At 36.7% G+C, this 144179-nt stretch overlaps 4 protein-coding genes across 7 annotated transcripts in view; 1 reads left to right on the forward strand and 3 right to left on the reverse strand.

Annotated features, from left to right (window-relative positions):
- The first annotated feature begins 1218 nt into the window (after window positions 1-1218).
- atp2a2a (ATPase sarcoplasmic/endoplasmic reticulum Ca2+ transporting 2a) lies at window positions 1219-35089 on the forward strand. Of its 2 annotated transcripts, none has more exons than XM_065248359.2 (22): window positions 1219-1426; window positions 1523-1683; window positions 2556-2573; window positions 2656-2738; window positions 6267-6371; window positions 7113-7251; window positions 20016-20096; window positions 20180-20265; window positions 20439-20903; window positions 22339-22427; window positions 22899-23001; window positions 23428-23559; window positions 23645-23764; window positions 26139-26357; window positions 26666-27001; window positions 28764-28984; window positions 29386-29588; window positions 29658-29743; window positions 29820-29953; window positions 30030-30147; window positions 30337-30457; window positions 34484-35089. In XM_065248359.2, exons 2-22 carry the CDS (start codon window positions 1566-1568, stop codon window positions 34495-34497), a joined length of 2991 nt encoding a protein of 996 aa, XP_065104431.2. In that variant the 5' UTR covers window positions 1219-1426; window positions 1523-1565; the 3' UTR covers window positions 34498-35089. The 2 variants fall into 2 exon arrangements, with proteins under 2 accessions (XP_065104431.2, XP_065104432.1); XM_065248360.2 differs by having other exon boundaries at window positions 1527-1683.
- A 454-nt stretch (window positions 35090-35543) lies between these two features.
- Window positions 35544-42904, reverse strand: anapc7 (anaphase promoting complex subunit 7). The gene is made up of 11 exons (XM_065248361.2): window positions 42681-42904; window positions 42264-42453; window positions 42022-42141; window positions 39740-39851; window positions 39493-39646; window positions 39271-39413; window positions 39077-39194; window positions 38800-38996; window positions 37500-37724; window positions 37270-37420; window positions 35544-37059 (listed from the first exon to the last, which is right to left on the reverse strand). The coding sequence occupies exons 1-11, from the start codon at window positions 42779-42781 to the stop codon at window positions 36870-36872; spliced, it is 1701 nt and encodes a 566-aa protein (XP_065104433.1). The 5' UTR covers window positions 42782-42904; the 3' UTR covers window positions 35544-36869.
- Window positions 42905-44747: 1843 nt separating this feature from the next.
- Window positions 44748-87254, reverse strand: rapgef1a (Rap guanine nucleotide exchange factor (GEF) 1a). Of its 3 annotated transcripts, XM_065248363.2 has the most exons (25): window positions 87089-87254; window positions 81288-81433; window positions 80967-81145; window positions 79180-79336; window positions 78550-78638; window positions 78166-78318; window positions 74240-74360; window positions 72237-72417; window positions 71613-71987; window positions 67303-67499; window positions 64551-64715; window positions 59217-59303; window positions 55924-56000; window positions 55729-55834; window positions 53044-53119; window positions 52816-52900; window positions 50761-50853; window positions 50208-50393; window positions 49794-49878; window positions 49608-49702; window positions 47189-47267; window positions 47006-47107; window positions 46411-46508; window positions 46186-46314; window positions 44748-46063 (listed from the first exon to the last, which is right to left on the reverse strand). In XM_065248363.2, exons 1-25 carry the CDS (start codon window positions 87114-87116, stop codon window positions 45913-45915), a joined length of 3240 nt encoding a protein of 1079 aa, XP_065104435.1. In that variant the 5' UTR covers window positions 87117-87254; the 3' UTR covers window positions 44748-45912. The 3 variants fall into 3 exon arrangements, with proteins under 3 accessions (XP_065104435.1, XP_065104436.1, XP_065104437.1); XM_065248364.2 differs by lacking the exon at window positions 59217-59303; XM_065248365.2 differs by lacking the exons at window positions 59217-59303; window positions 64551-64715 and having other exon boundaries at window positions 44750-46063.
- A 20176-nt stretch (window positions 87255-107430) lies between these two features.
- Window positions 107431-144179, reverse strand: part of med27 (mediator complex subunit 27) — a 69705-nt gene continuing 32956 nt past the window's right edge. The window contains exons 4-8 of the mRNA XM_065248366.2: window positions 137376-137469; window positions 120536-120643; window positions 115481-115522; window positions 110508-110585; window positions 107431-107900 (exon numbers count right to left, since the gene is read on the reverse strand). Of these exons, the coding sequence (XP_065104438.1) occupies window positions 107766-107900; window positions 110508-110585; window positions 115481-115522; window positions 120536-120643; window positions 137376-137469 (457 nt within the window). The 3' untranslated portion in view covers window positions 107431-107765. The remainder of the gene's footprint in view (window positions 107901-110507; window positions 110586-115480; window positions 115523-120535; window positions 120644-137375; window positions 137470-144179) is intronic.

Genomic DNA, 144179 nt, shown 5'->3' on the forward strand with positions numbered 1-144179 from the left:
GTAACAGTAGGGTATGAACAATAACATATTACATATATATATTCATCTACTTCGTATTCACTACAATTTAACATTTCATCAATCAAAAGTAGGGCTGTCAAAAGATTAATCGCATACAAAATAAAAGTTTGTGTTTGCATAAATATTTGTGTGTATATTGTGTGTAATATTATGTACATATAAATATACAAATACATGTATAAATTAAGTTATTTATGTATATATAAAAATATATAAAATAAAATATAGGCTACCTATATTTTATACCTATATTACATATATATATATAATAACGATTAATCGCATACAAAATAAAACGGTTTTTTTTTGCATAATATATGTGTGTGCACTGCGTATAATTATTTTGTATATGTAATTATATAATATATATATTAAATATACATAAATTACTTAATTTATACATGTATGTGTATATTTATATGTACATAATATAACACACGATATACACACAAATATATTATGCAAACACAAACTTTTGTATGTGATTAATCGCGATTAATCTTTTGACAGCCATATATATATATATATATATTTATAATATTATGTGTAATATGTTATTGTTCATACCCTACTGTTAAAAAGTTTAGGGTCATTGGTCTAAAATGTTTTTTATTCCATCAAATGTTGATTTTAAGGTGTATACTTAAGGTTTTAAATTATTTTTGATGACCAAATTATAAATATGTCTGCATATTAATTTTATTAGTTAACAATCACTTAAATAACCAAAATAATGAGCAAATAATATAAAAGCATCCAGTAAACAACGTAATATTTCAATAGTTACATGTGTGTTATGTTTACTATTATTGAAAAATGTGAAAAAAAAATTAAGAATAATTAAATAACCCTAAAACTTGTGTAGTGGTGTTAGATGCAGATCAAAAAAAGACACAAAAAATAAACACTAAGGTGCAGAAAACAAACTGCGATGTGATTTTTCAAGAGTTGTGTTCACCTGTTCGGTTCAGGCGTTTACCTGTGTTGAGGGGCGGGGCAGCGGTTATATCAGCGCACTGAGTGACACCCCGTTGAACCAATGAACAAACGGCTGCTCGATTAACGTCAGCGCCCTTCGTGCCAAGGAATATCGGTTGGATGTTGACGGGCTCCCCGGACACTCGTTGTCCAATCAACGTCGTCCACATGCGGCAGGGAGGCAGTAGAGAGACGCTTGCGATAAAACGAGTAAACGCCGCTCAAGTCACCACTGAACGGGACGGAGAAGCGGGTCGACCGTCACATTTCCAGGCAGGCAGAGGCTTGGACGGGGGGTGAATGTGATGTACTAAATCAGGATCTTTTCCATTGGGTTTCACTGACTCCCAGTTCTTTGGGAAACGAGAAGATACCAACCGCGGTGATCAGAACTTTGCACTGTTTTTGTGGATAAACCTTCTGGAAGGTGCATTTGCTCATCTCAACTTTTCTCACATGTTCTTCATTGCGATGCTTGCTTGATGTCAGTGCATGTGTCAAACCCGTATCTTTTTTGGCCAAGGCAGATTTCTTGAGGGGGTACCGTGTTCTCTTCCAGTCACACCATGGAGAACGCTCACATCAAGAGCGTGGAGGAAGTTTATAGTTATTTCGACGTCAACGAGAGCACAGGACTGACCCTGGAACAGGTGAAGAAGCAGAGAGAGAAATGGGGTACCAACGGTACGTGTGATACTTTGCATCCTTTGCGTCCAGCGGCATTTTTAAAGTTCATACAGAAAAAAAATTCACATTAGTTGCGATATGTCGTTCGAATCCGCTGACGTCATCGCAGGCGCTTGCCTCAGATTTTGACAGTCGGCGTTGGAGGACGATCACGCTGAGGCGCGTCCTGCACATTTATGAGCTGAACGAAACGCTTCTCGGGTACAAAAACACCAGCTTTGTGTGATTAATGTACACCCAAATATACGCAGATTAAGCCGGTGTGCCAATAGTCTCACTCCTCAGTTCTATAGGACAAACATTCAGGTCAGAAGCAAGAATAGGGAAGCAGTAAATGTTTATTACAAGCTGCGCAGTCTGTGAGGTAAATATTTAATAATATAAAGCCAAAAAGTAATAAACATTTATTCAAGATGAAACTAGGACTCATAAGGGTTAACAGGGTTAAAACTTTTTAATAATAGTTGAGGCTTTGTAAATGTAAAACATTTCAAGTTTTGGTAACGTATCTGTTAGTATATATCCCATTAAATTACTTATATTTATGTTATTCCAAAACAGCTTGATTTTCTTTCTTCTGTAGAGCACAATAAAAGTATTTTTAAGAAAGTTGGTAACCAAAACATTGGCACCCAATGACTTACATTGTATGGATATAAAACCACTGGGCGTTTTTAAAATATAATTTGTCTTCCACAGAAGAAAGTGTCATATGACATAAGGGTGAATAAATTACATTGTGTTTATTTTTGGGTGAACTATCCTTCCAAAATAGTAAAAATAATGCAAATCCATTTGTGCTTGGAAATGTTTTAACTGTACATCTCTTTTTTTGTCTTTTTCATTCTCTTCAATAACCCTCGACACAGAGTTGCCTGCTGAGGAAGGTAATATATCTAAACTTTCACATGATGCTTGTCAATCCAACAGTTGACCTGATTTTGACACATTTGCATTTGATTTTGACAGGAAAATCTATATGGGAACTTGTCATTGAACAGTTTGAGGATTTACTCGTGCGGATTCTTCTACTGGCAGCTTGTATATCGTTTGTAAGTACATTCTGGTAACATGTCTTGGCAGATTTATGTAACTGTTATTGTGCAATAACATTGAGTAAAGTGAAGCGTCGAGTGGAAATTTCAACTAATACAACCTGATTTCAGAGATGATTCGGCATTGGTTCGTGGCAGGTGTCGAGTGCATTACGCTGGAGCCAAACCACAACATTGCATGTGTTAAAATAACATCGGCTGGTAGCCAGAAGGGTCAGAAGAAGTGTAGATGTCTTATTAGCTCCTTGGGTTTAGCGCAGCCTGTCTTGGGTTACTCACACATCACAGGTCTGAACAGCTGGGAAAGCGTGACTTCTTAGGAATGGTGACAACAACGTTTATTGATGTCAAGATTAACTGCTGAACAAGACGTCTTTTAGTTTGCCGCTGTTTTTCCTCTTGTCTAATTAACGGCTGGGAATTGTGCATTGCTAAAGTTTGCTTGGATGATTTATTTAGTCAGGCTGTCAGTATCTTACTACACATGAGTGCTAGTACAGTGTCTAAAGATCTACCAAGGTCGTAGGTTCAAACCCCATTAGTGATGATCCTTGAACTATCACTTCACCTAAGAACGTGAGCAAGATACTTAACCTCAGGGTACTCCAAGCTGCTTTGAATAAAAGCATGAGCTGAAGGACTAATTAAAGATTTGTTCACTGGTTTTTGTAGTAATTCACTTTAAAAGAACCACAAAGAAACTAAATACACAGTTGTTTACCTTAAAGGGGACATTTCACAAGACTTTTTAAGATGTCAAATAAATCTTTAGTGTCCCCAGAGTACATATATAAAGTTTTAGCTCAAAATAACATATAGATAATTTATTATAATATGTTTAAATTGCCACTTTGTAGGTGTGAGCAAAAATGTGCCGTTTTTGGGTGTGTCATTTTAAATGCAAATGAGCTGATCTGTGCCGTGGTTGGATAGTGCAGATTAAGGGGCGGTATTATCCCCTTCTGACATCACAAGGGGAGCCAAATTTCAATGAGCTATTTTTTCACATGCTTGCAGAGAATCTTTTACCAAAACTAAGTTACTGGGTTGATCTTTTTCACATTTTCTAAGTTGATAGTAGCATCGGGGACCCAATTATAGCATTTAAACATGGCTAAAGTCACATTTTCATGATATGTCGCCTTTAAAGCAGCATTACTGTACATGCAAGATACCTAGCAGAATTAAATTCGGAGCTGCGAGCAGCATTTACAATGCATCCACATAGCTGAGAAAATGAAAGTGGCTGGTCTGGTGGATGTAGAGAGGTATGCCAGCAAAGTGATACTGAGGTGTTAGAGTCTGGTTTGACAGCTGTCTCGTGGTTGGCTGTGAAAGAGGGCATCTCTGCTGGCCAAATTAGGCCGCTGACCTTCAGTCGCAGGCCACTCATTACCGCAGACCTTTACTCTACTGTCTCACTGTGTGAACACAACCAGGATTGTGATTGGAGAGGTTGAATCTGTGTATATGTGGACATATAGCTATGACCTTGATCAGACAAGTCGTGATGGTCAGTTTGGAAGGTGTCGGAATAGATGTCATTAACTGGACCAGCCTGGAGCCTATTTTAGTTTGATTGGAGCTTAAAAACTATATTTATGTTTACGATACTACTGTTTCAAGATTTATTGCTGATTTGAAATGTTTTTAAAGTTCCCCTGTAGTTGATCATTTGGTCATTTAAAGGTATAGAGGAAGATTTTCCCGAATTCTACCTGGTCCAAAGAGGGAACGCCTATTAAACGCGTGCACGAGCCTAGTTCTTTTCTTCGCTTTGTTTACAAGTTGCTGTCGGCATGTTCACCTTGTCTGCGCGGTTCGTGACTTGTGCCAGGGCTAGCATCGCTAATCATAGCTTACATCAACTTTTACTAGCAGTGATTTTAAGTGGATCTCTCCAAATAGCATGCCAAACTTGACCTGTCGAGTAGAAACTTTGTGTAGGAAGCCCAACTTGTGCTTTTAGCGCACGCCAGCGTGTGAAAAGTCTCCCAAAACACTCTGTTTCTTTCTTAAGAGGCCTTTCTCTTCTTGTCATACAATTCTTAGACACTTTTTCTCTTGTGACCCTCAGACATTTTGAAAAAACACGATGAAAACGCGAGCTTCAATGAATGGCTGAAACCGTAGACCACCACACATATACACCTGAAAGTGTGCATGTGCAGAAAGCGAACCTAGGGACGAGCACGTACGACAGCCTTACGTCAACATATCACCAGAATGATTGACAACTGGGATGACCAAAAGTCTTGATGATCCACCAGGAAAAAGAAACTCTTCCGCTACACCTTTAAAACTCATCTTTTCAGCATCATAAAACGAAAAGTTTAAAGTTTAAAACAGCCTGAATGTAACTCTACGCCTTATTTAGTATACGCTTATCTATGAATATGCAAATTAGTCCCCGCCTCTACTTAATCGCACAGCTTGGACCAAAGATAAGAATATGATAATTAATCCCTTCTTCAACTCTTTTGCACCACCTCGGACCATAGATATACATGTAAAAAGATGCTGCATTAGGCAGTTTCAGACACATAACTGCTAAGTCCTGTTTCACACAATGCATACACGAGCATCACAAAGGCAAAATTAAGCAGCAGTGCTGCAATCATTTCAGGCATCCGTACCATACATAATATCTATGACTCAAACTACTTATTCACTCGTTCAAATGTGATGATGTGATTGGCTACATGTTTGTGACATAGGAAACTGAGACAAACCGCGGGAATGCAACTACATTTCCTTTGGTGTGTAAGTGTGTATTAGTACATGTTAATGATATGCAAAAGTACATACGCAAAAGTAGACGATAACGCGAGTTACTACAACAAACACACGGATTGTATGCAACAGTTTACTTCCTGGGATTGGTGATGTAGACAAGACCGACATTATCATGATTCCTCCCACTTCGGACTCACAGCCTGTAAGTTAACTCCTGTTAGCATTGCATTGTGACCGAATCTTTTAAACATGGTAAGGAGCATCACATTTCCAGCTGACGTCAGACCAATCACAACGTACAGCTTAGCTGGCAAATCAAAACCTTGTACTTATCTTCGCAAAAGATAAGTATAAAACAAAACTTTTAAGGGGCTTTAAAAGTATGTGCCTAATGATGTGAGGACAAGAGAAAAAATCTTATAGACTCATTTCCCTCATTTAAATGCATTATTACATCTATCATGCTGTTACTGCAGTGAGCTACAGGAGTTTAATTTTCTAGTCATTAAAAGATACTGCTGCATTTGGCTTCGTCATGCCGCTTAGTCACGTTTTACGGCGTCACTTTAAAATCTTGCTGTTTGCACAATCCAAAGAGACTCTTATATGTAAATAGCTTGTGTGTGTGTTGAAACAGCATATTGGCATAGATTTTCTTATAGAAGATAAATGTCAGTGGTGCATCTTGCCCAGAATCTTGATTAACTGGTCTTATAATAGCTGCAGTGTGTTTTGAATGTGAAGTGCTTTGTGAAATGTAATGGCTTGTTATGACATGTTTGCCTGCAGGTTTTAGCTTGGTTTGAAGAGGGAGAGGAAACCATCACTGCCTTTGTGGAGCCTTTTGTAATCTTACTCATCCTTATAGCCAATGCTATTGTGGGTGTCTGGCAGGTGAGTAAATGTATATTTTGCATGCATTTTCTTTTAATAGAATAAAAAGAATTTAGATTTGAACAATAAAACGTGAAATATGTCATTTTTGCACCGCAACCATCAGCTTACAGAATAGCTATAATTAGGGAGGCTAAACAATTAATCGCGATTAATCGTTAGCAGAATAAAAGTTTTTGTTTACATCACATATGTGTGTAAACTGTGTATAATAAATATGTATAAATATAAATATGAACACATTATTTTTATATTTATTTTAAGAAAAAAAAAGTATATATTAAGTATTTATATTTATATATAATATAAATTATACATAAATATACAAATGTATATACACATGTAAACATTTCTAAAACCTATACATGCATGTGTATACATTTATTTATACAAAGTTATTATACACAGTTCACACACATATATGATGTAAACAAAAACTTTTATTCTGCTAACAATTAATCGAGATTAATCGTTAAGCATCCCTAGCTATAATATCACTGTTTTCATTGGTCCAACCAAACTCTTGGCATTGGTTAATTGGTTATTGCTATGCCGGGCTGTGTTTTGCTAGCATAACAGTGTTTACAATTTTTGGGGACTTGTAGTTGATTCTGCATCTTAAATTGGGATGGATTAAATATTACTAGGACAGGTATATGAGTATATTAACGTCAAAAATGTATTACAAACGTACATTTCTGTTCTGCTATTTTGTGAACATGTACGATTTCTTCCTCTCAGGAACGCAATGCCGAAAACGCCATTGAAGCTCTTAAGGAGTACGAGCCAGAGATCGCCAAAGTATACCGTCAGGACAGAAAGGTCGTACAGAGGGTTAAAGCCAAAGACATTGTGCCTGGAGACATTGTTGAGGTCGCTGGTAAGATTTCTCACTTATATTTGCACAAATGGCTACATTCAGACAGTCAGTATTGGGAATTGACAACTGCTTGTACAAACAGGTGTATCCCAAATTGTCCATCAAACAGCATCACGCTTTTATTTTGTGTGTATTTAGAAAGTTATGTAACGATAACTACGAATGGAGTATCTTAATGTAGGCCCTATACAGTTCCCCCAATAAAATTGAGGTATTTTTGGGTGCACCTGTTGATGTGTCTCAATGGATCGTGTTCATATATCCATGGGCCCCTCATCACATGTTCATCAAACCTGGTGCTTTGCCCAAAGCATTTTATATCCGTTGGCTACACTGTTTATTAATACCCCTATCTAGCTCATAGCACTGCAGTTTACAGCACACAAAGATCCACACGGTTACTTCTTTGTTTATCTGAAGATGGCAAGTTTCTCTGAAATTGCTCGTATATTTATTGCAGTTCGTTTTAAACTAATTTCCAGATCTTGAGATAAAGAATGCTTTGAAATCGAGAAGAAATTATGTGCTTATGCGAAAACCTGTCCATGTCATTATTTGGGTCCAGGGATAAATGTGTTCCTACTATTGGCTTTATTATCTTTGCTGTTTTTTCATCTGAAATAGTGATAGATGTTTTATGCTGTCTAGATTATGGAATAGTTTATTTATAGCCATTGTTACAATGGTACAGATGACAGGTGTCTGCCCTGGGCCCATCGCCCAACCCCTTTGCAGCGCCCCCTCCAACCGAATTGCAGCATGTGACGTCATGTATCCGGACAGACATCAAAGTCACCTTGATAGAGGTCATTGGTGGAATAGTGCTCCGTTTAAGGATCATATCAAAAAGCGCTAGTTTAATGGATTGATAAAACCTATGCAAATGTAGTTAAACCAATTCACGGGCAAGTGAACAGCTTATAGAAAGCCACATGGCTTCCATTAGCTGAAATTAGACCTTGTGCACTGTCTGAGGGTTTTCTAATTGACGGATTTTGTTGTGCACAATGTCTCCGTCTTGGATATGGTGCATTGATGTGATTCATTTAGGAAGATAGAGCTTTTTGGCTGAACGTTTAGGGTGCTTTCTGCATGACGCAGTCCGAGCCACGGCTCAGCACACCCGCTGCAGAGGACTCTGGGACTGTTTCGTGAACAGAATTACAAATGCTGCCAGCGGCCCCCTGACAGCCTTTCAGCTGCGCACAGAGCCGAGCTCAGCGTGTGGGCCACCTTGCAGTCTGCTCATTGCACATCTGACGTTTCAATTAGCATAACTTAAATAGCACTTTGATAAATCTAAAAAAGTTGCTTTGCTGTATATGTAATGTAGGGATAATCTTTTTAATATGAGCAGTTATGACTACTTTGCTCAGCAGTGCATCCCCCATGCAAATGAAAAGTCCCTGTTAAGTCCGAAATTAAATGTGTTCTGAGTTTGTCACACCACAGAAAAATGCGTTGTTAACCACCCTAACCATGGAGAAAATGCCAAGCAAGCTTAAAAAAGAGGTTAAAGGTGACATAGAATGATTGAACGGGGTATTTATCCTTGTTCTGTGATGTGACATATAGACAAAAAAATTTTTGTTTGGGTCTGTAATGCCTTAGAAGCTTCCTAAAAACCTCTTGCAGATAGCTCTAATAGGGTGGGGGATTTTAAACAAGTGGTTTTGCACCTATTTGGCTCCCCCTACTGGCTTAACTTGCAATCTCATTACTGATTGGCTGACTTTGCTGCCACTCAAAAAATTTACCAATTATTTTAAAGTGGAGGGGCAGTGAGATGCCTGTGATGTCATAAGCATCAGTTTTTCAGATTGGGCCGTTTTCTGGCTGACATTTCTAAAAGAGGAATTTCTATAAGACTGAGATGTTTAGCATGTCTAGCACTTTTTGTATGTTCGTGAATGCGGGTAGACGCTCATTATTCAACAAAGACAAGGTAAAAATGGTTTATTCTCTGTCCCCTTTAACAAAATATTGAAAAAATAGGCTGCATTCTCTGCTCTAAAGCCAACATGATCTCACAAAGTTCGGTGGTATAGTCATGGAATATTTTGCTCATTTATTGGTGTCATTGTCACGGATCTCTACATTTTTCCGTGTCATTGTCACAGATTTGTTACTCAACTGCTTTTTCCTATTTTCAAACCATTGTCGCTTCGGTTTAGGGTTACATTTTGTGTTTGCGTTAGGATGTCACTTTAGGTATTGGTTTATACTATTTTTTTTTTTCTAATTTATTTTTTATATTTTCTGATTTTTAAACCATTGTCGCCTGGCTTTAGGGTTAGAGTTGGGTTTGGGTACGGATGTCATTTTATGTAAATCTAACCCTAAACCGAAGCGACAATGGTAAGAAAATTGGACAAAACAATTAAGTGTCCAATCCGTGACAATGACACAGAAAAGAAAGTCTGTGGTACGGCCACGGAAAAATGCGGGGATCCATGACAATGACACAAAAAATTTGTAAAATATTCCGTGACTATACCACGAAATTCATCTGATCAGGTTGTCTAAAGCGGTGGGGGTGTGTCCAGATTCGGTGCTAAACCCCCCCACACTTGTGGGAAAGCTGCCGTCTCTCTTAACTTTCAAATACAGCTACAACCTAAATGGATGCTCGTGACCGTGTTGGGGCAGGGCCATGCGCGATGGATTACATTTTAAAGTAACATAAACAGTTATTTACACAATACACAATAGCATACAGAACATATCTGGGAGTCTGAATAGGCTAAATAAACACAACAAGCCAAATCAAGTTCAAAAAGTTCTCGAAGTCATTCCGCATCACTGAATCCATTGAATTACATAAATACAGGAGCAGCTTAGAGCGTACTCTCGCTAATGGTTTTTCTTGGTTCATATGAAATAATTTTGCCGTATTTGTCGCACCTGACTTCAAGTTCTAGGACCCGCCAAACTATTAAACAAGTGCAAGTTATAGTCCTGAAAATATGGTAGCAATAGCTACAAGTTGCAAATCTTAATTTCATGACTGTAAAATTGACTTTTTTTATTTAAATTGGGACAAAACTATCCAAATTGTTTCAGTTGGATATCAAATAAGAAAAACTGCATCAGTCAAGCCATTTCATATCAACTTTAATGTCATCAGACATTACCTTTTAATCTCATAAAAACTATTTTATACATTGTTATAATGTCCTATGTTTAGCTACAGTAGTTTGTCTTGATGAAAGAGCAATGAAGCTTTGACTCGGGTATTCTCAAGGCTTTGATTGACAAATGAAAGGGTTTCTAAGGCCAGATCCAACAGCTGTCCCTATTGTTCTCTCTGAGAGAGATTACCTTATAGGGAAGTGACCACGGTGTACTGCCCCCTTTACCTCATGCCAATGCTCTTACATTGAACGACATCTGCCCTGCCCATCGGCACGCTCTGTGCTCTGGGAATTTAAGCACCCAGCATGGCATGCAACATTCTGCTGGACCTGGTAACCATCGCCTATCACCACGGAGTGGCGGGGGTTCGGCAGGTGTTTGATGGTTCTAGGCTGTCAGCAAGGATCTACAAATGGCTGAGTTGAAATGAATGAGTGTAACGGAGATACCGGCCATATCACAATGACCGGGGTGGGCCAGGTGTCCAGAAACCTCGCCAAATATCCACAAAACCGATTGTCTTATTTTCTCAAACGAACCTCTCCAACACTTAGCTTCGTCAACAAAAGTGGCATTGTTGAGTTTTACAGAACGAACTTGCACCCCAATTTCAAGCTTTACTATAAAGAGCAGAGTGATAATATTGTGTTGCTGGGGGAAATCATAAACCATTAAAACAAAATGGTTCTGCACCTCCCCACCTCCTGCTGCGGAGGAATGGGTACAAGCTATTTTGTTCTTGTGTCTGATGCATGCCAGTTGAAAGCAATGAATGATTTTACTTTGTTGAATTATTCCTTTGACAGCTGGGATTATGCAATCATATATCCTATTGCTTCTCCATTCAGACTCCATTCAGAGGTGAAAATGCGGAGAGTCCTTGTGTGGGTGCTGTGTAGGGCACTTCTGCAGGTTTTGTTCAGGCCCTCTCATGCCGTTGGAGGACAGAGGAGGCGGCTGCTTGCGTGCGGTGGGTGGATTGATAGATAACTCAGTCTCCAACAACTCTGAAGTTCGAAGGTCATGCTTATACCTGTAGGCCAGATACACCAGAAATAGCTCACTGCAGGAGCCTCGTGCGTGTATATGTGCACTGATAACTGCTGCTGTGTTCTGGAAAGCATTGACGTACTTGTGAATTCCGGCATCGGGCCTCACTTAAAACTCATGAATCAGCTCGCAGCTTCAGGAAGAGAGACACGTAATTCTCACCTCATGGTACGAATCTGCATTAGTCATTGATTGAGCATCTTGTTGAAATGCATCAACATGCCATGGTGTGGATCTTTAATTTAAGCTGTTATTGATGGTCCTGCGTCTTAAATCGGCAAGAATCACAATGATAGATGAATAATCAGCATCATAAACTGTAATTGAGAAATACAGGGAGGCTTCGGTTGAGATTTCCTGGATTTCTACGGAAGCATTGGTTGGTCACTTTGCTATCCCATACGGCCAAAAGAGCTGAGGAACCACCACATTAAGAAATTGTATAAATTGAAGATAGCAGAAAACTGTAAGCCAAGTGGCTCTCCAACTGAAAGTGATGTTGGTGCCAAGAAATGTATTGTAAATATGTCATAGTAGTCATGGACTATGCAGTGGCCAGTATATCAGCTGATATTTGATTTTTTTTTTATTATTATTGAAATTGGCTGATGAATCTTTTCAGTCAGCCAGTAAATCTTTCAGTTCCTTAAATGTGTTGTTTCTGATTAAAAGACGCTCTGATGTAAAGCCAAAGTCAGTAAAATGGCCAATCATTATTTACTTTTTAATGTGACGTTACATTTGGCACCTTTCCATTTTCTACCTTTCTGAACTACCAAAAAGCTACAGAAAAATGTAGTTAAGTTAGTAGCGTCGCTACTTGTAGTTAAATACTTCCCAACACTGCAGATCAGTGCAAAGAAAATACACAACAATACAAAGCACAACTGTTAATTTCACTACAATTTGTCTATTCGAGTCTGTGGATTTCAATTCCAATATAAAAGTTTAGATGATGCAAATTAGCACATATTTAAATGGATAATGTATCATTTGTATATCTAAACATGACATTTTAGAAAACTTGTAATACAAAAAATGTTTTCTCTATGTAAGTGAAAAGTATAAACACCTGTAGTGTTTCAGCTGTGAATAATGCACCTATTGTTTCGATAACAATTACAAGAAAATTGGACCCTTATTTCAATGTTATACGTTGGATCCTTATTCAGGAGAAATCTTGAAGATTCGGACCTGACTAAATGCACGATATGACGCTGCTCTGTACAACATGGCTTGGTACGGTGCAGCTTGGCTTGGTTTACTTTGGCTCGGTTTGCTTTTCCACTGCAGTTTAGTACCGCTTCATAGTGAGTGGGATTATAGACTAAAGGGATTATAGTGGGATTCTCGTTATAGTTGTGCCGCCTCTACTATCGTGACCATCAATGTAAGCGCGACACAAACAAATGCACAACCAAGGAGCACTGGAGCATATAGATGAAATGGTTCTTTTGATGTGGGTGTTTTTCACCACTAAAAACTAAGGCTGCACGATTATTAGACAATTTTTGGTATACGATTCTACTGCTGGCTGCTTCGGTAATGATATTTCTTGCACTATATCATTTCCCTAGAGCAGGGATTCCCAAAGTGTGGTACGCGCACCCCCAGGGGTATGCGAGCTGCCACCAGGGGGTGCGCGAGAGGAAAAATGTAATGGCGGTCTGTTTCTTTAAGTGGGATTTTTCCATACAATAAATAAATAAAAAATGAACAGTAAACATTTCCTTTGTAATCGCTTTTATTTTAAATAAAAAACTATAATTTATTAGTTTTTGATAGAAACGTAGAAGACAGCTGCTGTCTTTTTCTACGCACTGCTCTTCTGTTATGCACTGCAGCCGCTATATGCGTGCCAACTCGTTTCATTCATTCCATATATATTATAAATATGCTTAACTGACTGAAATCAGGGAAACTGTCATGTGGGACGTCTTATGATAAAGTTGTTAGTCACGAAGGAGGAGAGGGACCAAGAGAGAGAGACTTTTTTCTGGCAAAAATAGAACTAATGAAATGTGACGAGACATGGGCACAGGGTACGCGAGCAATGTGTTTTCATGCATGGTAAAGAGACCGCCAATGAATTATATAATAAAATACATAAATACTTACTGTAGAGAACTTATTAAAAGCTTTCATTTAATTTTGTTTGAAACTTGAGCTGTTATAATGAATCTGCAAACTATTATACACCTTTTGTGCGAACAGTAAAGGCTTTCGTTAATGTGTTTGATGGGTCTGCACGTGACGCACTGGTAAACATGAGGAAACCTCTCATATGTCATCTTTTAGCTGACGGCAGTAAGTGTACGTTTTTTACCATAGTAAACTCGAATGGCGTCTAAATATCACAGTGGTTAAACGCATACACGGGGGCGCGCATCATCTACGCAGAGCGTAGTTTCAGATGGTGCAATAGGCGTAAATATTTTTCACAATGTTGGACGTAGCTAAGCCCGACGTAGGACTATTACACCCAACTTCTTAACGTCCGGCTAGTGCAACCGGCTCTTGGTTATTTTGCGCATGATTAAACATGAGTATTTATGGTGAGAAAACAAAGCTTTTTTGGATTTTTTTTTAAAATGGGGATTGGGGGTGCGCCAACCCGGTTGGGACATAGAAGGGGGTACGCCCTAGAGAAATGCTATTTTTATTAGTTATTTAAAAAAAAATTTTGATATGGAAAGTTTGGTTCCAAAACGCAAATCCATTTTGACTTATTTTGGTTTTCTATGCCAAGAACGTGACAAGATGAACACTATTTTCTGTTACAAACTTTCACATAGCATCTTTAGGTTATAATAACATTAAAAATTGAAATCCATAATTAAATTTTCAAAGATTTATTATAAAAACTGTTTTATATTTAAGTTTTTTTCAAAATTCTATAAATCTATTAAATCAATATATAAATGTGCATTTATCTTTGCCATGTTATATTCATTTAGTTGACTAGTGGTATAAAAAAAACATTAACCTGATAAGGAACACTGTGCCGTACACGGCACACCCCCTCCCTTGCACGTGAGGCTGCATTACGTCATTGTAACTTTGAAGCATTAAATCTTCAAAATATACGGTCATGCGGCACATCGTTGTAAAGCTTAGACTTTCGGGATTCCAATAAGCGCACACAGAAAGCATAATATGATTTTTAGCAGTCATAAAACTGTAATCTAGTTGTTAGTTACCTGAACCGGGCGGCGCCGATTTAGGATATTTACTTACCTTCAAAATCTTTCCTTTATCCGCTTCGGTAAAATTGTCCAAAACAAATTGTTCATAAATCCCCAAAAGTCCAAGGAAATGGAATATCCAAGCCTTTTAATCCAAAACGATTTGTTCATCTCACAATCTTGACGTTTCTGACCGAATTACGATATAAATAGTGTATACAATAAGTTCACTAACAGACATTCGTTCGAATCTCACTTTTCATTCACGATTTATAATGAATATATTCGGATGTCATGTTTATTGTGCAACGTCTGAGGAACAAATGCGCCCCCTTGTGGAATTTTAGCCGTTCCATAAGAGGCTACTGGCCTTAATCAAAACACTTACTTTGTCATATTAATAACAGTGTAATTGCTGCTGTTATACTTGGTACGTCGTCGCTGAACTTTTTGGACAGCGATCAGCTGTAAAATGTTTTGGTCCTCCTCAATTTTCATTGGCTTCGAGTAAAATAATTAATAATAATAAATAATAAATAATAAAGTTTTTCATAAGATCCCCTGGGGTCATAGCCTGGTTCTACCGGACTCTCGTACATTTAATTTGTACAGTGAGTCTGGCCTCTCTCCACAGCACTATTGGATCTGCCCAGAGTCACTCAGGATCTGCCATAGGCAATCGCTAACGTGTGGTCGTGACGTATATCATGCGCCGAAACCGGCCGGAAACAACAAGTCCGAATGATCAGACCAACAAAACTTAGCAAACATTGTTCTTGCTACAACTTTAAAGCAACACTAAAGAGTTTTTGCTCTTTGCTCCCCCTATAGGTTAGAAGCGTAATTGTCCATTACCACTGTCGTAAATACTGCAGCATAGCTGGCTCTGATTGGTTTGTAGGTCTGCCGTAAAGCAAGTTTTTGTAGTTTTTCGAACAACAGGACCGCGACCCGACGGTTGGAAACTTCTTTAGTGCGGTTTTGGCCGATAGAGGGCTGCAAAGCGAATGTGAAAGTGCCGTTCACCCTGTTTCGAGTGGACGAACGACTGAAACTTTTTTGGAAACGTTATTTTAAGGTAAAAAAACTCTTTGGGTTTGCCTTAACTTCTGTATATTCGGCAGTTTTGCAACAACTGACCGAATAGCTTTTCTCACGTCTTTCTCCCCTACCATTACTGAACTACAACTCAAACTGACGCACAACATCAACATCATCGTTCTCAGCCACTCCCTCTGTTTGCTGATTGGTCCTACAAAAATTTGATTTCTTGAAACGCTAGAATAGACCGAAATCCCAGACGTAGTACTGAAAGAAAATGAAATTGACTGGAAGTGCGTAGGAGGGCGCAGCCAGGCTACTGGGGTCAATGCTTGCGTTTCTTTCCCGTCACAGAAAACCTCCACAGGTTTAGCATTGCCATCAAAGTATTATTTTGATTTTATTTGTTTGTTGATCAGGAAGTACAAAGTAGATGAGGAAAACTAGGATTCTGTGTGTATTCAACGCGCCGTCATTATTGTTTACAATGCGTGGAATGGTGCACTGTGATTTGTTGAGTGGATTTATTGCATTTATTGCAGAAAATGAGGATTCGCGTTTATTGCGTTTTGGGAAAAATGGAAAAAAGATGACAGAATAACTTGGTGGATATTGGAATTTGCTTAAAATTAAGAATTTTCTTTTTAGTACTGACCAGATACAATACTGATTTTGGTGGTAACTCATTTTTATTAAATGCTGTTTATTGCGTTTTGGAACCAAATTCTTCAAATGAAATTATGTTAACACTTTACAGTAAGGTTCATTAGTTAACATTAGTTAGCAACATTAGTTAACATGAACTAATAATGAACTGCACTTATACAGCATTTATTAATCTTTGTTAATGTTAATTTCAACAATTACTAATATTTTTTAAAATCTTGATAACGTTAGTTAATGCACTGTGAACTAACATGAACAAACATTACAAATATATGTCTATTAACTAGCATTAACAAAGATGAATAAATACTGTAACAAATGTATTGCTCATGGTTTGTTCATGTTGGTTAATACATTAACTAATGTTACCTAATAAACCTTATTGTAAAATATTGTTATCATGATAACGATACATTTTTCCGATTTGTCGTGCAGCCCTACTTAAAACAGAGTTTGGAAACTTGACAACATCATAACTCGAAGGTGACAACATTACTTGGTTTGCACGATAGTATACGAGCGTAAACTAATCTTTCATTTTGTAGTAACGATAATGACCAATCATTGACTTGCATTGTTTACATTGCCACACTGCTTTCTCAGTATCTTTATATTTTGTTCAATATATTGATCATATTGTTTTAACGGTCGATAAATAGCTACTTCATTTAATTTAGTGCATCACAGTATTTGATTTTGGACACAGGGTTACATTTCGGGTCAAAGGTTGTTAGCAGGTCATGTTAGCACCTGGCAGCTGATGAACATTGTGTCCTACTGTCTGTTATTTACAGATGTTCTCGACATGTACTATCAACTTTACTGTTATCACCGACATGGTATTGGACCAAAAATACGCAGGCATCACTAAAGAACAAAAGCAAAATGTTTCATAATGGATTCTGTTAACTTATAAACATCAGTCTCATCCATAGCTAGTGCAATTCATCAGTCCACATTGGTCACACCTGGTTTTTTATCACTTCACATTCATAAAGTGTCTTTTACAAGACTCAGAAAGCCTCATTTGCACCCCGAACTTTCCACTTGCTCTTGTTACCAATGAACAAAGCAGAGTGACCTTCTGAGAACCGGACCTCATTGTGTAACATTTGTTCCCTATTTAGTTGGCTGAAAGATGGGAATGAGCTCCATTTAATTCTTTCTGAGAAACGCTGTCACTGTCTCCTGTTGTGACCTTGCCCTAGTAGCTCCTCGCAGGGTTTCACAGGTCTTGGCGAGAGGATGGCGCGTTAATCCGGAGCATAGAGATCATGTTGTGAACAGATGTGTGTCGATTGATGCCAAGGCCACGCTGCAACTATTGTTGTCAAGTCCTGCTGTGTTTAATGCTCCTGTTCTTGGAGTTTTGCTTAATGACATGATAATGTTTAACATGCAGATGAGATACGGGTTTTTTTTACTATGCTGTGGCCAAGGGAAGTCACGGACTGACTCCTCAGTGGCTTGATGGAGTTGATCTCAAAAAGCATTGTTGCAAGTTATTATTGCATGATTTTAATCTCAATTTATTTATGAAGCAGCTGTGGTTGACCATTGTGCTGAACAATATAATTTAAAAATACAATACAACAAATGAATGTTTAGAAAAAATGCCCATGTGACATCATTGATTAAAAGCCTTCTCAAACAGAGAGGTATTTAATTTTACTTAAAAAAGTGATTCTGCTGGGATTAACCTTAAAGAGATGGTTGTTCTATGCTACTACTTCAATGCCCCATAGGTCGATTGACAGCCGGGGTGGGGTATTAACCCTCATCATTCTTCTTGTCGAGCATAGGGGCAGCTGCTCTCATACCTCTGTGTTTAAACCAGATCAACGCACCAGCGGACATATCAGAATAGTTTTCCCATGTTTGGCGCGGTGCATTGTCACCCCAGGCTATTTTCTTCTCTCCCCATCAACGGTGCAGAGCAGCTTCAATGTCCATTTTGTTCTTGGTCTCCATTTAAGGTCTCTTTAACCAAAGTCCCTATAGGGATGTCACCCCGCTAGGTGGCCATGTTTACAACGCCTCTGGGAAGTTATTTTAGTTATGCAAGACTAAAGACTTGTCGCCAAAAGTTGTCTGATGGTACCTTGAAAACATTTGAGGAACCAGTATGTACCTCTAAGGTACCAATATGCATCTTTTAGGTACAAAAATGTACTTTTTAAAAAGGGACCACCCCTTGTACCTTTTTTTGTGTACTTGAATGGGAAAAGACAGCTATCTCTAAAATTGTCTGCTAAAATCATAATTAAACAACACAATTCTGACCAACAATTAAACTTGACATCAACCGTACCATAACTTTCGATTGCACTAAAAACACCTTTTTTGAAGTCAAGCCTCGCCCAACTCTATACAGAACCTTTCCCCAGAGAATCATGGATCTTTATTGATTGATTGTTGGTTCTTTTAATTGGAAGGCGGGACTTCTGGTATGTTGTGATGATGTTGCTAATGATTATAACGCCAGAATGAGAGTATAGTTCCTAGCCATATCTGCCTAGAAAATCACAACTTTTAATTTTCAGTCGGTCTTACTACACAATGTCACTACAGAAGAGTCAAGTTTTAAATAGAAAAAATATCGAAACTCTTTGGCTATTTTTAGCGCAATGCTAATGGTCTAATCAGATTCAATGGATTATGCAAAGCTATGCTAAAAGCGGTACTGCCAGACTCGAAGATCAGCTGAATGGATTCCAAAACGGTAAAAATCTAATATTTAACTCTAGGGGAGCTGGAAAATGAGAATATTTTAAAAAAAGGGGAGTGTCCCTTTAAGGCCAATCACAAGTCGTGGGTACACACCAATAGAATTTTTACATCTTATAAGATTTTCAAAATGTGATAGACCACAAACATGAGGATAAAAAAATCCTAGATTTAACCGTTTTGCTCCTATAGTCTGGAATGATTTTCACAGAAAATTTATAGGAAAAAGAAAAGGGATCGGGTGAAGTCGTAGAGACAGCGGGAACATGGTCTGTACAAGTTCACTTTGCATCAACTTCACTTTGTGCTGCGCCATGACTGCTTCCGTTTTCCATCATCTCGCTTTCTGATTGGATATTGTTTCGTTTCACATGATAATTTCAAGAGCGTGCGTGCATTTGTCCTCGGGGTTCCCTGCGCACATCAGGAGATCGGAACATAGTTAGGATTGTCAGAAGGGGGAAAATCCGCCCAAAATCAGCCCGATTATCTTTTGGTGTGTACCCAGCATATTCGCAGGACAAGGAGCTTTGTAAAAAAAAATGCAGGATTAATGGAGCAACAAAAACGTAAGGTATGTGGAAAATAATAAACCACGCAAACACTTTTGTTTATTATACCAAATATACAAAATAACGTTGTTTTAACAATGTAATAGGTGCTCTTTAATCGTCTGTTTTTCCCCATGCTGCACTGTTACAATCTAATGTGACATTTTGTCCCAGAATGAATGTGTGTGCATGCATTATATTATTATGCACTAAAAAGAGGATAATTTCAGGGCTTGTTTATTGATATCCCGTGTATTTGTTTTGCAACTCCACCCAGAAATGAAATTCTGTCATTTACATACAGGACCTTTATGTTGTGTGCATTGGGGACAGCCATCTGCTTGTCATTGTGTTGTGTAAGGATTTAACAAATCATTTGTTGTTTCTCTTTTACTGTATGTTTGTCTAGTGGGTGACAAGGTGCCTGCAGACATCCGCCTCTCTGCTATTAAGTCCACCACATTGAGAGTAGATCAGTCCATCCTCACAGGTAACCAATCCGTCTGTCTATATTTGCATTTTGAGTGTCATTGGTTTTGGTTCACCTTAGTTTATCTTTCGCCCATTCTGCAGGTGAGTCTGTGTCCGTCATTAAACATACGGACCCCGTGCCGGACCCTCGCGCTGTCAATCAGGACAAGAAGAACATGCTGTTCTCGGTGAGAGATTGTTTTGTGTTGCAAATTTAAAGATGACCACTAATCTTAAGTCCATAAACACGTTTGATTTTGCAAGTAGGTGAATGCAGGCGCTTTTAGCTACACATGCTCGATTTCATGTGTTGTTCGTTCCAAAATGACATTTTTCCTGACATTAAATTTGTGCGTTTCAGGGTACCAACATTGCCGCGGGCAAAGCAGTGGGCGTAGTGGTGGCCACGGGTGTGCACACAGAGATCGGTAAGATCCGTGATGAGATGGCCTCCACCGAGCAGGAGAGGACTCCCCTGCAGCAGAAGTTGGACGAGTTCGGCGAGCAGCTTTCCAAAGTCATCTCTCTCATCTGCATCGCCGTGTGGATCATCAACATCGGCCACTTCAACGATCCCGTCCACGGTGGCTCGTGGATCCGCGGAGCAGTCTACTACTTCAAGATCGCCGTCGCTCTGGCTGTGGCCGCCATCCCCGAGGGTCTTCCCGCCGTCATTACCACCTGCCTGGCTCTCGGCACCCGCCGAATGGCAAAGAAGAACGCTATCGTCCGCTCGCTGCCCTCTGTGGAAACTCTGGGTTGCACCTCCGTCATTTGCTCGGACAAAACTGGCACCCTCACCACCAACCAGATGTCCGTCTGCAGGGTGAGCGTGCAACTTTGTGTAAATGGTCAAGTGCACTAAAAGACCTCATAAAAGGAAAAAACTTGCATGATTTGTATATCTGTAATACCAAAACTCGGATAGGTTCAATATCTCATCACGAATAACTACAGATTAAACAAGAGATGTATTCTGATTGGATCATGTGACAAAAGTTTTGCGATCAGTGTAAACCGACAAGTTGCTGAAGGCATCGCTTTTAGTTCAATGAAGTTCAATGTCTCGCACAGCAGTAGCTGAGGACATCTGTTTATTCTGAACATTCAGTGTTTTGGTGCAGCTTCCTGTTCCGATAGAAATCTCTGTCATAGGGCTGAGCTGCTCGCTTCACAGAAATACAGGAATGTGCACTGTGATGGTTGACTATAGAGGTCTTTAAGAAGACCACTTAGGTCCGAAAACCTGAGGTCCGACCCGAGACCCGAGCTGTTAGGGGTCTAAAAGTTTCATGTGTGCCTTAGACACAGGTGTTTTTGCCAAATGGACCAGAGAAAGCCTGAACTATCTCGTGTGTGTGCATCAAGTCCTTTTCCAACCCCTCCCTTGTTTGCCAAGAGCGCTTACGACATCAAGTGGCTAGTGTTGGTTAATTTTGATTGACCTGTCAATCAATTTCGAATGCACATTTTAGCAGTTACCTTAGTCTCGTAAGACGACAAATGAAAATGAGTAGAGCAGCGTGCAAATTTGTTGCGAGGCCACTGGGGTTTCTTTTTGTCTGACTGGTGCGTGCAGGCTGCTCATACGTCAGTGCCGTTTACATTCGGGTGCAGTCGGGTTAAAAATAAATTCCAACTGGGTTTTGTCAGACTTGGGTCAAATTTTCTCTGGTTTGTCTCGGGTTTGGTCTTTCTTTTAAAAAATATTATTTGTGCCTCTTGAGTTTGGGTAGAAAGTGTTTTGGGTCATTTCGGGTCCGGTACTCCTTTGGACCCGAGTAGACCTCTAGATGACTATAATGTAAGCTTTTTGACTTTGTTTTGGTGGTATATTCACCTCTTTTTTTTTTTTACTTTATCTGCACAGAAATAATCTCCGTTTTTCAGCCTTCCTTTTGTTCGCTCCTCTGCCAATTTCGTTTTTCTAAACATGCAGGACAGAATAACAGCACAGCAAACAAATCATTATATTTAAATACGACTTTTGTGTGTTATGTCAGACAAACTTCTGGGCAAAAACACATTGACACATACAGTTAATTTTGTAATTTTTTCCCCCCTCATGTCATTACATACAAGTGCTATTTTTATTATTTTGTAGGACACAATGAGTTCCTGTCAATAGTATGACAGAGCGTACTATACAAGCAAGCTTTATGAATACATAACTAGTGCATTGTTGTCCTGGTCTTCTGAAACTTTGATTATTTATGATATCACTCTTAAGAAATTATAACTTCTATCTATCTATCATTCAGATGTTCGTCTTGGATAAGGCCGATGGAGAAAACTGCTCGCTGAAAGAGTTCACCATCTCCGGCTCCACCTATGCCCCTGAAGGAGACGTGTGAGTAGACGTGTGTCACTACACCCAAAATGATGCCTTGTGTGTCTATTAAGTCCCCTTTTTATCATTTATTTAAGGGATAATACATAGGCAGCCAGTTGTTATTATATATATCGCAAAAATAAGCCCTTGCGGCATGGCTATTTACTTCAAATTAAATATTGATTTAAAATATTTGATTTGCTTATTTTTAACGAATACAGACCTTTCCGTGAGGAAAACCTGTTTATTTCGGTTTTAAGATGGAAGAACATACTATTTGTTTTAATAATATAATGTCAGATATGTTATTAAAAGACATATTTCTATTTAATTATTTTGTAATATTAAACATCCAGGTTATTTTGTGTTGTTATTTTTGAGTGGTTATTATCTGGAAATGTAAAACCTGAAAATGGACTCAAGCATTCCAACAAGCCGTGTAATAAAGTGGGTTGACTAGTTATTTCACATTGTTATTTGGTCATGCAGATTTCTTGATAACCGTTTGGTGAAGAGCTCTCAGTATGATGGACTGGTGGAGTTGGCAACCATCTGTGCATTGTGCAATGATTCCTCCCTGGATTTTAATGAGGTTTGTTTGATGTTTGCATGTGCAGGGATTGTTTAATGAGCAAAAAATTACTTTTTTAAAATTGCAAAAAATGTGATATGCCTGCTGAAAAAGGCCCTTATAACTTGCATATTGTGCGTATATCATTTTAGTCCAAAGTATTTGTGACCTTTCCTGTGAAAACCTATCTCAAGCCTTTGTTTTTTTTACATAAATCATCCTGCATAATGTAAAGAACATGTAGTGAAAATATAATATTGAATGTCAAAGATTGAAATCAAACTTCGATGCTCCTAATCTATCATTAGATTGAGACTTTAGCCAGGATTTCATCAATATAATCAGTTTATTATGATAACAGTGTTTAACACAAAGTGCTTAATCGTTGCCTAATATCATGTTTGTATGTAGCATTGTATGAATTTTTAATACGTGATGTTCTTTCAGTCTAAAGGTGTTTATGAAAAGGTTGGAGAAGCAACAGAGACGGCCCTCACCTGCCTGGTAGAAAAGATGAACGTGTTTGACACTGACGTCAAAAGCCTGTCGAAGATCGATAGAGCAAACGCCTGCAACGCTGTAAATATCACTATAATTATTTAAATGATGCAAGCATAACAATGATGTCAGAACCTAATGTGCATATGTTTGTGTGTGTGTGTAGGTGATCAAACAGCTGATGCAAAAAGAGTTCACACTGGAGTTCTCCAGAGACAGAAAGTCCATGTCTGTGTTCTGCACCCCAAGCAAATCCAAAACCAGCTCTGCTAAGATGTTTGTCAAGGTGCTTCATCTTTTCGTCTCCTAAATGGTTTTGATTTGGGACCCATATTAAACAAGTGGCAGCCCAACACAGTATCACAGTTATATAAAAATTAACCCTTAAAACCAAATTATTAAAAATTAAATTACATAAAAATAATTTTTGTATTTTACCATGTTAATCATTTTGATTGTTGATCGTAAACAAAGTGGACGACGTTAATGCCAGGTGTAAACGGTGTTCAAAACGTTTTGAACGCGTCCACTTTCGACCACTTTCAACCACATCCAGAGGTAGTCGAAACCACTTTCGATCGGATCGCTTTGGAGCTGCGGAACGCAATGTGGTTGAATGTGTTCGAACAGCCACATGCAACCGCCTTCTCTTCGCCCATTTATCTAATCTGAGGTATTAAACACAAATTGTACGTCTTTTTTTTTTACTTCTGGCGTGAACATACGGTGAACAGCGCTATTTTTAGCCTTTCATTGATAAAACTACTGCGGGTGTTCTCCGTAGTTTCGTTTTGAAAGCGTGAAAGTTGCGCAATCCTATTTCATCAATTAGGCTGAAAATTCAGAGAAAGCTCTAACATACACACGTACAAAACTCTGTGCAGCATGTTTACTTGCTAAACAAGCAGTGGACTCCAACATAATATTAGTTTGCGTCCATAAAAACTCATAATTACTCCCGCTCGCGTTTGAAGAGACCACCGTCTCACAGACCACCCCCTCACAGTATTCAGGACAGAAGTGGTCGAAAGTGGACAAAAGAGACGGATTTAAATACCAGGTGTAAACGTAATGTGTCTCTCTCGTCCACTTGTGATCCGATCGATGAAAACACATCTTAATACCAAGTGTAAACAGCCCCAATGTGAAGACGCGTTGACGCATGTCTGGAGGTCTCACGGCACGAATGAGGCTTTTAGTGCGGCGCAGTAGACGTGATTCCGCCTCATTCGCGAGTCTAGTTTGCGCGAATGCCGCTAATTGAGCGGAGTTGAAAAATGTCAACTTTGGCGGGAAAACGCCCCGTGTTAACCAATCAGGAGCTTGCTCTAGTAGTGACGTGGTTACAGAAAGCGAATTACAGAAAGTCGCAGAGGCTCCTCCCATGCTGCGAATTTCCGCGTGAATGTCTCGATGACTAGAATTTCACTCGTTAATGAAGCGAGTAAACTCAAACTGTTCAAATGGCAAACTAAACTGTGACGCCTCAAACGCAGCTGGTGTGAACCCATGGTTAAATTCGCTGTTAAATAAATTCGGTCTTAAATAATTTTAAACCGGTCTTAATTTCCCATCGTCCATGTAACGCTGCCTCTACAGTAATGTATTTTGTATGGTATGTTTATCAGAACCTCTTTAAATGTCCTAATATAAACACAAACAAGTCCTTCATTAATCTAAACCCTGTCCGGAAAACCACCCCTATATACAGTATTTTAACATTATTGTTTAACAAAACCATGTGTTTATTTGGTACTTTATTTGAACCAATTATTATTGTTTCATCATTATTGTCATTTTAAATGCTTTAGCTCAATTTTATTACCCAAAAATATCAGATTACTTAATCATCATCAATTACCAAAATAATTGTTAGTAAAAATCCTATAGAAAACATTTCAAAATTTTGTGATTTCAGTTAAATTAAAGGATATTTTTCTAATATATATATATATAGTTCATCTTTGAGGATTTCTTAAAACTTCGTACTGAAGTCTCAAGGTGAAAATCTTGTCTTGTCTTGTCTCGTCTTATTTTTTATTTATTTATTTAAACTTCATTTAACCAGGTGAGCATGTAGAGAACATGTTCTCAATTGAAACGGTGACCTGGCCAAGATAAAGCAACGTGCAAGACAACAAATAGTTACACATGAAATTACACAAGTTACACATTAAATACACAAGGGAATAAATAAAGTACAAGTTTTCTGGACAATAAAATAAAAAAATATATATATATATATAATATAATGTGCGAGACGTTGCAAGCATGATACCAAAAATCTTATTCTGATGGATCCAATCTCGTGTCACATTTTATCTTTTGGGGGATGTCTTGTCACACCCATAGAAAATACATCTTGTTTTTTTGTCATGAAAGATAAAAGATCTTAAAAAACACATGGACGCATGCACACTGGACTATAAAATTAGACTTTATTGTCGTGAGAGAGGTCTTACATTTTATTCATAATGGTCTTAATTTTTTTTTAATTTGACTTGGTAAAATCTGCATAAACTTTGATAAAGATCATGAGCATCATGCTTAACAATTTTTGTAAACTGAAAATGGCTTGATTCGGCAGTGATTTATGATGGATTGACTTTATACACTGACTACTGTGTTAGCAACCTGCTAAACTAGCATGTTTATCTCAGGGAGCACCGGAGGGAGTGATCGATAGGTGCACATACGTGCGTGTCGGGGGCTCCAGGGTTCCTCTGTCTCAGGGCATTAAGGAAAAGATCATGTCTGTGATCAAAGAGTACGGCACTGGGCGGGACACCCTGCGATGTCTGGCGCTGGCCACCCGTGATAACCCGCTTAAGAAAGAAGAGATGGTTCTGTCTGAAACGGCACGCTTTGCAGACTATGAGGTGACTATTAGACAACTGGATGATTTAGGGCATACATTAACCCAGCTAGATATATATACTCCTTCAGAGAGGTTAATACTCAAGTTATGTAATAAAGTATATAGCTTTATACTAAAATATATATCCCAGGGAACACACATACTGCTAAAATGTATAGCTTCAATTCACTTTGAATAAAGCATCTTCCAAATGTGTAAATGTGATAGATGCTCTATCTATCTAGGTACTGTATTTAATAGCTTGAACACCAGAAATGATCAAATTTGCTAAATGTTTGATGGTTATCTACTAACTCTCCTCTCAACCAGTCTGATCTGACATTCGTGGGTTGCGTTGGGATGCTGGATCCCCCTCGTACCGAGGTTGCCGCTTCCATCAAGCTCTGCCGCCACGCTGGTATCCGGGTCATCATGATCACAGGTGATAACAAGGGTACGGCCGTGGCCATCTGCAGACGCATCGGCATCTTCTCGGAGGACGACGACGTTGATCGCATGGCCTTTACGGGTCGTGAATTTGACGACCTTTCACCCCACGCCCAGCGAGAGGCTGTCATGGGTGCCCGCTGCTTCGCACGAGTGGAACCTTCGCACAAGTCCAAGATCGTCGAGTTCCTGCAGGGCTTTGATGAAATCACCGCCATGGTAGGTGACCTTACCGCCGTTCCTTTCCAGGATTATAACAAATGGTTTTGGGAAGAAAGTTGTTTTAAGGATGATTCAGAACAAATAAATGCACATGCATACCTACATAATAAAGGAATAGGATTAAAGGTGCACTGTGTATTAATTTTTAGGAGGATCTCTTGACAGAAATACAATATAATATACATAACTATATTGTCAGTGATGTATAAAGATCTTACACTGCAAAAAAATATTTTCAAGAAAACATTTTCTTAGTATTTTTGTCTTGTTTTCAGTAAAAATATCAAAAAATTCTTAAATTAAGATGCTTTTTCTTGATAAGCAAAACGACCCAAGAAAATAAGTTTAGTTTTTAGACCAAAAATATCAAATTTAAGTGATTTTGTGCATAAAACAAGCAAAAAAATAAAAAAAAAATCTGAAAACAAGACAACAATACTAAGATTTTTTTTCTTGAAAATAATTTTCTGCAGTGTAGATAAAATAACAAGTTATAAAATACAGTTAAATCTGTGCTGCAAAAATGATTTTTAAGAAAAAAAATCTTAGTATTGTTGTCTTGTTTTTAGTAAAAAAAAATCAAAAAATTCTTATATTAAGATGCTTTTTCTTGATGAGCAAAACGACCCAAGAAAATAAGTCTAGTTTTTAGACCAAAAATATCAAATTTAAGTGATTAGGTGCATAAAACAAGCAAAAAAAATCTGCCAATGGGGTAAGCAAAAAAATCTTGAATTTTTTTTTAAACACTAAATTCAAGAAAAATTTGCTTACCCCATTGGCAGATTTTTTTGCTTGTTTTATGCACAAAACCACTTAAATTTAATATTTTTGGTCTACAAACTAGACTTATTTTCTTGGGTCATTTTGCTCATCAAGAAAAAGCATCTTAATTTAAGAAATTTTTTTATTTCTTTACTGAAAACAAGACAACAATACTAAGATTTTTTTCTTGAAAATCATTTTTGCTGTGCATATTTAACTGTATTTTATCTACACTGCAAAAAATGGTTTTCAAGAAAAAAAATTCTTTGTATTTTGTCTTGTTTTCAGTAAAAATATCTAGAAATTCTTAAATTAAGATGCTTTTTCTTGTTGAGCAAAATGACCCAATAAAATAAGTCTAGTTTTTAGACCAAAAATATCAAATTTAAGTGATTTTGTGGATAAAACAAGTAAAAAAATCTGCCAATGGGGTAAGCAAATTTTTCTTGAATTTAGTGTTTAAGAAAAATTTTCAAGATTTGAAAAGATACATAGCTTTATGGGTTTACATTACATTAAACTGTCATTTAAATGTTATTAAGTGTTAATACTCTGTCAAAATGTTTTTTAACAGCATGAATATTTTTCTTGACCTCAATTACAGTGATACAAATTGAACTTGTCATTAAAATGTCAATTTATTTATTTATTTAACCTTTATTTTTCCAAGAAGGTCCCATTGAGATTAAAGAAACCTCTTTTTCCAGGGATTCCTGGCCAAGATATACATAGTATTAACACTTATTGTTAATACTATGTCAGAAATGTTTAAATAACTTAACAAAATACAACAGACACGTCAAAAGATTATAATTAACTTTATGTATATGCACAAAAAACTGACAACTAACAGAACTTGTTATTCCTCACACAGAGGCTTCTGAAATTTTCTAACATAGAAGAAAAAACGAACAATACATTTAATCAATTCAATTAAATTAACTGGGTTTTGACGGACGTCAACCGTGTCTGATTACCTGGTTTGTCTCTGCAGACAGGAGATGGGGTGAACGATGCCCCCGCCCTAAAAAAGGCGGAGATTGGCATCGCCATGGGCTCTGGCACTGCCGTGGCCAAGACAGCCTCGGAAATGGTCCTCGCCGATGACAACTTTTCAACCATCGTGGCTGCTGTTGAGGAAGGCAGAGCTATTTACAACAACATGAAGCAGTTTATCCGCTACCTCATCTCCTCCAATGTAGGAGAGGTCGTCTGGTCAGTCCATCTTTCAGCTTTTCAAAATAGTTGTATAGTATTGTATAGAGCATTCTCGCTCTGACTCTGATTGACATGTGGGCGTGCTTTTCCGGGGGAAGTGCCCATAAAAGGAATATGGGGTCACTGATATGTAACCGGTACCCATGTTCGATTAAAACTTTCTGTAACTTGGGGTGAGTTTGGCCCAGAAATACTCTGTCACAAACGCAACTGCTTTTTTACACTTTGCATTTTTTTAGCAACAAACGTAAAGCATTACCGTAATATCGAATACCGCATTGGTTTGCAACTTATCACACATCACATTTTCTTCAGTATCGCACTGCCCTAGATATGATGGTTTTTACTGTACCTTTACTGAACCCTGAATTATAAGTATACAATAATTTCTTTCTTAGCATCTTCCTTACTGCCGCCTTGGGTTTCCCTGAGGCTCTCATCCCCGTTCAGCTGCTTTGGGTGAACCTGGTCACTGACGGTTTACCTGCTACTGCTCTGGGCTTCAACCCCCCTGATCTGGACATCATGAACAAACCTCCTCGCAGTGCAAAGGAGCCTCTCATCTCTGGCTGGCTCTTCTTCAGATATCTGGCCATCGGCTGTGAGTGACGCTTGGTTTTTTACTAACACTCGAACCGCATCCTTGTATTAACTTTCGCATGTTCCTCAGGTTACGTGGGTGCTGCGACCGTAGGAGCCGCGGGTTGGTGGTTCATGATTGCTGAGGACGGTCCAATGGTCTCTCTTTACCAGCTGGTAAATATCTTTGTTTGAAATCTACTGTTATGCTACCACAGCTGGATCTCTGACTGTGCATCTCTTTGTCTTTCAGAGTCATTTCTTGCAGTGTTCTCCTGATAATCCTGACTTCCAAGACCTGGAGTGCCACGTGTTCGAGTCTCCCTACCCGATGACCATGGCCCTGTCCGTGCTGGTCACCATCGAAATGTGTAACGCCCTCAACAGGTCAGACTTCAGGATCATCACCCAGGTTTAGTCGTAATAAAAACGCCCCTATAAACACGTCTTCTTATTTCTCCAGTCTGTCGGAGAACCAGTCTCTGGTGCGCATGCCTCCCTGGGAAAACATCTGGCTGCTGGGAGCCATCTGTCTTTCCATGTCTCTGCATTTCCTCATCCTCTACGTCGAGCCGTTGCCGGTACGCCCACCCATTCACGTTCATCTGGTTGCTGGGTAGGGGGTGAACCCGATGGTTCATTAAGCGTTCAATGTAGCTGAATTGATGTACAATACATTTGGATCCAAGAATAGGACATCATTGCCTTTGGAAATTAGACCACAAAAATATAAAATGCAAGCCTCCAAACTTTTCTTTCTCTATTTCTAGGTCATCTTTCAGATCACCCCCCTGAATGTGACCCAGTGGTTAATGGTGCTGAAGATCTCACTGCCTGTTATCCTCTTGGACGAGCTGCTTAAATTCGTGGCAAGGAACTACTTGGAGCCCGGTAAAGATTTGGACCAGGAGCCCGACAGGAGAGGCTGGTCCCTCTCTGCATGCACTGAGGGCATCTCCTGGCCTTTTGTAGCTCTGTCGTGTCCCGTTGTGGTGTGGCTTTACAGCACAGACACTAACATAACCAACCTGTTCTGGTCGTCCTGACTGATCTGAGACCTGCTGTGAAGCTAACCGTGACTCCAAATAACCAGAGAAGCGACATTAACAAGGAACAAAGAGTTAACCATGTTCACATTTGCACACCAAGCCTTGTTTTGAAATTTTATACACAATGTTTATCTATATATATGGCATATTGCTGTCGGAAAATAGTGTTTTTTTGTTTTTTAATCATTAGATTTTGTTTTTCATATTAAAGGTGTATATTTTTCTCAGGTCCCCTTTTTCGATGTTTAAAGAAAGTGCCGAGACGCAATACTTTTTATCCGATTGCTTTAGTTGCAGTTTATTTGGCTCAAAGCTCTGAGATTTCTTTATAGTGTTTATAGAATCAGCTGGGCCAAAAAAATAATAAATGTGCATTCGGTTTGTTTTCTGTAACATCACAATATATTTTCATTTCCTAGCTTGACACAAAATGATTTCCTCTCTGCTTTAAGTAGATTGTGGCTACCTCAGTTCTGTCGATTGCTTTCGGCGTTCCTCTTTTCAGACTTTTTGGTTGATAAGAAAGAGAAAAATACCGGTAGCCAAATGCACTCGTTCCCCAGTACTGAATCACTTTAGTGGATCTACCACATGATTCACTATTTTTCCCAGATAAAAAGTAGTACACTTCCATAATCTACTTTAAGTCCTTTATTTTCATGCACTAATTTTGTACCTAATATACTAAATTTTTTTCTTAAGTGCTTCTTAAGATGTGTGTGTTTTGAGACAGCATGAATATGAACTAAAATGCGCTTTTAACATGCTATTTCTGTATAATAATGTCTTTAGGTAACACAGTTAACACTTTTTATTAAACTTGAACCCATCTTTCATACACTGACATGTTCAAGTTTACTACACGTGGTACCTAACTAACTTTTTTTTATACATTTGAACACATTTTATTTCATGTTCATGGTGTCTAAAGAAGAATTTTTTGCATATTAAGTTCAAAATTAGTGTGCGAAAATAGACCATTAAATACATTATGGGAAGTTTACTACTTTTTCACTTGGGTTATTTTAATGATGCTTAAAGGAAAACACCACAATTTTTTATATTTTACTATGTTCTTACCTAAACTTAGATGAATGAATACATTCATATCTTTATTCAATGCATGCACTTAATCTTTGTACAGCGTGTCATGAAAGTGTTAGCATTTAGCCTAGCCCCATTCATTCCTTAGGATCCAAACAAGGGTAAATTTAGAAGCCACCAAACCCTTCCATGTTTTTCCTATTTAAAGACATGAGTAGTTACACGAGTAAGTATGGTTTAAATAGGGAAAACATGGAAGTGTTTTGTGGCTTCTAAATTTATCCCTGTTTGGATCCTAAGGAATGAATGGGGCTAGGCTAAATGCTAACACATTCACAAAGCGCTGTACAAAGATTAAGTGCATGCACTGAATAAAGATAGGGATGTGTTAATTTGTCTAAATTGAGGTAAGAATATAGAAAAATGTTGAAAAACGGTGGTGTTTTCCTTTAAGAATGAATGCGTTTTAGGTGTCGGAAAAATGCTCAGATTGAAAATGAAGAGCTCGGATCCAAAAACCGCCAAATGCAACCTCTGTCGAAATAATCATATAAGTGATTTTGCAATGGTTTACTATTTTGTCCAAAGAAGTGGATGGTTTTTGCAAAAACTATAATATCCTATATAGCTCAGTGATGGAGCAAAAAGTCGTGGGTTCGAACCCAGGGAGCATACACACGGAAAAATGTGTCCCTTGTAATGCTCTGCAGTCGCTTTGGATTAATGTCGCACAAGCACAAGTTGCTTTGGATAAAAGCAAATGCGTAAATGTAAAAATAGAGTTTTTCCGCAAAATCCGTTAAATTTTTTAAATACTAAGTGACTAAAGTGAATAATAACCTTTATAGAGTGCTACAGGGATGACGGATTTTTGTTGGCTAACCCGAAAGTTAGCGGAATGCTGTTCTCCTCAAAAACAAATCCCATTAATTTTTCCCAGAGACTTTTGGATTATCGCAAAAAATAGCTGTGTTTAGCAAAAGTTTATGACACTTACACGTTTTAAATACACCATGAATCCTTACAGATGAATAACAATTTTATGAATTTTAAAGCGTAAATGTGTTTACTAGAAAAATAAAAAGCCTAAAAAAATTTAAATTTGAATTCAAAATTCATAAAAGTTGTGTTCATCTGTGAAGATTAATTTGTGAACAAAACGTGTCATAAACTTTTTTTTAAACACAAAAGTTTTTTTTGATAATTCAAAAGTATAAAAATAATGGGCTTTTAGTGAGGGAACCGAGCCCATATGGCAAAAAAAATCTTTCAATGCGCCGTGAATATATTTCCTTGAATTGAAATATATGAAGGGCTAAATATATTTTTAATGCTTTAAAATAAAATAAATTAAAAACACATTTCAATATAAAAAAATTGCCAAAAAATATATTTGCTGAAATATATTTTGAAATATGCACTGAAAAAAGGATTTATTCAATTTACTAAATTTTTTTAAGGTAAGTGGTTGCAATCAATTTATTAAAGCTACATTTAAACAAAAGTTTTTTATTGTATTTTACTTTACTAATCTTTTTTGTTTAAATGTAGCTTATATAAATTGATTGCTACCACTTACCTTAAAAAAATTGAGTAAATTGAATGAATCATTTTTTTCAGTGTGTTTACAAAAATATGTTTCACTAATATATTTTTTGGCCATTTCTTTGTATATTTTGAAATGTTTTTTTTTTATTATAATTTTAAAACATTAAAAATATATTAATATATATTTCAATTAATATTTCAGTTCAATGAAAATATATATTTTATTGCCATATGGGCTCGGTTTCCTCACTGAAAGCCTGTTATTTTATCCCATATACTTTTTAATTATCGCAAAAAAACAAGTTCTGTGTTAACAAAAGTTTGTGTTTTGCTTGCCCTTGAAATATATGAAGGTTAAAACTAAATTTATTTTCAAATTCAAAAATATATTCAATTGAGCATTACCGTCTACAAAATGTATTAAGCATATATTTAAAATATATTTTTTTGTCCACAAAAATTTTTTTGCAAGCGTCTCACTAACTTCTGTGTTATTACTAAAAAAATCATCCCTGCGGCACTCTACTGCAGGTTTTCAAATGGGGACCTAGTTTTATGACATTTTATAAAATACATGAATTTATCATAAATTCTGTGTAATTAAACCTTAGAAAAATAAGACGACTAGTCAACAACACTACATTGTATCATTTTAATATGTTTTGTTTATTTCTAATTTTAAGTTTTAGATGTGTTATGTTATAAATTATCTTTAAGGGGGCCACAGAGGGGATTCACCGCTAACAAGGGGGCTTGCACGCCGAAAAAGTTAAACTACTGCTCTACTGAACCTAAACATAAGAACCTGATTTAAAAAAAGCTAATTTACAAGAAAAGATGTAAATTTTTGTTGGATGTATATATGAGAACATTATAGTGACAAACATTATTTTTTTAATGTAATCTAACGTAAGTGTATATTCTATGTGAACTGAGCACAAATAGTAAAGGCTGTGATGAATTCTGGGATAATCTATCCTGAAGCTAGTACAGAAGTGTTGCTAAATAGTCTGTAAATAGCAATACTTATAGTTTTTAAATCAGGTGACCGTAGACTCTTAACTATTTTGTCCTGTTTGTATCACATGACACTGAATATACTAATGCATCTCACGGTTTTGCAACGGTCATAACTCACACAACAGCTAAACTGTCCTAAAGAGGAAATGTATGCATCACATTTGCATGATGGCTCATTTCTGTATTTATATTTTTTATCAATTGTTTTGGTTCTGAGCTCTGTGTTTATTTTTACATTTTCTCTCTCTCTCCTCAGCTCGGGTGGATTAAACCAATCCGCCTCTGTGTTCCCTGCAGAAACCGTGAGGTTTTCTGGACTTTAGTGCATGCGATTGCGCAGTCCTAACATCATGCTAGGCCTGCAGCCAACTGTGCTACATCTTAATTTTATCATTAGTTTAGTTTATCAAACGTTAGGAGTGAAAAATTGCAGCTTTTTTGAGACCTGGTACTCTGGCTTGGAAATGCTCGGCCAGGTCAAGCCCGTGAAATTGAATCGTTTGAAAAAACAACAACAACAGTAGTTTTAATGGTGCATGACCCCGATATAGTAAACTTTTGTATAGAACTGCAATACTCGATTTGGAAAAACATCAAATGCCATTACTGACAATCTATAAAGGCACCTTTTCTCAAACGTTTTATGTGTAAATTAACCAAAATCATGTTATTGTCATTTGCACATGGGATGTGCAATATGTTTTAAGGCAGAGACTCGTTTCAGGTGTGAGATGTGTGTGTGTGACATTGAGAGAGACTGACAGTCTTTACAGCAGTTCCCATGACAACCAGAAGGCGGGCGCTGCCCATTCAGTGTTGTAATTATTACAATTACTTGTGGTTAATAAAATATTACATGGTTGTTTTGCTGTTTCTTTACATACATGTCTTTATTTTGTGTTAGAAAAATATCAGACAGTTTCAAACATCAGACATGATTTTAATTACAAAACATTGAAAAAACATAGAAACAGTCAACTATAACAAACACCAAAATTAAAGTATGTGAGGAAACTTAGTACACTGCAAAAAAGATTTTCAAGAAAAAAATTCTTAGTGTTTTTGTCATGTTTTCAGTAAAAATATTTTTAAAGAAAATTTAAATTAAGATGCTTTTTCGTGATGGGCAAAACAACCCAAGAAAATAAGTCTAGTTTTTAGACCAAAAATATAAAATTTAAGTGATTTTGTGCATAAAACAAGCAAAAAAATCTTGAAAATTTTCCTTAAAACACTAAATACAAAAAAAATTGTTTTATGCACAAATCACTTAAATTTGATATTTTTGGTTTAAAAACTAGACTTAATTTCTTGGGTCATTTTGCTAATCAAGAAAAAGCATATTAATTTAAGAATTTTTAGATATTTTTACTGAAAACAAGACAAAAATACTAAGAACATTTTTTCTTGAAAATAATTTTTTGCAGTGTATTAGTTTCATACGATTGGATTATTTACACACTTTCGAAGCCAAAAATACTGAAGAACTTGTGTGGGTCGATCAAAAATATTTTGCATCACTTAAAAAAAAAATCAGATGGTTTTACATTTTTAAGACATGCAAGCACATACCCCTCCCAAAAAATTATTACAATAAACAAAACAATTTAAACCTCAATGGTAAGGTTACAATAATAGGAAATGAGTAAGAGATTTACATTTAACTTCATGAACAGTGTCACAAAACAAAAAAAAAGCGCTGTCAAAAGATTTTTCATAATTAATCGCATACAAAATAAAAGTTTGTTTATGTCTGTGGACAATAAATAAAATTATTTTGTATATATATATATATATATAAATACACACACATACATGCATGTATTTAAGAAACATTTACATGTATATATATTTATTTATTTATTTAGATTTTAATATATTTTATATTATAAATAAATAAATACAAATATACATAACATTTTTCTTAAATTTATATATGTATCTGTGTCTTTATTTATACATAAAAATTACACAGTAATACAAACTTTTATTTTGTATGCGATTATCACGATTAATCTTTTCCCGCCCTACAAAAAATCATAAAGGTCCTAACAATAGGCTTTTAATTTGTTTCTTTTTAATATTGAAGAGCATGTTTTATAAGATACACCTGCTTTAGAGCCCATAAGTTTTCCGTTTTAAGTTTTCTAGCTTTAACATTTTTTTGTGGAAACAAAAGTCTTAATTAAACATGCACAATAACTACAGATGTGAGATTTATAAATCCATTGGGACATGTAGGAGCTGCCAAATCCTGTCTACCATGGGTTCTTCTTAATCAATAAAGGGCACAATATTTGTAAATGTAATCCAACAATCATTGCCCATTTCTCGTGGGCGGAAGGTTTGGTGTCGCCCTGTTTATTTCGGTTTCTCTGAAACAGAAATATATGAGTTTCTCTGAAAAATCGGTGTATTAAGAACCCCCCCCCCCCAAAATTGGGGCTTAAGATAAGAATAGTCACCATGATAGTGCCATCCACAAGTTCTAAACTGACACCGTGCGTAACTCACCACCAGAGGTCAGTAATGAGACTCCTTACACAAAACTACATGATTGTGGATGTGATTCTTACTATGAAGTGACCTGCAAATCAGACAGAAGTCAGAAGTGCCGAGAGTCTATGAAGGCGTTGTGTGGGTCACTGCATGCCAAACCACTGCTCCTGATCGGCCCATTGTGCCGCTTCGCTGTCACTGCCCTCCAGATCTCCCTCCTCCCCGCTGCCCTCCATATCATCACCGTCCAGCTCGACTGTTGCGTCCGTGGGACTCTCCTCCTTCTCCATCTTTTGCATGCCCTCCAGAGACTTTTGATCATTTGGATCGAGGCTGCAAGAAAATAACAATTAGCTTTGCATTGATTGCACGAATTTGGCAGATGTGTTTATCCAAAGCGACATTTTTATCAGTTTGTGTGTTCCCTGGGACCTTTTTGACTGCCAACGCAATGTTCACCACAGGAGCTTTGTATCAAAATTAAAAAAATTAAGGTTTAGCTGTCAAATATGTTTGGTTGCATTATAAGGAGAATGAAGTTACCTTAGTGCAATACTGTACTGATCCATAGCCTCCTGATAGTCATTAACAGCGACAAGAAAATCTCCCAGCATTCTGTGCAGCACACAGTCGCTCTGATTGGCTAATGTGTTCCGGAGAAGCGTTATCCCTTCCTCGTGTTTCTGTTCCCGACCTGGAAAGCAAATAAAAAAGCACTTTACGTTCACAACCCTAAAAGCTGTGCTGTGTCTATAACTGAATGATTGACATACTGAGGAGCTCTGCTTTCTTCACGACTGCTTTGATGTAGTCGGGTCGCTGAGCGAGAGCTTTGTCCAGCAGCGTTTTTGCCTTCTCCTGCGTCACGGGATCTTCCAGGCACACTGTGGCCAAGATGGTAAGGGTCTGGGCATTCGCTCCAAGCGTCTTGTAAATATTGTTCGCCATTCCCATAGCCTCCCGAATGCCATTGGAAGCCAGGTAGCAGTCGATCAGACCTGCAAACGAGCAATGAATATTTTACACTGCAAAAAAATTATTTTCAAGAGAAGAATTAGCTTTTTCATGATGAGCTAAACGACCCAAGAAAATAAGTCTAGTTTTTAGACCAAAAATATCAAATTTAAAGGAACAGTATGTAAGAAATTTATATCAATTAATCATAAAATGGCCCTGATATGTCACTAGACTTTAAGAAATTATTTTCATTTCAAATACTTATATCACTCACAACAGTGGTCTGGCCAGGATATTGTCATTTAAAAAGTGGAGTTGCAGCCCTCAACTGATGTTTATGTTGTCATTTTGTGTATTGGCCACCAGTTGGGTGATTGCAGTACCAGTTTTAGCCACAAGTTTTGTTATTGCAATACCAGTTTTGGCCACAATCCTACATACTGTTCCTTTAAGTGATTTTGTGCATAAAATAAGCAAAAAAAATCTGCCAATGGGGTAAGCTAATTTTTTAAGCTAACGTGTTTAAGGAAAAAGATCAAGATTTTTTTTTCTTACGCCATTGGCAGATTTTTTTGCTTGTTTTAGGCACTAAATTAAGATGCATTTTTATGACCAAATTGCCCCAAACTGAAAAAAAATATTTTCAAGAAAAATATGAAAAAAATCTTAAATTAAGATGCTTTTTCTTGATGAGCAAAACGACCCAAGAAAATAAGTCTAGTTTTTAGACCAAAAATATAAAATTTAAGTGATTTTGTGCATAAAACAAGCAAAAAAATCTGCCAATGGGATAAGCAAAAAAATCTTGAATTTTTTTTAAACACTCAATTCAAGAAAAATTCAAGACAAATTTGTTTACCCCATTGGCAGATTTTTTGCTGGTTTTATGCACAAAATCACTTAAATTTGATACTTTTTGTCTAAAAACTAGACTTATTTTCTTGGATCATTTTGCTCATCAAGAAAAAGCATCTTAATGAAAGAATTTTTAGATATTTTTACTGAAAACAAGACAAAAATACTAAGAAAATGTTTTCTTGAAAATCATTTTTGCAGTGTAAGCCTTTTACGAAATTCGGTGCAAGCAGCCAAAGCGACCCCGGAAATGTTTCTTGCCTTCGTAGCAGTCTAGACGACAGGGAGCCAATCGCATGGCTTCTCTGAAGTGTATGATAGCTTCTTGCACTCGGCCCATGTTACGCAGTGCTGCCCCCTTCAGGAGAAGTGCCTGCACGCTGTTGCTGTTCAGCTGAATGGCCTTAGCTCCCAGATAGAGAGCGCGAGAATAACGCTTACTGTAGAAACTATGACATCTGAGGGAAGAGAGATCATAAATGAATGCGTTTGTGTGTTAATGTTTCACAAACGTTCAACGTGAGAAACTCGGACACACCCTGAAATGACCCAGGGTTCGGCATGCTGGTCAGATATGTTGAATAACCGTCCTCCTAGAACTTCGACATCTTCTAGGTGACCCTCCCTGGCCATGAGATACCCATACACATCCATGCCTACACAATTAGACGGCACAATTAACGAAATGATGAATCAATCTCAATTCTTAAAGAGAACCGTTTCCTGTCGTACCTTTGATCAGGTAGGGGTCGAGCATCTGTGCCTGCTCAAATTTCAAGATGGAGTTCTTGGTGTCTCCAGCTCGGAAGTACACATCTGCCAGTGTGACCAACAGATCGACATTATCCCTCAACAGAGTCTTCTTTTCCAAAGAGCTACGGAGGAAATGAATTATTAAAATACGTACGGAATTAAACACGGCGGATTTACCATACGTGGTGCAAAGATTTTTACCAAATAGTGTTGATTGCCCTCTGATTGTCTCCTCCGTGCAAAAAAGCGTGCGCTTTAATCCAAACAGATAGCCAATCGAGATTCGGGATGCTCTGAATCACGTCCATCGTCATGGAGGCGACCTCCGCCCCCTTCACGGACAGAGACAGAAGCCCTGCGATACATCAGACGGAGGGACATTTTAACGTATATTGTGAACGTACAGGCTGCCAAAAAACACAATCACACGTGCTGCGTTCTTACTAACCAATAATAGCATCAAGAGCAAGCGGACACTGCCTTAAAACCTCCTTGTAACTTGTAACAGCTGAACGTTCCTGACCCGCCTTTCGGTAAAGATTCGCCAACATCATGTTGATCTAAAATTTAAACAGATACAGACAATAATATAGTGTGCTTTTATGAAAAAAAAAACATTTTGTAGTTGATCCCAACATGGCAACATCAGATAAATCAGTGGTCTGAGTTTGGGTCTGGATTATCATTTTGTTAGCATATGGAAGATATGTGCATCCCAAATCGCACTTTTGTGCACTATTCTACGCCATTTTGTACTATAAATAGTGTGTGAGTAGTGTGTTCACATAGTACACTTTAAAAGGGACACTACACTTTTTTTTATATTCTAATTTTCCAGCTTCCTTAGAGTTAAACATTTGATTTTTCCGTTTTGGAATCTATTCAGCTGATCTCCGGGTCTGGCGCTACCACTTTTCACATAGCTTAACACAATCCATTGAATCGGATTAGATCATTAGCATCATGCTAAAAATAACCAGAGTTTCAATATTTTTACTATTTAAAATATGACTCTTCTGTAGTTGCATCGTCTACTAAGACTGACGGAAAATTAAAAGTTGTGATTTTCTAGGCCGATATGTCTAGGAACTATACTCTCATTCTTGCGTAATAATTAAGGACTTTGCTGATGTAACATGGCTGCAGAAGAAAAGCAATGATATTACGCAGTGCTCTAAAGTAGTCCCCTTGGTTACTTTCAATAGCAGGGAACTATTTTTGGCCCTGCGTAATATTATTGCACCTCCTGCAGCCATGTTACATCAGCAAAGTCCTTAATTATTACGCCAGAATGAGAGTATAGTCCTAACCATATTGGCCTAGATAATCGCAACTTTTAATTTTCTGTCGGTCTTAGTACACAATGTCACTACAGAAGAGTCAAATTTTTTGTAGGAAAAATATCAAAACACTTTGGTTATTTTTTAGCGCAATGCTAATGGTCTAATAAGATTCAATGGATTGTGCTAAGCTATGCTAAAAGTGGTACCGCCAGACCAGGAGATCGGCTGAATGGATTCCAAAACGGTAAAAATCAAATATTTAACTCTAGGGGAGCTGGGAAATTATATTCATAAAAAAAGTACTTTTTAATTATAACTGTTACTGCAGTAGAGACAATAACACTTCAGTCTGAAGGTGACTGAGGTAATGTTGGACAAAACAGATAACACTAGCAACGCTGACATCGCGGACACACGCGTCGAAATTCTGAGGTGAAAAATATGTTTCACCCGCATGGCCGTTACAATGTGTGTCATGCAATATCCACTTCTTGCCGCATGGTTGTAGTACGTTTTTACTAAAAATAGCAATAAATATGCGAAGAATAAACACCAGAAGCGATATTTTGAGCTTTCAACCCGGAGGTGTTTTTAGTTCACTTCAACTGTTGGAAAATGTGTGTCACTTTCAACCGGTCGGTGTGCTTCCACTAAACTCTGGACACTTATGAAAGGTAGGTGGACCAAAATATCTTTTATCTTGGTACTGAAACCTGGTAATCTAAATCTATGGAGAAGATTGTATTTAAATAAATTGCGGAAATTTGAATATTACGTTTCTGGTAATAGACTACAGTGAGCGTCACGTCAGAACGTCCACTGCAGGGATCGTTCTACAAACCATGGTTACCATGGGTCTGATGCCCTTTCCTACTAAAGCAGTAAATGTTCATGATTTAATTTGAAAGACACAATTTTACCCTCTGTTGAAATTTCATGCAAATATCTGATAAAATGAGAAAGTTACAAGCAAAAACATGTGAATAAGCAGCATTTTCGGTCACACACCTTCCATTGGCATCCATATATAACTTTTCCTCTTATTTCTAATATTAAAAATATCATAACTTTTTCAATCCTCAACGGATTAAAACAATCCAGTTATCTTTGTAAATGGGAATGTCTGCTCTGTCTAGTCATGTGATACATTTTGAGCTTTGTTTAAATGTTGTCATCATACCTAATAACACTGTTAATAAAAGAATAAATGTACAAAACAATTTTAAATGACTTGCATTGTAATATACGTGTGAGTATGATGTCACTTGCCTCCCTCGTCTGGGAAACCGGTTACTTACAAATCATACATCAGTGGTCCACTTGGGACAACACTAGTATTACGTTTATAAAATTCATACAGATAGTTTAAGTATGTGCACAAAGTGTCATTTGCGACAAAGCTAAAGTCAAATGCAATTTAATTTGGTGTAAAAATGACACGTTTTACCTTTGGTGTTCTCTGCCGAGAAGGGATGCCATCTAGCACAGATATGGCATCTTTATCCAGCTTCAGAATAGTGTAACACTCTGCGATTTTATACTTCACTTCAATCTCTGATGGCAAATTCTAGAATAATAAACACAATGTTTGTCAAGAGCAGAATTTCAATCATTTTTATATATCTAGGCATCCAAACATCATAGAGAGAGAGAGAGAAAGATGTTGGCAAATGTGGTTTCAGAGCTCACCTGTGCTTGCAGAGCAGAAGTTGTGCCACCTGTACTGGACGGCCGCACTTTGGAGGTTTTGCTGAGCACTTTCTTCTGCTGTAAAGCCATGTTGTATTTGCAGGCGGCGTTCCTGTACTCTTTATCGTGGAAGATCGAGTCCGCATGATACACGAGCAGCTGATACTTCTGAGCCGGTGAGAAGAGTTCACTGGAAGACATAAACACATCATGTCTACATGTACCTAACACTACAGTATCCTTATACCTTTAACATCATCGTGCACTGTTTACATCTGTACTGGGTGCCTTGACTGTGTCTTTCTATAACACTGCACTGTGTTGTTACACGTGTAAACCAAAGCATATGCTTAAAGTATACTTTAAAACAGCGATCAGTCTGCGCAACGCCAAAAGAAGTGCTCGATAAAGACTCACGGGTTGTTGGTGCTCATGGTAAGCAGTAAACTGCTGATGATCCGGACATTAGAGTGCAGCCCGGCCGCCGCCATCTCCCGCACATGATCGATTACATTCATCTTCGCTCGTTTATTTTTTTTTTTAAATTTAAGCTAAAACAGTTGTTTACAGGTGAACTGAGATACAGCGGAAGTTGCAGCGATGCTGAAGCAAGTAGCTTGTGAGTTTTTAAAACAACAGGAAATGACGCGATTTCAAAATAAAAGTCGGATAAGGTGTGAAAAGTATACGGCGTTTGGTGTAATTACAAAGGTACGTTCATAAAATTGCTAAAATACAGTTTTAATAATATAAATGGAGAGAATGAATAGTCTGTTTAATTTGACTTTTTTTTAAATTAGAGAAGCTAGAGTCTGCATTATCAATGGTTAATTAAAACAGTAATGTATTCAAACTATTAATGTATTAACTCTTTAGAATGTAAAATATTAAACTCATTCATTAAATTGCCCGCCAGCATTATATGTGATCTAAAATGCCTTCCAAGAAAATTTTCTTCTATAAATATATAAACATACAAATATATCAAATGAAATGAAAATCAAACAAAACGAAAAAAAAAACACGTTTTATTCATCCCATCTCATTTGTTCTCTTTTTATAACATCTTAAATATGGGTAGGTTTCTTCAAAAAATGCAAAATTTTGAGCAAAAGCTGAAATGATTTTTGTTAGAGATTTTTGTAAGAGATCAGATTCAGAACGATTATCAAATTCGGATTTGCTTCAATTTTTAAAAATTGGGTAAGAGCGCCATCTAGTGGATAATAGCGTAATTACAAATGACCGCAAAAACTCGTCAGGGAAGCGTCAATGGCAGGGAAATGTTTTCGAGAGAACTTAATAATTACCAAGTCTCGTACACTGCAAAAAATGATTTTCAAGAAAACAATCTAAAAATTCTTAAATTAAGAAGCTTTTTCTTGATGAGCAAAACGACCCAAGAAAATAAGTCTAGTTTTTAGACCAAAAATATCAAATTTAAGTGATTTTGTGCATAAAATTAGCAAAAAATCTGCCAATGGGGCAAGCAAATTTTTCTAGAATTTAACTGTTAGTGTTTAAAAAAAATGTTCAGGATTTTTTTGCTCACCCCATTGGCAGATTTTGTTTGCTTGTTTTATGCACAAAATCACTTAAATTTGATATTTTTGGTCTAAAAACTAGACTTATTTTCTTTGTTTGTTTTGCTAATAAAGAAAAAGCATCTTAATTTAAGAATTTTTTGATATTTTACTGAAAACAAGACAAAAATACTAAGAATTCTTTTTGCATTTTTTGCAGTCTAAATTTGCATTTTAATTCTAGCGCGTACTTTTATGAGCAACTTTAAAACTCTGTCACATGATATTTATCCGACTTCCTGTTGCGCCACATGAACAGACAGGCAGACGATGTCAACGTATCGCGAGACCGATTTATGAAATTATACAGAGGCCTCATTTTGTATCGCTCTCGCGGTACTTTGACGTCATCCGCCTATCGGTTCTTGTTGCTCCGAAGTCACTCACACACACACACACACACACACACACACACACACACACTTGTAAATCGCTTTGGAAATAAGCATCTAATACATTAAATGTTATTCATATTAAATTAAATATTCATTTAAAAATCTAAATCTGTTTTTCAGAGTTATAACTATTCGGTTGTAGCATTACAATTATATTAAACAACATACTTTTAAATCTCTTGGTTTAGCTCGTCAGGTATTTTTACCTTGCATTAGGTTTTTATCCACTCATCTTGAATTCAGAATAAGGAAAGTGGTGTCCCTCGCCTAAACAAAAACCTCATACATCCCAAAATACTAAAGGACATCAATGATATTTTTATATTAACTTACATTTCAATAACAGACGCGAACAAAGTGAATTATGATCATGTTTAAACCGTGGTGACGTGCTGTGGTCTTTGGAGTTTTAAATGAACTTGAGTCTATTTAGGTAACAGCAGGTTCCCACAATTTGCGAGGATTCAGACTTATATGCACAGCTGTGCTTTATCCATTTCAAACCATTTATCAAACCATTTATTCCCAAACAACTTCAAAGTGCACATTTTATTATGTCTCACACAACAGAGAAAATCTTTCAGCAATTGTCAATGTAAAATCCTTTTAAAAAACAAAAGGAAAACTGCAATATACATTAAAAAAATTACATTGACACCACTACATGAACAGCTTTAAGCAGTTGATAGTAGGTCTTTGATCACGGTCAGATCTCTGGGTCAGACAGGAGCGCGTGGTTATTTTGTACCTGGCCGTTGTGCAAAGTGTTACATTTCTCTAAAGAGAAAAATAATGAAATGCACCACAAGACAAACAGTTACAACAAGAAAAACTCCTAAGATCTATCTCGCAAAAACACAGTTGAAGCAGGCGTCCTTTCCAATCGAAGCTACTGATCTTGTCATGTAAAGCATGTTGTTTATCTACACTCATAAATGTACAAATAAATAACTTGCATGGTAAACAAAACAATGTGTGTTTCCCTGATTAATAGCAACAATTATTTGTAATTGGAAGACAAGATTTTACAAAGACCTAAGCAATGTGTAACATAAATATGAGTTTTTGACTTCATACATTTGAAACGGCTTAATGCACATACAACGAACACGCTCTTAGCTGAATTAAATCAGTATATTCAGCAATAACTGAAAAAATACACTGAAAGTCAGGAACGTTTTTCACTGAATGAGCCAGATACGGTGTTAATATTTGCAGAATTAGCAAAGAAATCCTGAAAGTGACGCCAACCATATCTGACCTTCTGACCACCCTAAACCCATGGTCTTAATGTGCATCTTTTACATAAAAAATAAATAAATAAAAATCTCAGTCTTCAAGAAACATCAGCATCATGAAAATAATTCGCAAACATCCAGATGGCGAGGTGGAATATCAACTTCATTTCCAGGTCACAATCTCATGTATCCGCGTGAAATCTTGAAAGAGTTCTCCGTCTTTCTCTCGGCTCGGTGCGGTTTCACTTCAAATGTGTACACGGGTTAAGCTGCAGTGCAATTACAAAAAATCAAATCATGAATTATAAAAAGTTTCTGTAAACTGTCACAGATATACATTATGGTTTCCAGTCTCGTAGCTGCCGTTACAGTAACTTTCGATCGCTGTGTCCTGCAACTTTGTTGAAAAAGTTTGTTTGGTTTGCCGGGCAAGCTATGTCTTTTCTTCTCGTTCTGTTTTTCGCCGCGTAATGTTGCGCGGTTTGATCTTCAGAGACAGCTCCCACAAAGCCTCCTCGGCTAGATGATCGCTAAAGTCGTTGAAGAAGGAGACGATGTCTTCATTGTGTTTGAGATCATAGTGCCTGTAAAAGAGAGAATTAAAAATCACACTTTGCACAATTGCATTGCTTTTGCTCAAATGCATTAATGCAGAAATCGTTCACATTAGCATAAAAAAACAGATTATATTTCTTTATATACTCACACTTGCTGAAAGCGCCTCATGGTACCCAGGATGTTAAACTGCTGCCATCTTTTGGAAAAGTTGATTTTTCCATCAATGTGATCAGGATTCCCAAGATGCACAAAAGTTAAGTCCTGGAGAATGAGACCTCTGTATTTTAAGGAAAACAAGGCATGGGACAAAAAATTAATATCTGAATCACAGTTCAAAACAAACACATTGTCTTCTTTTAATGCTTATTCTTACAAATATGGTATGGATGGAGGCTCCACGTCTGCTAAAGCGGCTCTGTAAGCTCGGAAGGAGGAGGAACTGTCGATTAAAGTGCAATATTCCTCCAAACCCTGTGAAGATAACAACAGTTAACATGAAAAACCAATCAGTGGATTAAGAGAGAGTTGCACACTGCAAAAAATAACTTTCTTACTCAGTATTTTTGTCCTGTTTTCTGTAAAAATATCTAAAAATTCTTAAATTAAGATGCTTTTTCTTGATGAGCAAAATTACCTAAAAAAATAAGTCTAGTTTTTACACCAAAAATATCAAGTTTAAGTGATTTTGTGCATAAAACAAGCAAATAAATCTGCCAATGGGGTAAGGTAATTTTTCTTGAATTTTTCTTGAAGTCAGTGTTTAAGAAAAATGTTCAAGATTTTTTTTTAACCCCATTGGCAGATTTTTCTGCTTGTTTTATGCACAAAATCACTTAAATTTGATATTTTTGGTTTAAAACTAGACTTATTTTCTTGGGTCGTTTTGCTCATCAAGAAAAAGCATCTTAATTTAAGAATTTTTACTGAAAACAAGACAATAATACTAAGTTTTTCAGTGTTTGATTTACCTCTGAAGTTTGTTTCTGCCATTCCAGTCTTCTGATGGGTGCTGAATCCAACGCTGATAATATTGCCAAGTATGAGTTGAAGTTATTGAGTTTTCTTAAGTGCTGCAATATATAAGGATACTAGATTAGGGATCCTTCATAGAAACAGTCCAAAAGGTCATTAGATTTAGTTAAAAAAATTACCTTCATAATTTTGATAAACTTTAAAAGTAGTTTTTCACGATCCTGGGCTTTCTCCTGTAGAATTATTAAGGATCGAACCCTTAAAAGGAAAACAATAACATTAGACATGGCAAGATATGAGCACCTCACTACACTTTCTTACTTAGTATTTTTGTCTTGTTTTCAGTAAAAATAATTAAGATGTATTTTCTTGATGAGCAAAATGACCTAGGAAAATAAGTCTAGTTTTTAGACAAAAATTAAGTAAATTAGTGCTTAAAACAAGCAAAAATCTGCCAATGGAATATGAAAAATTTTCTTGAAATAAACTTAATTTTTTCATAAAAACTTAATTCAAGAAAATTTTTCTCATTCTATTTTTTTGCTTGTTTTAAGCACAAATTCGCTTAAATTGTATATTTTTTGTCTAAAAAACTAGACTTATTTTCCTAGTTCATTTTGCTCATAAAGAAAATACATCTTAATTTAAATAAAACATAAAAAAAAATCTTAAATTAAGATGCTTTTTCTTGATGAGCAAAACGACCCAAGAAAATAAGTCTAGTTTTTAGACCAAAAATATCAAATTTAAGTGTTTTTGTGTAGGGCTGTCACTTTTGTGAAAAAATCTTTTTCGATTTTTAATATATAGGTGTTCATTGAATTGATTGTAAAATCGATTTTCCATGTCTAAAAAAGACGTTTCCATTTTCAACGCCAAATAACAGACAAATGTAAAGAGAGCGCCTGAAACGCACAAGTCAGCAATATTTCTTATTCATTGTCATTAAGTTTCGTGCAGAATAAAAAACAGCAACAGTAGTGCAACATTCTCTTAAAAAATATGCATAGTGGACTGCTGCCATAAATGAAAAACATTACTGCAGGCTTCAACCGGCTGCTTTTATGATTTAGGAAATTATTTTAAATAATGATTCGATCCATTTCAAACAACTGTTCAAAAATGAAACTTTAAATAGACTTACTTGAAGTTGAGAACATGCTGTGTATTTTTTTATTAAACGTAGGCGGCACTAGGCAGGCATAATGAAATGCGCTAAAAGACTAGGGCCATTACAAATTATTGGTGAGGAAAACAAGTCGATCAACATTTTAGGGGTCAAGAGCAGAGCGCTTTTCATTCACTATATGTCCATCTGTTGAGAAGACGCACTCCGACCGCACTGATGTCCCAGGGAAACTCGGGTACTTCGTTGCCAGCTGCGTATTTCGTACTGCCAATCTTCCATCACAAAAGCGGGTCGCTGTCAGCTCGCAAGGGTGGCTCCTTGTCATAACTCATCATCTCCTGTAAGGTCACAATTACGACGCTCTCTCGTGTTGCAAAGGTTTATTGACGTTGTCCTCCATTTTCTTTGCAAAACACTAGATGCAGCGATTGAAAGCGTGAAACTATAGGTGCGTAAAATTGCTGGGTATTTTCTGTCTAGCTTTCGCACACCTACTGCAGTTTCGGATTTCTTTATTTTCTTTTTCTGCTTGTTTGTGAGTTTTGTTACATCTATATTTTTTACTGTTTAATTCTTTTAAAATTAATAGTGTACATATTTGGTTAAAATCGATTGCCTATTTTCGTTTTCGAAACTTTTTTTGGTTGATACCAGACACTTTTGCGCTTTTCAACCACATGGGGTTTCATGGGGGTAAGTCATTTTTACATGGAAACTACATAGTGTTGCTTTAAACACTAAATTCAAGAAAATTTCAAGAAAAATTTGCCTACCCCATTGGCAGATTTTTTTGCTTATTTTATGCACAAAATCACTTACATTTGATATTTTTGGTCTACAAACTAGACTTATTTTCTTGGGTCGTTTTGCTCATCAAGAAAAACCATCTTAAATAAATAATTTTTTGATATTTTTACTGAAAACAAGACAAAAATATTAAGAATTTTTTTCTTGAAAATTATTTTTTGCCGTGTACAAAAGTCATTTTTTGCAGTGTTCCTACTTAAATTTTTTGTCTTGTTTTCAGTAAAAATATCTAAGAATTCTTAAATTAAGATGCATTTTCTTGATGAGCAAAATTACCTAGGAAAATAAGTCTAGTTTTTAGACCAAAAAAAAAAAAAAATTTTAGCGAACTTGTGCTTAAAACAATCAAAAAAAAAAAAAAAATGTGCCAATAGAATAAGAAAACTTTCTTGAATTGACTTAATACAACAAAAATTCAGCAAAAACATTTCCATTGGCAGATTTTTTTTGCTTGTTTTAAGCAGAAATTCGCTTAAATTGTATCTTTTTTGTCTAAAAACTAGACTTATTTTCTTAGGTCATTTGGCTCATCAAGAAAATACATCTTAATTTAAGAATTTTTAGATATTTTTATAGAAAAAAAGACAAAAATACTAAGTAAGAAAGTCATTTTTTTGCAGTGATTTTCAGAAGTTTGAAGCTTGAGAATCAAATCTTTTTACCAGTATGACATGTTGTTGAAGTGCTCAGTGAACTGTGTCAGATTGGGACTCTTCTCCTCATTTTGTTCCTTTGCCCAGAGTAAGACCTCAGGAATCTGCAGACAGACGAGAAGAAAAGGTCAGAGACTTTAAATCTCACACAGGTCAAGTGAAGGAGTGTAATGAAGGACACGTGACAAGCAGCACCTCGATTTTATAAAACAGCTCTGCGTCGAGAAGAGTGAGCTGGTCTGCGATCTCATGACTGCGGAAGTCATGCAGAGTACCGGGCCTGTGAAAATTAAAGAGTCAAAATCATTATAAAAGACATTATCTGTTAAAAATCTGGGCTGAATCGGTGTTTTGTCATGATATTAAAAAACGGAGAACCTCAAATCCAAAAGCCGCTAAATGCCACCTCCGTCAAAAAATGAGATAATGATATTAACTCTTTCCCCGCCAGCGTTTTTAAAAGGATCCCCAGCGGCAGCATTTTTTTATGATTTTCACAAAAGTTTAATGCTTTCCAGAAAATGTTCTTCTTTAAAGGCATAATTTTTTGAAAAACTGGAACCATACAGTAGATGGTTTCTTTGTCAGTGTGATCCAGGTAAGCGTTACCTGGCGGCCACCCCTCGTGCAGCCAGCGTTTTGAGGGAATTGGTGTACTGCAGCAACCTCTTCTGCTGGACCTTTTCTAAAATGTTCTTGCGCAGAACCCGAGCCAGCGAGAGATCTCCGTTACGCAGCAGATGTAGCACGAGGTCCATAAGCTGCTTCAGGATGTCTTCATTCAGCTCAACCAAACTGAAGAGCCAAAAACAAAACAGGTTGTCAAATAAAGCTCATGAGCACTACTTGTCACACATGCACCTGTTCAGTCTTCTTTAAAGGTGCAGTGTGCATCCCTTTCGAAACGCATAGGAAGCTATGCTATCCTCCACAGGACAAACATGTCATCGTCTGAGACAATGTGGTGACAAAACACGATCTATAGAGCAGTTTTACTGTAGAAACATGGACTGCACTTCCATGTAAGTATGAATTAAGAAATAATATTTAGGAAACATTTTTCTTAAGAAATTACATAAACAGGTTTTATTCTCTAAATTGAGATATAATGTGGCCACAATCCTGTGACTGTATTGTGTGAATGTGAAGATGGAAATCTCACCAGAGCTCATCCACGACCCGCACCAGCATGAAGAAAGTGTTTGTACCAACATGCTGTTTGACACTGTCAGAGCTGTGAGAAAATCTGTTATACGTGTTCAGAATTAAGGCCAAAGGGAGACTTGAAGTGCACATATTATGCTAAATGCACTTTTATGTGTTTGGACAAATGAACCCTCTCCTTCTTTTTTAATCCCCATTAAACCAAAGCAGTCTCATTAGACATGCTGTTTGATTCCCTTGTTAATGTGATGTCATACAAACAAAGCCCCGCCCACGGCAACTGACTGACAGGTTAATTTTACTCAAAAGCTTTTCTACACTGAAAAATGACTTTCTTGGTATTTTTGTCTTGTTTTAGTACAAATATCTAAAAATTCTTAAATTAATATGCTTTTTTGATGAGCAAAATGACCTAAGAAAATAAGGCCCAATCCCATTTCTCTGTCTTCCCCCTACCCCTTAGTTTTGAACGTTCACGTGAAAGTAAGGGCTATCCCAATTGGGCCTTACTCTCACGTGAACATGCAAAACTAAGAGGTAGGGTTAAGACAGAGAAATGGGATTGGTCCTAAGTCTAGTTTTTAGACATAAAATATACAATTTAAGTAAATTTGTGGTTAAAACAAGCAAAAATATCTGCCAATGGGGTGAGAAAATAATCTTGAAACAAGTTTACTTTTTCCGAAACACTTAATTCAAGAAAATTTTTCTCACCCCGTTTTAAGCACAAATTCACTTAAATTGTATATGTGTGTCTAAAAACTAAACTTATTTTCTTAGGTCATTTTGCTCATCAAGAAAATTAATCAGGATTCAAAAAGGACATTTTACAAGACTTTTATAAGATGTAAAATAAATCTTTGGTGTCCCCAGAGTATGTACACTGCAAAATTTATTTTCAAGAAAAAATGTTCTTAGTATTTTTTGTCTTGTTTTCAGTAAAAATATCTAAATATTCTTAAATTAAGATGCATTTCCTTGATTGGAAAAACAACCCAATAAAAATTGTGTAATTTTTAGATCAAAAATATCAAATTCACAAAAAAGTGATTTTGTGCATAAAAATTGGCAAAAAAAAATCTGCCAATGGGGCAAGCAAAATTGTCTTGAATTTTTCTTGAATTAAGTGTTTAAGAAAAATTTTCAAGATTTTTGCTTACCCCATTGGCAGATTTTTGTGCTTGTTTTATGAACAAAATTACTTAAATTTGATATATTTTGGTCTAAAAACTAGACTTATTTTCTTTGGTTGTTTTGCTAATCAAGAAAATACATCTTAATTTAAGAATTGTTTAGATATTTGTACTGAAAACAAGACAAAATACTAAGAAATTTTTCTCGAAAATAATTTTTTGCAGTGTATGTGAATTTTTAGCTCAGAGTACCATGTTAAATACCAAGATAATGTATTACAGCATGTTAAAATTGTATTTGTGAGCAAAAATCTGCTGGTTTGGGTGTGTCATTTTAAATCTCTGCACTAAATGGCAGTGCCGTGGTTGGATTAAGGGGCGGTATTATCCCCTTCTGACATCACAAGGGGAGCCAAATTTCAATGAGCTATGTTTTCACACTTTCTGGGTTGATAGAAGCACTGGGGACACAATTATAGCACTTAAACATGAAAAAGTCAGATTTTCATGATATGTCCCCTTTAAGAATTTTTTTATATTTTTACTGAAAACAAGAAAAAAAAATACTAAGTAAGAAAGTAATTTTTTGCAGTGTTAATGTGTTTGCAATTTGTAACACTAATGCGACTAAATATACTATTGTCTCAAAGAGTGTTTTCATAGAAATCAGATCTATTTTTAAACAAAAGCATGTACTGTCTTTTGATAAGTAAGTGAGGAACTGCAGCTTATTTACATTTAAATGTACACACATAAAACAGCACTTTTTTCTTCCGGGCATTTTGGACATGTTAAAACAAATAATCTGCGGGGTATTTTAAACACATTCTAGGCACACCTGGGACTTAAATAACATCTTGTAAAAATTGGCATTATATGTGAAAAATATTGGTTAACAATGTAAATCTGGGAAAGGATATCTATAGCGGAGCTTTTTAATGAGTTCCTCTGGGGTTAGAAACGTTCTGTATGTAGTCAGGAAAGCCTCACAGTATAAAACTCGATCTACAAAAGAGAACACAGTTAGGAATGTGAAACATGAAACATATGTATTTTTAATTCCAGTTACTTTAATACACTAGATGGCTTTAAAAACAAAATAAGAGACTCCATTACACGCAAAAACACAGATTAGAATGGATTAGTACCTTTGCAATTATTTTCTGTGGCATGAACTAATAAAATATCTCCTGATCCAGCTCGAACATCAGGCCCATCATCGTTCTGAGAGAGAGAGAAAGAGAGAGAGAGTCATTAATTACACCTTGTTTACAAACTCTCATTAACTCTTTCCCCGCCATTGACGACATATCTCGTCAATTAAGAGAAAACGCTTCCCCGCCAATGACGAGATTTTCCGTCTTTCCGCAATACCGCTATTATCCACCAGGTGGATAATACTCTTTCCGCAACTTTTTAAAACCGGAAGTATTGCCCTATGTCAAGCGGCTGCATGTCCGTGTCTGTTTTAAAGATCGCTCTGAATGGGATCTCTATGAAAAGTCCGTCATAAAAATTGAATTATCTCTGCTTTTTGCTCAAAATATGGTGTTTTTGCAAAAACCTACCCATATTCAAAAGGTGATTGCAAAAGAACCACTAAAGGTAGGATGAAACGTTTTTTTTTGTTTGAAAGCAGAGGGTCTGTTCTTTCATTTGGTATATTGTATGTTTATATATTTAAAGAAGAACATTTTCTGGAAGGCATTAAACTTTGGTGAAACTCATGAAAAACGCTGGCGCTGGCTGGCAACTTTTTTTAAAAATGCTGGCGGTGAAAGAGTTAACATAAACGGTGAATAACAACTTGTTCATGTAGTAGTCTCTATGTATAAAAATACTCTACACCAGCAGAGGCCTTAAACATCTACAAGCCAAAGACCCCTTAAAGGATAGAAAGGAGGAGCAGGGACCCCCAGTACATGTAACCAATTAAAACCGGATTTACATACTTTGTTATGATGTTCACAAGAAATTAATATATGCATACTGAATTAATTTAATTTTGCTAAATAGATTTTATAATGGAAACGTTATGTGTTACGCTTTTATTGGTAACACTTTACACTAAGGTTCATTAGTTAATGTATTACCTAACATGAACAAACCATGAACAATATATTTGGTCCAGTATTTATTAATCTTTGTTAATAGAAATAAAGCTTTTAATTGTTTGTTAATTCACAGTGCATTAACTAACGTTAACAAGAATTTAATAAAGTATAAGTAATTGTTGAAATTAACATGAACAAAGAGTAATAAATGCAGTATTAACTAATGTTAAATAATTATCCTTATTGCAAAGTGTTACAGTTTTATTTTATTATTAGGCCTATTAATGGAGTTTGTTAGATGCCTAATTTCATCAGTTCATACAATATATTTTGCATTCAAACTATATTTGGAAAACCCCAAAACCACCACAGACCACCTGTTCAAGACCAATGCTCAACACTGTGGTGTCTCTGAGTCACAGGCAGAGGGCAGCAGAGAGTACAACCATCATCACATACAATGAAATTTAGGATAAAAACTAAGCCTGGGCGATATATACAGTACTGTGCAAATGCCAGAACTAGATTTGTTGTTTTTGCAATGTTATAGTGATCATATATCATGTTTTCTCAGTCTCTTTAATAGAATACATACAGAAAATGTGTATGTAGTATTAAAAACAGTATAAAAGTATAAGCCTGAAGTGTCAAGTTTTTAGGGTAAACTCCCCTTCCACTTGAGCAATAGCAGGAAACTGCAAGATCTCTTAAACCTAAATGAAATTAAATCCTAATTTATAATTTTAAAGAAATTTGTCTTCTTACTTCATTCTGCTCAAAAACGCTCAAGATGTTTTTAGTGCCGAGAGAGATCACACTAAACACTGACGATGCCTAAAGATGACATTTAGTCCTGGAAAGTAATTTTTTTTACTTTTTTTGTACATATTTCCTGTATTGTCTTGTTTGTTTCTTAATAAAATAGATGAAAAAAATAAATATGGATGGATGGACATAAAAATTTCTAAACCAACAAGTTTGGTGGTGGTGGCCTAAGATTTTTTTGCACAGTACTGTATATGAATGCCGGTTTACGATTAATATCTGTATTAAGTGTAATAAGTGTTTACATACAAGTCAAAAGCCTTGTGAAATATCATAATCGCTTTCAATAAAACAATGTACGATGAAAATAAAATGTCCTCTGGGTTTAAAAATTACCACTGCATAACATGCTGGCTTGTTGGAAAGCTTACGTCTAACCTTAGTAAGCATTTTTAGCAGAGCTTATATTGCAAAAAAGGGTCATATCAGGTTGTTTATACAGGTCTAAAACACTGGGTGGGTTTTGGTTGATCAGATCACAACTAAACGAGAGAGACACAATGGTATTTTAATCGGTCTCTTTTGTCTACTTCGACCGCTTCTGTCCTGAGCAATCGATGAAATAGGCACAACTTTTACACACTCGCAAAATAAAACAAACATGAAAGAGGCACTGTAACATTGCGCTAAAAGTCAGGACCGATGTAAAAACATTGTGCTCGGTACATCACATTAGATCAAGAGGTGGAGAGCAGGTGGTCTTAGTTGGCTGCTCAAATCCGTTTTCGACTACCTCTGAATGTGATAGAAAGTGAACGGGCTCAAAATGTCGATCAAAACGCATCTAAATACCAGGTGTAAACAGCCTCACTGATATGGACGATATTATCTCGCCCTGTATCCCTTTGGATATATTACCAAAACTCGATATACCGCCCAGCCCTAATGAAAACTCCTTAAAATGAAACACAACAGCACCTCTTTAACCCAAAATGAATAAGTACATCTCCTTACCTCTTGCTTTATCGTCAAGCGAGACATGATGTCATCATGGTCTAACAGCAAGAGCTCATCTACCTCGTCTGAGCTCATCTCAGGGTCCACACATTTCTGCTTCCATCTGTGGAAGTCACAAGTCAACAAGTACAAGTTAACACAACATTCATTTTTGTGTGAACACAACACAGAGTCGAAACACAGCAGGGTTACCCTTCTCTGTCGACCGGGTCTTTGCCGTGTTCTGAAGACGAGTCTTCGAGCGAGTCCTCGGGTTCACAAGAAGAGTCCTGGGATTTTCAGATAAAAACAAAAGCACACAGGAATCTTTAAATATCACTGGAACTGTCAGGAGTGCACAACAACATTAAAACAGGACAGCTGGGTTTCACATCCTGCTATGATGTTAATGTTAGAGATGTAGGGAAGATGCTTTCTAATGGATCAACTTTACAAAACAGCAATACAGAAAACAGTCATCAACACCATATACCAACACCATAAGACCATGAGACATGAGGTTACATGTATTATTAGGCTAAAAATTTGAAAATAATAATTAATAAAAGGACAAAATATACTTCAATGTCATGATGAAATGTGTGTGAGATTTTAGACCCTGAAGCACAAAGCCAGTCATTAGTCGCATGGCTATATTTGAAGAGTTTGGTTCCAAAATGCGATAAACGCCATTTAAAAAAAAATTGTATCAGATCAGTATTAAAAATTTAATTCTTAATTTTACGTAAAATCCGATATCCGCCGTGTTATTCTGTCATCTTTCTTAATTTTTTCTGTCATTTTTTCTTCACTTTTCCCCAAAACGTGATAAAGCCAGTCCTCCTTCTCTGCAGAATGCAATAAAATCTGCTTAACCAATCACAGCGCACCATTCCACACATTGTTAACAACAATGGCGGCGCTTTGAATACACAGAATCCTAGTTTTCCTCATCTACTTTGTACTTCGTGAACAACAAACAAAAACAAACAAAAACAAAATAATACTTTGATGGCATTGATAAACCAGTGGTGGTTTTCTGCGGCGTGGAAGAAACGTAAGCCACTCGGGCGATGGAAAATGCCGGCTGTTGCTTGTTCTCCCGACAACATCAAGCTTCTGTCATGCTAACACATTGACCCCAGGTGGATCTTATGAATAACTTTCCATTATTTTATTCAAAGTCAATGAAAATCGAGCAGGACCAAAACATTTTACAGCTGATCGCGTTCAAAAAAGTTCAGTGCCGACGTCTCAAGTATAACAGCAGCAATGACAGTGTTCTTAATAAGACAAAGTAAGTGTTTTGATTAATGCCATTAATGTTTTTTTTTAATCAGTGTATACCACTAGTCAACTAAATAAATATAACATGGCACAGATGAATGCACATTTATTTATTGATTCAATAGATTTATAGCATTTTGAAAAAAAACATGTCATGGATTTATTGCATTTGGCGGAAAACATAATCTGTTTTTATAATAAATCTTTGAAAATTAAATTATGGATTTGAATTTTTATGTTATTATAACATAAAGATGCTAAGTAAAAGTTTGTAACAGAATTTTTTATTCCCAAATTATTAGAATATTAAGTAAAGATCAAGTTCCATGGAGATATTTTGTAAATTTCATACCTTACATCAAAATGTATTTATCATTTCTAATATGTGTTGCTAATGACTTCATTTGGACAACCTTAAAGGGATAGTTCGGCCAAAAATGATATTAAACCCATGATTTACTCACCCCCAAGCTGTCCGAGTTGCATATGTCCATCGTTTTTCGGACAAACACATTTTCGGATATTTTAGAAAATGTTTTAGATCTTTCAGTTGATTAAATGTAATGTTAAGGAGTCCACGACCTTCAAGTCCAAAAAAAGTGCGTCCATCCTTTACAAAATAAATCCAAACGGCTCCAGGATGATAAACAAAGGTCTTCTGAGGGTAATCCGCGCGGTGTTGTTGTAGAAATATCGATATTTAAAACTTTATTAACGAAAATAAATACCTTCCGGTAGCGCCGCCATCTTAGACTCCTCTGTATTCAGGAGAGAGTATTAGCGTAGTGTACGCACTTTTCTTAGTGACGTATGACAAATTCGTAGGGCGGGGTCACAGAGCAGCAGCAGAGTAGCCTCCGTAAGTTGCGTAAAGCTCTGATCTTGAATGCGGACGCGACTAAGATGGCGGCGCTACCGGAAGGTATTTATTTTCGTTAAATACCTTCCGGTAGCGTCGCCATCTTAGACTCCTCTGTATTCAGGAGAGAGTATTAGCGTAGTGTACGCACTTTTCTTAGTGACGTATGACAAATTCGTAGGGCGGGGTCACAGAGCAGCAGCAGAGTAGCCTCCGTAAGTTGCGTAAAGCTCTGATCTTGAATGCGGACGCGACTAAGATGGCGGCGCTACCGGAAGGTATTTATTTTCGTTAATAAAGTTTTAAATATGGATATTTCTACAACAAAACCGTGCGTATTTCCCTCAGAAGACCTTTGTTTATCATCCTGGAGCCGTTTGGATTTATTGTGTGAAGGATGGACGCACTTTTTTTGGACTTGAAGGACGTGGACCCCGTAACATTACATTTAATCAACTGAAAGATCTAAAACATTTTCTAAAATATCCGAAAATGTGTTTGTCTGAAAAACGATGGACATATGCAACTCGGACAGCTTGGGGGGTGAGTAAATCATGGGTTTAATATCATTTTTGCCCGAACTATCCCTTAAAAGGTTTTCTCAATATTTACATTTTTTGCACCCTCAGATTCAGAAGTTCAAATCTGAATAGATTATCTATTCAGCTTTCATAAGATGTATACATCTTAATTAAAAAATAATTACCCTTATGACTGGTTTTTAGTCCAGGGTCACATACATACACACATATACACATCTAGACATCACACATCTCCAATGATCCATTATTTTCATATTCCTACATATATGATCCAGTTTCATATATGAATGAATGTTTGAAAGCCCAAATCATTGTGCATTTTGCAGTACTTGTATGTAAACAAAGACATGACCTACATTTTAAATCAACCTGCAAAAAAACATATCTGAATGTTTATTTTTTAAAGTGCACACAATGGTCATTCAACCATTCCCCTTTTCAGTTCTCAAATTCAGTTAAAACATCTTGACTTCGCAACAATGTCTGCATTCAAACTCATCCAAAAACTACTACTTTGCCCACAAAGTAGGATCCAAACAGGTGCAATTTCTGTTTTTTTGCCCACACAAAAATACTGCAAAATTTGGCATTACATTCACAACATACTCCATTAAGGGTGTGGCCAGCCAGGACAACTCAACAAAAACATCAACTGAAGATGCAGTATCGCATGTAACGTTTCTTGCCGACAGGTGTCACGAGTTTGCAAGGAACTATTTGCATGATGCAAAGCGAAGCATTAGAGTCACGAACAGCAAAAGCGCAGCACGTGAGGCCAGAGACGACCTGTCGGCCGCAAACGTCCACTTGTTACTTACTCCATTGGAGAAAGTCACATTTCCATTGGCTTGGTTGGACGAATACAAATTGACGTATTCACCCTCGCAACGTTCATCGCTAGCACTCTACAGGAAAGAAGAGGAAGGACAGCACATGCATTGGAAGGCATGAAAAGGTAATTGTGCACTGCATTACCACGATAAAGGGGAGTGGCATGTGAAGTGGACTACCGGAAAACACATTACTACTGTAATATCATAAAACATGACACCGGTGATCAATACATGATTTATATTGATATATTTATTGTGATATCAGATACATTAAAGCACAAAATCATAGGCATTCGCGTTTTTGCTTGGGGAGACCTACTGGCAAACAAGGGAACTGCAATATTTGAGATGAGCGAGAGAGTGCGGCTTCATAGTTTTTAAAAATGGTTTAAATAAAATTATTTAAGCCATAAAATATTAAAATTAAACTAATAAAATATAAATTGTCATATTTTTATTTCATTAATAGACAAAATCATAAATGGTCTGGCCTGGGGGGGCACTGCCCCCCAAACTCCGCCTATGCACAAAATACCCAGTAATGGTCTACAGTCACATCTACAGTGAGGCAAGTGATCTCAGATAACACAATTATATTTCAAAACACTGTGTATGTCATTGGTATGTGACACTATCAATTTTTAACCGCAATTATTACTTGCTAGAACTTTTATCGATGTACAATATGTTATTGCGGTACCTTTTCTTTTTTTTTGCTACTTAATTACCACAATACACAGAATACCGGCACAAGTCCACAATGTCATAATAATCGAATATACATTTTTTTAATCAATACACTATGGCAGGGGTGTCAAACTCAAGGCCCGCGGGCCAAATCCGGCCCGCCTCCTCATTTCATCTGGCCCGTGAGAGTTTAAAAATTATGTTAATTATGTGGCCCGCGAGAGTTTTCAGATTATTTTATTGTTATTATAGGTTTTATTTTTGCAAGTTATTTCCTATATAGATTTTTTTTAGCAGCCACCAAAACTAATTTTTGTCCCGCCAAAGTCTTTTGTAATGTAATTATAGTGATAATGTTGATGATTGCATGAGAAAGAATGAGCAGTGCCCCGCACGCGCGCACTATTAGAGTGGGCATGTCTGAATGCGAACGCTGCAGCCTCCGTAGGTCGCATTTCCAGGCTGCATACGTCATCAAGACTGTCTTGTTTCAGAATATTAACAATTATAAAGTTAAATATTATTCTTTGTTTATAGTAAATAGTTGTAATATGCGTATGACTTGCGAATGTAATGGTCAGTTAACTTAAATAAACCAGGCTTGATGACGCTGCCTATGCGACCTCCGCATATGGAAACGGACAGTATCCGCTCGTTCTTTCTCTCCCTCTCTCGCGCCCGCTCACGCGGATCCAGCGAGAAAATGTTTTCCATCTCGTGTACAGAAATTTTTCGCGATGTCCAGCTGGGATTCGTTTATTACGCGTCTATTCCCGCTAAATACGCGAACTAATGACTCATCTTAACCGATTACTTTTAATAAACGATTGAAACTATTGATCTGTAGCCTACAACACTGAACTCATGAGACGTCAGTCAATCAGACACTTAAAGCCAGGTAAAAAAATCACAGCTTTTTTGTAAAGTGGGCAAGAAATGACAAGCGAAGGTAGATGTGTTTAATAAATGCATAATTTTGTGGTGGAGATTGTAAAACTCTTTATTAGTATCTAAAATGCCTCTAATTTTCTGACCTGCACAATGCAGGATAACATAACATTTTGAGTGTACTGTTCTCACATACAACATGTGTTTTTGTCACAACAATTATTTTTTAAATAATCTGTAGAATAGTTGTACTCTATACACTTTGTCATCATTTGCCTGGGCTTCTACTTTCAAAGCTAGGTATTAATTGAGTTATTAACAAAACCAATAGTAAAGCAAATGCAGGGAAAATTATGCAATGTACAGTAATAAAAGAGTTGATACATTCATACAGTCGTTCAAATACAACCGGCCCTTTGAGATTAACTGTAATGCTGATGTGGCCCGGGATGAAATTGAGTTTGACACCCCTGCACTATGGTATTACTGTCTGGTGAAATCAATGCACAATTTACACTCCTACCGCATATTATGTGCTGCAATCTGTCACACAGGTCACTTGTGTACTAACTTTTCCAAAAAGAGGCATTGCACAAAGTCATAGGGCACAGCTAAGCACACATAAAATCATAACAGGCAGCTCTGTCACCCAACAGCAGGTGATCGTGATGAACCCCGCAGGGTGATTCATGTTCAACCCGAGATTTTCAAAAGGTCACAGGGTTTTATACGCTTGCGAGTCTTTAGATCAGTGCGAGGAAGGATTTCACTCGACCCTAACAAGTCAGCCGCACTGTTAATTGAGGCTGTAACACTATTAGTCGCCTGCAGACTACAGGAAGCTTGTGATTCAATTTGCTTTCTGCAGCCGCTCATACAAAGTTTCTGCAGCTGTTTGCACAAAATCAATAATTACACAATCAGCAGGGTTTGCATACATTTACACAAAGATGCTTTTATCTGAAGCGACTTACAGTGCATTACATGCTATACGTTTTATCAGTATATGAGGAGCTTAGATACAAAAGCCGCTAAACGCAACCTCCTTTAAAAATGAGATAATGATGCTAACCGAAATGTCGCTCATCAAATACCATTGCATCAAATCGGCTTAATCCTGTTCTCAGGCCATTCATAAGTTTTACGTTTCTAATAAAAAAAATGCTCATTTACACAAAAACATGTCAGAGGCACCTTATTTTTGCATCTGAGCTCTTCATATGTTTTTTTTTACTGTGATCGAAGCCATTAACATTTGCGCTAATAATGCAATACTTTACCAACTAAGCTACAGACTATGTCGCTCCTACATCTCCAAAACAGGATGTGAATGTTTAAAAATTATAATTGCAATGCAAGGCAACACTGTGTAGTACGAAGACGGATTAGGCCCAAGCTAATATAAAAAATAAAACCATAAAAGTCATTAAAATGCGAGAATAAAGTCTTTATTTAACAAGAAAAAAGTCAGAATAAATATAATTTCGAGAATAAAGTCATTATTTATATAGAATAACGACTTTATTCTCGTTTCATAACGACTTTATTCTCGTTTCATAACGACTTTATTCTCGTTTCATAACGACTTTATTCTCGTTTCATAACGACTTTATTCTCGTTTCATAACGACTTTATTCTCGTTTCATAACGACTTTATTCTCGTTTCATAACGACTTTATTCTCGTTTCATAACGACTTTATTCTCGTTTCATAACGACTTTATTCTCGTTTCATAACGACTTTATTCTCGTTTCATAACGACTTTATTCTCGTTTCATAACGACTTTATTCTCGTTTCATAACGACTTTATTCTCAAAATTATATTTATTCTGACTTTTATCTAGTTTAATAATGACTTTATCCTCGCATTTTAATTTGACTTTAATCTCGAGATGGTTTTATTTTTTATTTTAGCTTGGCCCTAATACTCCTTCGTAGTGTAGATATGCCTCAAGCATTCTGGTTAGGGTGAATTTTATTTATAACCCAACTTTAGCTAGTGAGTAGTGGTGGGCGGTATGACCAAATCCATTTCACGGAATGAATAATTTTATTTCACGGTAACGGTATCTTTCACAGTATATATGTTTTTCAGTTAATATTGTTTTTTGGGATATAAATATTTCCAGAAATGTGCCACTCACTATAGCTTTTAACCAAATGCACCACAGTTTTATATGGGCAAGTTGAAGTTGAAATGCCCAAAAGACAGAATCTTGTTTTTAATTGAGTTATTTATTTTATAGACTATTGAAACTCTAGTATGCATTTATAGTGTTTTTTATGCATACAGTTCATTAAAAATAGGCAATATGTAAAATAAACAAGTATGAATATATGCACAAACCTATAGACTGGATAAATACCTGTATATGAGAGACGGAGCTCTAGATATACATATTATAAATATGACAGCTGCTATGAGGCGATGACCATGAAGTCTGTTTTAAGGTCTTGACGCTCTTTAGCGACCTTAACCTTTGCGTCTCTTTCTTGTCTTTCTGATCAAAGATGTTTGTACTATGAGCAAACGGCACATCAAACTTTCTTTATTTGGCGACACAGCCCCTTGCGCGCACCTCAAGAGACCTCATGCGATATACCTGCTGCTGCATGAGCAGAGAGAGAGAGAGAGAGAGAGAGAGAGAGAGAGAGAGAGAGAGAGAGAGACCTGTGGTGGATTCACTTGCGCTTATTATAACTTACACAAATAACTCATTCATTTATTAAGAGTGGATTATACTACACGTTTCTCCGTCACACTCGGTCTAACATGTGCAGAGTTAGCCACGCCCACTAATTTACATTTCACAGTATAGAGGGTTGGCATGTGACATTACCTTTGGCTAAAGTGACTGCGGTTACGCCCACTGAGTGGCAAAAAGTCATTAAAAAGCATTAGCATAGCGTGAAAAACACGTCTAAAACATAGACTGTAAAAAAAGATGGACGTAGTGTCCGTGACGTCACCCATAGGTTTCTGAAGTACATTTTTGAAGCTTAACGTAGGCGGTGCCTGCCGTCGTCATCTTGGCCTCGCGTTATTGTGCATCAGTCACGGATATCCGAAAACGGGTAAAGAGGCGGGACGTGGGTGATGCTGAGGTGGCTGGTTGCTGAAACCACGCCCTCCTAGCACGACTCTAGTAACAGCAGTGGCTATCCAACGGTTACTAAAGTGGCCACGCCCTTAATCATGCAAAACTTTAAGGCTTAATATAATTTAAACGGATGAGTTATAAAAAAATTCACCCCCCTCACCGTTGTCATGAAGGGCAAAATTAGCTATACAGACCAAAAACTATTTTTGTACCATGCTGTAAACATATTATTTTCTACTGTAAAGTATGGCATTTTAACATGGGGGTCTATGGGAATTGACTCCCTTTTGGAGCCAGCGGCCTCTAGTGGCCAGTCCATGAATTGCAGTTTAAATCACTTCCGTATTGGCTTCATCAGAGAGATCGGAAGGTTGCCCCCAGTCTAAAATGGGAAAAGGAGTTGTGCGATCCGGCGTGGTAACGTGGAAAAGTGACTTCAATGCATACCCTCTATAGACGGAATAGAAAAATCTGTTACGTCTGTCATTTTATTTCACGATAACGGAATATACAGTCATCCCGCCCAGTCCTACTAGTCAGCTTAAAAAAGATATCAAAGATGGACAAGTGCCTTTATTAGTTCAAAAAGAGAAAGTCAAAGATTGAAAAGACATTAGTCAGTGAAACGCAGCTGTGACTCACCGTGGGGACAGGTAGGGAACCCTGGCGACTCAGAGAGGAGTTAGATGCTGATAGGCTGAGAGCAGGTTCTGTCTCACCGGGACCCGGCCCGGAAGCACACTGCTGGAGGTTGCACGAAATAGAGGAGGAAGAGGAGGAGGAAGGAGATGCAGAGTGTGAGGAGGCCTAAGCGGAAAAAGAGAAGCGTGGCAAGGAAGTGAAAAAAGCACATGCAGAGCGTAGATTACCGAGTAGATGAGGGCTTAACAGAGGACAGTCTCGTTTTTATACACGTTTAATTAAATATGAGGACTACTCTTGAGTTAAATCTATTATGCCAAGAGGAAGTAACAGTAGATTGAATCTACTGATTGTAACTCTTCGTGCTGGTTAATACTATCTTGGTAACAAAAAAAGGAAATGACAAGACGCTGAATAAGACTAATAATAGACAGGACGTGCATGTTATTCAGCTAGCTACTATTACTATTTCTGAACTCAGATGTCTAAGCCAGGGGTTTTCAAACATTAAGATGCCATGGACCCCCAAATAAAGATGAACCTTTTGTGATATATATATAAACATTATTATAAACTGTTCAATTCAAATGCATCTATACTACAGCAGCTTTAAAAAGAATTGTGTCTTAATTAATAGCCTCAATTTTAATATTTATTTATTACATATTATATATAAGCGTGGCTTTTTATTTATGTTAACATTTTAAACAATAATAAACAAGTTAAACAAATAAGTTTTGAATAGACTATATAAAAAAGTAGCCATCCATATTGTTTTGTCCATTGTGGTAGCCCTTGCTCACAAAAAGGTTGGAGACCCATGAGGTCCCCTGGGGGTCCCCGGACCCAGTTTAAAAACCCATGGTCTAAGCAACACACCTTTGTAAAGTCGTCTTCTTGGTGATACAAAATAAAAATGATAGAAATCATATCACTTAAAAGAGAGTGATAATGAGTCAACGAGAGACAAAACTAAAAACAGATGCATGAACAACACAACACAACTGAATCAGAAATTCACTTTCAAAAAACATACCTGCATTTAATCTTACTATTATTAATTAATGGTCATTAAATGGACTTTCTGGACTGAAACTCAGTGCATAGCACAATAAAATGGATTTACTTAAAAAAAAAAAAAATCATTCGGTATGATTTAAAACCATTAGGGGGCCCTTGATACCTTCTCTCATGTTTAATGTAGTGTGTAATATAAGTTCACTCCAATATCTATTCTTTGACCAAAAAACCCCACTTCCCCCCAGAAATACAATAAACAGCCAATTGGGACTATAATGCATTTCTGTAAAGTCTAACATTATAATAAAGCGGGTGAGGTCTAGTTAAACTGCTTTTCTAGTCTGTTGTTACCACGTCACAAAAATCAACCTATTCTGACAATAATTAAAGAGTTTGGTTCCAAAACGCAATAAATCTATTTTGACTAATTTCGGTAAAAATGTCTTTTCTATACCAAGAAAGTGACAAAATGAAAACCACTATTTTCTGCTACAAACTTTCACATAGCATCTTTAGGTTATAATACCATTAAAAATTCAAATCCATAATTTGATTTTCAAAGATTTATTATAAAAACAGATTATTTTTTCCACAAAATGCAATAAATCTATTGATTCAATATATAAATGTGCATTCATCTTTGCCATGTTATATTCATTTAGTTGACTAGTGGTATACACCGATTAAAAAATAAACATTAATGGCATTAATCAAAACACTTACTTTCTCATATAATGTAAATAAAAACGGTTTGTGTTAGCATGACAAAAGCTTAATGCTGTCATGTCTTGTAAGAACAAGCAAATGATTAGATTTTAATGGCTTATGTTTTTTCCCCACCACAGGTTTATCAATGCCATCAAAATTATTATTTTGTTTTTGTTTGTTTGTACAAGATGAGGAAAACTAGGATTCCGTGTGTATTCAAAACGCCTCCATTATTTTTTACAATGCGTGGAAAGGTGTGCTGTGATTGGTTAAGTGGATTTAATGCATTCTGCAGAGAATGAAGACTGGCGGTTATCGCGCTTTGGAAAAAAACTGAGAATAGATGACAGAATAACACGGCAGATATCGGATTTTGTGTAAAATAAAGAAATTACTATACAATACAGATTTTTGCTCTTACTTATTTAAAAAAAAATTGTTTATCGCATTTTGGAACTAAACTCTTCAATTGTTTCAAATGAGGATGTCTGTAAAATAAATTTGCATGATTGAATGAAGATAAATTCATATGCGAGTCTGTAATTTTACAAACCCGAAAATGTGTTTCTTGGTTAACAACATGATCATACTTGGTTTAATTCTGTCCTAATAGGGCTTTTGTTAAAAGCAGTAATAGTACCACTTTAAATCAAGTATGTCTGTTTAGAAGGCATCTAAAAACCAAGATCCAAGAGTTTATTTGAACTATTCCTTTAACTTAAAAATTGGCTAATAAGACAGCAGCCTTGGCTAAATAAATCTGAGACATGCTTGTGCAATACAATAAGTGACTGAATGATACAAATAATACGACATCGATCGCTGAGGGCAATGCTACAGCTTCAGACTTTTAATAAAACACTGTGCCACACGCAATTGAATCGATGTAATAACTGCCACTCCAACACTATGGGAAATACAATACCGTTATGATTAATGGTGAATGTTAGCAGAAGTAAATGCATTGAAAGAGCATCTGGGCAGGGTGAGAATGAGAGACATAGAGAATGTATATAGCTCTCACCAGCTGTCTCTGTTTGGGCGGCAGCGCCGGAGGTGGGAGTGGCTCGCCCCCGCTGCTGAAGGAGTCGCTGATGCCGTACACTTCCTGAAAGCGTTTCCTATTGCGCTGCTCATAAATGCTTTCGTTCTGTGGCGTCTGGTAGAAGACGGAAGGCAACGGTTCGGAGTAATCCTCCATAAACTGCATGTACTGTAGGACTGTGAACGATGATGGAGAAAGAGGTCAAATCAACAGGCTGACAGGTGCACAAATGCGAAACAAACACACATAAGATTTGAGAAATTCTGTATTGCAGAATAAACTTTGACCTTGGAGGGCCAGAGTTTATATAGCATGCACACAAGTACTGTATATACACTTTGTGTCATTTATTTAAAGCTTAAAATGTTCATAACCAAGCAGATCTGGAGCACCATATTTATTATTTTTTAGTCAATGGCGCCTTAGATCTGCTTGGTTACAACATGCTTCAAAATACTTTCCTTTGTATTTAGCAAAACTAAGAAATGTATTTTAATTCTTGGGTGAACTAGCCCTTTAAGAAAGACTATAATGTTTTATATTATTTTAAATAGACTAACCCATAAAATACAACGGCAGTAGGGCCGCACAATATTAGGGGTGGGAATCGCAAGGTACCTCACGATACGATACGATACACGGTACATGGACCGCAATAACGAAACTGTGACACGATGCGCCAATCCTACGATAATCGCAGTGCATGACGATATCTGGTAACTATTTAAAAAAACAAAACGTCCAGGAAAAGATTAAATGCATATATCAATGTGTAACATTTCAAGTACATTAAACATTTTATGTTAATAGCTTTTCTTCGTAAACTGATGCATTTAACAACATAATATAAATGTGGTTTGTATAAACATTTCTAACTTTACCAGCCAATCAATGGCATGAAAGCATTTGGACTTAAACGTGACTGAGGCATCTATTATTTTACGCGCATCCTAGAGCCCGACCGATTTATCGTTTTGCCGATTTTATCGGCCGATATGAGCATGTCGCAGATATATCTGTATCGGCGTATAAGCCGCAGATATGCGCCGATATGAACGTTTGTTACAGAACACATTAAATGCATTTGAAAGATGTAAGTACTTGTTTGTCCAGCAGAGTGCGCCATACTGGTTGCTAATGGCGACCCAGATCACTCACTGTAGTGACACCAGCCAATCCCCCACCCCTTTCACTTCAGTTCAGTCAGTCTCTCAGTTCAGGTGGCATTGAAGCAGTCACGCAGTGTCTTCTTCACAACATTTTTACACCTGGTATTAAGACGCGCTTTGGTCGATTGGATTATAAATGGACAAGAGAGACGCATTCCCGCTTACATTTGGTGTTTTTAATCCGTCTCTTTGTCGACTTGCGAGTTAAAACGCAAGCAGGAGAAATGACGCGAGACGGAGAATTGACACGTTTAAACTACGCGCAGCCGTGCACTTATATATCACTATATAAGATTACTGCTGCTTGTGTTGTTAGTTAGCAATTGATTCAATAAGCTCGCGCAACTCTACACCCTTGCTAAATAAAAGAGGCGGAGCGAAGACGCTTTATTTTTATAAAAGTCTAAAGTTTGCACGGAACCCTGGGTTTGTGTTATAAAAACGTTGTGCACAACATTAAACATAGCGTACATTAGTATGTGCTCCGTCAAGCATTGTCTTCGTAACTGTGAGTGGCTAACTAATTTGTGAAGAACACAACTTACTGTAAAGCTAATATTAATCAATGACTTCATAAGTTTCTCTTTATAACGCTATTCTCGTCAAAACTGCAAATGATGCAAGTTTTATGTATTTTGTTCTCTTTGTGTTTTAAAGTTATTTATAATAAGTCAAGTTTACTGTTTAGTGCACTGATATCCAACTAATTTTGGATAATAAAGTTTATTGTTAACTTCTTGCCTATAGTACATATCTTTGTCACATCAATATAAGTGTTGGATCACCACATTTGTGAGTGATCACCACATATGTGAGTGATCATTGCATTGCATTGTATTTATTCATATACAGTATATTATGTTAAAGTATATAGTGTATTCTATGTACAGTACTTTAGTATAATAGTAGTATATACTGAACTATAATATACACATAAAGAATATCGGCCGATATATCGTTATCGGTCTTTTTTTACTCCCTAATATCTGTATCGGCATCGGCCCGAAAAAACGCATATCGGTCGGGCTCTAGCGCATCCGCTATCCTATCTTAGCGTTTCCCTCATTCCAATCATTCATCTGTTTAGCGCCACCACGAGTAAAGTAATGGCGCTGGGAAATCCATTTAGGACATCTTGTTTATTAATTAATGTATCGATATTTGAAGCAAGTGTATCGATTATCGTATCGCCAGAGGTGGATGAACAACAAAGCGCCATACTGGCCCACCGTACACGGTATACCGCGATAGGGCTACTGTGTATTTCACGATGGCAATGGTTTGAAATAACTAAATTTTTTTTAACTTCAAATGTATGTATACTCAAAGTTTTAGCAGATAAACTGGCAAACAAATGGTGCCCGTGTGACTATGCGGTGCTGATATATTTTCTAAATATATTTTAATAGTATTAAAATGAATTAAAAAAAATGTTAAATGGGACAGAGAATGAAAAACCATTTTTACCTTGTCTTTGTTGAATAATGGTAGTCTACCCGCATTCACAAACATACAAAAAGTGCTAGACATGCTAAACATCTCAGTCTCATAGAAATTCCTCTTTTAGAAATGTCAGCCAGAAAACGGCCCAATCTGAAAAACTGATACTTATGACATCAAAGGCATCTCACTGCCCCTCCACTTTAAAATAATTGGCTACATTTTTGAGTGGCAGCAAAGTCAGCCAATCAGCAATGAGATTGCAAGTTAAGCCAGTAGGGGGAGCCAAATATAGGTGTAAAACCACACGTTTAAAATCCCCCACCCTAATAGAGCTATCTGAGAGAGGTTTTTAGGAAACTTCTAAGGCATTACAGACCCAAACAAAATTTTTTTGTCCACATGTCACTTCACAGAACAAGGATAAATACCCCGTTCAATCATTCTATGTCACCTTTAAAGGGACACTTCACCCATTTGCATTAAGCTTTGTATAGTTAGAACCCCAGTCATGTTTTTGAATGGTCATGCATCATTTCCTCAGTTGCCGCTGAGACAGGAGAAATACAGATTTCAGTGTTGCACTTCCTTCTTTCAATGATGTAAAAATCATCATTTTGCATCATTGAAAGAAGGAAGTGCAATGTCTTTGTTGAGGGAGTGAGACTACAAACACCCCTTTTCTCTGTCAAATAGGCACCAAATTCTAAATGTATGTTACATTTCGACTACAAATATGACACACTTTCAATAAAGATTAATGTTTCTACCGGTGAAATGCTCCTTTAAGTGTTATTGTATCTCGCATATCAAATATAGCATAATTTAGAAGTTTGTATACTTGCACATCACATTTTCTTCCGAATAAATTAGAGTAATTCTGACTACAGACAACATCAGCATCTCAGTTTGGCCTCCCCATGAACTTTTATGTTAAGAGACACAGCCCCTATCAAAGTATGACAAAATTCAAACACCCCTCCCCTCCAAAAAACAGTCTTTCAGCGCAAGCTCATTTCCTCTCGGGTTGGGCGAGGCCTTGGCTCTATTCAACCAGAGATTTCTCCAACAAAGGCATTATTCCATCTGACCTCAAATTAAATCTGACATCACCGTTTCCTCACCCCTGCCCGCCACTGAGGGGCTTTACAGTGAAAAACTGCCTTTGCTCTAATGCATCACAAGTCGCACACATCATGCAAGGATTTAAGTGATTGTGCAAACAGCTTAGTCGGCGGAGAACTAGTAAAGCTGTGGCTTTAACTACGGTATTTCTTTGATTGTGAAAATGAAATGTAGCTACAAAATATTTTGGGATTGTAAATGTGACAGAGCATTGCTTTATTTGCATTTTTCTGTCTTACTTTTAAAACGTTCACTGTTCATGCAAAAATGAAAATTCTGTCATTGTTAATTTTTATACGTCAACCACTCACTCCTTGACCTTGCAAATTACATTCTCTATGCTGTACATAAATGAGACGCGTTTGCTTCAAAAATCTTAATCCTAAAATCGTTCTCTTCAATGCAAACTTTAAATCCTCATTTCCATTGTTTATATTTATACTTTCGGTTTCGACCAGCGAGAACTAATGTGACCGCCATGCATGGTGTGATATACACACTTCTGCTATTTGCCGTATCATAAACTACACATTCAGATTCCTTGAATTTACTTACTGTGCCGACTCTTCTTCTCCGGCAGGGGCGGAGGGCTTTGGGGAATGTGCGGGTTTTCGACAGGGCTGAAGTTTGACATATATACTCCAGAGTTCGAGGGTGGCATGGATGCAAAGAGTGGGAAGGGTGGGGTTGGCATCTCCTCATCTGGAACGTTGTCGTATTGAGAGTGAAGTCGTTCCACAGGAGGCAGAGGGGGCCGACGCTCCTTTTTGGGGAGAGCGGGTGGCATCGACTGGACAGGGAATGAAGACTCATGGTGGGACTCGGGGAGAGGGCTCAGACAAGCCCCTGTATGTGAGTTAGGGATCTGGTCGACGCTTGACAGATCCTGATGCAGGAAGTCATAGTCGGGGTCGTAGCTTTCTGCTGTGTCTGAATAACAGAACGACAAAACAGAAGTCAGTAAATATCATTTAGGAAGTCAGCAGATAAAATGCAAACACATTAAACCATTGTGCATTGCTGGGAAATAACTACTACTAAAGTGACAGCAGCAAAGCGGTTTAAAACTGAGTAGCTCTTTAAGCATGATGTGAGTAAGCTACAGTTTCAATGTACCTTCTCCAACATTGATCTTCAATGTAATATTAAAAAGTAAACGATCTTAACGCCGTGTCTCACCCAGAGTCTCACAGCTGGTGTTACGAGAGCACTGCCCACTGTCCTGCTCCAATGATGAAAGCTGCTCGTCCGACTTACTCAGTCCTCCGATACTGCCGCAGGGGGAGAGTCGTGGAGACTCCCCTCCATAAGATTGACTGCCGCCGGAAAACCGCCTCTGTAATGCTTCTGCCTCATATTCCTGGAGAGAAAGATAAAAACAATTACACTCAAAATCACCTTTAGCCTAGAGACAAAATGATACCAGCACTAGACATTAGCTCAGATCCACATTTCTCTATAATTTAAAAATGAACGTAATGGGCGTTTAACACGGTATGTGTCAAGCGGCGGAAATCTGTGTCGTTCTGTGCAACATTTAGTGCAAATATTTTAGATTCACTGGTGTCTGCCGTGAAGGTGTCTGACTTCCATTATGAGCGCGCATCCCGTATGAAATGCCCTTTAGATTACTAGTTGTCCAAGCTACTGACAACATTTAAGCTTTCACAGTACAAAAGCTTGTGTAATAACGCTTTATTATCACGACATAAAGATAAACTTTTAAAAACCTGTCTGATAATTAAAATATAGGCCTTAATATTAATATAAAAAATAAAATAAAATTTAAGTTTAAGCAGAGGCACTTAAAATTATCAAAAACTTAAACTGCAAAAAATAAATTGAACTTAAAATAGCAATATTTGTTAAAGGGGTGGTTCAATGGTATTTCATGCATTCTGGCATATTAAGACAGTTGTTTCCTCATGCTAAGCGTAGGCAAAGTGTTAAAAAAGCAGTTGGGCGCGTTACAGAGTATTTCTGTGCTGAATACACTTCGCCAGGGTTCGTACAAGTTTCGGAAAGTTTTTTCGATTACCGGTCCAGCTTACATTTCAGGGGTTCAGGTCAATCAGTGGGAGACGCTATAACTTACAAACATCACATCACGCGACAGCTTTGTTAAATTTCAAAACTCAACAATGGCACGAAAGAAGAAGTGTGTTTTTGGATGTAAGAAAAAGAAAGTCAGCCTTATGAAAACAATGGATATAGTTTATTATCCGGGGTAGCAGCGGAGTTTTGCGTGTGTGTTTGATGCTCTGGATTTCATAGAAAAGTCCCAACCGGGTCATGAGCTGCATGCGTTAAGTAATATTACATGTTCGTGTTATTTATATAATATGCACGTGCCTATTTCCAACATAAGACAGTGCCTACATAAGACATATGCACGTGCCTATTTCTTATGTTGGAAATAGGCCCGTGCATATTATATAAATAACACGAACATGTAATGAATCATAAGTTAAACAGTGTTGTATAGTGTTGCATGACTCGTACTCGCTCCTCCCGCGGTAGTAACTCCTCCTTCTTCATTTTTTCGTACGTTATCGGAAAGAATTGGTAAAGCTAATCTTTCTTTTATAAATCTGATTAAACTTAAGACTCTTCGGAGATATAAAGGATGTAATACTACTCTATGGGTACTCCAGATTAACATCAGAAATGCAGAAACAGCGTGTGTTATGTGAGCTTTAAATTCATAAAAAATATTTATAAAAATGACACAATCCTCATTTCAAAATGACTAAATATTAAACTAAAATGAAAATATAAAATAATGCAAAACATTAATAAGATAAAATAAAGCTCATATTTTTGTTCACTAAATGAAAAACTGCAACAGATGCTATCACATAACAGGCATCCGCCGATCTGTTTACACAGCATTGATTTATCAAACTCACTTTAAATCTGGTCAATTTAGTTACCAAAAGCAGTTATCACTACCATTTGCATCGAAATTGTGTGTGAATGCAACATAGCAAGCATCTAAAACACTACTGACAACCATATCCTGTTGTTATGTAAATCCAGCCATGGTGATGTAAATTGCAATGATATTACAAGTTGTTGACTCACAAGACTCAAAAGAAAACTTATTCAAGTACAATTTTAAGGAATGCTTTAAAATTGGAATCACTGTTGTTAAACAGCTGGTTTCTCTGTGTCTATCTCACCTGTCGACAGATGCCTATAGGAAGACTCGATCCACTTATAGTGCGGCTCATCGGCGCTACGACAGCGATCCTCGTGGGAGACGGCGCAGACTGACGCTTCTTTGGGGGAAGCGCTGGTGGACTGCAAGAGGAGCGCAATGGCAAAAAAAAAAAAACATTGTCAAATTGCAAAGGGAATAAGTCAAACAAACCACTGATGCATACGGAGTAATAAAAATATGCAAGCAATACAGCTGCACTTTCTGCAAAACAAATCTACAGACCGCAACTCTATAAATCAATCAATCTGGTTTGTTTGGTTAACAGTTCAGTTACGGAGCAGAGACTAACTGACTCATTGATAAAGCTGGGTATTTTTGGCTGACATTTACTAATACAGATTATTTATCTTCTAAATTAAATTATGTCTACATGCCGGGGTCATTGCAAGATCACATAGGTCTTTAGTTTCACCAGACATGAGGTTTGAAAAGAGATTTCTTGCTACGAAACTATGAAAACACCTGTGGCCACTGTTGTAGGGGTATTGATTTATTAGGGGACATATCATAAAAATGTGACTTTTTCCATGTGTAAGTGCTATAATTGGGTCCACTGTGCTTCTATCAATCTAAAAAATGTAAAAAAGACCAATAACTAAGTTTTGGTAAACCATTTATAATACCGTTCCTTAATCTGCACTAATCTGTTTTTATTTCATCAGCTCATTTGCATTTAACAGGACACACCCAAAACCCATAAAGTGGCAATTTTAACATGCTATAATAAAATATCTATATGGTATTTTGAGCAAAACTTCACATATGTACTCTGGGAAAACCAAAGATTTGTTTTACATCTTAAAAAAGTCTTGTGAAATGTCTCCTTTAAAGTAATGCAGAGCTGCTGGTAAAGAGATGAGACATCTTTACAGCTGTGAGCTGAGTAATGGTTGGCCAGGAAAGCATCCACATGCCATTTCTGTGACCTAACTGAGCTTCAAAGGACTTCTGGGATATTAGGGCTGTAACAACCAAGTAACCAAATTGTTTAAAACTCAGGGCACCAGACTGCCACCAAATGGTGGCATTTTGCCACCAAAATTTGAGAGTGTGCCACTGAATTTTACATCCAGTCGCACATGTGCCACCAGTAATTTTGACCTTTTTTTTCTGTTGTGATACTGAATTTGAAACAGCACATTGTACTTTCTGCATCTTTCATCAAAGTATGTATTTGTAATAAAGTGGAAATTTGTAGAAATGTGATTACTTGGTTAGCATGTTGATTTACGGTGTGTGTGCCCCTAAATTCTTTGGTTGCGCCCCTAAAATTTTCAGTTGGTGTCTTTCTCTGTTTAGTCGAGAAGAATTAGTTTTTTGAGGAAAACATTTCAGGATTTTTCTTAATTTAATAGACTTTATTGGACCTCAACAGTTTAGTTTAAATGCAGTTATAAATTGCAGTTTCAAAGCAGCTTCAAAGGACTGTAAACGATCCCAAACGAGGCATGAGGTAGCCTGACTTCGTCATACTTAATTCTAGTCAGAATTTGAGTCTGATAGCGCTCCATTGGGCTATGATTATGAGGCGAGTCTCAAATGAAAAATGCCTCTGCACTCAATTGGACAAACCTATGACCAATCAGAGCAACGGAGTGTGTGACGCATGTTGAAATGACGTCTTTTGCAGCCTGACCGAACTGCTAGTTTTTTCGCTACAATGACCCTAACATTGTGATTATACTAAGTCTGATTTTGCGAACGTACATCAACACCTACTATGTTTACAACATTTCATTTATATCACAACATTAAGTATTTACTAAGTCATACAGTAAGACTATCTCTTACCATTTGTACATTAGGTGAACTTCATCCACGACGATACCCATTACGTTGGCTTGAAAAATATCAGAGCCTAGCATGTCCCTCCACTTATGCAGCAGCCACGATTCCGGGCTTCCGAAAAGAAGCTGGCAATGACCGCTAATTATATCCATCTCGTCGTGCGCGCCGAGTTGCATCGCCGTGATACCCATTTCAGTTGCTTCTTTAACTTGGTCCTCCATAAGTGCGACCAACTTTTGCCGAATCCCGTAGGAATTGACGGCAAAAACATCTTTCCGATCAACAAATGCCTTGCTTGCGTTTCTCTGTTCCTCTTTTAAAACAATGCTCTGTTGATATCTTATAGAACAGACTCAATGTCAGAATCCAAACATCTGAATTCTACAGCGGCAGCCATTTCATTGTAAATAGATTCAACACACGCGCTCTTTGGTGATGTGGTTGATTACGTTACTGTTGATCATCTGTCCATCATCGTATAAATCCCACCCTGACAATTTGATTGGTTGACCAGCTTTGGGTCTAGCATAGTAGCTCCTCAAAGGAGAAACCCCAGACCGATCTTCCCGTCCTCAAAATGTTGTGGGCGGGGCTAAGATCGGCTGGCACCCAGGCTAGGCATGAGGGTATCTAGTAAAACGGTAATAAAAAATATGCACTTTAAAACCACAACTTCTCGTCTTGCACTAACAGTGTGACGCATCAGCCTGACCTCACACATTGCTTAAGCACTTAGAAAGGTCACGCATGATAGACACAAAACTACCGCCCCAGTGTTTATTCGGAGGACCGTTCCGACATTGCTGTATGTGGAATGATACTAATCAATGTCTTTGCGTCAGTTAATTGTTTAAAATGGTCCGCAAATGTGCGTTTCACATGACGCATGACCTTTTGACATGCTTAGGAAAATATATAAGGTCATACGGCTAGCGCAAGACGAGAAGTTGTGGTTTAAAAGTACTTATATTGTATTTTGACAATCATTTCGCTAGATATTAAGACCCTTATGTCTCGTTTGGGATAGTTTAAAGACATTTGAAGCTGCATTGAAACTGTAAACTGTTGGGGTCCAATAAAGTCTATTAAACTGAGAAACATCCTGGAATGTTTTCCTCAAAAAACTTTATTTCTTCTCGACTAGACAAAGACATAAACAACTTGGATGACATGGTGATGAGTAAATTATCAGGATTTTATGGTTAGAGTAATCCTTTAAGTAGTTTTTACAAGCATATCTTACAAAAAACATTACTGATATGCATTTTGAGACACAACAATGGCATTGATGTATGTTAAGCAATGTCAATGCAAGATGTTTTTTAAATTAAGGCAGCTCAAGCGTACATTTTAGTCTGGGACTATCATAAACCCTGTCCGGGAAACCACCCCATGGTCTTGTTGTTGAGCTTGAAGCAGATGAATCAACGTAATGCTCTTTTATTCCATTGGCACAGCTTAATCCTCATTCGTCTAGACTTCCCTCTCTCTTCTCTTTACATATCTGTATTTAGAGAAGAGCCGAGCTCATTTCTCAGAAAACAGCCCGTTTGTCAATGACACTCAGGCAGAGGAAGCCGAGCCCCGCGCTGCTGCACCGTACAAAGACCAGAGTTCTCGAGTACGCCTCTATTTATATCTATCTTTCACACAATTTCTTTTAGACTTCCCGCGAACAATCAGAAAGTGATGGGGCTTTGCGAGCCAAACACCTTAACCATACGCACTTTCAAAACAGATCACTTAAGATACCCAGATGTTTACTGCATGTAACCCAGATAACAGATGATACAACATGATAACTTGACCCACATCTTGTTTTATCTCTTAAACTTTTCTATACATGTACCCTATAAAGCTTGAAAACAAAATAAACATCTTTTGCAGACCATGAAGATTATTTACGACTTAGTGAGCGACCTACAAAGGCTGCATTTTAAAGCATCTTTAGGCATGCAAAGGTATGCCGTGGTTGTTTTTAAAGGCAAACTTTAAAGTAGCACTGCATGTATTCTTTTGCATGAAATACAATCCCATAATGCACTGCAGCAACAGCTCACTAGATTTTAAAACACAGACATAGAAAGATTTTCATACCAGTGTTCAGGCACTTTGAGTCCAGGTAGAGGCGGTTTAGGAGGTTTAGGAGGGGCCACTTCATCTTCGGGGAGATTATTTGGGACTTCTGTAGTCTCAGGGGTATCATTCACGACATTTACCTTCGGCTCAATCAAAGGGGGATCTGGAACACTGGCAGTATAGAGGTCAAAATGAATGACGTGGTATTTTAGTGTTGGCAAACACCACACACAAACTACATACTGCAGGTTGAGATCTCAAAAAACAACAACAACAACCCCTAAAGCAACCAAATGGGCATGCTGCAGTTGGTATTTCATAATACTGTACCTTTTAATTTGTCACTTAGTAGAAATCTTTCTGAAGGGCAAGAACTATTTCACAAAAAGCTTTTTCAATTACCGCTGTGGACTGGTGACTGGAGGCAGAGTTTTGATGGGCGTCGTAGGCGAGGGGTGTTCCTGCTTCTCAATGGCGACTTTAACAAGCTCCTACAGGAAACCACAGGCAGAGTCATCTCTGCACACAACGCTATCGACTCAAAACAAAACCTATGACTACATACAGTACTGAAGAAATATGTATGGAGAGTAGATGAAGATGTTAAACATAACAAAACAAGCCGCGACAAAGTTCAGCTGAATGTTAAATATAAATGAGGGTAGTTGAGGATTAATCCTGACAGGCGTATTTAAAGGTAAAGTGTGTCATTTAAAAAGCACAAGCATGACCAAACAGAACTGAAACACAAGCTTTGCTGAGCAAACACAATCCCATGACTAAACATACACAACTCGTGCCATTGGTTGAGCCAATGTTGGGCTGTTTGGGACCAACAGAGCAATGTTTTGATAGCGCCACAGTTTTTGCAAAATCAGACTCATTATAAATTCATTTTAAACTGGGATAAAAGCATTGTAACATTAAACTTGAAAATCATACCATAGCTACATCTGGTTAACAGACAAGGCATTAAAGCATTATTCATTTATAGTCATATGCTTACAGTATGTGTCGCAGATAAAACAATACCTTTACACCATCCAACACTGCTTTGATCATATTGGTGGCGGCTGTTATTGTTTCTTTATCCTCCAAGTTCACGCCCTCCAGCATCACTTTGTCCGACCAGCCAATGAGGTTTGCTAGACTCTGATAGAGTTCACTTAGACAGGATGACACTTTTGAACTGGGAACAGATGGATGAAGAATTCATCTAAATATTACACAGTAATAATGCGAAGGTCAAGATACCAAAAGCTAAAAAAAATTAGGCTTGTTTCTTACTGCACAGCAAGTTATCTCAAGCTGGCCGTTGGAATCATTATACATTAGATTGTAAGGGCTTGACACTGTCCGCTTGTCCGGGACAAGTGAATGTTTTGGATGGGCGAGTGAGATATAATTTTTACTTTTTTTATTTAAAGATGTTTGCACAACAGGTTCTGTACACACACCGTGGCATCAGTCGCTCCACTGACTGTACTTGGGAGACTTTTGATTATTTTCAGATGCGGAGCCATGAGCAAAGTTACAAAAATGCAGTGCACATCACCACGCGCACGCCCACCCACTTCTTGCATACACAAATGTGGACATGTGCATGGCATATTTGTAACTTGCATGCGGCTTCGCATCCTTCCTGACCGCATATTAGTTACCCATTATTCCCCTTGTCGGATGTGCCGAAATAAATTGTGAATCTGTGAAAACTGAAACGTAATTATAATTATAAAAAATAACTGCTTTAATCAGGTATTTCCAAATTGACATGGCTGAAATTTGGTCATTTTTGTCTCTGGGCAAGTTTTATAATGAATAAAGAAAATGTACTTACAATGCTTAAAGGGACATTCCACTTTTTTATTCTCATTTTCCAGCCCCCCTAGAGCTCCTGAATCTTCCTGTTTTGGAATCAATTCAGCTGATCTCCGGGTCTGGTGCTAGCATAATCCATTAAATCTGATGAGACCATTAGCATCGCGCAAAAAAAATAACAAAAGAGTTTCTATATTTTTCTTATTTAAAACTTGACTCTTCTGTAGTTACATCATGTACTTAGATCGACAGAAAATTAAAAATTGCAATTTTCTAGGCAGTTATGCTAGGTACTATACTTAAACTGGCGTAATAATCAAGGACTTTGCTGCTGTAACATGGCTGCAGCAGGCGTAGTGATATTACGCACTGCAACGAAAATAGTCCCCTTGGTTACTTTCAATAGCAGGGGACTATTTTCAGGCACTGCGTAATATCACTACACCTGCTTTAGCCATGTTACAGCAGCAAAGTCCTTGATTATTACGCCAGTTTGAGAGTATAGTACCTAGCATATCTGCCTAAAAAAAGTTTCTACCTTTTAAGTTTCTGTCGGTCTTAGTACACGATGTAACTACAGAAGAGTCAAGTTTTAAATAGGAAAAATATTGAAACTCTTTGGTTATTTTTTTGTGCGATGCTAATGGTCTAATCAGATTCAATGGATTGTGCTAAGCTATGCTTAAAGTGCTAGCGCCAGACCAGGGAGATCAGCTGAATGGATTCCAAAACAGTAAGATTCAAATGTTTAACTCTGGGGGGAGCTGGAAAATGAGCATATTTTCAAAAAAAGTGGAATGCCCCTTTAATGTCAAGCCCTGGATTGTTATGAAGTTTTAACCCAAACCTACAAAATACTGCTGTGTAAACACCTTAAATAATCTCCTATACTATAACCTGTTCATTTGAGTGTCAATATGCATTTACATGTGCAGATCTTGGTGATTTAAAGACTGAGATCTTTTGTAAAAGTGAGTGACTTTGGAGGAAAGGTAATTCACCTGCTCAATATCTTGTTATCGAGATGAACCAAGTTCGTGATGGCCTCCAACACTTTGCTTGCGGAACCAGGAAGCATCTCCAGGACCTTCTTGTCCAACACCATTTTGTCAATTATTGTTTTGAAGTACCGCAAGGCACTAACCACTTCTTTCTCACGCTCATCTAGTTGATTCAGACTCTAAACATACCCAAACAAACACCATTAAAACCTCAATCTCTATTTGCTTTCACATCTACATAAATGTTTTCAAACATCGAAGTGTGACTACTTCTACAACAGAAGTTAGATTAAAAATATCTATGGCGACGCCCTTTCTCACCTTGGTCACGGTCTTTTCTGGAGACTTAACGGGTTGTTCTGGTGGCGGTTTGGACTTTTTGTTTGATGGTGTCCTTTTGATTTTTGGAGAGTGGAATTTATCCTTTAGTTTCATTGTAAAGGATGTCAAGTGGGAACGCTGGGATTCTAGAGAGAAACACAAACAAATCGATACGATGATTGTTCAGCTATCAAGTGTGATGAAGTTCCTATCCTTTATGAATATTTACATGACTTCAGTAAACACAGCCTGGAGTTTACTGCACTGTGAGACAGCAACTTTTGTCTGCCTCTCAGGAATACACGCAAGAGGACACTCGGGTCTCTGTGTATGGTGAAAACCTCTTTAAACTAGTCTCTGTGGGATTTAATGTGCTTTTGGAGCGTGCCATCCTGGAATTCTGGTGATGACAACATCGAAAACAAAACCATTTAGGGACTGCTAGTGCTAGGTGGCATTATGTACCATAAAAATACATGTGTCACTTTATTCTATAAAACCTATTTTTTAATAATAAATACTACTTTTGTTTTCGTATCTCAAACTTGAAATGGCAGGCGGGGCAACTGTCTGTACAATTTAGTAGTTAAACTGTTAAAAATGGTGTTTAAATGATCTAAAATAAGATACTTTGGCTAACAACAAATGTAACAAATATCAGTACTTGTTGGGATATTAGGATAATTAAAAAACTTTAGATTTTCTCAAATGTCCATGTAGTACAACCACAAGGCCTTTAATTAAGAAGTTAACTAGTATGAACAGTAAACAGGATATCACATCATCCAGTAAACCCACGGTGGTCTTTATGGCTGAATAAAGTTTGTAGATTTTTCTCAAATCCTGAAAAATAGCTCCTTTCATGTAATGGGTAGGCTGGTACACTTTCTGTGTCAGGTGGTACAACCAATGTAAAACTACAAATATAAATATATATATATGGTGGCACATTATAATTATATATCAAACACATTATAATTGTATTTAAAAGGTATATTCATGAATTTGATGTCACAGCCAAAGCTTATATCAGCATCCAAGTAGAAGTCTGATTAATGTAAATTAATTGCAGAGGTCAGGTGGTGCAACCAGAAAGGCAAAGGGTGCAACTGCTATGAATGCTTCTATAAAAATAAACAAAAAAATAAGGTAAATAATTTGAATAAGATAATAATTTAGCAAATAATTTTAGTGTTAATAAATGCAAGTTAAGGTTGTCTATAATTGCTATTATTAAAAAAAAAAAAAGATTGTTCTTAAAGGCGAGGTGCATGATTTTTGAGAAACACTGTGGAAAAGCGAGTCGGGCCGTGTATCAAAACACACTTGTAGCCAATCAGCAGTAAGGGGCATGTCTACTAACCAACACTGTTGCCTGGATTATGTATGTGTGGGGCGGGTCTAGGGATGCACCGATACCACTTTTTCCATCTCCGATCCGATTCCGATACCCGAATTCTGAGTATCGGCCGATTCCGATATCTGCCGATCCGATACTACTGTATTTTTCTTGAACAATTTAAATTACTCACAGACACACATGCACACCCACACACACACTATATAAATGTGTATAGTGCTTTCTGCTAAATCTAGCATAATATAATTATATTATATATAATTATACTTTTAAATGTAAAAACCAATAATTTAAAATGATTTACAAGTTACAAGAACATAAGTAATTATTAACCATGGCAGTGTTTAGGAGAAAATAAAATAGACACGTTTGATCAAATAAGTATGCTAAATATATTTTCCTTATTTGCGCAAAAAGTCACAGTAAAAAAGCTTTAGTGTGCAGATGGTTATTTTGGGAATTATGCACTTAACCGGACCTTTTATGCACATTTCGGGTGCAGAATTGATGCGCCTAAATCATAGTGAGTGCGTCTAAATCATACTGCGCTTCCTGGGTGCAGCATTGATGCTCTAGAAGCATCTTCACATGGGAATCCTCGCTCCGCAAAGGAAAGTTACGTTCATAACTAATAAAACCCAAAGAGATTAGATGCATCGTGTGCTCAGCACATACTGAATTGCATCCATCCAACAGTTTGCGGAGACTTTATAAAATCAGATCTTTAAAACAGCCTACAGTTATTTTGTGTGTTCGTGTGTTGAATGGCGCGTTTCATCCGTCCGCTTCACCTGTGCATTAACTCAGCACATACTGAATTGCATCCATCCAACAGCTTACTGAGACTTTATAAAATCAGATCTTTAATAAAGCCTAACGTTACAGTTATATTGTGTGTCTGCGTGTGTTGAATGACGCGTTTTCATCCGTCTGCTTCTCACCAGTGGATTAACTCAGTTTGCAAGTAAGTTACAGCGTTTCTGTGAACATTAATATCTTAAATGTGCGTTTGTTCCTTCACATGAAGCTATTGAGTGTAAGATGACTTTGATTATAGTGCATAAAAACGTTTATGGTGCTCTTATAATACTTGGTCGTTTTAATCGCTTGTCAGTGACAACCATGGGTGACGTGCAGTATCGGAATTGGATCGGTCCTGTTAGTCCGATACCCGATCCAGCAAAAAAGGCCGGATCGGCCCCGATACCGATCCAGAATATCGGATCGGTGCATCCCTAGGCGGGTCTATCAAAAAAAGGTCCAGATTCTATTGGGGTAGGGGCGTGTTTGTTTATGTGATTTCAAATATCAACATTGGCTTTCAGAGATCATGCACCCCGCCTTTAAATGTAAAGTTCTACACTTTCAAACTATTTTCAGGATTATAGTTTTAAATGCATCAAATAAAACTTTTCTGGCAAATAGACAATGATTAGTTGCACCACCTGACATTTTTTTGAATGGGGAATTCAAAAATCACATACAAATGTCCTGAAATGCTATTCAATAAACAAAACTTTTGAATCACATTGTTCCTGAATCAAAAATACTATATATAAAAGATTTAAAAAGGTATGTTTTTAAGAGTGTGTATTGTGACATTGACCTATATGTTACACATTCTGTGTCACAAGGGGCGTGGCTGCAAGCTTTGAAAGTTGGGCATGAGTGAATTAGCCCTTAGGTTAATAAAAGACAACTATATATCAGATATGAAAGGTTTTATGTCTTGTGTTGACACATAAAAGGAAGGGAGTGGTATGCTCATCCTAGAGCATTTTATTGGACAATAAGCAAAAAACATTTTCATTGGATATATCTGCTGTACTTTTTGTAATGTTTAAGAGTAACCTGGCATATACAGAAAACAGACATATACACAAGTCTGTGCCTGGAGGGAGAGAAAGTTATTACATTTACACCTATTCATCTGTATAGCTCAGTGGTAGCATTAGCATATCATATGTAATGGGTCAGGGAACACCACACATACTGATAAAAAAAATTATACTTTGTAATGCACTTGATAAAAGTGTCGTAAATGTAAACATAAACGCAAGTAGAAAAATGTGTAAAAGATGCTTGCGATAATAGAGACTTATCTTTCCTATCTCATAATGATGAGATAATAACTAATCTGAACAGCTTTAATTGCCCATGACAGCCAACTTCCTGAATGACTTAAATGTCTTAAAGCAGGGCAAACCAGTGAGGAGTGTTTGCATTTTTAGAAAATGTGTGTTATTCCTATCTCTTCTTGGCCCTTGATAAAGTAGGAAGTGCAGTACGCAAGTTTAAATCCTCTTTTTTATTTCCTCTGAAACTGAGATAGTCTACCAGACCGCAACAGCTGAACCGGCTTGTTTCTCAGCCCTGAACTTCTAAGAACCTTCCTCATGCGGGTCACATCCTGACCCCAAGTTTCCTCCACCAAGCATTGCAAGAAATGAACCACCACCAAACGTGCAACCTTGATGTTGAAAGGAGTTAACATCTTAATACACTGGACAGATGAATGCATAAAGCTGCAGTAATTAAACCGATAAAGGTAGTTACTGGTAAAACATGTTTTAAAAACTTCCTGACATTGCAGATACCTGTAGCAGTTGATATTGTACTGATTTTGCTTGCTTAAGATTAAAATGCAATGCATAATAAATTAATACAAGCTTTCAATAAAATACTAGAGATGTGTCCTCCTAAGCACACCACGCTGGCCACCAATCTTCTCTATAATGTCTACACTTAATGGCTACCTAGAAAAGTAGCACTAAACTGAACGCAAGATGTTAACCGCTCACCCACAAGCAATTCAAGTTTCTCTGAATTAAACCCTCTAAGAGGGAAGTGACTGACTGCAACCACATAGTGTAGTTTACAGATAAATTAACCTGTTCATGCCACTGATTATTCTTGCGTAGTATTATGTCTGCACTATACATTATTCATCTAGACATGCATCAGTGCAAACTGGATTCAAACTGTGAACATAGTGCAATGTATACAACTACATCCATATCTTTATATTATTGTATAGACTCTATACTTTTAATATTACAAATATTGTATCTGATATCTGTCCTAGCTGTACATCAATTGGCTGCATTAAAGTGAACTTACTATAAATCCTTTACAAAGTGACTAAAAGTGATTTACACAGCTATTTTACTAGCCCCTTATTCACTGAATCATATAATAGGCATATAATAATATTTTATACAGTCTATGCATATAACATAACATGTGTGATGGCTTATCATGGTCCAGTAGCAGTGCCTTATGTATATTTTGGCCATTTCTTTAGGGCTGTCACAATGATTAAATAATTGTCGCATCGCGATTGTTTGACCTCATCGCGATGATTTCAGATCACCACAATGATTGCACATCTCTTTAAAAAACACAAGGGGGAGCTGCAACGCCTGTATAAACACACTGTATGAAACTTTAATGTGTTTATTTCTAATGAAGAATTTTCAGGTTTTGAGAGATATATTCATTAAACAATTACTTTTAAATATGTGTTATGTGTATTCACATATACTGCCAGGTAAACCTTCAAAAGTTTTTATTTAAATATCACAAAAATGTGTAAAAATTATTTGACGAACAAACAAAAAAATTTAAGAAAATTAAATGTCAAAGCAATAAAACAGACAATCATCATAATCGTCAAAGTCCTAAAACTGGCAATTAATCGCCATAATTGTCACAATTTATTAGACAATTAACCGTCAGCCATATTTCATAATCGTGACAGCCCTGATTTTGTATATTAAGTGAATGATAGATCTCTCTAAATGTTATATGATGTACATTTGTGTTTGTTTGTTTGTATATATATATATATATATATATATATATATATATATATATATATATATATATATATATATAACATCAGTAAATGTGAGGCTAAATGTGAAAACTACCACTTAATACAAGACATATGCTAGTAGTATTTTACACAGAAAAATCATAATAGATCATAGGATGATCAAATACACACACCTGTCTAGTCCCTTCAACACACAACACACCATATAACACAAAAAAGACAAAGCACGTCAACACAACATTGACACAAAAGACAGCAACGTTCAACATTACAAAATGACAAAATTATAAAATGACAAAACAGAGAAGTGTCAGTCAGCTACAAGTCCACAACAGAGCTAGCAAATCTGTCCACACCCAGCCACAGCCGTCCGAGCATTATTCGTGTCCAAATAAATACCATAACGTCTTATAAATACGTTTAATAACAATATCATATGCTGTACACTTCGTATAGGGCGTGTTTAGGCAATGAAATAATTCAAGATAAGACGCTATGATTGTGTCGGTGGCCTTGAACCCGTCTGATGCTAACGCTAACACGGCTAACTGAAGTTCAGCAGCCTCAGATTAATGATAAATGTATAAAAATATTAAGTCTTACCTTGTTTACTGTCTATTTTTCCAGACATCGTGGAGGCAGTGAGTGAGCTGCTCGAGATAAACAAGCCAAATGTGCTGGTCTGTCGCCGTTATTTTAGCATCTTCACGAGACAGACAGACCGGTCAGTGCAGTGTTGCTGCTGCTGCGCTCTCTCGCTCTCTGTCTGTCTGAGAGCGCGCTCGCGCGTGTGTGTGTGTGTGTGTTTGTGTGTCTGCCTCCTCCATCCACACACACATACAGTATATATGCATAGGCCTGTATACTATATACTGTACTTTACACATATTCACCTATATTCACACATACATACATACATACATACATACATACATACATATATACATACATAAACACATACACACAGTACATTTATACAAACACACATACACAAGGTAGCAGTTAATAATGATAGTGATAGGTGTGATTTTTACAGAAATATCGCCATCATGCGTTAAGTATGATACATTACAGCTTATAGATCCAAGAGCCAGCATGCACTAATGTACTAAATGCACTAATTTTATAAAAAAAAACATATAAACAGAAAAACATTAATATGGACACTGATTATGATATGATAACATATATTTTTATGCTAATTTAACTTTATTAAGTTAACCCTTACATTATGTTACGGGTCAATTTGACCCGTTTAGATTTTTAAGCTGTCGCAAACACCAGTTAACCTGTGATTTTATTCTTGAAAGTTTGGACACGCTGATATGTTTTGAAGTGTACCCAACTCATTTTGTAACGATGTTGATGTTCGCGGGTCAATTTGACCCACAATTTTTGTTCGAAACAGAACAAGGATAAATACCCCGTTCAATCATTCTATGTCATCTTTAAGTTATCTATGATGCCAGACATTTTGTCACTTTACCTCATTTAGGGCAATAAACATGCATGCAAGTTAGGATACACTGGTGTGATTTAAAATGTAGTTTTTTTAATACCAGTAATGATTTTTTACCATTTTGATGTTCAGGTCAATTTGACGCATTTTTTTTTTTTTGTTCCGAAAAGAAACTGTATAATTTTCAGTTTAAACATTTATTGCGTGTATGTTGGTGTTTTACTACCCTTGAAAGGGAAAAGTGCGCTTTTCCTCACTATTTTCAGTACTGATAAAGACTTCCTCAGACACAGAAAAGTAAATGTGAACTATCATTTCTATTTTCAATGTATATAAAAATACTATGTAAAGCAGATGAATTCAGACCCACAGAAAATCCAGAGGTGAATACAGGTGATGCCAGTTGTGCCCCACAAAACATGACACCAAAACAAGCACCAATTGTGTAAAATGCAAGAAGTCAGAAACCAAATGCTAGATGTGTGCGCACATCGTGTAAACAGTGATATCTTAAATTTGTACAATGAGCCTCAAGAACAAAAGACGATCTTAGGAAAAGAAAAAGCTTCATTTCATTTCACAGCAATATAAAATTGTTTATTTAGATTGTTTTAAACATATTAAAAAATATGTTGAATTTAAGTGTAAAATGTTAAACGTTACAAGTTACAACATTATGAAAACAAACATTTAAATTTTTTTTTTTAAATCATACTTTTTAATATTAAGTGTTTGTAATGTGTGACAAATATTGAAACTAAAATGGTCCTGTTCATACCTAATTCCTTCTTGTTTTTCATGATGTGATATTTAGGAAATTGCATTGAATCCAATGCGGGTCAATTTGACCAGCTCCATCAAAATCATCACAAAAATCGAACACAATACAAGGGTTAAACAATTTCAACTTGATTTTATAAGGAATGTTAACTTTTCACAAGCAAAAGTTGTCTTAAAATTTTAAACAATACCTATCCTTGTTTTAGAACAACTTTGATTAACGTTTTTGATCCACTAGGCTGAATTGACATGCAAAAGCAAGTTGTTTTAACTTCATACAGTGGGTATACTTTGTGTACCCTTGGACTTCTTTTCCTATTAAAGAGATCTTGTTGTGGTTTTTCTTTCAAATGGAATGGAGAATAATTTAGCAAAAAAAATCATTGTTCTAAAATTCTATATGTGAGCTAATAAAAGCATCGTTTCATGATGTAATTTCACTTCCTGGCCAGCAGAGGTCAGACCTTTTCCACCTCTAAGTCCTCTATCCAACAGTTTAAATGACATCAACCATTTACTGTAAGCTGTGAGGTAATACAGACTGATATATTGTAACTTGAGTAAAGTGATAAAACGGTAATTTTGTAATAAGTGCAATAATGTTTAAATCTTATCGGCAACTGAATGTACCTAAATAAATTTGTAAGCCTTATCCAGTGACTGGTCTTATCAGGCTGTGTGGTTCCATGAAGATCCACCTTTCTGTTGCACAAAAGGTTTAATGTATTGAATAAATATTCTACTGACTATAAAAAGTAACATATGCAATAATTTGAATAACCTTTCACTTTTAAGTTTCTATGGAGAAGCAACAATTGTTATTCTATGGCATCAACCATTTAAGAAAATTTTAGTAGTGAGTTGTTATAATAGCAAATGTACAGTACAGTATAATTTAAAGAAACATCTCTTCCTTCCCTCCTTCCTTTCCGTATTAAACTACATCAGAATTAAATAAGTTCACCGTTAAATTTTGCACCTGCTGGGAAAGAGCTGTACATGTTAAATCATTATTAGTTTGACTCTCAAACCTGATTATAACCCATCATGTAAATGTTTGAAAAGAACTGAGGGTGATTTAATGAGATTCTGTCCTCTGCTACACTTTGAAAGACAGATAAGATGCTCATAGTTTGCCCGTGCTGTGGGAAATGTCTGTCAGTGCAAATAGACAGTTGGCCCGTATCTCTCATCCATCAAGTGCTGCCACGGCCACTTTGCACATCTTGATAACAGGGGAATTAACAGCAAGCCCAGAGATCAATGCATTATTTAAGAGACAGCGTGCTGATTGCTGATGAAAATGAATGAAGAGCTCATTCTCTCTCTCCCCTGCCCATTTTCCTATGGTGTCCCTTAGGTTTTCTTCCCACAAATTCTGTCGAGAATGTCAAAACGTGGCTGGATGGATTCCAATGCATTCATAATGAATGCAGCTTTTGACATGACTGGTAAACAACTATACCTATTGAGGTTAACTTACTGTATTGTTGTGTCTGTTTAATCTGAATGCACATGGCCTGGGAATAATGGGAATGGTTCCTTTTCCTGTAATTCACAGAGATGACTTTTATTTCCCACTATGGCTCAAAAACACTTTACATGTCAATGTGTCCTTGGTTCATGTCAGGTTACACAACCGTCTTCACTGTCACTTTCTTGAGGGCTGTTTGCATCAAGCATCACATGCTTTTTAACCTTGAGGACCGGCCTTACCGCGATGGTCCTAAATGGGCATTTTCCTCAAGGGGCTGGAGAGATGAAAGGCGATGTTCTTAAAGAGAGATTAATCAGGATTTGATATAGGCAGAGCAGAAGAGTTTCTGTGGTAACTCTGGGAAAGCCAGAGAAAGTTTGATGGATTCACAGGGCAGCTCATTTAAAGAGAAACATGCAGGGATACTGATTATAATGATGAGATCTCCAGAAAGTAGGTCTAGATATAGCAGCAGTCACTAAAAACAAAAAGAGTAACTGAAAAGGTGAGGCGAGTAAAAATACCTCCCTCATGTCATTTTTGGGTTTAGCCCATTTATATGGCAAAAAATACATTACTTTAGCCAAAAATATGTTTTAAATATATACTAAATACATTTTGTAGAAAGTTAATTTGAAAAAATTAGGGCTGTCAAAAGATTAATCGTGATTAATCACATCTAAAATAAAAGTTTGTGTTTACATAACATATGTGTGTGTAATGTGTATAATTATTATGTATATATAAATACACACACATTCATGTGTATATTTAAGAAATATTTGAATTTATATACTGTATAAACATTTATATAATTTATATTATATAGAAATATAAATATTTTATATATAAATATAACCAATTTTTCTTAAATATATACATGACTGTGTGTGTTTTTATATATAAATATTAATTATACACACTACACACACATATGTTATGTAAACACAAACTTTTATTTTAGATGTGATTAATCACGATTAATCTTTTGACAGCCCTAGAAAAAATACGTTTTCATTCATATACATTTTAAATTTTACAGCATACATATGGCAAAAAATATATATTTTTCCTGGCCAAAATGTAAACATTTTGTATAAAATGTATAATGTATAAAGTGTATACGTATGTATAAAATATAAAATTATATGTACATTTTTGTTGTTGAAAATATATTTAATTTGAATCTTTTTGTTTTTCTTCCAATGCAAAATGTATATAAATGCTTTAAAAAATATATTTGTAAAATATATTTAAAAATATAAAAATATATTGATGAAAAGTATTTTTTCAAAATATACTTCAGTACATATATTTTTGACTTTTTGTATATTTTGAATTTTTAAAAATTATATGTGAAATAATATTTTTTTTGCCATACGGGAGGTCTGTGTAAAGTCATTTCAGAGAGTTGTTTCTAAACACATAAATGTTATAAATGTATTGCTAAAAACACGTTACAAAGACTGTGAAGTGTGTAGTACTGAATTGTGGTGCAATAATTACATTTTTTTTTTATAAAATAAAAGCCTTGTGCAAGGCAGTCTAGGAACCAGAAATCCTCATCAACCCTTTTCTGTTTTTTTCCTTCAGATTTTGGTTCCCAGAATGCTTTGCATGAGGCTGCAACAGTATTATTTTAGTAATACTGTAATTATTTCAGATTTTTTTTTACAGTGTGGAGTTACACCTTAAACGATTTTAACACATTTCTGAGTTCAGGATTAATTGGGTGGGGCTACAATGATAGCTTGATGATGCACTGGAGCCACCTAGCATTACCCCGCCCCTAACACAATCGCGATCATACATTCAGGTTTTAGTGGTCAGTGGACCCCCAAAATTTTTTTATGGGGGTGGCCAGAGAGGCCATAGCAAATCAATTATTTAGTGTAAGGTGTGTTATATTTATTTACTTTGTTTCTGGTTATGTAACATTACAGTATGCTTTTAATTAGCAATTAATTGCTCTTTAAATAGTTTAGTCATAGGTGGATATGTCAACTGCCTTCCTCTTTATTTAGATTTGAGTATAAATTGTTAGTGTTTAATCTACATGATCCATAAACACGGCACGAAAATTTGTTAACTGTCCTACATATGTGACCAAGTCCATTTAATTTGATCAAAAACTGCTAATCGAATAATAAATTGGTTTTTTTTGCCACTGTGGTAGAGGTATTTAAAAGTAGCTTTCCGGTGAGTGGGCGTGGCTTCAGTTTTGAGCGCGGACACGCCCCCAGCGTTTGAGAGCACCGTGCATGTTCTTCCAAGATTTCGATAACTTATTATTTTTAGCAGTTTTTTATCATTCAAATTTGGCTGGGTGGCTAATATCAAAAATATTCACAAAACTGTGAACACGTTTAATATCAAACTTGAAGTTTTACACTACTCTCCAACATCAAACTCTGGGTAATTTCTTCTAGTGTTAAACAGTACCTAATGTTACATTGTTGCCATCGTTTTGAAGTTAGGAAAAAACAGCTAAAAATGACAAGAATAGACACATGGCGAGGATTCATTCCAAACACCCACAATCCTACATTTCATCTCCTAAAGTTTAAAGTCACAGTCGGAGACGGCGTGGGCGAGAGCGTTCACATCATAATGATATTTCTAAAGCGATGTATACAGGGCCAAAAGGTAATTTTTCTTTCTTGAAAAATGCTTGTTTTGCGTGAAATCTTTTTATACCTCAAAAACCAAACCCCACAATGTCAAAATTAAGATGAAATAATGTAATAAAAAAGGTGTGGGGTGCGAGTAGGATGGCTTGAAAGATATTCAAATGCATTTCCTATCAAAAAGAATTTGTAATGACTCCCCCTCATTGGAATGCCATCTCTGCAGGGCTGCTCAGTATTCAATATGAATATGACAGAGAACACGGTGAGATCATGGTAAAAAAAGTACCACAAAGATGTTCACTTTATAAAAGCAGCACAGTTTGTGCCCATTCGAAACTAACTTGGGGTTCTTGATGTATCAAACATATGAGGTTCTGCATTATGTATCCATTTTCTCTAATGTCTTATCTTATGTTTATGGAATCTTTTTGCATATGAAAAAATATAGATTAATAAACGATATTAAATTTATAAGCACCCTAAATAGCTTATATTGGGATGTTTCAATGCAGTGCTGGTGGGTCAAAAAGGGACGAACCCAGCTGCTGGGTTAAATTTACCCAGAAAATGGTTATATTTGACCCAACAATGGGTTGAAACAACCCAGCATAGGTTTAATTACAAACCTACGAGTTGAGTTTGTTTATTTTTTTATAAACCCACCAGCATTTTTAGGGTGCATGCTGATTTATACACTCTTAAAATGCTGGGTTATTTTCAATCCAAAGGAACAAGGCCAACTGTTTGGTTAAATTCAACAAAAAGTGGTTATTTGATCCAACAATGGGTTAAAACAGCCCAGCATTTTGGATCAAAACAACCCAGCACATGTTGAATTACTATGTTTTAAAAGCATGCATCAGGTATATTTCAATGCACATAGTGTATTTGTTGATTTTATGCAATAAAAAAATACACATTGCACACTGCAAAAACGATTTTCAAGAAAAAACATTCTTAGTATTTTTGTCTTGTTTTCAGTAAAAATATCTAAAAATTCTTAAATTAAGATGCTTCTTCTTGATGAGCAAAACAACCCAAGAAAATAAGTCTTGTTGTTAGACCCAAAATATCAAATTTAAGTGATTTTGTGCATAAAACAAGCAGAAAAATCTGCCAATAGGGTAAGCAATTTTTTCTTGAATCTTTCTTGAATCAGTGTTTAAGAAAAAATTGCAAGATTTTTTTACTTACCCCATTGGCAGATTTTTTTTGCTTGTTTTATGCACAAAATCACTTTAAATATATAATTTTAAAATATAATTGTATTTGTTATTTCTAAATATAAATTTGAATGCGTTTTTGTAAATGTGTCCAGACACACTGCAAAAAATTATTTTCAAGAAAAAAATTCTTAATATTTTTGTCTTGTTGTTAGTAAAAATATCTAAAAATTCTTAAATTAAGATGTTTTTTCTTGATGAGCAAAATGACCCAAGAAAATAAGTCTAGCTTTTAGACCAAAAATATCAAATTTCAGTGAATTTTGTGAATAAAACAATGAATTTTTCTTGAATTTAGTGTGTAAGAAAAATGTTCAAGATTTTTTTTTGCTTACCCCATTGGCAGATTTCTTTGCTTGTTTTATGCACAAAATCACTTAAATTAGATATTTTTGGTCTAAAAACTAGACTCATTTTCTTGGTTCGTTTTGCTTATCATGAAAAAGCATCTTAATTTAAGAATTTTTAAATATATTTACTGAAAACAAGACAAAAATACTAAGAAAACGTTTTCTTGAACATCATTTTTTGCAGTGCATATGCACCATTTTTATGAAAGTTAAGACTGAATGGACCTGAAAATGTCAAATGGTGTAACCGCCAATTGCGCACAAGAATGAGAAATATTAAATATTTTATCCACCTTGATGGAGCGTAATCATCCATTAAGAAAAAAATCATTTTAAAATATAATTTTATTTGTTATTTCTAAATGTAAATATGAATGCGTTTTTGTACATTTTTCTACACACACTGCAAAAAATTATTTTCAAGAAAAAAAAATTCTTAGTATTTTTGTCTTGTTTTCAGTAAAATATCTAAAAATTCTTAAATTAAGATGTTTTTTCTTGATGAGCAAAACGAACAAAGAAAATAAGTCTAGTTTTTAGACCAAAAATATCAAATTTAAGTGATTTTGTGCATAAAACAAGCAAAATAATCTGCCAATGTGGTAAGCAAAAAAATCTTGAAAATTTTTCTTAAACACTGAATTCAAGAAAGATTCAAGAAAAATTTGCTTACCCCATTTAAGCACAAAAACACTTACATTTGATATATTTGGTCTAAAAACTAGACTTATTTTCTTGGGTCATTTTGCTCATCAAGAAAAAAACATCTTAATTTAAGAATTTTGAGATATTTTTACTGAAAACAAGACAAAAATACTAAGAATTTTTTTTCTTGAAAATCATTTTTTTGCAGTGTAGCAGCACCACTGACCAGTTACACCACATTTACTTATTCATTTACTTATTCATTTAGCTGACGCTTTTATCCAAAGTATAAGTATACCGGTATATTTCAGAGGTCGGACGCCTCTGGAGCAACTAGGGGTTAAGTGTCTTGCTCAGGGACACAATGGTGTCTCACAGTGGATTTGAACCCGGGTCTCTCACACTAAAGGCGAGTGTCTTATGCACTGTGCCATCACCACCCCTATACATTGACATTTTTGCAATCATCCCCCAAATATTCTTTCGAAATGAAATAAAACCAGAAATTTTAGACTTGGTTCTTAAAAAAAGAATGTTTGCAAGTAATCTGCAAAATTATATTGAAATTTTAACCCTTTTACATTTAATTGAACCATACAGACACAAAATAATTAACCTCACGTCATTGACCCTTATACAGATTAAAGATTTGCCATATATTTCTCGCTGAATTTTTTCATGACAATACATGCAGGTGCACAGCTAGGGGATCATGGATCGTTTTCTGCACATAGGCATAAAATCAGTGCACACATTTTCCCAAACAGCTGCAGAAATAGAAACAAACTGTATCTGGTTGTCATAACAGGTGGCAGGTGGAGGACCACAGCTGTCATCTCATCAGCATGACTCTTTCATTGGAAAAAACCCTGATTCAGCACGAAATTCCTAAACAGGCCTGCTACCTAGTTTCCTTGACAGTCAGGTGGCGTTTAAGGGATACAGATTAGTCCGTTATGGGATGTGACTGCCTCTCTCACACACTTCAGCAAATGTATGATTACATTCAAAAGCGCTTTGCCATTTCATCTGGGTTCTTCAAAGGAAGAGAGGCATACAGGAAACACTTGCCTGCCAGCGAGCGGTCAACACCGGGCTGATTTTATTTGCGATCTTTCTCCCAGATTAATTCATCGCTTTTCCTCTCGCGCCTGTCAGGGAAGGGATTAGTTCTCGTTTCGTACGTGTTCTCGGTTTGGTCTTCTCTTTCTCTTTTCCCGGGGAAATGTGCTTTCGGATACGAGAGCTGTGTGGAAAATGAAACAGGCCACATCATTTTTCTGAGAGTTTTTAAAACAAGGATTAATGCTTCACCCCAGAATCGATCAACGTGTCTCTGATAGACTTGAACTTTGGAGATAAAAAAAATAACAGAAGAAAAATGAGTGATGAAGGAACTCAGGGATATGAAATTGGGGAAATGAAGTGTACATTAAAGTTTGGAGGTCAAAAGGAGGGTATGAGGGTGGTATAAACAGAACAAGGAGGTCAACAAGCATCTTTAAAGCAGACATATCATGCTTTTAAATCTGTCCTTTTTACATATAAATCATCTATTTGTGGTCTATGTAAAGCGAAACTGCAATGCTTGGGTCTGAATTCCTCATTATTATAGCCCCACAGGCCCCCTTTCTACCCCTTTTCTGATGTGCATCTGAGAGCAACTCGTTTTGGTACTGTCTTTTTAAATGCACGTCATACCCTGCCCCCTCTCCAGGTTGCAGAGGTGACACTAGGTTAAACTCCACCCCGTTCGGCCATTTTTGTAGTTTTATAGCAGAGATACGATTATCTAGCTGCACAGAAACTTTTTATTTACTCGTTATTCACAAAATGTCAACAACAGAAGACTTGTCCATCCAGCCGTACATGTTCGCGCCAGAGTCGGAAACGGACTGAGAGGAAAATGAAGACGACGAACCTGCAGAACAACGTCTTCATATGGAGGTATCGCAATGGTGTGAGGCTGCAGCCTCCGGAGGTCGCATATCTAGGCTGCATACGTCATCAAGACGGTCTTATTTCAGAATTTTAACAATTATAAAGTTTACTATTATTCTTAGTTAATCGTAAGTTGTTGTAATATGCTCATGACTTGCAAATGTAATGCTCAGTTAACTTAAACCAGGCTTGATGCCCAAAAGCGATCTCCGCAGGCTGCAGCCTTCGGAGTGAGAAACAGCACTGCTAAACCATGACCAACGTGTACTTTACTTTTTTACTTTAAGTTATAAACTGCTTACCGAAGTGCTCTGCTTGTCGTCTCCAAAGAAAGAAGTAATTGACCCCTCAATCAGACGAAGTCTATCGGCAATTCCTTCTTTATACTGGCGGAGATTGGTGAATTAGTTATCCTTAAAGTGCCTCGGGCACACAAAAATGACTTTTCCCACAGATGTGAGTACATTTCTTACGCTCTCGTAACTTCTGCATCCTTGAGCTTGGACTACAATATCGCAGCGAGAAATATAAAATGGCGGATTGCTCGTAGTGTTGGGCTGGAAGTCGATGTCCTTATTTAGCAGTTCCGCTGCAAATACTGTGACGTAATTGTTCAAAAAACGTAATAGATAATAGAAAAATCAGAACCGGTTGGAAAATATGACCAAAACAGAATATAAAGATATCAACAAAGCACCTGAAGAGATTAATTTCAACTTTTATGTACTTATAAACACTACAAATATACAACAAAATGCATTTAAGAGCCAAGAAAGTGGATTTAGCATGATATGTCTCCTTTAAAATGTGACCCAGTCCGTGTAAAAGTAATTTTTTGTGATTTACTGTTTTCTTCATAAAATCATCATATAAAAAAGAGCATTAAATGAAAATATAACATTGATATGAGTAAAATCATGTACAAAAGTGAAACTATACTTTGATGCTTCATATCTAAGAATTTGATTATGAGACTTAAAAGAACAAGTTCGGTAATTTACACTTAAAGCCCTGTTTCAGATTGTTTATGATGAAATAGAATGGTTTTGACTGAAATTTCGACATTTGCGGCTGCCCTGAGAATTTTCGCGTGTTTGTGTTTCAGCTCAGACCTTTACAATGGGTTTAATGGTGCACTGGAACAATCCTTCCTAAAATGCATTAAACTTTCGTTTACAAAGACGTGAAACTCACCGAGTGGTCAGGGGTGTTCACTGATATGCTCACACAAAAATCGCTGCAAAATACGCATTCCAACAGGTTTTATAGTAGTTTTTACTAACTCCATTGACTTGTATTAGTTGTGCTGTGAGGCACGGTATTACTCCGCGCCGGGAACTTTGTTTCTATTCTTGCAATTGGCAAAGGCGGATTAGCGCCACCACCTGGGCTGGAGTGTCTATTATTCAAGCTCTAAGCGGAAGAATGTACGGGTGTGAGGCAATTAGAAAAATAGGTCCACAAGTTAACAACGAATGCTATACCAGCTGTTGGAAAGCATCTTTTGCAGCGATTTTTGTGTGAGCATATCAGTGAACACCCCTGACCACTCGGTGAGTTTCACGTCTTTGTAAACGAAAGTTTAATGCATTTTAGGAAGGATTGTTTCAGTGCACCTATAAAGCCATTGTAAAGGTAGGAGCTGAAACACAAACACCCAAAAATTCTCGGGGCAGCCGCATATGGACATATCATAAAAACTTGTTCCATGTTAAAGTGCTGTAATTTGGACTTCTATGAACCTAGAAAATGTGATAAAAACAACCCAGTAACTTAGTTTTAGTAAACCATTCCCTGCAAGCATGTAAAAACATGAGTCATTGAACCTTGGCTCCCCTTGTGATGTCAGAAGGGGATAATACCGCCCCTAAATCTGAATTACGCAACCACGGCACTGCCATTTAGCGCTGAGATCAACTCATTTGCATTTAAAAGGACACAGAAACACGGCCATTTTTGTTTACATCTAAAGTAGCAATTTTAACATGCTATAATAAATTATCTATGGGGTATTTTGAGCTAGAACTTCACATACGTACTCTAGGAAAACCAAAGATTTATTTGACATCTTAAAATGTCTTGTTGAATTTTCCCTTCAAATTTTTTTAAGTATTTAAGTTGAACCAACATTTCACTTTATACAGTGTAAGGTGCATCCATTCACGCTGCCACTAAAGAAAATTTCAGACAAAACAATCTCAAACTTAGATATTTGAATGAAACCAATTTAGTAGTGCTGTTGGCTAATAACATTCATTTTCTGAGGTTTAATTGCACAGAATTTATAATGAATTAAAGTATTTTTTTAAATGTCATAATCAGGGAGACCCACTGGCACCATTTCATGCCCCCAGTTTGTGAAGCACTGGGTTAAAACAACTCAGGATTTTTAAAATGAACATTTCCTATTACCTTTTTTGTGGCGGAATTGGAAAGGCAGCAGTTATATACCCAATCCATTTTACTTCTGTATTAGTTTTTAATTTTAAAAAAAGTTTAAAAACAAAGAAATTGTCCAACGTGTCCATTTCATTCTTCAAAGCAATAAAGCATAAAATGCATGCTGGTGCTGTCAATGCAATACATTTAATCTTTCAGAATGAGGGAAAGCCCTCTGAATAAATAGCAATTTCTTTATTATTTATGCCTCGGTGTCATTATAAAATTAGATGAGCACTATTTAAAATCCCTCCTTTAAGCAGGAGTGCAATGAGTAGTAACAAAGTATAAGCCCAAGGCAAGAAGTCCTTCAGTTTCTCACAGCGAGTGTTTCTGCGAGCTCGCCGCTCGCTTCACATTGATTGGCTGATTAAGCACAAATTGATTAGCAGTGTCTCATTAGCATCCTATTAGTAATGACCTATACCTACAGACGTACAGTAGCGCACTCGCACTCAAATGGATTAACAAGCACAACAATTCGGGCACAGACAGAAAATCAGTGAACATTCGTCTAACCGAGAGAAATCGATGGAATTCACATTATTAACCCCCGGTGGACATAAAGCAGAACTCCAAAGGTAGCATGGGCACAAAGCCCCATTTTAATATTTGCATTTATTTACATTAACAATCGGACTGCCGTGCCCCTTCAATCATTCTGCAGTCCAAACACATCGTGCAGCTGCAATTTCAATATAACAATTATTACACAATCAACTAGAGAGAGATGAATGTTTATTTTTGGGCGTAAGGGTGAAAGCGGTGTACCCGGATTATGCCTTCTTTTTGAATAGACAGGCCTCGGGACTTTAATTTGAATATATTTCATATGCGTAAACAAATATTCACCAACAAGCCAGGGCTGATATTTTCTTTGGCTTGGGAAATGATTGTTTTAATATGCCAAGAGATGATGGGTCACTCGCTGTCTAATTGCTAATGTTATTATAATCTGTGATTATTTTAAAGAGATTCGTCCTACTGAGAGAATCATACACTTTTTAAAGTGGTTTGATGGGAGCTCTTGTCTTTTATTATTAAAACAGGTAGAGACTTATGTCATAGTTTTGTTCATCATGTGATCTGATATAATTTAATTTTATGTTTTCTTTCTGTTGTAACATAAAAAACTGAAGAAAAAAAACGTGTAAGAGAAACTTGGAACGTGGGTACACACTTAAAAAAGCGTGCTACATTTAATCCCATTTTATGTATATAGCGCTTTTCACAATTATTTAATTGTTTTAAAGCAGCTTTGCATAAAAAATCACATTAATTATCAATTGTTTTTAGATATTGATCTAGATGGTATGTGTTGAATTTGGCCATTTATGTTTTGAAAAAACATAAAAGAATTACAGTTTAGGAATTAAATAATTTCGACCAGCAGATGCCCATAGAGACCCATTCATTTTACTGGATATGGGTAACTGCTTACATCACTACTTTAGTGATACATTTTGTGAATTTATGTTTATATAAACATTAGAAAGGACATTAAAAATAAATATTATTTCAAATAGTAGATTTTTGATGCATTTTCAAATGTCTGTTTAACAAAATGCCACAGAAATTTGACTAAATGTAAGTGTGTGTGTCTGTGTGCGTGTGCATGTGTGTGCGTGAGAGGGAGAGCATGTTTGTGTGTGTTTGTATGAGAGAGAGTGTACTTGTGCGTGCATTAGGTCACACCCCTTTATATCTTTTTTTTGCATTTGTGGCTAATTTTATAAAAATGTTCTCTGTGGCAGTCATACCTGTGTGCGCGACTGTGCGTTTGTGTGAGCATGTGTTTTCTACATTGCATTTGTGCACGAGTACCAGATTTATGCTTTATTTATTTATTTTTTGACAAATGAAAAAAAAATTCCCATTAATTTTCAATTGCTGTCATATTGACCCCAAGGGACAGATTAATAAAAAAAACTGTACATACCTTTATAACAACCCCAGTTGTCAAGCCCAGTTTTTGTGTGTGTATGTAAAGATTGATTATTTAGGAAAAGTCACAAAATTTTATCTCTCTTGAGATGAAGGGAACCTTCTAATGAAATGTTGTTTGGGGTCATATAGACCCCAAGGACCGTTTGAGGGTTAAACTTACATTTTATTAATAAAACGACAAGGAAATTAAAACGATTAAATTATAAAAGAGGTAAAATGTGAATTTTTCTCATATTTCCATATAAAAATACATCAGTATGTCTCGGGATAGATTCTACATATTTGAGTGGGTCGCAAAATGAAAGTTTGGGAACCATTGCTTTATAGTGGATAAAGGTTCTTTAGACTATAAAAGGTGAAAAAGAAATGTTATTTTTAAGAACCATTGACTGAATGGTTCATTGGAGAACCAAAAACAGTTCCTTTGTGGCATCGCTGTAAAGACCCTTATGCAGCACTTTTTTAAGTTTGTAGTGTCATGCATATAGTTTTACCCAGAATCAAGCACAAAACTGCACTGAAGAAACTCCAATTTCACATTTTTTTAAATTAAACAATGTTATTTTGTGAATTTGGTATAATATAATGTGTTCACGTGGTTTATGGTTAAAAACACATTATTTTCCACGTACCAAACATTTTTCTAGCTTCAGATTTCAATTTTCCTGAAACGCACGGATTTTGTACAAAACTCATTGATTTGAAAAGCTCTTTGTTTCTGATTGGACAGCTAATCTGTACCTTGTGATTGGCCTGAATACCTCTGACATCAGCAGGAAATGTGACGCTCCTTACCATGTTTGAAAGATTCGCCCACAATGCAATGCCAACAGGAGTTAACTTACAAGCTGTGAGTCTGAAGTGGGAGGAATTATGATAATGTCGGTCTTGTCTACATCACCAATCCCAGGAAGTAAACTGTTGCCTACAATCCGTGTGTTTCCGTGTGTAGTCCAAGAAAAGAGATTTACGTTGGAGATGATAACTCGCCTCATCGATAACCTTGGGGTTTGTACCTTGTGCATATCGTTAACATGTATACTAATACACACTTACACAACAAAGGAAATGTAAAATTGCGAATCGTACCATGGGTGCTCTAACATTTTTAGCCCTAACTTCCTTTCTCCAATATTTAAAGATCCATTATGTAGATTTTCAACGGCATCTAGTGGTGAGGTTGTAAACTGCAACCAACGGCTCAGTCCACAGCTCGCCCCTCTCTTTCGAAACACATAGAGAAGCTACGCTAGCTGCCACCGGAAAAACACGTCATCATCTGAGACAACATAGTGACGAAACGCGCTCTATAGAACAGTTTGCTCATTTAGGAGCTACATGATGCCAACTTCCATGTAAGGGTATATGTAAATAAAAACGACTAATATATATAGATGAGATAATATAGATATGTATATTGTATTGCATTTCTGTCAAGAGACCCTTTTAAAAGTTACACACTGCACCTTTAATATAACGCTCTCTTATAAAATGCATGATCAAGTCAATCATCACGTAACATTTTACTAAAACCATGACTAATGCTGGCACTACTTTGTGCCTGGACTCTGATCGTGTTCAACTCGAGCGCATGTGAAACTTCTCACCATCTGCGATAAGCTGGTAAAAATTCTGTCTGCATAAGTGCTAAAGTTTTCAAGCATCTGATGCATAGTAGGTCTTGTCACCAGTTCTAGTGGGCGGTGATTCAACATGCCAAGAGGGTGAGCTCCATCATTTCAGAGCAAAGCGTGAATCTTAGCTTCCCAGCTAAGATCAATGACACATCAGTGCAAAGCGACATTTCTGTGCCAAAGAATCGTGCGTCTGGATCATTGTGCGTTTCTGTTCTTGTCAGCGCTCAAAGATGAATTGAGATGTATACATTTTGTGAGATCCATTAGTGAAAGCAAAAACCTAAGCCTGTGGAGAAATCAACGTTTAAAGCCCTTAAACCCAACGATTACAGTTTCAGGTGCATGTGCAAATGCACCGAGCATAATATAAGATAAGCAGGAAACAGATGGAACGTGGATGTGGACGGTGGTGACTGAACATGGTGCCGATGTACACACCTCCTACATAAGCCGGGACTGTTAGCATGGAGATCTTCCAGAACATTCTTGGCATCGAGAGGATCTCGTCACCATCTGTCTCCCAGGACAACCTCCCAACATAGACCTTCTCCGCCTCCCGCCACCCCTGCGTTCTCATCAGCACGCAGACACGAGGACGACTGTCAATGAAATTCACGGGCACGTCAAGGCCTCGAGTGAGCAAATACGACCATAAGACAATTGTATGCGGATCATCTGCACCACCTGTTAGGTCTACGAAAACAGATGACTGCGCGTTATTGTTAACAGGAGACGTCCACTTCGCCAGACTTGTGTGAATCAACAGGAAAAATGACTAAATCCAGACACAATGGAATGAAGCTAGTGATGAAATCACAAGTTTCGGTGTGAATGATTCATTAGTATCACTAATATACATTAAATCCAATAAGGTATGAAAAGTATATGTTTTCCCTTATGTCCCTACTATCTTTACTTTAAAAGCTTTGATAGGATAAAAAAATACAACAGGACAGCCAGAATTAACCATGAATTAAATTACACACATCACCTTAAAAGTTAAACGAGTGACATTGAATTAAGACCAGAATATTTTTTCAACGTACACTGAGGCAAGGACAGGGAATACGCAAGGCACCTGGTATAGAAATCAATCATTAGCGGGGGTCGAGGGGCGGTTATTATGCATTCATCTGGGAGCGGGTGGGATGAGGTGACGAGGAACAGTTAATGAGGACACGGACTGGAGACGGTGAACGGCCGGCACGGCGGGAAACATCACACATTCGGCACAATTATAAAGGCACAGTACACAAACATACGATTCAACACCAGAGGAGGCCAGGCTGCAAAATGTGCTGATAGAGTAGATGACAGTCTAACAAATTTTTTATAATAGGGGTGCTGTTTTGGTTTGGTAAGAAGGACTCGTGTCCAGTTGTTCTTTAAAGGGATAGTTCACGCAAAAATGAAAATACTTGTATACATTTTCTTTATTCTGCTGGACACAAAAGAAAATTGTAACCAAACAGATTAGGGGCACTATTCATTTTTTCCTACTATGGAAGTCAATGGTGCCCCAGATCTGCTTGGTTACAAACATTTTTGTGTTCAACAGAACGACATTTAAACATGCATTAATTTCTTTGTTCTGATGAACACAAAAGGAAGATATTTTGAGAAATGTTTGTAACCAAACCGTTTGTGGACCCCATTCACTTCCATAGTAGGGAAAGACACCATTTTACTAAATGGGGTTCATAAACGCTTTGGTTACAAACATTTCTCAAAATATTTTCTTTGTGTTAATCAGAACAATTAAATTTATATAGGTTTGTAACTTACTTATTCTTATTATTAATTTAGCTGACGCTTTTATCCAAAGCGACTTACAATTGCTATATATGTCAAAGGTCACACACCTCTGGAGCAACTAGGGGTTAAAGGAATAGTCTACTCATTTTCAATATTAAACTATGTTATTACCTTAACTAAGAAGAGTTGATACATCCCTCTATCATCTTAGTGCGTGCACGTAAGCGCTGGGGCGCGCTGCGACACTCCGATAGCATTTTGCTTAGCCCCATTCATTCAATGGTACCACTCAGAGATAAAGTTAGAAGTGACCAAACACATCAACGTTTTTCCTATTTAAGACGAGTAGTTATACGAGCAAGTTTGGTGGTACAAAATAAAACGTAGCGCTTTTCTAAGCGGATTTAAAAGAGGAACTATATTGTATGGCAGAACAGCACTTTTGGGAGTACTTCAACTCGGTGCAGTAACACCCTCCCTCTCTCATTATGAAAGGGAGAAGGGGAGCGGATTTTTCAGGATTTTTGATTCACAAACTTTTAAGGATTTCAAGTACCCGTGGGAACCCTGATACTAACCGGCATCGTTGCTTGGGTTGCGTATGTTTGGGGGGGGTCTATCAAAAGAAGGTCCAGATTCTAATGGGGTAGGGGTGTGTTTGTTCAAGTGATTTCAAAAGTCAACATTGACTATCAGAAATCATGCACCCCACCTTTAAGGATTAAACAAGTTCCCTTTAAAATTTCAGTCGTGACATTTAATTGGGCACTAAAACCATTCAATATGCCATAACAGTCTGATGAGACATACAGTATGCTGCTGAGTGAGATCTGAAGGCAATGATGGTTTCAGTCGATCAAAGCAGATTATGAAATGATGCGCAGCTCCTTGAGTTTTTTTTTTAAATCTGTAAATACATAATAAAGGTGAGAATACAAGCCTGCTCAGCAGGTTTAAACATTCAAGCCATGATTTAAGGATCAGGGTTTGGATGATTTAACAATAAAAACTCAGAATCACCCTTTGGGGCCTTTCAAATACACAGGTAGACATAAAACAAAGATATTGCAGAAAAGAACCTTAGCTTAAAGTAAGTCTATCTTGACAGGTTTATACATTACCGCGGTGGTTTCCCAGACAGTGTTTAGGATAATCCAGGACAAGGCCTTAGTTATATAAGGACATTTAAGTAGTTTATACAAACATATACATATACAAACATATGTGGATCTTGACACAAAACAATGCCACGGATATATGTTAAGATTAGGGCTGTCACAATGATTAAATAATAATCTAATCACAATGATAAAAAAATAATTAGATCAAATAATTGCTATGATTTCAGATCACCACAATGACTGCACATCTCTCAAAAAAACACAAGGGGGAGCTGCAGCGCCTGTATAAATGATGAACGATCAGATGGCGCTTCTTAACTGACAGTTTAAAGAAATGCTGCAAAACTTTGATAAGTAGTATGAACTGCCAGGCAAAACAATCATTTTCAAAGGCAATTCCAAATTTAGGGAAGTGAAGGATGCTATTCTTAAGGATCTGTAAGGAATTGATTTTTTGCATTTACTACAGACATGTCGTTCAGTACTAATATAATCTTAGTAGGATTGGCTACTATTTAAGGCCTGATCTGGTATAGTCTGATGGCATTTTTACTTTCAGTTAATTTTCACGCACTTTATTGTGTTTATTTTTTATAAAGAATTTTCCGTTTTTGAAAGATATATTCATTAAATATTTTTTAAATATGTGATGTGTATTAATATTTACTGCCAGGTAAACCTTGCTAAAGATTTAATTTAAATAATCACAACAATGTGTGAAAATTATTTCATGAACAAACAAAAAATGTATGAGAATTAAATGTCAAAGCAATAAAACAGACGATTAATCATCATAACCGTCAAAGCCCTAAAACAGCAATTAAACATCATAATTTATTAGACAATTAACCAGAAGACAAATTTCATAATCATGACAGCCCTAGGCGCAAGGTGTTTTTAAATTAAGGCTGCTAAAAACATGCATTTTAGTCTGGGACTAGGATAACCACCCCTATGTCTGGGATACCACCCCTATATGATGAATGTGATTTTTACTTGAAGACCTAAAATAAGGTATTTTGTAAAAGGCCAGGGGTCTGAGAGTGACTTCGCATTCTCGTGTTTACAACAAATATGTTCAATAATTTAACTTGTATATGCATTGTGTCATGGGCATAATAGAAGCCATGTCAGGCAAGGTTAGAAAACAAAAGTCAACTTCCCAAACAAACACATTGATTGAGAGATTTTGTCATCGTTATGTAAATATTGCATGACGGGAAACGAAAAGCAACTGTAATTTCTAGGTCAAGAACGTTCTAGCAGCTGTGTACTTTGGACAGCAATGTATATTTTATGAAAAGCACGTACATTTTCAATTTTTGTGTAGTGGTTTCTAAACATCTAAACACTAAAAGGGCACAGGCACATTTAAAGCAAAAAAGAAAGTTTATGCCAACATTTGTGAAACACTAAATGAATGAATAAATAAATATAAATATTATTATTAATAATTCTGGTATGACCTGATGGAAACACCCACATCTCTTGTAAACATTTACTACACAACCATGAGACAATTTGAAAAAACAAAGCAAATACGGTTTATTTATTTGTAAAAAAAAAATGCATACATGGTTTTCAGAGACCAAGGAACAACTTGCCTAAAATACTGAATATTAACATTTGTGTGCTAGAAAATATTTTCTCATTCTTTACATTTCCAAACACATTATTCAGTTTTTTTAAGAAATGATAGAAAGAAATGATATCTATTTGGAGAATAATGTTCATCTAAGAAATGTGGCAAGGCTGTCTATTTCAACAGCAGTCCATATTCAGTATAAATACAAAACTGTTCACAGACAACCGGAAGGACATGGAAAAGTCTCATTTTCCAAGTCAAGCTATGAAATGCTGTGCTCGAGAGGCGGCGTCACTGTCTGCAGGTGTCATGGAAGGCCTCCAGAGTTCGGAAGTCCCTCCATGTCGGAGGAAGACCCTCCTGCAGGTACTTGCCACACCGCTGACACGGAGTCTGGAAAAGCTTAATGTAGCTTCTCAACCAAGTCTGGGGAAAAAACAACAACAACCGAACACCTCAGCAAAATTATTTGAGTAGAGTGTCACAATGCATTCTGGGATTGCTTTGTTTATGTGACCCAGCTTTTATAACCCCAGCTCAAGTCATTTTTGTGTTTTAACGTTTTCTACAAAAAATTAAATATTGAAATCAAACTTTGATACTCCAAATCAAATCAAATCTTTAACGCTCTCCCCACCAGCATTTTTTTTTTTTTAAAGTTGCCAGCCAGGCCAGCATTTTTTGATTTTCACAAAAGTTGACAATTTATGATATCAAATGAAAGAACAGACCCTCTGCTTAAAAAAAACCCTATATGCTATCTTCATTTGTTCTCTTTTTATCACCTCTTAAATATGGGTAGGTTTCTTCAAAAATACATAATTTTAACTCTTTCCCCACCATTGACGAGTTAACTCGTCAATGGCGGGGAAAGAGTTAACTTGTCAATTAAGAGAAAATGCTTCCCTGCCAATGACGAGTATTTTCAGATTTCCGCAATACCGCTATTATCCACCAAGTTCCGGAAGGGCAATCGGCTGTATGTCCATGTAAGTTTTGAGGATCGCTTTGCATCTGATCTCTGTCAAAAGTCCTTCAGAAAATTGCAAATCTCAGCTTTTTGCTCAAAATTTGGTGTTTTTGAAGAAACCTACAAATATTTGAGAGGATATAAATAGAAAACTAATGAAGGTAGGATGAAACTCTTTTTTTTTGAAAGCAGAGGGTCTGTTCTTTCATTTGATATATTTATAAATGTATACATTTTGTTTATAAATTTTAAGAAAAACTTCTAGAAGGCATTAAACTTTTGTAAAAAAATCATGAAAAATGCTGGCGGGCAACTTTTTTAAAAAACGCTGGCAGGGGAAAAGTTAAACAAAAAAGCTGAGATAATTGCATATAAATTGTTTTTGTTAGAGATTAAATTCGATTTTTTTTTTTTTTACTGTTCCATCAGTGGATATTTAAGTGTTTTATAAGTTGGGTAAGAGTGACACCTAGTGGATAACAGCGGAAAAATAAATTGCCGTAAAAACACTTAATTGGCAGGGAAGAGGTTAACCTGGATTTCACACACAGGGTCACATACAGTATATGCATATTTCATGAAATCTTCGTCGGATAAAGAACTATGTAACTTACAAGGCAGCATACTTGTCTGCCTACATTAAATTGGTAGTGTGTGTCTTTAGTATAATACCCTAAAATCTATGGGCCTATCAGAGTCACTGTGCATCCCAAATCTGAGAACGTCCGTAGCGAAACAGTACCACAGTTGTGAGTCTGGCCTCATTACTTTGACATCAGTATTGTGTAAACAGCATGAGGTTTTTGGGGTCTCACAGCAGTCATAACTAGACATTGATTAACAGCAGGAGAGGTACGGCTGCTCTCCTCTCTAACTCCACTCCACCGGCCTGTTCGGCACAGCCGGAGTTCACCTGCACCTGTCAGGACGAATTGACTTTCCTAATTCATCTACTGGCCCAAACCTCTCTTCACCGATTACTGTATTATTCATACCCCAATTAGCACATACAAGTGTGTACGTGACCCTGTTTACATATGCTTATCTGTAATTCTGTCTGCAGGAATCTATGCCGTATGGGACAAGATTTTGAGTACTGAAGTGATAATAATAACCAAAACACATGTTTATGGTTGTATCCTATAGATGCTCCCTTGTTGGCTAGCTGACAGTCTGCGACTTAACAGAAGGTGTTGTGGGGTTTCCATTCAAACGTGAAGCTAATCTTTACAAAATTGGCACAAAAAAAGAAAAACAAAGGAATGCAAATTACTGTAGATGCATTTCAAGTTGTTTGAGCGAATGGCTAGGAACTATACTCTCAAACTGGCGTAATAATCGGTGACTTTGCTGATAGCTGTAGCAGGCGTAGTCAAATTACGCACTGACCGAAAATAGTCCCCTTGGTTACTTTCAATGGCAGGGGACTATTTTCGGCACTGCATAATATCACTACGCCTGCTGCAGCCATGTTACATCAGCAAAGTCCTTGATTATTACGCCAGAATGAGAGTATAGTTCATAGCCAAATCTGCCTAGAAAATCATAGCTTTTAATTTTCCGTCGGTCTTAGTACACGATGTAACTACAGAAGAGTCAAGTTTTAAATCAGAAAAATATTGAAACTCTTTGGTTATTTGTTTTAGGCGCGATGCTAATGGTCTAATCAGATTCAATGAATTATGCTAAGCTATGCTAAAAGTGGTAGCGCCAGACCCGGAGATCGGCTGAATGGATTCCAAAACGGTAAAAATCAAATGTTTAACTCTAGGGGAGCTGGAAAAAAAGTATATTTTCAAAAAAAGTATAATGTCCATTTAAAGACAGATCAGACACAACACTGGACACAAAATTTACTTGTAAAACATTTTATACATTTTTTTCTAGGGTATTCCTAGTGTAACCCAAATTAAATATAAGCTACTGTCTTGTCTTGTGTTTAATAAATGTACAAGCAATTTCTTATAACGTGGAAACACAAAATAGCCAGAGGCCAAATGTAGTAATTGCATGTAATCATTATTGCAGCATGTCTAATTTTAAAGGCAACATACTGTACGCACCATAAAAGAGCGAACCACAACATCAGGCATCTGGGGAAGCTGGTAGTGCAGAAGAGCTGTGGTTGCATGATCGGTGACCTGAGAAAACACAAAAACCAACAGAGAAACGATTAAGGCTGAATTATAGGACCAACGCCATAGCCTCTAAGCTACACATCTGTTTTCATATTTACTTCTGCATGGTTGTCGATGTGCAAATTACACATTCAGATGAGTCCACAGGCATGTTACTGGTTTATATACACAATATTAAAGGGATTGTTCGGCCAAAAATGATATTAAACCCATGATTTACTCACCCCCAAGCTGTCCGAGTTGCATATGTCCATCGTTTTTCAGACAAACACATTTTCGGATATTTTAGAAAATATTTTAGATCTTTCAGTTGATTAAATGTAATGTTACGGGGTCCACCCATAGTCCACGACCTTCAAGTCCAAAAAAAGTGCGTCCATCCTTCACAAATTAAATCCAAACGGCTCCAGGATGATAAACAAAGTTCTTCTGAGGGTAATCCGCGCGGTGTTGTTGTAGAAATATCCATATTTAAAACTTTATTAACGTAAATAAATACCTTCCGGTAGCGCCGCCATCTTAGACTCCTCTGTATTCAGGAGAGAGTATTAGCGTAGTGTACGCACTTTTCTTAGTGACGTATGACAAATTCGGAGGGCGGGGGCACAGAGCAGCAGCAGAGTAGCCTCCGTATGCGGACGCGACTAAGATGGCGGCGCTAGCGGAAGGTATTTATTTTCGTTAATAAAGTTTTAAATATGGATATTTCTACAACACCACCCCTCAGAAGACCTTTGTTTATCATCCTGGAGCCGTTTGGATTTAATTAAAAATTAATAAAAATTAATGTGAAGGATGGACGCACTTTTTTTGGACTTGAAGGTCGTGGTCGTGGACCCATAGGTGGACCCCGTAACATTACATTTAATCAACTGAAAGATCTAAAACATTTTATAAAATATCCGAAAATGTGTTTGTCTGAAAAACGATGGACATATGCAACTCGGACAGCTTGGGGGTGAGTAAATCATAGGTTTAATATCGGGTGCAGTAATATTATAGTAATATGGGGAGTAGTCAGGAGTGATGATGATACTGCGCGCCGAGGTCGAAGTGCTGCAAACTAAGTGCTCTTCCGCCATACAATATAGTTCTCATTTTTATCCGCTTAATAAATCGCTATGTTATCTTTTGTGCCACCATACTTACTTGTGTAACTACTCGTGTAACAGTCTTTAAATAGGGAAAACATGGAAGTGTTTGGTAGCTTCTAAATTCATCCCTGTTTGGATCCTAAGGAATGAATGGGGCTAGGCTAAATGCTAACACATTCACGACTTGCTGTACAAAGATTAAGTGCACGCATTGAAAAAAGATACGCATGTATTAATTTGTCTAAGTTGAAGTAAGAACATAGTAAAATATTGAAAAACAGTGGTGTTTTCCTTTAAACTGATAATGTGTGGGGTCTTGTAAAAGCGTAAAACAGGTTTCTATAATAAGTAGATTTTTGATAGTTATCGGTTTATTCTGTGCATGTAAACACACTCATTGTTTACTATGCAAAGCTTCCTATCTTAAAGTGCGATTTCTACTTCTGCATAGGACCTACGCCATCGATAATGTGTAGCACTGTGTAGCCTGACGTGGTAAATTTGAGATATTTCCAAATGGAATACTGAATGAGGAAATACAGAGGGCGTGGCTTGTTTTTCAATGGGAATCAATTAGATCTAGAAATGTAGACGTTTCTCAAAAGTGTGTCACTGACAAAACAAATATGGTATACAATTTTGATTTTATGTGGACTTTAATTGTCATCAAAAAAACCTTACTGTCTCTAAACACAGGCTCAATTTACTTGAACTTTTTTGCTCTTTCTAATAATTTTAGAGTAAAATATGACGTGCACACGTCCTCCTTGACGGGTTTTGTACGATTAAACCAAACACATGGGCAAACGCTTGAATAAATCTTAATTAAAGTCCATTTTCAGACCTATCTACTTACACTCAGATTAACTCCAAAGTCCAATTTTACAGACGAACACCATAACCTTATTACTTTCCCCAAAATCCCATCTTCTATTACTAATGTAATTATAGAAAGGGAATAAAACCCGAACCACTTCAATCTCCAGTTACGGCTTTATTAGAATGCCAGCATTGACCAAAGTACTCTTGGGGAAACCGTACAGTTAATACTTCTCTCAACAGCGTTGCATCATGGGACACAACTCAAATGGTATCTGTCACAATGTGAAAAAAACAAAAATTTTATAAACACAAAATAGGATTTGGTGCATTAATTAAGTGAACACAGAACACTGGGATAAAGAAGTGACATCCGGGAGGGGAAGATGAGAGGCGGCCCGTCCCCCCAGTCTGAGACAGCCAGGCTCTAGTTAGCGTTCACAGCCAGAAAAATAAAAGAAATAAACAGGTCGGTCCTTTGATCAGATCGTGCAGATGCGAGCAGCACCGTTACAATGCGACTGGCTTCTCGCAACCTCTCTCTTTAAGTTGCAGGCAGCCCGTCACACACGTTTTCTTTCTCCTTTGAAAGGAAAGCAAGTTTCTCTCTCTGTCTCTTTGAAAGGCACATCGGCATTACCCAAAGTGCCTCTGAGACTTACTGCTCTTTAATTCCAATCTAATGAGATTCTGGGAGGGTGAAGTGAAGGCAGTGAGCCCAGATGTTTAGGGGACTGTCAAATGAAGAGATTTGGAGTGAAACGAAATAAAAAGCATACGGACAAAAGACGCCTGATGGATGAAAGGCAGTGATTGGCAGGAGAAAGGCGACTATATATGCGACTGTCAATGAAAGAGAGATTTGATCTTAATAGGATATATTTGATGAGGATTCATGGACATGCAATTTAAATGCGCTTATTAATTTATTGCACTGTGAGACTTCAATCAGAAAGACAAGCGCAGTGTCATTGCATGACCACGCCAATATTCCCTTTGACATTCTCTAGATAAAAAGACAGACATTTTAAAATACAGTGGTTATCAACTGCTTTTGCATTATTTAGGACCCAAATTTTGTAAACACGAGCAGGATATATGTGTGTCTATATTTTAAAGTGAAATTCAAACAGAATAAGCTGTGATACTCTTGGTGTGAGTCATGGTCACAACAGTGCTTTGGTAACACTTTAAGGTTCATTAGTTAACATTAGTTAATGTATCAACTAACATGAACAAACCATGAGCAATACATTTGTTACAGTATTTATTAATCTTTGTTAATGTTAGTTAATAGAAATAAAGCTGTTAATTGTTGTTCATGTTAGTTCACAGTGCATTAACTAACGTTAACAAGATTTAAATAGAGTGTTAGTAATTGTTGAAATTAACATTAACCAAGATGAATTAAAAGTTCATTATTAATTCATGTTAACTAATGAAACTTATTGTAAAGTGTTATCAGTGGTTTAAACAAGCAGCTCACCAAGTTTATTGTAAAACGAAATAAATGTAACTTTAATTACTGAACCAAATCAATGTTTCAACTATTGCAAGATGTTAAAAGATGCAAAAAACTTCATCCAAGTTACGGTCATTATTTAGCAAGATAAATAGAAAGCATATTATTGTAATTTATTACACAGCTCTCTGGAATGCTTGAATCTGATTGGTCAGTTGAGACATTTGCATTTGCAAGTAATAACACATAGCCGGTACTACTTGTACGAGTAAAATCGCTCCGCGCCAATAAAGATCAATAAAGATTACTGTTTGGCGCCATCTTGTGACAAACACTGGACAACCACGACAAGACACAGACAGCTACTGAGACTGAACTTGACCAAATAGAGCATGACAGCTACGAAGCCAACACACACAAAAATACAGAATGGGCATTAAAACTTCTCAAAGACTGGCTAAAAGAGAAAAAAATGGAGACAGACAAGTATGAAGCAGAGGATCTTAATAAGGTATTACGATCATTTTATGCATCTGTGCAAAGTTTCGCGGAAGGATAAAAATGTTAATTTAAAACAAATATGCCAATAAAATGTTTCAAATTCATATTCATGTCCGGTTTTTTTCTTATGTGACAAGTTGCCGTGTAATAAGCGGGATAATGTAGAGGCCGCTTCGCGTCGGGTCCTGATCACACTGTCGGGGCTTATTTCCCGATAACTACCGGCTGCCTCTATCCCTTACGTAAAACATTATTCTATATGCAATATACTATATATGAGCATAATTTTTTTTACTTAAATATATATATATATAATCTGATATTTACTTACCGGTATGTCTAAAATTCTATGTATGCCTTCAAGAAAATCAAAATCTACCTAAATCTGTCATATAATGCCTAAAAATGGTTTGAAATGCACTAAGGTCCATTTTCTCAAAAAGAAGGGCAAGCAACATGTAAACATGATTTTTTTGGGTCAAATCAATTCAAAATGTCGCACCAGATCTACTGATCACACTGGTCCATACTGAGTTTCATATCAGTCCTTCCAGAAAAACGCAGAGTTTTTTTGTGATTGTTGCGGGCAAAAATTCTTGATCTGGCGGCACGTTTTCTTAAAAAATGCGATGGAATATGTGGATATTTATGCAATTTTATGCAATGAAATTGCGGGAACTTGCAGGAACTTTCAAAAACTGCAGTTTTTCAATGATGTAATCACGTCCCTTCATATTGTTCCCATGTCAACAGGGGACATGGCTGCGCTTGTGTGAGGTAAATGCAACATTTTTCAACTTTCTGCTAAGATATGTGATTTTGCAACAAAAATGCGAGGTTATGAAATCATGCAAGCCCAGCATATTTTGCGTACTGATATCTGAAATTGATGGTGCGAAAGTGCGACGTATTTGAAAAATGCGTCGCCCTATAAATATGCAGACTTTGGCTGATTATGCGTAATCACGTTTTTCTGGAGGGACGGTCATATGATGTAGAAACATAACAATTGGGACACTTACCTTCTGAAATACTTGATAATTGGACTTTGACCATATATCCAGCTAAAAAGAAGAAAAAGACGAACATTAACTCTATATGTCAGTACAAAATACATTTTTTTACATTAACAAAGATACATGCACGCACGCACGCACACACACACAAACTGTTAAACCCAAACTGATTTAAACACAGAAAGATCACCAGCCTAAATTCATTTGGATAATCCTACAATGAAAGTTACTATAGACAACTTTTGTGTTTGCAAACAGAGATGACTTTTTTTGTGGGCGGAGCCAAACTGGTTGCAGAAAGTGATATCTCTGCAGTAGCGGTGAGAAGTGTTTTAGCATTAAACCGTGATTGTTATGGATCTGGTGGTCTGTCGAAGTCTGATTCCCCTAAGTTTCCCTTTAGTGCAATGTTTCTTATAGCGTTTTAATCACGTTACGTTTATTTTTTTAGATAAATAAAAAGTTTAAATGGCTTGGCTACTGATATGCATCTATGTTATGTATATGTATTGTTCTTTTTTGCTAAATCAATCATTTTTACAGTCTGAATCGCTAAAGTACATATAAAGCAATACTATCATGTATTGTATATAATAACGTTTATTAAATATCTCATCATTTTCGTGTTTTCTATTAATTCATCCTTATATTAACAGCCAACGTGTTTGTTCTAAAACTATTATAAAAGTAATATGTTTACACTATAATTAAAAAGGCCCGTTTATATGTAAATAAAACTTTACATTGTGTGTGTGTGTGTGGGCTATATTTATATATTTATTAAGTTAGTAAACATTATAATTTTAGAACAAACATGAAGAAGACATAAGCTAAGATAGAAGGAAATAAAAAGAAATAATAGAAAACTATTACAAAGTTATTGCATGCCTGGCTTTGAAATATATGGAAACACAGCATTTTGGGGTTTGACAGCCACTATACGTTTTCACTAAATAAAAAAGGTAACATCATAGCTATTTTAAAACTGTGCCGACCAACCACCCAAACCCTGCTGTCTGGGTTGGAAACAAACTCAACACTTACGAAAAAATACAGAAACAAAGCAAAGCAGAGAGCAAGACATAAATGAATACAGAAAACAAAAGTCATATTAAACTTATGTGACAGTTTAGAGTTCAGTCATCACTATATGTGTCCGATAAAAACGATAAAAAAACGCTTGATGATCGAAGGTCATCAGAAGAGTTTTCAAAGACGCAACAAATCAAAATCTTCTCTGTTTCTAATATCAAACAGGCCCGGTGTCAGCATTTATCAGAGAAATCAGACTCCATCTCCCCTCTGTCCTCCAACCCACCTCTGTACACTGCTGCCCTTTGAAGTATAAAGAATTCTGGATCGCAAATTACCCGAGAGATGTCTGAGATAGTCTTTGAAGCCCAACTTTGATAGCATAGTTTTCCTTCTCCTACCCCCTCTTTTTTGTGTGCTCGGAGGCTCAGACCGCTCTGTTAGGACGTGCATATGGTTATGGTAAGCTTTGTGGCATCATTTAGATCATAAGGCCTGAAAGGGCATTTAGAAAAAAAGCCTGTCGATATTCGCTACTTTATCTATATCTCACTCCCAATACGACCTTTGAGGTCGATTCAAAGGCAGGTTCAAGTATGCAGGTTTGCATAGAGATAATAGTGAAATACTTTATTTAATATGTTTAGATGAACATCTTTATTAATTAACATAAAAAGCTATCACTATTTACATTTATTATTTAATATAATAATGGAAAACTCTATAGATAAGTAATGACATAAAAGTTAGAATTTGAATTAAACAAACATATACAATGATACAATGTGGCGTTGTTGGTTAGTAGCCTTATTTTTCTGAGGTTTATTACAGATAAATGTATGTATTTTATAAACGGTCATAAAACTGGGGCCCCCCTGGCACCATCTCGCACCCCTCAGTTTAAAAACCACTGCTTTAATCAAATACATAAATCCATAATGAATAAGAATGAATTACTATGAATGAATGAATTAGTTTGTTTATTTGTTTTTAAGGCCGTACTTGGATTTAATAAGTGGTTTGTTTGTTTCCCCAAAAGATTAACAGAGGTTTGAGCTCAGTTTATAGCAGACACTAGATGCTGACTGAAAACACCCATCAATTAGATGAAATGTTTTACAAATCAATTTTGAACATTACTTGAAGCATTAGATCAAGTAGCAGAAATCTTTTTCTTGAATAAGCAACAAAATCCAGTATGCATTGCTGTACATGTTGTACATGCATGGACCTCCTAAATTTTCCCACAATGCAATGCACTCAATATAATCAATATAAGTGACATTAACTAAACTAATCTCTTTCATGCCTAATTTTATTTGTGTGCAGTGAAGATACTTTAAAGAGGACAATTTACATGACTTTTTTAAGATGTCAAATAGATAAATAATAGTGTCCCCAGAGTATGTATGTAAAGTTTAAGCTCAAAATATCATATAGATCATTTATTATAGCATGATAAAATTGCCACTTTGTAGGTGTGAGCAGAAATTTGTCGTTTTTGGGGGTCTTTTTAAATGCAAATGAGCTAATCTTTGCACTAAATGGCATTGCCATAGTTAGTGCAGATAATGGGGCGGTATTATCCCCTTCTGACATCACAAGGGGAGCCAAATTATAATGATCTATTTTTTTCACATGCTTGCAGAGAATGGTTTACCAAAACTAAGTTACTGAGTTGTTCATTTTCATATTTTCTAGGCTTATAGAAGCACTGGGGACCCAATTATAGCACTTAAACAAGGACAAAGTCAGATTTTCATGATATGTCCCCTTTAAAATAAAATTACATGAAAGTTTAGAGCAAATAACAGTTTACAGTATTATATTTAGGGCCCGAGCACCGAGAATCAAATCCATAAATCCATATTCATTATGGATTGGTGTACTTGATTAAAGCAGTGTTTCTCAAACTAAGGGGCGCAAGATGGTACCAGGGGGCCCCCAGTTTTATGACAGTTTATAAAATACATACATTTATCTTAAACTCTGTGTAATTAAACCTCAGAAAAATAAGCCTACTAACCAACAACACTACATTGTATCATTTAATATGTTTTGTAATAAGTTTTAGATTGTTTTATGTCATGAATTTTCTTTGGGGGTGCGAAGGGGTGAAGACTGTCTATAGAGTTTTCCATTATAATATTAAATAATAAATGTAAATAGTGATACCTTTTTGAATAAAGAGGTTCATCTAAACGTATTAAATGAAGTTTTTCACAATTATCTCTATGCAAACCCGTGGGTGCAAAGCCCTATTGTTTTTGCTCAGTTTAGTATTATTTTCCAAAATGAATCGCATTTTTGAAGGGTTAAACATGCTTAAAAACTTCTGAAACTTTGCACACGTGTCAGAAGTGGCGAGAATTAACATGTGGTATAGGCTTCAGAAGTAGGTGTGTAGAACTACCGGAAGGTAGTTATTTACGTTAATAAAGTTTTAAATATGGATATTTCTACAACAACACCGCGCGGATTACCCTCAGAAGACCTTTGTTTATCATGCTGGAGCTGTTTGGATTTATTTTGTGAAGGATGGACGCACTTTTTTGGACTTGAAGGTCGTGGACCCCGTAATTTCACATTAAATCAACTGAAAGATCTAAAACATTTTCTAAAATATCCGAAAATGTGTTTGTCTGAAAAACGATGGACATATGCAACTCGGACAGCTTGGGGGTGAGTAAATCATGGGTTTAATATCTGGGTGAGTCTGTGGCGGCCTGCCAAATTTCTGCGTTTGACAATGACACAGCAAGTTGTTCTAACTCGGTTTAAAATGACCAATCTGTCCCAGGATTCACATGGTTAAAAGTGTCATAACCTGAACACATCAACATGGCATAATTCAAAAACAGTCACAGCACCTGGTGGCAGTAGGAAATGTCATGTTTTACACTGTAATTTTACTGCTCATAAAAATTTAATCAGATCATCATCATATTTGGTCAGACTAATCTTAAGGACTTTGCAATGATAAATGTTGAATTTTAGTTAAAGGGCGTGTCCGTGGCGGCCTGCCAAATTTTGATGTTTACCATGAGAAAGCTGTTGTAACTAAGGCACCCAATGTCCGACCTGTCCCAGACTTCATATGTTTAACAAGGATCCTGGCCTGAACACATCAATATAACAATAATCAGTTATAGACATAGCCCCACCTGGTGCCAACCGGAGGTGTGGCACATAAAAACACTATTGAATATCCACATATATTTACCCACTTAAAGTCATATCCTCACTGTTCACTTTTTTCCCTAACGCCATTGGGTGGCGGTGCACATGCGTGCGAGGGCCCTTCCATTGCTGTTTGCAGCTTTAATACTCTTTTAAATTTACTTGCATAAAGAAATCGTGTTGCAGCTTGTATATGACTTTAACTAGTATATGCAGTCAATATTGCAGCCTATATGTCTGACTTATACTGCTTCATATTAAATTGTGATTTTCTCCCATAACAAAGTTTAAAACTCTGTAGTGATCTCCTGGTGCGAGCGTTCTTGCGACTGTCAGTTTGAGCTTTTTCGCGAACAGACGAAGGTTAATTTGCGATTGCTCACCACACGCAGTTAGACGCAGAGGCCCAGTGGCGTGCAGCACAAAAGAATCAGCCTGGCACGTGGTTCACACAATTCACATTCGCTGCCATAATTATCTGTGATCAAGCGTCCCAAAAGCTTTGATGGCCACCTTATATTATCATCACCAAATAGCGTTCAAACGTAGCGGCTTTCGAGAAACGTACAGATCGCTTCAGAATGTGAGGTCGGTGCTCAACCTGACACGAGGGACGTGAGGGTCTCTCATACGTACATGCTTTTCATGATCAAGAGAGAACCGAACACACTGCGTAAATTATTAAATAGCTGCATAAAGACTTTCCATCAACAGCTCGACATCCAGGGATTGCATACCCTTACCTAAGCCGGGAGCACTGATGCTAAGTTTTAAGGTTAACCTAAAATGCACTGGATCTTAAACTAGGCCTGCATGGTTAACACAATAAAATATTTACTTGTATTTTACCTTTCCATCCTCCGAGTAGACGTTCTCATGGAAACCTCGGACAATTGTGCGGTCAATGAAAAGGCTCCTCATTACCACAATGGCTTTTAAAACCTTCCCCAGTGTGACCTGCACAAAAAGATAGATAAGAGATGTTATCATTTTTGTTTTATTAGCACAGGAGTATAAAAGCAGTTAATGTTTAAAAGTTCTGCAATTGTGTGGCCAGTAACCTTATTTTTCTGAGGTTTAACAGGGTTCATACACCTTAGTTAACTTCAATTCAAGGACCTTTCAAGGACTTCCAGGTCTAATACCCTCAAATTCAAGGACTAAATGTGGGGACACATTTAAAGTGAGAGCAGGGTTACATTGTGTTACCTTTGAAGATACATTGTTACAGTTCCCTTTCGAGGGAACTCGTGCTGCGTCACTGCGGTGACACTTTAGGGACGCCTCCAAGGGTAAGTGCGTCTGAATGTGTATATCAAATTCAACCAATGGTGAGGCTTAACGACAAAGACAGGGTGATGCGAGAGCCAGGAAGTATATCGCTATCTGAAATATTGCCAAAGATGGCGTTACAGGGACGTAGGAAGTATGGCAAGGGAGACACAGTGTCTCGTTCCCTTCTCAGGGAACAACAGTTACATACGTAACCCCAGATGTTTTCATGTGTCAAACACAACTATGCACAAAAGCATTTTGGTATGAATCAACATTCGCATACAGAAGATATAAGCATTTAAAGTCAACAATGTGCTTAAAAAGAATTTTTATTATATTTTCCTTCACTACACAGGGAATAATATGGATTTCCCCCCCCAAAAACTTCTTGCATAAAATAGATTCAAGCACTTTCAATGACCTGTATCTATCTATGTATATTTTCAAAAACTTTCCAGTGCCTTGAATTTTCCCCCCAGATTCACAAACTTTCAAGAATTTCAAGGACCCGTGGGAACCCTGTTTAATTACACAGAATTTATGATAAATTAATGCATTTTATAAAATTTCATAAACTGGGCACCTGGCACCATCTTGTGCCCCCAGTTTGAGAACCATCTCATAAAAATTCTGTCTTTTGTCATTTTAAACATAACCCATTTTTTTTCTAAACCAAAAATGGCCTTTTAACAATAATAGCTTTCAAAGTGTAATATTAAGATGGATCTTTTTACAAGACATTTTTTTTTAAATTTGTTAATAGCTATCCAGCTCTTTGAAATAAAATTCCCCTTAGCTAAATAAACACTCATTCATCAATCACATTGGATCAATCAAAAATCTTAGGAACCAAACACACCAAACATGCAAGCTTGGGTAGTGTTTTCACCATTAAAACAAACAGGGAACCCAAACTTCTGTTTACCCAAGGCATTATAGCCTGAAGCATCTGCTGTCAGCAAGGTTTTTGGTTGAGTCTTCAGGCTTTAAATGGGTTTAATCTAAAGCGAGAAATCCTAGTACAATTACCTTAAATCCCCTGATTCACTTAAATTGAAGAGAGCGACGACACGGACAGGAAGAAGTGTGAGATCTTAAAATCCACCCCCCGTTTTATTTGTCAAAGATGTTCAAACAACATCACCGTCCTACTAACAAAATAGCAATGCGCTTCGACTGAGCCCAGCTTTCAGATTAATTGATGTATCAGCACAGTGAGAGAGAGAGAGAGAGAGAGAGAGAGAGAGAGAGAGAGAGAGAGAGAGAGAGAGAGAGAGAGAGAGAGAGAGAGACGGCAAAAACAGGCCTAAATAGAGTCGCAGTGGAGATGGGTGTTTCGGTTTCTGCTCTAAAGGGGTTCAGGAGGCAGCGGGTTCAGCCCACCTGGTCCACCACTGACTGTGAGAAGAAAATAAACTCAGGTGGTCTGAAAAACCAAAGGACAATGGAGATCGGCGTGCAAAAGTTCAGCTAAAATAACACCTGAATGACAAAGCATGACAAAAAGAAAATCCACTACAGGGTTGAGCTTTAAGGTTTCCCAAGATTACGTTCTTATAAATGCCAAACCAATAATGCAATACGGACAGGGGCTGCGGCTATCAAGTGGATTTTTAGATTGGCAGACTTTATGTTTGTTGAAGGAGCTGTGTAACAAAAGCGAAAGAAGAAAAGTGCATTACAATGAAACTTCAAAAGCATTAGAACTGATGGATTGCCTTGCAGCCAATGAAGAGAAGCCAACAGATCGACTGAAGTCCAGTGACAGAATCTTTCGAGGCCTCATGCATATATGAATAAATACATGAATAGTAAATCGTTGTTTTTTTGGGGGGTAGAAACAGTGGATTGTAAACATAACTAAACGGGATGTAACTGCCATAGATGTGTTGAGCTGCTGACCGTAAAATGAAAAAAGATGGGGTGTCAGACGAAGAAAGAAATATGAACTTTCTCAGTATGAATCAGACTTTGTTACTGTACTGTATGCTAATTTGGCATCCAAATAGTTAAAAAAGCTTTAAACTCGTTTATTTTACAAAGCAAAAAGCTCAGCAAAAACCACCGTCACCGAAGCAGTACCCTTTAAAAACAGATGTGTACGCATTTCGAACCAATATGCACCTTTGATGTAATAAAGAGCACCGATTTTATTGCTAAAAAAAACTTTATTTTATGTATTTGGTATAATACAATGTGTTTGCGTGGTTTAGGGTTAAAAACACATTATTTTCCACATACCGTACATATTTGTAGCTCCGGATTTGAAAAACACTGTATACCTGATTGGCCGGCTAATCTGTACGTTGTGATTGGCTTGAATACCTCTGACATCAGCCGGAAATGTGACGCTCCTTACCAGGTTTGAAAGATTCGGTCACAATGCAATGCTAACAGGAGTTAACTTACAGGCTGTGAGTCAAAAAGGGAGGAATTATGATAATGTCGGTCTTCTCTACATCACCAATCCCAGAAAGTAAACCGTTGTCTACAATCCCTGTGTTTGTTGTAGTCCAAGAAAAGAGATTTATGTTTGAGACGATAACTCGCGTCATTGTTTACTTTGGGGTATGTAACTTTTGCAAATCTTTAAGTCTTTCCCCGCCATTGACGAGTTATCTTGTCAATTAAGAGAAAACATTTGCATAAAAAACATGTCTGCAGAATTTTCATGTTAATCTGCAATAACGCGAATATTCACCCAATTTATGAAAAAAATTAGGCCAAAACGTTATTTACTAATTTTAAACTCTGTGTTTTGATAATCATTCTGAATCTGATCTCTTACAAAATTCCTTCACAAAAATGCAATTATTATTTCAGCTTTTTGCTTAAAAATTTTTATTTTTAAAGACAAATACGTATATTTAACCTTTTATAAGCAGAGAAAAAAATATACCGTAATACATTGCATTTTGGCACAATGCACATGTGTTAAACATCTTTATTACACGGCTCTCTGGAATGCTGGATTCTGATTGGTCAGTTGAGACATTTGCAGGTTCGTTCTTTTCAAATAAAAACCGCTCCAAAGTAATAACGCATATCCGGTGCTACTTGTACGATTAAAATCACTCCGCGCCAATAAAGATTACTGTTTGGCGCCATCTTGTGACAAACACTGGACAACCACAATTAAGAATGGAAAATGTTGACATTAATTTTAACATGTACGGAAAAAACAAAACATTTAAACAGTGGATAGAAGAACGAACAGCGACAAGACACAGAGAGCTTACTGAGACTGAACTTGACAAAATAAAGCATGACAGCTACGAAGCCAACACACAAAAAAATAAGTAATGGGCATTAAAACTTCTCAAAGACTGGCTAAAAGAAAAAAAAATGGAGACAGAGAAGTATGAAGCAGAGGATCTTAATAAGGTATTACAATCATTTTATGCATCTGTGCAAAGTTTTGCGGAAGGATAAAAATGTTAATTTAAAACAAATATGCCAATAAAATGTTTCAAATTCATATTCATGTCCAGTTTTTTTCTTATGTGGCAAGTAGCCGTGTAATAAGCGGGATAATGTACAGGCAGCCTGTAGTTATCGCGAAATAAGCCCATTCAGTGTGATACAAGACCCTCCGCTTCACGTCGGGTCCTGATCACACTGTCGGGGCTTATTTCCCGATAACTACCGGCTGCCTCTACATCATCCCTTACGTGTACACGTACTATACTTTGCAAAGCTGTGCATTCGACTGTGCACATATGTTCGCGTAAACGTAAAAAACAGACTATACTCCGGCTTAAGATGCAAAGGTGAACTTTTTGAAAGGGTACTGGTCCAGTCACAGCTAAAGACCATTTTTTGTCAATTTTTTCTGACAGTGTTTGACACCGTAATACACACACACACACACAAAAAAAACCTTTACAGCTCAACGCCATGTACTGCATAAAGAAACTAAATGCAGATATGATCAATCATGTCAAGTTTCAGTAATACTCAGTTGGTATTCGGTAAGCCCTTGCAACATGTTTTTCCGCATTAAGGTTTGCTTATTAAATTCATGTCTTTGAGAGCAGCTGAAGGCCTGGCCTATGCCCGGATCTGAACCGATCTGGCAGCTGACTGCAGTGTTCGCAACCTTAATCCATTACCCTTCACAACCTTTAAAGTCATAGTTCTCCTAAACGTAAATTGAAAGAGTTTTCCTACCACTGGGTAAATGCAAGAAATATGAATGCTATGAAGCTGTTTTTGCTCAATAACAACTGTTGCCTCACAAACATCCACATTTACAATATATTTTGCATTTTTTATACTATTAAAATACTGTTTGAAATAATTATTATTTTAATAATTTATGCAGGTCGCTTTTATCTAAATTAACTTAAAAAGGGGGAATGCCACAAGCAATCTACAAGAGTTAATAATTCTTAAAAATACCATTTTAAGCAAAAGACAAAGAGAAACCAGAGCAGATGTGAGAAAATATTTATTATTTATTTAAATCAATGGAATTGATAGAATTTGTTTAAATAAATAGTTTTAGATTTAGATTTTAGTTTCAAGAAAAGGTTTACTTGGAACAAACCAAACCAATCCGCTCTAAACAGTATAAGAAAGTTTGAGATCTCCTGTAGGGTGAATGTGCCTCGTGGATTTTCAAAGAGTCCCGCTGAGTGTTTCTCACTGATGAGCAGCCGGGGGAAGCGCGGACTTTCACACAAACTTCATATAGACATTTTCCCCACATGCTGAGCTTCTTTTTGGTCTTTTTGTCTTGTTTGACCACAAGATGATTTCTAGAAACAGACGTGATGAAGGCTGCAAAATAATTGCTTTCTGTCTTGCATACTACTGTGTACACATGTACTCGCACAAGCACAAAAATACACAATTAAACACATTCAAAACAACAGGTGAACCACTGCTTTTCTATTCTTGCCCATTAAACATTTAATAAATTAGGAAATTTCCACTGACTTAAATGTAGATATGGCAGATAGATAATGTAAATAGACAGACAGATAAATAGAGATAGATACAATAGACAGATAGATATAGACAGATATACATAGATTTTGATTGATAGACTTATAGATAGATAGACAGACAATGTGGATAGATAGACAAACAAACAAACAGACAGACAGACAAACAAACAAAAGATAGATAGATAGACAGACAGATAGACAAGCAGACAGATAGATACTGTAGATGCTGCAGATAGACACTGTGAATAGACAGATATAGATTTGATCGATAGATTCGATCGATCGATAGATTCGTAGATTCGATAGATTCGTAGATAGATTCGATAGATAGATAGATAGATAGATAGATAGATAGATAGATAGATAGATAGATAGATAGATAGATAGATAGATAGATAGATAGATAGATCAGATAGATACTGTAGAAAGACAGATAGATATAGACACAAATATATATAGATTAGACAGACAGACAGAGTCTATATATATTTGTCTATGTACATATAAATATGGATAGACACTTTAAAACTTTGCTAAAACAACAAAGCTGGTGATGGTGGCTTTTATCTTTTGTAAACTTTTGTCTATATCTATGTACAGATATATGGATAGATTAGACGTCAGACAGACAGAGTCTATATCAATCTGTCTTTTACAGATATATAAACAGATTATACAAGACAGAAGGAGGACAGACAAACACGTTAAATGCGGCAGATAGATAATGTAAATAGACACATAGAAATACACAGATTTATAGATAGATTAGACAGACAAACAGACAGATGGATGGACGGACGGCCAGACAGACACTATAGATGCTGAAGATAAATGAAGAGTTTGATTCCAATGCGATAAACGCCATTTTAAAAAAATTGATCCCGATAAAAATCCGATATCCTCCGTGTTATTCTGTCATCTTTTCTCCCCTTTTTTCCAAAACGCGATAAACGCCACTCCTCCTCCTCTGCAAAATGCATTAAAACAAATCACAGGGCACCATTCCACACATTGTAAACAATAAGGGCGGCACGTTAGACACACATAATCCTAGTTTTCATCATCTATTTTGTACTTCGTGATCAACAAACAAACAAAAACAAAATAATACTTTTGATGGCATTGATAAACATGTGGTGGTTTTCTGTGGCGGGGAAGAAACATAAGCCATCAAATTCGAATAATTTATGTGAGAGGCACTCGGGCAAAGGAAAAGTGCCGGCTGTTGCTTGTTCTCCCAACAGCATCAAGCTTCTGTCATGCTAACACATTGACCCCAGGGGATCTTATGAAAAACTTTCCATTATTTTACGCAAAGTCAACGAAAATCGAGCAGCACCGAAACATTTTACAGCTGATCGCTGTCGAAAAAGTTCAGCGATGACGTCCCAAGTATAACAGCAGCAATGATAGCATTCTCAATATGACAAAGTAAGTATGTTGATTAATGCCATTAATGTTTATTTTTTAATCAGTGTATACCACTAGTCAACTAAATGAATATAACATGACAAAGATTAATGCACATTTATATATTGATTCAATAGATTTATTGCATTTTGGAAAAAAAAACTTTTCATGGATTTATTGCATAAAAAATTATAAATTTTTATAATAAATCTTTGAAAATCAAATTATGGATTTGAATTTTTCATTTTATTATAACCTAATGATGCTATGTGAAAGTTTGTACCAGAAAATAGTGGTTTTCATCTTGTCACTTTCTTGGTATAGAAAACAAATTTTTACCAAAATTAGTCAAAATGGATTTATTACGTTTTGGAACCAAACTCTTCAAATACTATAAATAGACAGATAGATGTAGACAGATATATAGATCTGACAGACACTGTAGATGCTGCAGATAGATACTGTTAATAGACACAGATATACATATAGGTAGATTAGACAGACAGACACTGTGGGTAGAAAGACAGATTGATACTGTAGCTAGAAAGATAGATAGATACTCTATTAAAATACACAGATAGACAGACAGAAACCTTAAGGGTCTTTCCCCTAAAATCAGATTTCAGCAGTTGATCAAAGTCCTTTGACTGATATACTGCTCTTCTGAAGTGGGATGATATATCTCTCCCTCCTAAAGTAGACCGCTAATGTCAAAATCATACTGGCATGGTAGAAAAACAAATCTCAAAGCCAAAACTTCCACTCATGAAATCTGAACTTTTCAGAGAATTAGCAAATAGCATCTCGCCAAAGTGACTCAAACCAATTTCTTATGAAAGAAAAAAAGAAAACCACCAAATCCCTCGCCGCATGCTAGGTGTGAAGCCAGTTCCTAACGTCAATAGCTATTCTGGGTATGCTTTTAAACTACTAGAAAAGTAAGTTGCTGGCCTGTGGCCAGAGCAACCTAAATACGATAAAGAAAAGAAGTTGACTTAGAATGTGGTAAACGACAGGGTGTCCTGGAAAGGTTCATTAGCTGATCTTAAGTGCATCGCCCGACCGACTGGATCGCAATGGCGGCAGATGGCACTTTTTATTTGAAGCAAGAGTGGGCCGCTAAGAAGGAGGGGAAAGTGGCAAAAACTGTGAGATTTGACAAAAAAGAAACAGTTTCTAAGCAACAAGTGAGATCTCGAATCAGCCGCGAACAAGAAAGGGAAAAAAGCCAGGCGCGAACGTGGCCAAGCGACAAGCGTCCTGCCCTCTACGACTCCCTAGAATTCTCGGAGAAAAATCGATCCTCATTCAAGTTGCTCGAGAATAAATACCTTTAAGCTTAGCTGAAATCTTTTGTTAACTCCTTTTAAATGCTGACTACATGACTTTTTAAAACATGCTTACATTCCCTTCTGCCAAGAACAAGAAAAATAAAGTTTCATCATAGACCTTTGTCTCAGACACTTCCATAATCTGTGAGCGAATCATCTAATGTTTAAAGGGGACATATTATGCCCATTATTAGAAAATTGTATACAAGTCTCAGGTGTGCCTTGAATCTGTCTGTGAAGTTTCAGCTCAAAATACCCCACAGATCATTTGTTATAGCACAGGGGTGCAAACTCAGAGGTAAAAAAGGTGACAAAGACACAAGCTCGCTCTCTCTCTCTTTCTCTCTCTCTCTCATTTATTAATTGTAAATCTTATTAATTTTCGCATTCACTAATGCATTTTTTTCAAAAATCTAATTTAACACTGTTAACATTATGCACCACAAACTAGTGGCTAGTGACTATGCGCATAGCAATGTGACGTGGGCGCGTAACCTCGATTAAGAAAATACTACGAGTTAAGTGTGTGCGCTCAATCTGCACAGATTGCTTAAACTTCGGAAAGCAAATCCGAAGCAAATGTCACAGATCCCCTTCATCCCTCTTTTTCAAAAACTCATAGGATCTAGAGGAATAACAATAATGACCTATTTTGGACATCAAAACTTTTGATGAGTGTACCTTTAAATGCAAATGAGCTACAACTCCTCACTTCCTTACCAACAGAGAGTGAGTGCATTCGGTTAAAAATAGACAATAAGACAATATTATCTTTAGACACATTAATGATACAACGTGCTAACAAACACATTTATAAAAGCTTTTGTGTAAAAGTAATAAATCAGTCAGTGTCTGTGGGCGGGGCTTTGTTTGTGTGACATCACATTGAAAATCAAAACAGCATGTTGTCTAATGAGACTGGTTTGGTTTAATGGGGATTAAAAAAAATGGAGAGGGAGGATTTTCTCCATTGCCAACACACACTTATGTCCAAACACATTGTAAAAGTGTATTTTGCATAATATGTGCCATCCACTTCAAATCCAAAAACTGAAACAAAATATAAAACAGTGATTGGTCACTTTACTTGTGAGTCAAAATGTCTCGACTTGGATGTCTAAAAATGGATGGTTTCACACCAGCAAAAAGTTGTCATCAGTCCATAGTCTGGCTACCTAGCAGGGTGTTACATCTTGTCAATACCCTCCAAGTAGTGCTGTTTTTAGGAAAATGTAAGTTCATCAGATTTTGAGGTACACAAACAGAATTATGCACTACTTTGACGATGTTGGAAATCTAAATGCCACTGCTGATGTTGCAGGAAGTGACCATCTCAATCGCTTTGAAAATGTACCATCAAGCAACACGAGGAAAAAGGGGTGTTTTCCAATACCCTGTTCAACCTCTCTGAATATGACCTGATCTGACCTCCCCACATCACGCCAGTTCTGTCCCCATCAGCACAATCCACCATTCAGAGGTCAATCTGGAATACCGTCAATATTCCACCCTCGGAACACTGCCGTATGCCCATCCATCCCTGAGGTTTGGACTGGCGTGGCAGCGACCTTGAGGCATGAAAAATATTTTTTTTTGTAAATCAATAGTAGTACAAGGTGACTTCAAAATTCAATTAACAAGAAATTGTTTAACTTTGCACCAGCGTGAACCTCTGAGGTGAACAAAACCAGAGACAAGAAATCAGTATATTTCTGTCAGGGTGGAAAGATAAAGCCAGCAGGAAGAGAAGCATGCTTGTTACATTTCCTATTTTCGATCCTTTTTCTAAATCTTGTACTGCATATTCCTAAGATTGACCAATCAGAATCAAGCATTCAAGTAAGTCATGAAATTAAACAAAAGTATAAACATTAATGCAGAAGAGGGATATGTGTGAGACGAGTCTGCATACCTTTTAGGAAACCAGAGATTTAAATCCCTACCATTGGGTCAGAGGGTTCAAAACTCAATACATTTAACTGAAGTCAATACATGCAGTGTACGGTTTCAGGCAAACACCTATATGTACGTTTATTTCCACATTCACTATACATCTGAAAATCAGGCAAGTATCCCGTGGGATGCTACTCGGTCGTAACTCGCTTTGATCCGGACGGCTGCAGGAGTGATGAGCACCAGTTTGTGGCATTACATAAAAAAAATCAGTTTTTAGATCTAAAAAGCATCTCTCCGTTCGCCTAAAACTATTTATTGCAAAGAGTAGTGTCATATGTCTGCATTAGTGATGCGTGGGCCATCTTATAACTCGGGGTTGGGCCGGGTAAATAAACTTAAAAAAAATCTTTTGTATGTTCTGTGCAAATCCCTATAGCCTCTATTTGGGAATATAAATTTGCATATTTTATTATGGTTCTTTGATAAAGTTACAATAGGTAGGCCTAGTAACAACGTAACTTGCGTGATGTCCCCAAACCAAAATTAAGGTCGGGAATTTACATCATTAAAAGAAAATAAGGTCAAGTTGCCAAATCAAATGTTTGGAACAGGTTCTCAGAAATAATTATAGCAACAAACGCTGCTTTGTAAATGTTGAAAATGTTTATAATTTTCCTATCTTATTTTTAAATCTTTCGCCAACATCGTTTTTTTTTTTAAATTGCCAGCCAGTACCAGCATTTTGTATGATTTTCACAAAAGTTTAATGCCTTCCAGAAAATGTTCTTCTTAAAATATATAAACATACAATATATCAAATGAAAGAACAGACCCTCTGCTTTCAAAAAAAAAGTTTCATCCTACCTTCATTAGTTCTCTTTTATCACCTTTCTTCAAAAACACAAAATTTTGAGCAAAAAGCTGAGATAATTCCATTTTTGTGAAGGACTTTTGTTAGAGATCAGATTCAGAGCGATTCTCAAAACATACATGGACATGCAGCTGCTTGCCACCTGGTGGATGGTAGCAGTATTGCGGACAGTCGGAAATACTCATCATTGGCAGGGAAGTGGTTCCGCTTAATTGAATAGATAGCTTGTCAATGGCAGCGAACGAGTTAATATGACCATGCTGGTTTCAATGGTTCATGATGTTGCCAGTTAAAAAGGCAGTATAATCTAATGGCTGTTTCCAAGCACAAATAAAGCCTGTTTTCATTTACACTCACCTAAAGGATTATTCGGAACACCTGTTCAATTTCTCATTAAAGGCTCTCTAAGCGAACCTGCGAGACGTTAGTTATTGTTGACGTTTGAAACTGTTTTCAAATAGACGGAGCGTAGCTAACCCCTCCCCCTCCCTTCCGTGCTTTCATGAACGCGCCCAACCCCCACCCCCAAATCCTTTTTGTCGTTTATTGGCTGGAATACTTTGTTTTGTTTTGTGATGCTAGGTTTGGCCACTTGTTGATATTGCCGTTTGTGAAGCCTGGGCTGTCTACAGAGATCGCGTTTTTTTACAGTTTGATCAGCGGACAGGCAGCAAGCAGATAGTGAGGAGATGTTTCCGGTATGTAACAAAAAATGTTTTATGGTCTAAAACGCTTCAATTCGCTTAGAGCGCCTTTAATGCAATTATGTAATGCAACATTGAAACATTGACTGAAATAACCACTCGTTAAAACCGAGGTATGCAGCAAAGCATTTGTGAAGCCACAACACGCACAACCTTGAGGCGGATGGGCTATAACAGCATAAGACCCCACCGGGTACCACTCATCTCCAATACAAATAGGAAAAAGAGGCTATAATTTGCACAAGCTCACCAAAATTAGACAGTTGAAGACTGAAAAAATTTTGCCTGGTCTGATGAGTCTCGATTTCTGTTGAGACATTCATATGGTAGAGTCAGAATTTGGCATAAACAGAATAAGAACATGAATCCATCATGCCTTGTTACCACTGTGCAGGCTGCTGGTGGTGGTGTAATGGTGTGGGGGATGTTTTCTTGGCACACTTTAGGGCCCTTAGTGCCAATTGGGCATCCTTTAAATGCCACGGCCTACCTGAGCATTGTTTCTGATCATGTTCATCCCTTTATGACCACCATGTACCCAACCTCTGATGGCTATTTCCAGCAGGATAATACATCGTGTCACAAAGCCCGAATCATTTTAAATTGGTTTCTTGAACATTACAATGTGTTCACTGTACTAAAATGGCCCCCACAGTCACCAGATCTCAACCCGATAGAGCATCTTTGGGATGTGGTGGAACGGGAGCTTCGTGCCCTGGATGTTCATCCCACAAATCTACATCAACTGCAAGGTGCCATCCTATCAATATGGGCCAACATTTGTAAAGAATGCTTTCAGGACCTTTTTGAATCAATGCCACATAGAATTAAGGCAGTTCTGAAGGCGAAAGGGGGTCAAACACAGTATTAGTATGGTGTTCCTAATAATCCTTTAGGTGAGTGTACATTACAATGCCTAGTATGTCTATGTAAAATAGATACAGTGGTGCGTGATGGGCCAAATAATTTCATAAAAGCAGAACACGCAGGTTGTAAAAAACCCTGACCCGTGCATCACTAGTCTGCATATAGTTAATAACTGTCACGGAGGTTAAGCTATAGGTATTAAAGGGCCGAGAAAAGCAGGTAAAGGGTCCTTGAAAGATGCTTTATCCATGCTAATTAACATCCCCTAATTATGGTCGGGCAACACTGTTAGGCAGAATGTGCCCGTGGAGAGCCGCCTCTTCTGGCTTATGCCCCAATTAATGCCGTCTCACTCTGCACAGACGTGCCAGTTTACAAACTGGCTTTTAAAGTGAGGCAGATGTGGAGAAGAAACCCGACTCTTGTTGGAAAAGGCAGAAGTGTACCAGTTATTTTACCCTCCCTCCGGTTCGCCGACATAAGTATCACCATAGGAAAAGAGGGAAGCACACAAATTGAAGAAACATCCATAACCAACACACCAAAGTGCTGCAAAGCAATTAAATGATAAAAATGTCCACTAAAGGAGGAATTACGTGAAATTTTTCATAGCACAATACGTACAAGGTAAGATCCCTAATTTCATAACAGGCACAAAGTGTCTATCAGAATGAGATGAAGGACAGTCCTGTCAATAGCTTGGTTGAGGGCTGTGGAAGAGCTTGTCCAGAAAAAGGCCTGGCAACTGAATAAGCCCCCACGGTGATGGATCATTTCGGCCTGCCAACTGGGCCATCTGGAAGTGCGTGCCCTGTGGGTGTGAACCAGTGAACTCCCACTGCTGGGGAAGGGGCATTTGTAGTCTTCCTGGCTCGACTGCCAAAACCCTCAGTCTATCTTTCCTCTCTGTCAGTGTTGCCAAAAGACATGACGACAGTAGAGAAGTGTCAGAGGAAGTCTCAGAGGCGTGTGCATGTTTGGGGGGTATCTGTTGTGAATGACCTAGTTGAAAACGTGCAGGCCTGATCAATGGTACATCATCTCAGAAAGTAATAAATCAAACCACAAGGGTATAAATCAGTGTCTAGGAAAAAATAAAGTGTTTATAGGAGCTGTAATAAATAGGAGCACATTAAACTGATATTGATATGTCACAAATACAGAAATTACCTAATGAAACATCTTGATGCTATATATTATACATTACCAAACCTTTTATTTGATAAGCTGATATGGATGTGTGTCTTTACCAGCTGTATATCTTCAAAAAGTCACAAGCCAACCTCACATACCCTCAGAGACCAAGAAGGCAAAAGACCTTTCACCTCTGAATGTAATCGAGGATCACCTTTGTTTGAGTCACACTGCTGGAGACATAGGGCTGGGTTTTTTTTATTAATTCAAATTTCATTATGACGCAATTTTAATTTTATTTAAATTGGAGAATCGAGATTTTGAATGGAAGTTTGTTACAGTCAAAATGAAACAGTTCAGACATCATCTGATTACAAAGCAGGGCTATACTGCATTGAAAATGAAACAATTAGGCTATATTGGTTTATCCGCTTTTGTTCTGTGTACGATGTGGGAGAAGTAATAGAGAGCGCATCCTTCTTCGATCTCCCTCCCGCGTTTGCGCTTTGTCATTTTAAAGAATGGTAAAAAAAAGTCAATCATAGAATACATTATCCAAAAAATTGACAAAAATAGTAATGAAAAATCTAATAAAATTTTAAACAAATCATAGGAGAATGCCACAATAGTTAAAAGAGAAATAATAGTTGAATTTTTGGTTTAACGTGATGTGAAATTATGACTGTACTTAAACTACAATTAAATACAACAAAACATGTTAAAAATGCCTGAACATACTGTAGGTTTTAGGTCTTTCCCATTAAGGCTACCATTATATTTTTTTAAAATGCTTTATTTCTGCATAGATATTTAAAGTGAAATCATTTTATATTTTACCATGTTGATAACCAACCTTTAGTGCACTTGGATTGGAACCTCAGTTTCTTTAACCAGATGTTCTTGCATTTTATAAAATAAATGTTATTGGAAATAAATTGGAAATGTTACTGCAGTATTGTTGTAGTTATATTTTAAGTTAAAGGACAAGTTAGGTATTATACACTTAAAGCCCTGTTTTCAGATTGTTTATGATGAAATAGAACGGTTTTGACTGAAATTTGGACATATGATGCTGGCCCGAGAATTTTTGGTTTCTGTTGTATTAGCCCCCACCTCTACAATGGGTGCATAGGTGCACTGGAACAATCCTTCCTAAAATGCATTAAACTTTCGTTTACAAAGACGTGAAACTCACAAAAATCGCTGCAAACAATGCTTTCCAACAGGTGTTTTAGCATTCGTTGTAAACTTGTAGACCAATTTTTCATAACGCCTCACACTCGTATATTCTTCGGTTGAGAGCTTGAATAATAGACACTCCAGCCCAGTTGGTGGCGATAATCCACCTTTGCCAATTGCAAGAATACAAACAAGGTTCCGGCGCGGAGTAATACCGTGCCTCACAGTACATCTAATACAAGTCAATGGAGTTGGCAAAAACTACGATAAAACCTGTCGGAATGCGTATTTTGCAGCGATTTTTGTGTGAGCATATCAGTGAACACCCCTGACCACTCGGTGAGTTTCACGTCTTTGTAAATGAAAGTTTAATGCATTTTAGAAAGGATTGTTCTAATCTAGTGCACCTATACACCCATTGTAGAGGTGGGAGGTGAAAAAACAAACACCTGAAAATTCTCGGGGCAGCCGCGTATATCAAAATTTCAGTCAAAACCGTTCTATTTCATCATAAACAATCTGAAAACACGGCTTTAAGTGTAAAATACCGAACTTGTCCTTTAATTAGTAAAAAAAATTGAAAATCGAGTCGTGAATCGGTCTGAAATAAATAAAGAAATAAATTTTTCCCAAATTGCCCAGCCCTATGGATACAGCTTTTTTTTGAGAGAACAAGTCAAACTTTTGTCTTTATGTCAACCAAAAACTGTTGTTGCCTCTTGTTAATTCCCTAATATACAATAAGACTTGTTTAGCACCATCATCAAGGCCCACAAGAGCAATCATTTTCTTACATAAAGCCATATGCAACTAGTAATTAACATAAAAAAAGCAAATTGGCCAAATACTATTGCTGTGAAAATACAATCCCAACGACCACAGCTCACAGGTGTATCATAAGCAATTTTCAAACAGAGATTACCGAAAATACACGGAAAATGGATCGTTTGAATTTTGGTACATTCACACTGCCAATGATTTTCCAGAATCTGTGCATTCACACAGTTAAAATCCCGTAAAGACAGGTTTTTTTACAGCGCGCAATAAAATCATAAGGAGAGTGTGATTTACTCATGCTGGTGAATGATCTCAGCTTCAGTGCGGATAGTGTCGAGCTCCCTGATTTCAGTCCAGTTTGCTGATATTTCTCGCCAGGAATGTTGATCTGTATTTAAATCCCTGTGTCAAAGAGCTGAAGTTCTTGTTGCGATGACAACTCAGTCCTTACTACGGCACGCCCCTTACGGCATTGTTTCTGCGTCTTGTTCACACAGAATGCCTTCCGTGCATGTTACAGCAGTGTTACTACACTGATAAAAATAAAGGCTGGATTTACTGAAAAATATAGTTCATTATTTTTGCATCCATTTTTTTAAGTAAGTATTACATGGAATTTTAAGCAATTTATGCAATTGCTTAAAATTTCAAGTAAAACTTACTTAAAAAAGTGGATGCAAAAATTATGCACTATATTATTAAGTAAATCCAGGACAATGAATTGCAGGTAAAAAAAGTTTTTATAGCTGAAAATTGTGATTTCCTATTGTCCGAATTAGTCCGTCAATTCTGTTAATGTCAAGAGAAACACACACACTTTTGCTATCCTTCTCATACATGACAACACTGTTACTCAATCTAAGTTTGACAATAACAGAATTGACGCAACCCAGGCAACGATTTTGGTTAGTAGACATGCCTCTTACTGCTGACTTGCTAAAAGTGTGTTTTGGTACTAGGCCCGATTCCCTTTTTTTTAAGCGTTTTTCTCAAAAATCGCGCACCCCGCCTTTAAATATTGTTAAAACTGAAAAGACTCCTGGTAAATAAGTCTGAGGTATCAGGGGTGTAAAATATTTTAGTAATTGTTTGTCACACAAATATTATTTCATAAAATTTGTACCGTACTCAAATAAAAACCGAATACTTAACTACATAACATAATTATAATTGTTATTCATTACGTGTACAGGGTGACGCCACTAAACATTTACAGTATGACATCACAAGCACATGGAATTGCCACAAAAACAAAGCACAAAAAAAAACCTGAATCAGTGTGTGTAGTCTTACCAGGAGAACTGCTGATGTCCCGTTGGGGCGGAAGAGCTCGATTGACAAATCAGGAAACATTCGTCCAATTCGGGATATGACATCATCCACGTATCTAGAACAAGAAAGAGTATCTAAAGTAGAACAGCTGCTGATCTTTCACTTTATGCATAGGACGTTCTTGAGTCATGGTCACGGTCAATACTAAATCAATGGCTATTCATCAGGGCCTCAGTATTGATAAAAAATAATTGTTACTTTGGAAACAACATTATTGATGTAGCATAAACAGGTGAGGTGGTCTGTGTCAGCAAGTAATGGTCACGTTTTGTATCATCACATTAAAGTTCGATCTTGACCAATTCTCTTTCTGCATTGAAATGGTTTACACACAAATATAATTGGTTTTACAGAACAAAATCCTATCAAGTTAGACAAACATGTAAATTATTGATCTATTTTTCCTTTTTTAACATTATTAAAGAAATACATAATGTATAGATTTTATTATTTTATCTTTATCTCCCACACAAAGAGAGAGATAAAATTTTTTTACACAAAAAAAACGATTTTTAAAAATCAGTGTACTTTTTTAGGTTTAAAAATATTACTTGTGTGTATTTTATATACTAGATGTGAGCTGTAAAATAAGTTTGTCACTTCATTAATTTTTTTTTAAATGCATTTCCATCACCGAATGTTTAATAAACACAAAACATTAAGATGTGAAAGCAGAAATGTTAATAGGATTCAGGTGAAAAACAATATCAAAAATGCTAACACCGTTAGCATGCTAATTAAACAGTGTGTTAAAAGTATGTTTTAGGGGGTTTAATTTCTATAGGGATAATTAAAAAATGACCATATATTGTATAACAGCTTTACCCTAAAGCTAAAGCCGTAACGCATCGATTTACGTCCACCCTCAGCAAACGGCTCTCCTGTACCACATCTGACATAACCTTCAATGTTTCAGAAGAAAATGAATACTTAAAACCCTGCCAGCGCTGCTCAACTTCCTCGTTAGACATCAATAAACTGAACTCGGAGAGCCAAAAGCCTTCAGCCATCCCTTGAGTCAGCAGAACAGACCCCAAGACGAGTCGCCCAACATGTATTGTAGGGTCAATGCTAATAAGGGTTTAATGAAAATCTCCGTTGCCATCAGCTATCAATAGACTTTGGGGACCGGCCCTGCACGCAGAAGAGGAAAATAATTCATTAAAGAACTGATGGTGGGTGGCTGGCAAAGGGATCTGTTTAAAAGTCATTTGAAAGTTATTGGACCAACTGAGCTATTCTTTTTTAAAGACTTGTGGTATCGGAGAACCCGAGTAATCCACGGACAGGTGCAATGGAGGGCGCGCTCGCAAGCATAGATGCAGCTGGAAAGATCGACATGGATTAAGTTTCTGCTTCACGTTGTAGTGATTTTCCTACAGCGGCCTTTTCTTTCCCAGTAGGAAACACTTTAAAAGCACAGAGAAATTGTTCAACATATCTCACTGTTTGTTCACTATTTCCCTTGTGCATTCACTAAGCTTATACCCTAAATTAAATATTACCAGCATAATAAATAAACAAGAACATTAATACATTATTATCATTAACATACAAAACAAACTATAATGGTGTGTTCACACCAGCCGCGGTAGAGGCGGCAAAAACGCGCTAATCGCGCGTAGTTGGACGCTTGAACTTTTTGAGTTTACTCGCTTCATTCGCGCAAGAAATTCTAGTCATTTGAGACATTCACGCTAAAATTCACGTCATGGATGGGGCTTCTGCAACTCCGCTGAGACTCTGCTCACTTCCTGTAATCATGTCACTACTACAGCAAGGTCCTGATCGCGGCGCGGAAATCCGCCGAAGTTCAGATTTTTCAACTTGCGTGTTTCCCAAGCCGCACCCTGTGAAACCTAACAGTTAACTTAACTCAAACCATTTAAGTAAACCGGTTGCATTAGACCATTTAAGTTTTAAAACACATACATTTAAGTACTGTAAACTTGAGTCATGTGCAATTATGCACTTATATTTATGTAGTGTGAACTTAAATATAAGTGCATAACTGCATATGACTCAATTTTTTTAAGTTCACAGTACTCAAATGTATGTGTTTTAAAACTAATGCAACTGATTTACTTAAATGGTTTGAGTAAAGTTAACTTTTAGGTTTTACAGTGCAGGATGCCTTATCGTGTCTTTGCATTGACTTAACATGTAAATCACCCGCGCTTGCCGCCTCTACCGCGTCTGGTGTGAACGCCCAGTAAGACCAGAAATAATTTGAATGTAAGTGTGTTGCTAAAGTTGTAAAAGCAATATTAATTTCGACGCATGCCTTAACATGCTTAACCGAAAAGCACATTTACAGTTATTACTTGAACAACTGGTCGAATATAAACAAAATTTCCACCAGCAAATGAACACACTCAAAAATAATCTTTCTTGAACAATATAAAGCAACATTTTCATCATAAATCATAGTGAATTATTGCAATAATTATACTTTACATGAACAAAACTCTCTTTTCTAGGCAATAGACACCTCAGCCAAGCAAATATTATTTACTACTGGCATTGGTAAGTTATTGGCATAAGAATGGATATAACCAAATGGGGTTAGCAATTATATCTCCAATGGCACTGCTGTGAAGTGTTGGTTGGTTACAAGACAAGACATGTTGTATTATCTCTCAATGCATCACAATTCATAAGATCTAGAATAAAACTTAGCCAATCTCCATACAAACTACCCCATCATTTTCAGCATCACATAAAAAAATTGTACAGCTCTGATTGTGTCTATAAATGGAGCATAAGTTATAGCACGGCTTATATTAACGTACTGAACACTTCTTGCACATTAATGTCCATTAATTTGATTATCTGTATATAATCACTGTCATTTAACATGATGTTTGGTTCATAAACAACGTGATATAAATTAGGAGGTGCTTTGTTAAACCTTGAACAGAAAAACAAGATAAATATAATAATGACTAATTAAAATTTATAAAATTAATATTTATTCAATTACATTTTATTTAGATGTCAGATGTCTACCTATAATAATATACAATATTAATAATAATTATTTTCCAAGTCTATGGCTTTCCTTCCAAAAGATTCTAGTGATTATGACCAAGAAAAACGTAACTTTATAACACAAATATTGAGGTTGCTAAAAATTTATATAATTAAAGAGCAAGAAAATTCCCCCAACACTGTGTTTACTCTATTACAAACACCTGTCAATCAAAAGATCACCATAAACAAGTTTCCAATAAATTCCAAAAATCGAGCACAGCAGTGTGAACCAAGCTATTAACAAAAGGAGTCATAGTTAAATCAAAAACACAGATAGGATAAGACTTTGGTTTAGACTTGCAACACTCTTCATTACAATTTATAAAACGTAATGACACCAATTTAAAAACATTTACCACCTAAAATACCTGTGCTTTTAATTTGTTAATCAGAAACCTGTTTGATGAATTCGTGCATAATGAACATAACACTTACTGGCACGCATAAGTCATGTTGCTTTTCTTTTTTTTCTATCAACCTTGTAATCTAAATGCAAAGTTAATGAATGCTCAGTGGACACCCGGGTTCTGCAGAACAGTTTAACAATCCCGCTCTGTAGTGTGAATTGAATGGTAATGCATCAGATTATCATCCGGATGATGAAACAGTTTCAGTGGATTACACAAAAAAACGATACGGCCACAAGAAAGGGCATCTTTAGAGACCCAGGAGAATGCTGGGAAGCTGGTGTCGGAGGACCACTAAAAAGGAGGTGCGTGTGCTTTGTTCATCTTGATGTAACAAGGTAACATTGCTTCCCCAGCGTGATGGATGATACAAAGTGATCAAATAGCCCTTTCTTGTGACTGCATGTGAGGGTGAGATGAATACTGATACACCAACACTGGCTTTCCACTAATCAGGGATCAGCTATGACTAAAATTTTCATAACGCTCTACAGAATACGGTTGCTGCAATGCAGCACAAGAATGAAACCGATCTTCTTCAGGATGGAGAATTAACAACCTGCTTGCCCTTAAAATGCATCTGGAATTTATAATATAATACATTCATTTTTAATTAATTAATTACATGATATGTGACCCTGAACCATAAAATCAGTCATAAGGGTCAATTTTTGGAAATTTAGATTTATATATCATTTGAAAGCGGATAGAGCTGCCTGACGATTAGTCTCGACTAATCGTTTGCAGAATAAAAGTTTTAGTTTACATATTAAATGTGTGTGCAATGTGTATAATAATTATGTATATATAAATGCACACACATGCAAACATTTAAGAAATATTTGCATGTGTATAAACATTTGTATATTAACATAATTTATATCATGTATAAATATAAATATTTATTATATCAATATATTTCCCTTAAATTATACATACATGTGTTTTTATTTAAATATACATAAATATTTGTTGATGTACTATATGATGTGTATAATAATTATGTAAACAAAAACGTTTATTTTGCAAACAAATAGTCGTGACTAATCATTAGGCACCCCTTGAATAAATAAGCTATACATTGGTGTATACATACATGTTAAACCACGGGCCTGTTGAATGCTGAAATATTTGGCTGAGATACTATTTGAAAATCTGGAATTTGAGGGTGCAGAAAAATCTAACTATTGAGAAAATCGCTTTTAAAAACCAAGAGAAGTCTGTAACACATATTACTAATGATTAATAAATAAATACAATGTATTGTTGGTTATTGCTACGAATATGCTAGTGCTACTTATGACTGGTTTTGAAGTCCAAGGTCACACATGCTGATAATTCGTCCAAATTCTGAATTATAAATGAAAGCAATAAGCACCATAAAGCTGTGATTTACAGTGAATTTTAAACAGCTAACGGGCAATGTTAAATGCGGAGGGGGGCACAGCCGGCCTTAGCTGTTTAAATGCAGTGTAAACCACAGGTTGTTGAGTTTATTGCTTTTATATTTCATATACATGCAAGATATAATAAAATAAACACAGTCAAGCAATGTCCTCTTCAACAACAATTTAACAAAGTGGATGCCAACTAACAGGAACGCAGTGGCACAGTAATACTGATGTAATATCATAATCAAGAACCAGAACTATATCAATTTGATAATAAAAATAATAAAATATTTGCCAAGAACTACAAAACTACATATGTAAAAATAATTTGCCGATTTCTTAACATAAAACTTCAAGCCACACAAGAAGAATGCAGTGATGTCGTTCTGGCTCCTCTCAATGATGGAAACAGGCAGCGGTAAAATGACAACAGCACTCAATATTGATCCCAGTAGAGCAGCAGCCTTACATTCTCCAATGCAAGAGAAACTCCATCTTTAGCTCAGCTGATGACAGTCATCACGATCATATCAGCAGGTCACCTTCAGCTGTCAGCTATGACCGCCATCATGTCTATGTCCATGTGTATACAGTTACATAGGACAGGTTTGTTTCCTTTGAATAACATCCATCAATGAACCATGCACATTTCATGTTGGTTAGAATTCAGCGATCTAAGTAAATCCTTTGGAAAACATTGTCGACACTGGCAGAAAAAAAATGGTCAAAGACCGGTCCTTAGTTGTCACAGGGGCGGCAGTACCCTTTTAAAAGGTACACCTTTGCTCCCAAAAAGGTAATATTAGTACCTCAGAGGTACATATTGATACCAAAGAGTGCATTTTAGTACCTCAAAGGTACATACTGGTACAAAATGCATACACATTTGTACATAAATGGTACATGTTAGGACCTATATCTATAGGGATCATTTCTTTAGAGAGTGTAGCTTTAGGAAGGGATTGGATCATATCTTATCACACAAAAACATAACGGAGCACCAACCAACAACCATGCTAAAACCCAAATGAGGTCTGCACAATTAATCGAAAAACTAATCAGAATTACAATTAAAGGTGAAACAATTACATAATCGCCATATGCATCAATTACAGCTGTCCATTTGTGCTCATTTCTGTGAATTTCAGTAATATGGTGAATCAGAGATTTTAAAATTGATAAGTTGATGTGTCCAGCCATTTGTTTTTTTTTTTACTACCAATATAACTCTCATATTTGTTTGTGATTTACATAATATTATTTAGTTTTGGATGTTTAGAATTTACCATGCATCTGCTTCAGAGAACGCTATTACACATTTCAAAACGTAAATGTAAAATCTGTTGATCGAAAATAATAACTGCTATTACAACATCAAGGTGAATAATCGACAATTGTGATTTTTGTCATAACTGTGCACAGTCCTAACCAAAATAATGAAAACTTTACATTTTATTCTGGACATCCGAATCAAACCCATGGTCTTGGTGCTCCACTGGTTGAGCTACAGAAAATATCTTAAGTGACTTAAGATGTTTTTCAATGTTTAAGTGCTATAATTGGGTCCCCAGTGCTTCTATCAACCTAAAAAATTTGAAATTTGGCTCCCCTTGTGATGTCAGAAGGGGGTCTTCTTATAATATCGCTCCTTAATCTGCACTATCGAAACACTGCACTGACATATATCAGCTAATTTTCATTTTAATGGACACACACAAAACGGCACATTTTTGCTCACACCTAACAACAAGTTACAATTTTATCATGCTATAATAAATTATCTATATGGTATTTTAAGCTAAAACTTCACATACGTACTAGGGTGGTCCTTATAATGGGTAAATTTTTTTAAATGTTCAACTTTCACCCCCTAAATGTGTTAGGATATAAAAAACACTGTGCAAAATTTCCTACAAGATCTAGAGGTTGCTAAA

This window comes from Paramisgurnus dabryanus, chromosome 11, assembly GCF_030506205.2.
Source record: "Paramisgurnus dabryanus chromosome 11, PD_genome_1.1, whole genome shotgun sequence".
In the NCBI taxonomy this organism is placed as follows: domain Eukaryota; kingdom Metazoa; phylum Chordata; class Actinopteri; order Cypriniformes; family Cobitidae; genus Paramisgurnus; species Paramisgurnus dabryanus.

What these genes read in the sequence shown, in the direction of transcription:
- atp2a2a (XM_065248359.2), top strand. Translation starts at nt 1,566, where the DNA reads ATGGAGAACGCTCACATCAAGAGCGTGGAGGAAGTTTATAGTTATTTC. An exon ending in AGAAGAACATGCTGTTCTCG is followed by an intron (nt 20,266 to 20,438) that starts GTGAGAGATTGT and finishes TGTGCGTTTCAG; the next exon opens with GGTACCAACATTGCCGCGGG. An exon ending in CACGCTTTGCAGACTATGAG is followed by an intron (nt 26,358 to 26,665) that starts GTGACTATTAGA and finishes CCTCTCAACCAG; the next exon opens with TCTGATCTGACATTCGTGGG.
- anapc7 (XM_065248361.2), bottom strand. Translation starts at nt 42,781, where the DNA reads ATGAATGTAATCGATCATGTGCGGGAGATGGCGGCGGCCGGGCTGCAC. An exon ending in CGACCCCTACCTGATCAAAG is followed by an intron (nt 39,195 to 39,270) that starts GTACGACAGGAA and finishes CTAATTGTGTAG; the next exon opens with GCATGGATGTGTATGGGTAT. An exon ending in GAACCCTGGGTCATTTCAGG is followed by an intron (nt 38,997 to 39,076) that starts GTGTGTCCGAGT and finishes CTCTTCCCTCAG; the next exon opens with ATGTCATAGTTTCTACAGTA.
- rapgef1a (XM_065248363.2), bottom strand. Translation starts at nt 87,116, where the DNA reads ATGTCTGGAAAAATAGACAGTAAACAAG. An exon ending in CGCCCAAACAGAGACAGCTG is followed by an intron (nt 64,716 to 67,302) that starts GTGAGAGCTATA and finishes TTTTCCGCTTAG; the next exon opens with GCCTCCTCACACTCTGCATC. An exon ending in GACCCGGTCGACAGAGAAGG is followed by an intron (nt 55,835 to 55,923) that starts GTAACCCTGCTG and finishes TGACTTCCACAG; the next exon opens with ATGGAAGCAGAAATGTGTGG.